At 43.6% G+C, this 144,179-nt stretch overlaps 1 protein-coding gene across 2 annotated transcripts; it reads right to left on the reverse strand.

Moving 5' to 3' along the window:
• Positions 1-4,090: 4,090 nt before the first annotated feature.
• On the reverse strand, positions 4,091-103,494 carry STX11 (syntaxin 11). Of its 2 annotated transcripts, XM_069235256.1 has the most exons (3): positions 102,910-103,494; positions 99,578-99,631; positions 4,091-7,803 (listed from the first exon to the last, which is right to left on the reverse strand). In XM_069235256.1, the coding sequence occupies exon 3, from the start codon at positions 7,796-7,798 to the stop codon at positions 6,941-6,943; it is 858 nt and encodes a 285-aa protein (XP_069091357.1). In that variant the 5' UTR covers positions 7,799-7,803; positions 99,578-99,631; positions 102,910-103,494; the 3' UTR covers positions 4,091-6,940. The 2 variants fall into 2 exon arrangements, with proteins under 2 accessions (XP_069091357.1, XP_069091356.1); XM_069235255.1 differs by lacking the exon at positions 99,578-99,631 and having other exon boundaries at positions 102,910-103,491.
• Between the last annotated feature and the right edge of the window lie 40,685 nt (positions 103,495-144,179).

The raw sequence follows: 144,179 nt of genomic DNA on the forward strand, positions 1-144,179 counted from the left end.
GACCTGCCCGGTGTGTGATCCTGACACCAAAGGACACCCCTGCACCCAGAGCCTCTGGGTCTTTGGGCGCTGGACCGTCAGTGTCCCTAATCCCCCTAGCATCAGAACTTACCTGGGCAGCTGTAGGTTTGGTTTATTCAGCCTCCTGGCCCGAGCCTGCAGCCTTTTACCAAAACTGATCTTTCCCATTGACTTCCGTTGGGCCCCTGATGCTGTGTTGGCACTCTGCAGCCGGCCGGCCCTGTGCTGCTGAGGGTGTGAGTTTGGAGCGGTCTTGTGGAACCCCCCCGTGCTTCCCTCAACCACAGATCATCGACCCCCGACACCACTTTACTCACCCATGAGCAGCACATCTTCATTTTCCCCCAAACTCCACTGATTAACATTGGGCACCCGACTCTGATTTCAACATCTGCACCCGGCCTCCCCTGTGCCTCTGTGGGTGAACTCTTGTTTCTGATATGAACCTTGCCTGGTTTTGCCCTAAAGTCATAAGTATTCCAAACCAAAACATAAGAGATAAAAGCCCTAAGCCCTAAACATCTTCGGTTACCCGAACCTCCATTGGTTAACACTGGGTGCCCGACGCTGCGTTGGCACTCTGCACCCAGCCGCCCTTTGCTGCTAAGGGTGTAAGTTTGGTGCTGCCTTGTGGACCCCCCTTGTGCTTACCTCAGCCCCAGGACATCGACCCCTGATCCCACTTTACTCATCCATGAGCAGCACATCTTCATTTTCCCCCAGACTCCACTGATTAACACTGGGCACCGACTCTGAAATCAACATCTGCACCCGGCCTCCCCTGTGCCTCTGTGGGTGAACTCTTGTTTCTGATATGAACCTTGCCTGGTTTTGCCCTAAAGCCCCGAAGACTGGATTTGTAAGTTGTGTACTTACCTGCTAAACTGCATTCTTCTTTTCCTCCCATAGGTTAACATTGCTGAACTGAAAAAATGCACGGTGTTGATTTTTAAAACAGCAAATTATTTATCTTATAAAAACTGCGTACCTTATAACGACGTTCTTTGGTTCAAAGCATATATAAAAGCAAATACTACTTTTCTAAATTGGTCTCTGATTTATTAATTGATTGTGTGTCTCATTTATTGCCTCTGTGAGTACAACAAATGCCAAACATGACTCCATGATAAGCCTAACTGCTTGCCCATGCTACCACCAATAGAGCATTAGTCTTACCTACTTTTGCCTCTGCAATACCAATTGGAGATCCACTGGACACTCTGCACAGTGTACTTCATTTCAGTGCACTATATAGAAAGCCAGCTTCCTACAGGGCTAGATTATACTTTTTGCTATGCCCCTCCATAATGTGTTCCAATCTTTTAGTTTAGCTCTTGTTCTTTGGGACAGACTACCCTGCCCTACAGACCCATGCTATCTTCCTCTTTCGCCCTGTCCCACTACCTTTTTTCCAACAGGACTCTGATACCTTCATTCCTAGTAGGAAAAGAGAACAACAGGTATTCCATAAGTATTCCAAACCAAAACATAAGAGAGAAAAGCCGTAAACCAGAGCATTTGAATATTGTTTCATAGATTAATACTTGTGTTCACACTGCATCATCACTCTCTGTAAAGTGGCTAGATCGTAACTTAGCTGTACTTTCCAAACGTTCTTTATCGCATTAGATAATCTCCCAAGATTGGTTGATGATGTTAAGTACAAGCTGTGTTTCAGTGGAATATAAAAATACCTTCTGACACCACTGTAGTTTCTTCTGGTTGACTGCTCAATTAATAAATTGTCTCCAGAACATGCTATAGCTTTAATCAATGGATTTAGATTTTTCTGCTGAGGTCCAATGAATGGAAATTGGCTGTACGGATCTCTCATGTCACACACGAAGATTTCTTCTGCAGAACCTTTGAAAAGAACCACAAGAAAAGGAAAAGAGTCCATGGTGAACCAGAGGTAGATGCGGACTCTAGTGATGAAGACCCAGAAGAGGAGGAACCAGAGACTGCTGTAGGGGATGCAAGGCGAAAAAAATATATGCATATATATATATAAATAAATCTACTTACCTCGAAGCCGCGCTACTCCCATTCCGTTGCCGTTGCACTCGAGGCACAGGCTTCCAGTCTGCCCTGCACCAATCATGACGCTGCTCAGATTATGTTATGATTGGCTGGAGCGCCCTGGCTGGGCGCTCCAGCATAGAATGGGAGCCTATGCAGGTCTCTCCAACTCTGCACCACAGTGCTGGGTTGGAGAGAGCCCTTGTGCGCATGTGTGTATGGCCGGCCCAAGACCGGCCAAACATACATGCGCACTGAGGGGAGTGCTCACTGCACTCCCCTCCATGCTCATCACCCCCATGGCTCCACCCTTTTAGAAACAAAACGACAATAAACAGTGATTATTGTCGTTTTGTTTCTAAAGGTTGCAGCTTCTGCTGCTGCTGGCGAGGGGGCGACGCTCCTCCGCCCTAACGGAGGAGCTGCCCCTGATTGCTCACCTTTAGAATCTACAGAGACAAAACGTTAGCAAGGTTGAAAGCAAAAATGGGACAGGCCCTGCTTTTAGTAAGTCATCACTCCAGAGAAAGAGAGAGAGATAAAGAGGGTGAGGATAGGATTGAATATGAAATGTTCCATAAAGAAATGAGAGTCCGATTCAGAGATGGTGCAATCAGAATTAAAGTGATACACAATAGCTATGCTACTTTTGTCCGTGGAGGAGTGGCCCAGCGGATGATGCATTATCTGGTATACAGGTATCACGGAGCCAAGACTCCATGGGAAATAACAAGCCAAGTTTAAAAGAGCTCATAGGATCTGAAATTTGCAGTTGTTGTCAAGGAAGTGATCTTACATAAAGTGAGATGCAATTAAAATGTTGTAAGCAGTAGTTAGGGAAGGTTCCAGAAAAAAGGTAACTGGGAATTTGAAGGCGAGGTCAAGGATCCTGAAGGTGGTATTACAAGGCTTATATAAGAGAAGACAAACCCACAGGGGAGGGGCTTAGCTTGTGAATATAGTTGAGTGCTTTCAAAGTGTCAGCCACATAAGAGAAGATGGAATGGTGAACGAGCCAGGGGTTCTGACACTAGGCAGGGTCCGTGTGCGGACAGCCACAGACTAGCTTGCTTTTCACACGCCCTATATGTACGAATGCACAGCTTTTGTGTAGAAATGTCCTATTATAGAGGAGGGCGGGTCAAATCTAGGAAGCGTGCAACTTGGAGCAGGTGGAGCAACGATGTGTGCACTTGGAAAATAAACAACGGACTTTAGACCCTCAGCTCATGGATGTGACCGGAAAGCTCCCTTCACAGCAATTCTACAGGGAAACGAAATTAAAATTATAAAAGCAAGTAAAACATAATCTCCAATCGAATCCCATGTGAAAGCAAAACGGAAAAGGTCCGGTAGAAGGGTGGACCCGGGAACCGCGGAATACAAGAAATTCTGGCAAATGGCTGAGATTGCACTCGATGTCTTTTGTCAGGGCCTGATGGTTATTGAGCTTTAGGAGAAGTGGGCTGGTGCTGATTTTTATATTTTGCTGAACTTGTAAGTGAGACGTCTTTCGGATAAAGGGGTTCTTCATGCTCGATGACCAATACAAAAAGAGGCTCTACAACTGGAAGCCAAACTTTAGTTATAACGCGGTCCATGGAAGTCTTGGTTTCCTGGGGCATACCTTTGGATGGTTTTTATTTCTTCTGGATTAAAAAAAAAAAAAAAGCAAAACAAAAGGCTCTTAATGTAGCAGATAGTGACTTAGCTGTTTTAAAAAAAAGTTTATGTATGTAGGTAAGGCATTTATAAAAATGTACTATAAATTATCATTGGGGAAGTTTTACGATAAAATAAGATAAATAGAAATCGCTGTGATGTGCCATTCCACTGTTCCAATTTTCAGTTCTACAAATGAACGTATCACCTGCATTTCAGATGAAATACTCCTAATACAAATTTCATTGAGTTTAGAAATCTGTAATTTGAATGACACTTAGGGAAGGTTCGCAGATGTACGCAACATCTCATTTGCTGTAAGACAGTGTGAATGCTCACGACACGCTGACTTCTAGAGAAGAACTACGACTCCATGACAAACCAGAAATACATTTTGATGCCCGGAGACATGTTTATTGGCGTATTCGTACAAACATCCAAAAGTAAACTCAAGTCAACAAAACATCCAATGCTCAAAATTACTGTAACATGTACGCATGCAATCAAATTATATTTGTGTATATTTAAAACAGAGTGTTCGTAGGCTTACATTCAGTGCAGCAGAACAGCGCCCTTTGCGAGAAATGCTTTACAATCAGAGAGCACAAGCACATGACTGCTGGAAGATGAGTCTGTGCAAAACACGGAGGAATAAGGTGCATTATGACAGCACCTATTCGGTACGTTGTGAAAGGACATTGGCACCTCGGATCTCAGTTGTCTATTCTGGTCGCGCATTGAAAGCTAGCACTGATAAATGCAAATAGTTCCTTCTAATGCACAAGCAGCAATGTTTTTTAAATCCTAAACGTTGATGAAAAACCATCAATAGGGTTGTACAAATAGGAAACACAGATGTGCTGTAAAGGAAACTAATTATGTTAATTGAAAGCCCCAAATTTATAGAAATATACCATTAAAAGCATATCATTATTGTCTTAATTCCGTTGTGTGTACCCCATTTTTAACAATAAGGGATTTTTAAGAAGAAGACATCTGTACACTAGACTTTCTGTATGTTTTGTCATCAGGTTTTTTTTTTTTGCAAGTTTCCACATTGTCACAGGACCATGTCATACACATTGAAATCAATGGATTCAGGTGTAGCTAAAGGCTACGAGTGGCCAATGTGAATTTGTACAGTCCTATCAAACAGGTGCCAACAGGCAAATACATTGTAGCCTGTAGCAGCAGGATATAAACACTGCTTTCTCTGCCTGTACTAAAGTTGATGAAAGTCAAACAATTTCAGGGCGATCACTCCCCTCCCCCATAATAGTAGGAACCTTTGTTGTATTGATAAGCACAGAAAGTATTGGTCCTTCTTCTCAGAATTATGTAACTAATTTCTTCAATCCAATGTCGATAGGGATGAGACAAGGGCCAGCATGTTTTCATAGAAGTGACAGGCACTCATGATCTTGCATTCCAGGACTTGTGCTCAAGCGATATAGGAGTTGCGTACACATCAGGCTTATCACCCTAAGGAAACCAGAGCAAAGACATTGCCCACAATAACAAATGGAAGACTAGCTGACTCAAAATAATAACATCAATGTTAAATTCGTTTTGGCACATAAATTCAGCAAAATACTTTATTCTGTTATTAATCGCTAAATGGTTACTATCTCCATTCCTCCATATGACAAGTTACACATGACAGAAGTATACATGGAAAAACAGAAATCAAAATGTCTGTAAATAAGGGGTCTGGTAGAAGAATGTGAAGCTACAAATGTTTACCAAAGGAGCAACCATAGGAAGTTGTGTAGCCCTTTTGTTGGTTTGATGACACAGATGTCTCCAACTATCAACAATATCACGGCTGGTTTAATCACAAAAATGAGAGGATGGCAGTGAGGCCTACAAGGGGTGTGCAGGATGTTGGCCGTTGAGAGGAAAAGGGAATAGATTGCCAAATGGAATAATGAAAGTGAAAGTTTGTGTGTCTGCCCAACCTTTTGACTGTACCTAAAAACTTTCCATGTCACTGCCAGGATCTGACCTCTAGATGAAAGCAAGGAAGATGAAGGACTACCTCCACTGGCATTAAGATGGCATATAATACAAAGTGATTTCAGAATCCCCTCGCAGAGGGCATCACAAAAAGGTTAGTGTTGACAGCTTTACAACTTATTATTTTTAAATATACTTGATGTTAATTAAAGAAAAGGTAGTTTTGGAGAGGACAGAGGATTCTCATATAAGATAAACATATATACAATTAATCGGAATGGAAATCCTTTACACGGTATGGCTTATCTTAAATGACTGGGATTAATCTGGCCCTTGAAATATATGGTGGAGACCTCTGATTCAGACTGGAATGCTTTTCAGTAAGTGAACTTTCCATTATCATTCACTTCGATAATTAAGTGTAGATCTGCATTATAAACCTACAGTCATTATAATCTGTTTTTATCCAAGTACAACTTACTCTAAACTCACTTCATGTGTACTTGACTATCATTCCAACGAAACCTCTTTTGCAAACATTTCCTTTAAACATATCTTAGCAGATTGTGCTACCATTAATGACAAAACGTATACTTTGCTATAGTCTTAGATGCCTCAAAAAAGTAAATAGGCATTGGCACACTACATAATAAATACACCTCCGAAATTGTGAAAGGGCAACAAAACATTCAGATACATATATTATTTTTTTATCAGGACATATGATACACACCTCCTTGTAGTTAATGTAATCTACTATAGCCACCTCCAGGCCAAAACCTGCACTACTACATGACTTAGACTGGAGGCCCACATTTTGGTAAAAATCCCAGCTTTAATTAAAACCCAAACTTTTTTGACTCTGCTGTGTCTGCTTTGGTTTATCAATTCAAGTTGATGAAATGTACGTCACGGGCACAGGCAAATCTCATAATGTAATCTTTTATTAAGTGGAGGGCAGGGTGGCAATTGTGCTAGGTGTCTCCTACTTAAACCTCCAAGGGAACGGATTTGGCACTCTCAAATATGGTAGGCATAAAAGCATCTGAAAAATCCTTATTAGACCACAACGAAAACAGTATGGAAGTCTGAATTCAACCACAACTGTATGGTGTATAACATGCTTCTTAAATAAAAAATGTTTTTAATCACTTCAAAAATAATCAAACATTCTTGAGGCTAGGAGAATAAGCTCAGCAGGGTGTTATATTAGAACATGTTCCGATTACTGCTATTCTTTGAGGTTCTCTCTGTGCAAATCTTTCCAATTCAATTATTTATGTTAGTTACAGCATGGAAAACAGCAGCAGCATAGCCGTCGGCATGGGTGTTTCTTCTTGTACTCAACTGCTTTCCTCACTTGTATGTTGGCCTGTGCAACATAGTCCTTGACATGCTCCACATTCAGTTCAATGATGTTCAGGGTTTCTGCTTGCTCTTCGACCAGCAGTGCCATTTGCAGGAAGAGCTCATGAATTTCCCGAATACGGGACTCTAACTTCAGTAGTTCTTTGTGCCGGGACTCTATTTCATTCATTGCTGATCGAGCTCCCCTGACATCAGCAAGAAGGTTCTCTGAGAAAACGTCCCACTTGCCATTCTCAATCATGTCCTCAATCTGGGTCACAGAGACATCCTTTCCCATAATCTCAAGCTGGCGCTGTATGCGAATCTTGCAGTTCTCCTGCTGAACCATCTCGGCCTCATTGTATTCCACCATTGCTTCCTGGAAGTCTAGCGTGAGAGCATTGTATTGGGAGTTAGCTACACGGGCAACTGCGGAGTTCTCACCATACTTGCTTTCAGCTTCCTCACAAGCAATTTTTAAATTCTGAAGCTTTTTGTGAATCCCGTCTGCTCGAGCTTTGATATCTTTGGCAATAGAGTTGGAATCCCGTTTGATGCTGCTGAGGCGGCGCATGGAGGTCAGGAAGCGGGTAGTTTGCTTTCCAAGGCGTCTCACATCGACCTTCATGAGATGGTTCTCTGTCCGGATAATGTTTGCATCTTTGTACATAACCTCCAGAGCATGGTCTGACTCAAACACAAGCACCTCCTGCGCCTGGTCCTCTGTGGTATCTGGAAAGCCTTCACTCTGAAGTCTGGCATACTCCAATAACTCATTCAGTCGATCTTTCATGGTTTCTGTGGATAAATAAGGCAACATAGTAATTTAGAACATGTTTGAGTTATTATCTATGAAACAAGGTTTTTATTTACTTTTGAGCTTTCCTAAAGCATAATAGCACCCTGGGAATCTGTACTCCCAAGGTGCGACAAGTCTCCATGTGTGATAAAGGATTCAAACCGATTCGTCACACTATGGGGTTAACGGCAACAACAAAAATGAGCTGAAAAACCCCGGTGGGTGCAACAGAACGAACTGTATACATATTATTATTATTTACTATAGTCACATAGGCAGATGATAACATTGTTACTGCAATGTCTTGGTGCTAGCAGACGTACATTGCCTCTGAACATTGTCCATCACAGTATTTATGTCACCGTTTATCCACTACTAATTTGTTTAAAAGAAGACCCAAATGTTTTTTCATAGGTGGATGAAAGAGTCCTGTTACTGCTTTCCATCCTCCTACATAAATGTGCAAATATAGCATTACAATGCCTTCAGCTGCCTTATTTACGCCAAATGGTGCCAGATAAAGTACTGGTCATATTTTGAATAAAGTGAGCACATGCTGAACTGTGGATGGCCCGATATCAGCAATGGGGATGTTTTCCACATAATTTGTACAGAATATACCATGGAAAATGTGGAACTGTAGAAGTACATCATCTGGTTGCATCCCATTCTATTGTGTGCATACATAAGCCCCACACAGATTTCTCTGTTCTAATAAGTGCTCAAAGAGAGCGTCACGGATGAATCCTATGGAGCACAAAGAACACCTATGTTTTCGGAGTCCTTCCCCTTCCTCATTAATGTTTTACTTTCCCCAGAAAAAATATTTGCCATCTTTAGAAAAACGCCCCTGCCAGCCTCTCTCATGGCCATCCCACAAATAATAGTTTTCCTTCTCTCTGTTCAGAGGATTGAGGAAGAGGCAGAACCTTGATTGACATTCTGTTGACCACTGTTCCCAGGTACAATAGCAAGAGGCGGGGTTGGCAGTGGATGCAGTAGTCAGGGAGTAGAATCATGTCCCTCCCAGCTGAACATCCACTCCAGGTTCAGAGTAACCAGAATACCTTGATATCTCCATTTTTACATTTGTCTTCCAAACAGCCCAGAGACAGAAGTACAAGGTAACCTTTGAGATGGTGAGTATGTTCTTAACTGTAACCCTTAATGGATAGGCGACTCACAAAATAGCCCACATGCGGAACTACCACAAACTGGGGTAGTCGGCAACTATAAATTTAGAATCTCTAAGCAGCAACCTGAGGCTTGACCATATGACTGCCTCTCCTTTCCCTAACAGCCTGCAGGGGAGTTTATAGACAATCCTTCTATGCCACTTGTGTATGACAGGCAACGGACCACTAATACAGCAACAGTGGTCAATGTCAGGAAAGTAAAGATGCACTAGCGAGTAAGAGTTAGGTTCTCTTGAGTGATGACATTCTGCCATTGAGCAAGACAATAGTTCCCCCACTGACTGGAGGCAGAAAGACTGTACGCTCCACAGTATACACGCACAATATGCCTATGTGGAAATGGGTCTAGCTTTTGACATTCTTTTAATTTTCCTCTCTTTACAGACTGAACAGTGAACAGATCAGAGGACATCTTACATGTCAGGCTTGATGGTAGGTTGATCTCAGCTACTGAGGCATAAATACTGCTGAATGAGAAGGAAGCATACTTAGCATACCTACCCAGGGTCCATTGAAAAGCCCCTAGGCATTAGCTGATAAAGAACAGATATCAATGGATTAATGCACTACAGAGAAAATACCTAATGCTTGATACCAGGGAATGGAATCATGGACTCCCTATCATCAGTAGCCCTTACTCTGCTTTGCTGAATTCCTGTGGCCCTTTATGGGACATCCAAGATGCAGAAACATGTTGACACATTTAGACATCAAGTGTGGATGTCAAAAAAAGTTCTTAAGGTGACATTCACTTAATATAGTCTAAAGTTGCTGGCTAAAGTAATAGGGCAACTTAAGGGGTAGGGTTAGTGGCAGGGTCACAGTACGGTTCATAGGAACCTACCAGAAAACACTTACAATGAAAGAACTTTGATAGCCCCACCCCACACTTCACACCCTCCACAGAATGTTGTTTCCCACTCCGGTGTGGACCTAAAGATGAACAATAGAGCACTGAGCAAGTGAGGGTTTGATACCTTTTAATAGCTGTTCATATCACACAGCCATACAATATACTATATTCAAGGTGGAACACCCTAAAGGAGTGTAAGTGTATTCAGAGAAAGTAGTATTCTTTGGTTGGTCCATACATTAGACTAAGAAACATGTTTTACTTTCTCTTTAAAGTACCCTCTCTCTCTTCATCCGAGTGTTGAATGAATGATGGCAAGTCTGCCTACAAATTGAAAATATCTAACTTAATTGTCTGGTTTAGAAGATGCTGAAATGTTGTGGCCAAACATACAATGACTTTACCCATTTTTATTTTTCCACGATTGAGCCCTTAACAGTTTCCTCCAGTGGTATTGGGTCATACTACATAGAGAAGGAGAATAATACAGTCAGAAGGCGGAAATCTAATTAGGGCAAATATGCTGGTGCACATAAGCAGGTCATGTTTGCAGGACTTACAAATGGACAGAAAAAGATGTTTATGGACAGGTTGGCCATCTACTCCTCTGAAGAAAAGCTCCACTTTATTGTATAGCAGAAGAAGATGGATCCCTGGGGGGGAGGGCAGAGGGGGTTGGCGACGGAGCTCTCAGATTAACCCCAATGGTCATCCTTACTTTGGTGACCTAAAGCATGTCCTTCACACCAGAAAAAGCCTATGGACACAGAAATAATGAATCCCTGATTTGTATGTCAGGGCGTTATAAATTTAGCAATACACTTTGTGAATTTTAGCTTTTCCTTTGGGTGCAGTGTAGATAAAAATATATATATGAGTATCTTCTAAATGTCATCTTCTGCCCCTACGGTACCGTCAAAGGACGAAGGAAGGAATACAAGCATAAGCTGCTTGTACTAAGAACGTTTTCAAGAAAATTCAGGCCCTCAGTTGTGCAAGCATTAAATGCAAGGACTCAACGGAAGCCAAGCTGTTACACTTCTGAAAGTCAGAGGATGGCGACCGAAACTCATCACTTAACTAGAAGCTTATAGATCTAAAAAAAAAAAAAAAGGCATCCATTGAGCGTAATAAAAGATACACATTTAAGAACTCAGAAGGAAGTGACAAGGTATCTCCAAAGTGACCAACTTCCAGGAGTATCAAGACTTTTGCATGGTTTCACAGTGTTTCATAGGCCTTCTGGTGAGACGGCCTGAAAATACGGAGGTCGGTGCTGAATCCCATAAAGAAAATGGTCATCCAAATCGGAGGCCACAGAAAACCATGCACCCAACAATTGCCAAAGTGGTTTGCAAATAGAGACATGTGACCGGTCAGGATAAATAACTCTTTAAAATCCCACTTTAAATCTTCCATTCTATTACAAAGATGAAATCGACCTATTAATCATGTCCTGTCCCAGGTGGAGGACAACTTTAGGACACTACAAAAGAGTTGCAAGCAAACTGATATCCTGCTCTCATTTATATATTCAGTTTGTTTCACAGCCCTCGTTGCTTTCCTCCAAGCCAGGACTGCAGAGCATACCAGGGGAGTATACAGAAGAGTTGTGAAGAAATTGTTGGGCGATACAAGAGGAGCTGGCAGAATGAGCAGGAATTAATGTTGCAACACTGAAGAATGAGACTGCGAGTAGTGTATTTGGTGGGCATTTAGCGATGATAATGCATGCAGGGAAATGTAAGTCAATGGAAAATCACTGCTGAGAAGTGATGAGATCCTGGAAATAGGAAGATGACCCGGTAGCAAGGGCAAATGTAATTGTGCCACTTGCCTGTTTGTATCTTTCAAACTGCTACGTGGGACTGTCCATCCAGCCCTTGCTGTGAGATAATTTAATTATTGTCTTAAGCGTGTGGATGGTGAGGGCAGTCCTGGTCTGGGAGTTCAAAGTTCTAGAGGAAAAAAGTATTCATGATGTATTGTGGATTCCAAGATGACTGTAGTGGAACTGTAAGAGTAAAAGGATCAGGAGCATCACAAATTAACCATGCATTGGGTCATGACATTAAGGAATTAGGCACCTCTTCTCTTGTTTTTGGTTGAGGATGATGGTGTAATGGGTTTGAGAGGAGTAGGTGTTAAAAATGGAAAGCAATGGAGGCAAAGTATCAGTAATGATCCTGTGATGGATAACTGAGTAAATGGGTGACAAGAGACATGATGTTAGTCAGAGGATGGTGTAATAGTATTTAGGTAAAGAGGATATTCTATTGATGGTTGTTTGGGTTGAAGATGGATCACAAACAATTTTGAAGGTGAACAGGGCTGGTGAAGGGTCCAGGATCACATTGCTCTTCAGCCAATTATACAAGACTCCAGAAAATGCTAATGTACCATTTTAAAAGGAGCACCCTGCTTAGCATAATACATCTAACAATGTTTTGAACTAGACTACACTTAAACGTTCAATACTCTATTTTAAAGATAAAGATAATTGACAAAGATGTAGCTAGAATAACAATATGAAAAACCTATTCTCATGAACTTGTTCGGTGAGAAAGTGTACACAGTGCTGGATATAAAAAATGCAGACAAAATATAGCCAAAACAAACGGAATGGCGATAAACAATTTTAACATTAGTTAAAGTGTCATAAAGTAATTTGTAGGATGAATCCATATAATTCCATAATGATACTAGGTGCCTTAATCAGTTTTGAAATGTATTCATAGCCATGGATGTTGACAGCGTTTTGACCCGATAGTGGATTGAAGCATCATCATCAGGAAGGAGATCAATAAAGTAGACATGAATGGGGAATGTATATGCAAATGGAAAACATGAAATAAGTAATCAGACATGGAATTAGTTAGATTATGGTCAAAGGACAAAATTAAAAAATACTACTATTTCTCCTTCAATGAAAACACAAGGTGCCTGGTTGGGGGAGAACATGAAACTTTAATTAATTAAAGTCAAGAAGGATAAAGAAAACATATGTGAGGATCCTGTGTGGTTGAACACATGTAAGAATTATCAATAAGATTTAGTTGAAAGTTAAGATAGGTACCTGTCTAGAATTAGGGCAAAGTCTATATGCAGAAGGGGCTGCACATAAATAAACGTTCCAACTGACTACAGATGAAAAAGGGAAACCCAAAAATGAATAAGACTTACTTAAAAGTGTAAGGTCCCCATACGAGATCTGTAGTAGCCCAGCCAGCTGCAGTGGATATTAACCCCAGAAGGCCTTCCTTTGAGTCAAAAGAACTGTAAAAGAGATTCATTTAGTGGAGAACAAGGGCGGCGAGTTATGGAAGGTGATCATGGCTTCAGGGACAGTGTCCTGGACTGCCATGAAGCAAAAGATGTAGCAAACCATGGAAACTGACTGCAGCCTCAGGCACAGAGCTACATACTGCTGAGGGCTCAAATTCCAAAATGCAATGAGGCACTGTTGAGAGAACCTAGAAGTGATTCTGCCTTCAACAGTACATAGTGGGACACCAAATAATTTAGTCAAAGAGCGAGCCAACACTAAGTCCGCCATGTAGCCAGCAAGAGTCACAAATAATGAGGAGATTCCAGCATGAAGGTATAATGTTTTCATGGCACTGCGAACGCCGGGACAGAATGTCGACAAGTTACAAAAACTTCACAAAGAAATAACATCTGATGTGAACAGCATCCAAATGGAACCCTCATCAAATGACCAAACGGGGAAACAAAATAATTGAAGAAATAATGGGCCACATAAGTGTACGAGTACCGAGGCATAAGGATGGAGAGCAAGGAAAAATAATTAATTTGAAAAAACAAAGGGGTGGGGGTGTCTCATGAAATTTGATAGTTAAACGTGAGACCCTACTGAAGTGGAGATAAAAGGGGCTGCCCATGGAACGGACACAAACTGGCCTAAGGAAGAGAAGCTCAACTAAATAAATTAATTAATGATTCCATTGTTTTACCACACACTAAATTGGCCACATCAAGCTGAATTCAGCAGGGAGGTTAGAATGAGTATCAGTCACTACCAGCACAGCGTGCTCATCTTGTCACAGAGGTCGCTTATGGGAATTGGTTTTTAACATTGTTTTTTTGTATCTATTACTTTTCAAAATGATATAGAGATTGTTCAAAATGATATATAATGTAGATGTTAATGCAGTTTCCTGGCCACTTTCCTTTTTTTAAAAAAAAATTGGTCCTCTTTTCCTCAATATCATTGAATAATTGTGTGGTGGATTTAGCATAACACTGCAATATTTAAAGTCCTGGCTTCCAGCTGATTATCTGTTCTATATGAACGCATAAGATTCTGGCTGCATTGGGGCTTTTTTCCTTATCCATGTACTCTCATGGTAATTCACAAACACCTTGAAAATAACGGCTGATTAAAATGATGGCACTGGTGCAATGTTAATTGGATTAAGCACAATGGAAAAACAAAAAAATGAACACTCGAAATTACTATAAAAATAATCCGCCAAAAATTATACTAAAGTAATTAATACTTTCAGTACTATCATATGGAACCATAAAACGACATTGACAGATGATGTTATGAATTAATGTATATCGAACTGTAATGACTGGTTACTTCTGGGACATGAATATATCCACTACACATGAACTGGTTCATGTTTCAGAGGTACTTCACTTTGCCTTTCCAATGAAGTAACTGTCACACACGTACAGGTTTAGTTCTATTTGTAACAACAGCTCCTGGGCAACTTTGTTTCCTTTAGGTTGCCAGATTGTACTGTTTTTTAACTGTACATGGAAACGTATCATCTACTATTTTGGTGTCCTTGAAATAACCAAATTGCCCTTAATGATAGATTAAATCACTTTACAAACTAACACAAATAAGTTATATATTAAACACAATGAATATGTCTAAGAAAGGTTGAAAAAAAAACACAACCAAGGAAAAGATGCAGAAAGGTAGCCAACAGATAGAAAAGACAATAGGAAAAACAGCAAAGCATGTGAGCAAAACAATTCAACACGAGAATCTAAGAAGAGCCAAAAGGTGAAATCAAGAATGATTTTCAGAGCTACTATAAAGAAGAATAGAAACATTTTGAGGGTTGGGAGATGAAGGGGCTAGCAAAGTTGGGTTGTAGCTGATGCAAACCATCTGTAGATTAGGCAAAAGGACGTAAGTAATAGAAAAGTAAATATTGTCCTCAGTCTCAATCAGAATCTTTTTGTAACAAGAGGAATTGAGCTCCTTTTTAAAATTTTCATTACAAGAGTGTTATGCAGAGATGGTGGAAGTGAATTCCAATTTTTCGAGGAATTGGCAGAGATGGATTGCTTCATACACGCTCTTGTTTGGATGCAGGAGTCTTAAGGAGGAGTAACTTTACCTTACTCAACTCCTGTTGAATATAACATTTCAATGTCTTAGCCAAATAGGAAGGACTTAACATGTGTAGGCCTTTCTGAGAGGTGTAGGACATATGAAATTGCACTTTTGGGGGGAAAGCCACATGGGTAGGAGTAATGTGGTTACATTTTTCTGATCCATAAATAAACTGAGAAGATGTGTATAGCACAGATCTAAGGCAGGGGAGGTGCTAAATGTACCTTTAGCAGGCCACAGAGAAGAACATTCCAACAATCCACTCTGGAAACAACAATCACTTGAACAAAGTCTGTAAGTCTTGATCAAAAATAAACTTGCAAATGGCCTGATTTAGAACTCGATGGACGGGTTACTCCATCACAATGGTGACGGATATCCCGTCTGCCGAAATCTAAATCCCATAAAATAGAATGGGATTTGTATTTTGGTGTACAGGATATATCAGGCCTTAAGTTGATAATGTGTGCTATTGGCAATAGCAGGGATTTGTCTTTGTAAGTTAAGTTTATTGTTGAGGATGAAACAAAGTGTTTGGGCATTGTCTACAATAGCCAGTTTACAATCCAGAACAGTACAAGAGCCAATCCACAACTCAAGGGATAGGTGGTAATTCAAAGGAGATTAAAATACATTGTTTCAGAGGGGGTGAGTTTTAGGTGATGGTTAGACATTCTTGAATCCTTTGTGTGGTTACTTTCTGCTTTATGTTGCTACTGATGCATGAATAATTTGCTCTTTGCATCACAGATATTTAGCAACTTTATCTTCATTGCCAGCATTTCTAAAACATGCAAGTGAATAAATGCAATCTGAAAATTCACTAGAAAGTCAGTAGTGGGTGGACAACAGAAACCTGGTAAAGATAAATCCTAACTGGACCATTATGCACATACCTTCCAGTAACTTATTAAGGAGTACCCATTTCCACAAGCAGTTGTCATACATTACCCACAGCTTTACTGCATAAGGACAGCATACCAAATCTAAGGTAACCCATAAAGGCCTTTCACTCATACTGTTTTGGAGTACAACATCATGTACAAGGTGGTTGCCACTAATTTTCCTTACAGATGTTGTGGAATATCCATCCACAAGGGTGTGGTAACTAGACAGAGACTGAAACTGCATATGAATTACAGCAGTTTAAAACTGATCATATAGAATAAGTGGTAAGTGTCAATAGACTACACATTAGACAACAATAAGCGAGGAATATTCTCAGATATATAACGATTATGGTCAATAATCATGATCATATGTTGAGTATAATTATATGGTTCTAAGAGTGCAAATGTAATTTTAATTTCTTAATTTGAAATTTGTATATATATTGTTTACTTCATATGTATGTATTCAGTTCTAGCCCTGAAAAACGCCATGGTGAATAGACATGCTGGCTAAAAGCTACAAGCAATCTTGAGATTCTGCAACTAATAAGCTGTCAAGAAGAAATAAATAAATATTAGAAATGGAGATACAAACTGTTTCACATTTTTGCTTAAGGGAATAGAACATCCTTTCTGTGAAACATATTCCCAGGGTGCTGAACTATAGTGTTGGTATATGGTATTTGACTTCTACACTTGGGGTTTGAGAGGGTTGACCCCCCCTTTCGTCTTAGACATCTCAATTGGATGATTTACTGTGAGAAACCATGTGACTGATGATATGTGTTGTTGCAGTTATTGCCTCAATCACCATCTGTGAAACAAGGAATTGTTATTTCTAACTATAGTTATATTGATTTGTAAATAGGACTTTACTATGCATGATTAGAGAATGGTAAAAGGTGTATAAGTGCTATAAGACCTGTCCCCATTTGCCAATGCCTAAGCATGAAACAGACTCGGAGTGGTGCCCAGCTCTGTCTTCGCTTTTGCAGTAAAACAGACTTCACTGAGTACATCCCAAGTCTATCCCACAACTGTTTACAATTCACTGTGGGTTTTATTTCTGTATATATCGTTTTTTTTTTTTTAAGAAGCCTCCTCCCAGCCGGGCCTTCAATTTTCAGGGCACAGCCCCAAGGAGTGCCTGACACTGTGTAGCCATAACTGCATTGCCAACAATCTATTCCCTGGTCCAAATGTTCCAATATTTGTTCAAATGTTGAAGCTTCTCCTCATGGTTAATTCCAAACACCATTTGGCTCACAAGTTTGTGGCTTGTTTCTAGTATGACCTGACCCCTGGAAAGATGAGTTTTTTTTTAATGAGTAGTGTACACTAATAAGGAACCAGGGTTAGTCAATAAATGAGGATGAGGGGCAACACTATTTAAATTTGGTTCACAGTTAGACTTTTGGGGCAACAGTGGGTCAGCCTTCTTTTAATAGAATGTCCAGACTTAACAACTTGGCACAGGGTATAGGTCTGAGTACATTTTAATAAATATTCACAAGGAAAACAAAACAGAACTAAAGCAATCAATTTGCAGAAGCAGGTCATAAGCAACTGTCAATAATTTATAGTAAATACAAATAAATATTTAAGTCAGGAAATGCTCAGTTCTCCACTGATGACACAAGAGTATTAAACTGTAGTATGAAACAATGGAAGTGTATATAGATTAGTACAAATGGCAGGGAAGTATGCAATGTACAAAGTCAATTCCTAAGCAACAAGAAAACACAGAACTATGAGCAATAATTTGAGCATCTAGACTACTGTTCAACATTTTGACCCAATGAATGGCATCTGGGTATTTTAGGGAAAATATGAAAGCAGTAAGTATGTGTTGGACTTTTTTGCTTATACAGGGACATCCCCAATCTTTTTGCCTCCTGCCCCCTATTTTCTTCTGACCTGTTGCTGTTGGTTTTTGAACTCTGAGCACTTTACCACTGCTAACCAGTGCTAAAGTGAATATGCTGTCTGTGTAAATTGTATTGTTGATTGGCTTATCCATGATTGGCATATCTGATTTACTATTAAGTCCCTAGTAAAGTGCACTGGAGGTGCCAGGGCCTGTAAATCAAATGCTACTTTTGGGCCTGCAGCACTGGTTGTGCCACCCACATAAGTAGCTCTGTAATCATGACTCAGACCTGCCATTGCAGTGTCTGAGTGTGCAGTTTTAACTGTAAATTCGACTTGGCCAGTGTACCCACTTGCCAGGCCTAAACCTTCCCTTTCTTCCATGTCAGACACCCCTAAGATAGGCCCTGGGTAGCCCCAAGGGCAGGGTGCAGTGTATGATTAAGATAGGACATATAGTAATGTGTTTTATATGTCCGGACAGTGAAATATTGCTAAATTCATTTTTCACTGTTGCAAGGCCTGTCCCTCTCATAGATTAACATGGGGGCTACCTTTAAATATGATTAAAGTGTAGATTCCCTTTGCGAGTGGATGGACATGTGGAGTTTGGGGTCTCTGAGCTCACAATTTAAAAATACATCTTTTAGTGAAGTTGATTTTAAGATTGTGTGTTTGAAAATGCCACTTTTAGGAAGTGAGCATTTTCTTGCTTATACCATTTCTGTGACTCTGCCTGTTTGTGGATTTCCTGTCTGGGTCAGTTTGACAGTTGGGCTGGTTGCACCTCACACTAGACAGTGACACAAAGGGAGCTGGGGTGTAGTCTGCATTTCGTGATGAGCCATCTGTGCTAGGAGGGAGGGGAGGAGTGACACTTACACCTGAAAGGGCTGTGCCTGTCCTCACACAATGCAGTCCTTCGACCCCCAGGTGAGCGTCTAGGGCCTGGCCTGGGCAAGGCAGGATTTCACATTCAAAAGAGACTTTACTTTGAAGTAGGCCTAATTCAAAGGAGAAATTAGGTATAAGAAGGGCACCCAAAACCACAGACTTTAGAACACTTCTGGAAACAAGAGGAACCTCTGCCTGGAGAAGAGCTGACGAGCTGAGGACGAAGAGCTGCCCTGCCTGTGAGTGTGCTTTGTGGAGCTATCCTGCAGTTGCTGCTTCTGCCAGAGTAAGAGGGCGAAGACTGGACTTTGTGTGCCTTCCATCTTGTGAAGAAATCTCCAAAGGCTTGATTTAGAGCTTGCCTCCTGTTGTTTGAAGTCTCAGGGACAGCAAAGACTTCTCTCTGCCAGCATCTGGAGTCTCTGGAGAGACTCCTGCTCTGACAAGTAGTGCCCTATCCAGTCCCCGGGCCCTTGAAAGGAAAGCTAGTGGAAATCCAAGGAAATCGACTTCGGATGACTTCAGACCGATGCCGCTGCTGAATCCGGTGACGCCGCCTGCAATGGACTCCGTGATCTTCGCTGGAACGCGATGACCTTCGCAGGCCTGACACAGCTGCAGTCCCACTGAAGTCCGCGACTCTGTGGAAGTTGCCGCAACACGTCGTGACCAACGCCACTCGAAGTGCGCAGATTCAACTTTTGCACAGATGCCGCGATCCACGACTTTACGCATCGACTTGTTTTCACTTTTCACCAAAGGTACTGTACTTGGGGTCTACGTGACTTCGTGTCCGGTACCACTGATGTCGGCTTGTTGCGAACGACTCTGTCACAACACCATGTTAACACCTCATCGAAGCATTTTGTGTTTCTAAGCGCTATTTTTTAGTTTCATCTTTAAAAATTCATAACTTAACTTGTGTATGCCGGATTTTTGTTGTTTTGATCTTGTTTTGTTTAGATAAATATTTCCTATTTTTCTTAACTGGTGTTGTGTCATTTTGTAGTGTTTTCATTAAGTTACTGTGTGTGTTGATACAAATACTTTACACCTAGCACTCTGAAGTTAAGGCTACTGCTCTACCAAGGGGGTAAGCAGTGATTAGCTGAGGGTGATTCTCTTTTACCCTGACTAGAGTGAGGGTCCTTGCTTGAGCAGGGTGTAACCTGACTGTCAACCAAAGCCCCCATTTTTAACAGAATGCACGTAGTTGGAACTAGTGAGGTGTCAAGAACTGTCTAAATGGAAGTAGTGCAAGAGTCGCTTCATGTAAAAACTGAGTAGAAAGAAATCCATCTGTCATGTAACAGAGGACATCAGAGGTGTAGGAATGCTCTTTCATGGTCAGTGCACTCATATGAAAAACTGGGTGAGACGTCTGTGGTCATTATGCATAGTATTCAACTGAGATTAAAGAATCTAAATTCTCTATTTGGGCTGCCGATTTTAAATGTAGACAGGCCACGTGAAGCACTCACTGTCCTGCTCAGTATAGGTCTGAAAAAGAGACGACTATTCATAAACAAGACAAATAACAGCAAAAGAGGCACACAGACAAATGTGTTTATAATAGTGGGCTTCATTTACCACTATGTTCCAGATGGTGAAATGTAAGACCTCGGAAATACCTCTCTGAGAGTTCCATGGTGCCAGAAGGTCTATCCTACTTAGGGAAGGGAATATAAAGAGCAAACTCTCAGCAAATATTGGGGATTTTTATAATGTTTTTCAAACACAAAAGTGTGGTTTGAGAGCTGGTCTTAAAAAAATCGTAAAAATGTCAGCCAGTCTTGCATAGAGTAGTGGGCTGCCAGACTTGAACAATTCGAAGCCCTTATGAGAAACGAGATAACTCTCAGCACATAATGGGACTTTTTATGTTTTTCAAACACAAAGGCATTGCTTGAGAGCTGTCTTTGAGAAATGGTGAACATGCCAGCCGGTCTGTCATACTGCATGAACTAGTGGGCCAGCCAAATTTAAACAATTTCACCACACATGTTCTTATTGCATCAGCAGAAGCATTTCCAGTGACAAATGTAAGTCTCGAAGACAAAGGCTTCTAAATATGGCAGTTGGTTTACTGCACGGCCAACAGAAGTGCTACTTTAGTTGCCCCAGGGACATGACTTTCCAAGCCTTAAATGATTGGCATCCTGTCATCTAGTTTTTTCCTTTTCATTCTCCCTACCTTCTCTAACATCTGTCTTACTCGCCCTATTGCCTTGTTACATGGTGTAGCCACTTTTTGGGTCATCGAAGAATGTAGGATCATGAACTTTCTCATGTTTACATTAGCTCTCACATCCATTAATTAACCTTATGTTTCCATGCCACAAATTAATGAATGTGAACATGGCTACATTTAGCTGCTGCTTGCAGCACCCCAACAATTGTTGTAGTGCTTTTAAATGATGACACATTTTCCATTTCCTCCGAGGTGTCGACCCTAGGTCTGAGCTGTGTCATCTGCAAACATACATATCTTGTCTCTTTGACCCTCAGAAATGTCACTTATGGCTGCCAGAGTGACATGAGTCAGAGTATGATGTCTCCAGAGAGGGCATGCCACATAGATGAATTGACTGTCAAGGGATGGCTGTTAGATTTGAGCAGTCCTATTAATTTGAACCATGCAGCTGATGATACATATAGAAATACATCCTACAAGGTACCTGCTGCTAGAGGCCTCCCAAATACTCTAGATTACACCTATCGCTATACTGGTTTACAATTTAAGATGGTAAATTTTGCTGTCCTCTAGTGATCACATTCCTCTATTAATCACTTTGTACTCAAATGCAACCTGCTATTCATAGCTTATTTACCTTGGGAGCAGCCCATTTCTGAGTATTTGAATGAGACTGAAATAGGGAACATTTTATTCTTTACTGGTTACTCATCAAATGGTTAATTGTGGCTTAGGGAGTATTACATTAGGCCCCAATTATCCCATGTAAGAATTGCAATTGCAAAGCTAGTTACAGATGGAGCTCTGTAATTAGCCTTGAAGGCCTGTTCCCGTAAATGTGCTGACATTTTAGGCTACCAGGCAACTTACCAAAAAGTTACTGAAGCAAGAAAAAGATAAATATTAGAGGGAATAGTTGCTAATGATGCAGTGCAAGGGCCCCCCTGGTCAGCACCATCACAATATTCACTGTCTGCTTTGCAGACAGTAAACATTGCAAGGTTGCTGGTGCACCATGCAGGCTAGCACCCTGCAGGCTACAGTATTGCCACTGGCTCAATTATGAGCCGGAGACAATGCTGTAGCCTGTTTCCCGCTAGGTCAGCTGGTGGAAACTCAGGTTTCCGCCGGCTGACCTAGCAGGAAACTCTTAAGCACTCCGGAGGGGAGGTCGCCGTGTAGGGGGCTGCCACTCTGTCGGGATTCTGGCGGACTGAGTTTTCTGTCTGCCAAATTCTAAATCAGGCACTGTGTCTCTGAGTTGTGTATATTACGGATATACAGTCTAGTCCGAAGCACCCCAAGAAACATGGTGAAATGAGAACCCCAAGTTAAAGTTTTTCAACAAGAATGCACTACAAACTGATATGCAACAAAACTATCGAAACTTTTGGTTATAGTATATTTGCATATGTATGCGAATGTGGGCTTTCAGTCATGTTTACAAGGTTAAGACTTCTCCATGATGGCTATGTTTCAATAAGATTAATACTTGGTCTCATCCATCGTAAGATATCATTTGCCAAATGCTGGGCATCATTAGAGGCATACCTTCTCTGTTCCTGAGACAAAATGCCATTGCAAACTACCATCCTTGTCCTCTTTTTTTAAGTTTTGTTCATCTCTGTAGAAGATATCTATTGTTCCTTTGTTAAGACGTGAATGTAGACCTGCTTTGTTGTGTTTTTATTGCTCACAATTCCACTGATCATCTACGGATACCTTTTTGCTCTCAACAGTGTAGTATAGGAAATCTCTTTGTGGTGTTGCAGGATCTAGTGTCTTTGATTAAGTGCCAAACACTAGGAAGGTTATACAGAAGAAGTGTATGTACCGTCTGATTTGCTGCACTCATCACCTTTTAGAAGTATCACCTGTATGCGCGTTATCAGTGTTTGACATACTTGGTTTGTTGTACTTGTATGGTAACGAAACGATGTATGTTGTTTCATGATATTTCAGTTATAGTTTTACGATGTTAAGGTTTACTAAATTAATATAAATAAACTTGAATTTAGCAGATTCTCCAGCAGCTAATCAAGATTCTGCAGTCGAAACACAAAATGTATTCTTTGTTATTTCCAAAAGAAATAACAAAGTTTCACGTTTGGGCACGTTTCAGAATTGCCCATAAAATATATACAATTAAGCTTTTCGTGCATAATGCCTTCGCTATATTGGCTAACATTGTTCCAGGATACAAGTGTAGCAGTTACATAACTTTGATTTTTATGGCGCAACTGAAGATGGGAAAACATGTTTTCAATCAAGAGAAAACAATGAGGTCATCTGCACCACAATTGTGTAACAATAATAGCCATGTCTATTTATTTTAATTAAGCGTAATTACAGTTTGTCATAGTTAAGGCTGGGATATCTTAGTTATAGTGACACAAAATTTAGGAATCTATCTTTACATTGTGTAGAATCTAATCAAATACCTCATCAGTGATGTTAAGGTCTCAGACATATAGTTTTCATCATATTCTCTACTTGTATCTTTCGTTACCAAGGATAAGTAAGGATCTGTTGGTAGACTATACCAGAGTGATAGCAGACTTGATATGCAGTGTAACCGAGTGGCGACACACCCCCAAAAAAAGATTCACAAGAGTAAACCAGTTTTCCTGTTGGTATCCGAAGGACATTATTGGTAGCTATCTTTAGTAGCAATTCAAACCCTCAATGAAATGAGCGATTTACTTTATAACCAAACAACAATAAACAATAAAATTAAAGAGAAAACATGCAAGCTTCGCAAAGAATTGAATTAAAACGGTACTAATTAAAAGGTAAACAAAACACATAAACAGAGACATTTAGACAGTTTGTGTTATTAAGATACAAACAAATGTTCTATAATAAACAACTTCAAAAGTCGTTTTGTTAAAATCAACGAGATAATTAATATCAAAACAAGACCAACAATCTTACGTTTTTGTTGGCAGAAACCAGGCACGCAATGAGGTAGTTCTACAGATTTATATGTCTGGATAGATGGAAATCCTAGGAGCAGGACAGGCACTTTATATCCTAGAAGGTTTCATCATTCCCAGGTAAGGACTTAAAGGTCTCCAGAAATTGGTAAAAGAGTTTATTATCCTTAAACGATTTTTTTCTTGTAAGGGTTTTTTCACTACAAACTGAGAACATCAGGTAAAAATAGCAATGCCAATTTATTGTATTTAGACCGACTTCGGCACTGGTGTGACCAACAACATTTCATCTCAGGATAGTTGTAGGGGCCATCTCCACAGGTGAAACAAAAGGCCCCAGGGTCCTCCCAGTACTTCCCTGTCAATTGAAAACATTTCTAAGGGACAGCAGGCTTCCTTTGTCATTTTATCTGTAAGCACTTTCTCGCTACAAAGGTAGGATGCACAAAATATTTTTGACTTCCACTAGAGACCAATAGTTTGATGTATAAAAGTCTTTGCATTTGCAAAGACAGTGTAACAACTTTGCAAATGCAAAGTCTCGTTTTCATAGTCTATATAGGAGTGCTAAGTCGGCAAGGAAACCATAGTTCAAAGTTAGCAAATGTTTGCACTAATTTCTTTTTTTTTGTGAAAGGTGCATAGCATAATTCATAGCAACTGCAAAACACTTTGCGAATCGTTACAGAAATGTACAAAAAGTGAAGATACTGAAAAATAGCTATCAATAGAAAACTAAGGACTAGGCCTAAATAGATTTTTTTTTAAATGCAAACTATAAATGGAAGCCCATTTTCAGCTGTACAGAGTTTTCTCCATTTCACTGCAAACAACATCCCCGTTAGCATCGTGACCATGTTCTTAGCCCTTGCAGCCCAAAGTGACCAAAGGCGGCACACATTGCCAACCTCATTAATAATTCTGGGGTGGAAAATGATTTGGGGGTCCTTGCAAAAAGTTACAAATGCTGGGCAGAGGCTTGCATGGGACAACACAGCTCCATGCCAGAATTTGTATTTGCTAGGTTCCCGTCCAGTTAATGTTACTGAGGTGGGCAGTTTGTTATTCATGCAAAATGACCCTTTGCACTGTGATTGGTTTCAGGATCTCTCAACCTGCAAAGGGGGATAATGGTCACAGAGCCATTAAAAGAAAAATACAATGCAAGCCCCTTTGTAGTATGAAGGATTTCAGCATCTTTCCAACTACACAGAAGATTCCGGTTACAGCGTAAAAACAGTGTTGCTTCAAGACTCCTTTGAACACCAGGTCCAATTTATATACACTTCATATTGTAGTTGTCTTTACTAAACATTACAAACATTATGCGCTCAGGTAGAAGCACTGCCGGTAGAAAATGTGAGAAATCTTGTTGTAAAGTTTGACATGTACCTCACAATAGAAGCACAAGTAATGCTTCTGGTGTAGACCTGTTTTTTCAATTGTGGACTCCAAAACTATAAATTATTTACCATAAACTAAATAATTCCGATTATAAACGTATTCATCTCTGCCTGGCTAGACTCCTGTATATTTTATCACATTTTGCAACAGAATACCTTAGAAATTAAGAGACGACCCGTTTATGCTCAATTTTAGAAAACTTCCTTTCCCCTGTCCCGTAGCTTTTTCCCATCTTTGGGACATAGCATGGGATGGCCATGATGTCTTTCAGGGTTTCGTTGCATGGATTGTGAGTGCAAAGGTACCTTTGGAGGAATGCTCTATTTAATAAATGGCAAATTACTTATGGCACAGACCCGTGGGTTATTACGCATGCTGGGGAATCTTTTATATTTTTCCACAAGTGAGCTGGACCTGTTTATAAACTATAGGAAATCGCACATTATGGCATGTGGGTCAGGCAAGAAAAATGTATCCCAACTAATAGTGAGGGGGCAATCACTTGGTACCGTGTGCTACTTTAACTACCTGGGGGTTGTTCGGGTCGAGCGCAAAGTGATCTGTCCCTGGTGTAATCTCTCTATGGGCTTGTAACCACGCCCATGTCACTCCCATCAGTTTGGTTTGTTAGTGGGCTTGCCTTTCAAAATTTGCTTGATTTCATTAGTGAGAGGCATGCATTCGTCATGTCTTTTCTGGTGTGTAGCCCTCCTCGAGCGCACCGGCTAACTATTGAAAACATACGAGGCTCGATGTTTTCCGTATGGTTTCTGGAACACTATTTCTCATTGCGATCTCGCTGGGTAGTAGAGTGCTTTGCATGACATCGACCTTGTTACATGGATATTTGCACTTTTGCCGATACGTTTCACTGCAAGTGAACTTCTGTTTCCTTTTGTGTGTCTGCTTTGCGCTGATGGTGGCCATTGGCTCCCTTATGTGAAACTTTTACTTTTCAGTTTATGTGGCAAGAAAAGTCCGGTTAGTTATGTGAAACAGTTTTACTTTTCATTTTCAATTTATGTGGCAAGAAAAGTCTGGTTAGTTATGTGAAACAGTTTTATTTTTCATTTTCAATTTATGTGGCAAGAAAAGTCTGGTTAGTTATGTGAAACAGTTTTACTTTTCATTTTCAATTTATGTGGCAAGAAAAGTCCGGTTAGGGGTTTACAATGCTAATAGCTTTAACTTGAGCAAATGGGAGACCCATTGCATTGCAAATGCTTGTTTTTAATAGCACAGGCTCTTGCAATCACAGATGAGTTGCTCAGGTCAGAAGTTTGGCAGATCAGCAGGAGCATTATTTAACTTGTCTTAGGCTGCAGGCAGGGGGCAGTTTCTCCTTTCGTGTATATTTATAATGCTTAGTGTGTATCTGCAGTTATTTGGTACTGGGATTTCACACTGTCAATATCTTGCAGATTGAGGAAAACAGTATTTGCAGACTGTTGCTGCATCTGCCTTCTACGAGCTCTCACTTCATTATCCAAAGTTCAACCTCCAGCATAGATCTGACAAAGTTACATTGGCCCTTATTTTACTTTGGGACAGTGTGTCGAGCAAAACCAAGGCTAGTTTGAATAGGGGCATTATTTAAGTCTGCCTTAAATTGGATAAGGGCCTTTCCATCCTCTGGTTGGCTTAAGTTAAAAAAACAAACATGTTTAATCTATTGTGCCTACCTGATAATAGTTGACGCACCTCTCACTTTCATAAACTTTGATAAGACGATGGTGAAGCTTAGCTTTTCAGAGTTTTGTCACTCGCAGGGACTATAAAATGTCAAGCAAAAGCTTAATTAAAAGATTATCTCCTGTTTTTTATACCTGTCCATCCTGTATTATATATAACAACACCTCTTTCACGCTGGGAGAGATCTTTACTTTTTTGCTTTAGGGCTGCCACAGTGTGGTGGCTCCTGTGTTTGTCAGCTACCTGTGGTCTTCGGGGGACACCATTATTGGCTTGTCCCTGTGATGGACTGTCAGAATAGATGTTGATGCACTTCTTGCTTTTCTGTATATTTTACAAACCTAATTTCATGCTATTTATTAAGACGATTTTTAAGTCTTTGAGGTTTAGGAAGTGCAGTTTAATGACGAAAAAATAGCACCCAGTATCAAGCATAGCTTGAGATGCTCCTGCCAGTTTGAAATAAAACATTGTTATAAATGCTTTGGATATGTGAAACACTGGAGCTTAAGTAAATGCTGTCATCCAATTGGAACTAGCTCTTGATAATATCTAGAATTATTAAGGAAAATTCAACCTTCCAGGTTGAAATGAACTACAAAGAAAAATCTGTGGTCTGAATACGATTTGGAGCTTCAGTTCTACAGCAACACACCCAAAGAGCATCCACAGGGAGTGCTGTACACCTGAAGAAAGTCTGCAGGAGACGTTTTCCAGTTACGGAAAAACTCTTCCAGCTCAGAAACATATTCACCTTCACAGCTCTCAAGCCAAAAGTCGCAATAAGGGCATGCTGACAGTTCAATATGATGTACACTTTCAGTCTGCATAAAACTGATTTTGGATATTTCATTGCTGTCACTAGGCACCAGCTACTCTTCTATTATGTGATTTTTAAAATCTGTTTATTTGCGTTTTGATGGCCCTTGGTGGGTCTGTCATTATTAAACAGATGAATAGTACGTAGCTAAAATAACGGATGCTCTGGATGCTTACAACTCATGTAATGTCATAAATTTCACATTATGCTTATTACATGAAATTCTCGAAACTAAGTCATGTTACATAATCATGAGCCATTCGTATCAAAATGTTTACAGCGAGCACTTGGGAATAAACTATGTATGCTAAGATACAGCGCTAAATGACGGATCGCATTGCGCCTAATGTGTAATTTTCCTGAAAGTTTGTATAATTATCGGTAAGCAATTCACATGTTTTTCGCAAACCGCTAGTTGTGTGCTGTGTTTTGCAGTGAAGGTGTATGGAAGGTTATGAATAACTTACATGCTCTGTTGTGTCTGTGGTCATGTTATTTTTTTTTCTTTAGAAAATTTAACTTTAAAGATCCATTTTGGCTGCTCAGCTTACAGAGCGCAGGAAGGTTTGAAGAGCTGGAGCTCAGAATTAAAGTTTCCCCAAGTCTCTCCTCCCATGCAGTTCACTTTATTGGAATCACTATATTTAGCAATGCCAATACAATGCATATCCAAGTGCTTCACCTATAAATTAAACTATTTAATGCTGGGTCGTACCTTTAAAGCCCACACATTTTCTTCTGCAAACAAAGTTCAAATCAATTACGTTTGGGTAATCGGCCCTCTGGAAGATTACTTAGTGGAATTTAACAATTTTCTTCTGAATTATTTTCATATGAGAAATTAAGAGGAGTGTTGCAATAGCTTTTAGAAGATTACATTTTTGGCTTTAAGAGCTGGTCTTCATCTGGTAAACCGGTTCTCAGTACAACATTGTGACTTGCAGTGGTTTCAGGACCTGTGCCAGCAAACGAGATAATTAATGGGTGTGAATCCAAAATCCACAATGACATTCTTACAGTATGCTGCATTGTCTACAGTAAAAAAGATGCAAAATAGATCATCTCACTTTATAATGTTCATAAATGCTGAAGGTCCAAGTTTTTAACTGGATTAGCACAACCTATGTGAATTATCCTTAAATATATTGGAACAACTAGGGCTGGGCTGGTATTTTGGGAAACGTGCCTCACCATACCGGTGGATTGGTAGCAAACACTTGCCTATAGGGCTGAATATTGTGAAGATCGCTTAGCCTATCCAGTCCTAAAAGCAACCTCAAGGAGAATCCTTTGATTTATTTAAAGGGAGATGCACGATTTGCTGCAGCAGAGGAAAAATGCTCCTTCGTGCTGCTCCAGATGTAAACTACTAGTTTTTCTGAGGACTGTCTCTCCTGAACTGCTTGTGAAAAATATGGCTAGTTACCCAAAATATTTGAAAAATTATATTGTAAAACAATGTTGCCAGTTTTTTTTTTTTTTTTCTTAAGATGTTCTGATGTGAAGGGAGTGGGAACTCTTCTAAACCACATAGGAAATGGTGTGGCGCGTTCTCTCCCTTCTCTCAGTTCAATAAGTGGACATGTATGCACGTTGCATAGCTGCCATTAGCTCTCGGTCCTGCCCTGGGTGTAGCCTCCCTCACATGAACTGAAAACCATCCAATTCCAGTAAGATCCTGTGACCAGGCATTGGGCCCTCGCCTATGCAAGGAAATGCCTTTGGCAGTTACTGACTCATTACTGATGGCAACAGTTACCAGTTACATTGTTCACGTCTGAACTTGACGTGGATTTCTTTTTAGACAAGTTTTCTTGGACTTTGTGAGGACAGAGAGAGGGGATCATTCCGTTGTTATCTGGTAGAACAAATCCCTATCAAAACATGCAAAACCCTTTCTTGAAAATCGACACTGAATCTACTAGACAGTTCTTTCAAATGTGTAGACTAGATCATTCCTCAATAACAAATGTAAGCAAGGCCAAGGTGGCCTAACTAATGCGGTTAACACATTATCAATACCATGTTAAATCAATCAGCAGTGAGGATTAAATAGCTAAGGGATAAAGAGCAAATCAAAGCATCACAAAGTTTCATAGTAGGGCCAATTTATAAAGTAAGGCCAAGAAAAATAATGTAAAAAGTTAATAAGAAATGAACTTATCATGAGCATGTTGTGAGTGGCTGGAAAATGACTGCATGTAAACATTGTATCCCTCCATCAAATCTCTGAACCCTTAGGCCAGAACATGCAGAGCCCACTTTTACACCAAAAAACGTACCTACATTGTAGTCTCATGATTGAGGCCATGGTAGACGTGCTATTGCCTAACCTATATTGACTGCCTCTTGGATTCCAAAACTCCGCCTCCTTGTAGAATTAATACATAAGCACAAAACAAGACCTTGCGTTGAGACAACACAGCTGTCATGCTTCCAATTAAGAAGCAACATTTATTTGCTTTCAAATGTCTCAGCCTTGGTATGACCTTAGAGCATGCAAACTCTACAATACGCTCAGACCAGGGGTCTCCAACCTTTTTTGTAATAAGAGCTACTTATGATCAGTGAAAATCATCCCAAGCTACTAATATTATTAGTGTTGTTATAGTGACCAGAACAAACAGGATAACATTAGTAGCCACCCCAATTCAAGATTACTAGCTATGATCATCTCAGTGTGTCAGGCAGTGTAGCCAGCAGTAATGTAAAAAGGGCTTTGTCAATTTCGAAAACCTTTGCATAAGTTATTCATAATAGCGAAAGATTAAAGGCCCCTGGCACCAAGGTAATACTACTGATAAGCTTTAAATATGTTGTGGGAATTCAATAGTTTTCTCCAATCATCAGCTTAGGAGTTCTGAAAAGGCACACATTTTCATGCTGAATAAACAATTTCCAAATTTTCTATTCATGTAATGATCAGCCAGGCACAGGTTTTTAATTTAGTAGGCTGGGCTGCACAGAGTAGAGCTACATACAAGTAGCTGAAGAGCTACGAGTAGTTCACAAGCTACTTGTTGAATAAGGCTGTCTTAAACAACTATCTCTCCTCCATGTAATTGCTGCTAGAGTGCGAGAATTTATTAATGCCACCTAGGCCAATAGAGAACATCGGAAACATTTAAACTGAACTTCAACTGCGATTTAATGGAAGAAATGGCCAACGTTTCAGTTCCCTACCATCTAAACTTGCCTTTCTGCTAAATTCACAGCCATTTAGTGATAAGTGGGACATTTATGGTGGTAAATGTATGTACTGCACTCTTGGAGGCTATAATTGGCAGCGGGAAGCTAGCTGCTTGTTAACACACATTCTAAACCACACTGCATGATGTCGCAGTCACTTCCATTAAACCATTGACATATGTTTGCATGCAATTACAAACTGGAGAACTTATTTTCACAGTGCAGATTTCACATATTTGCAAAACGAGGATCTCACAAGACGGAGGAAGAGAATGAGGACTTACAAGGCCTGTATGTAATAAATGTATTATAAAAAAATAAAATATGCCCTACTGTGTTTAAAAAGCGTATCACAAACAGTGCTTAATGTGTAAAATAATGTGGATTTATGTAACATTTGAAAGAAACTCATTCAGCCTTTTTCCCCAGCAAGAGTACAGCGCTCCTCGGTCACTTGCGGTACACTTATGATCAATAACAGGGGTGTTTTATACCAAATATACTAAATACATTGTGACATAGAACAGTTTCTAAATAATACTAGCCTGTGTGTTCAAAGACCTTAAATGGAACTGGGTTACACTGGACAAACCCCTAACCAGTTAAGGTGTTACACAATTTCTTGTTGAAAGCCAATCCTTGCTGGACGAAGCTCCAAAGTGCTAGATTTGTCATTACATTATATGTACACCCCTATTCAGAATGCTTACCCCCATCCAACACATCTTGGCTGATGTTATCTATTTTTTAATTGTCTGCATATGTAGAGGATACTTACAGCCACGGAAATGTTTTGTAGAGAACTCTGCCCCCACTTCCTTGACTTACAATTGTTGTTTGCCTTCCACTGTCCTGCTCACGCACCCATAATCAGTTGATTAGTCAGCATAATCACCATATTAAATATCTTAATTTGCACAATCAAAATCGACAATACTTCAAAATTAAAAACCTGAGTGTTGGCATTTTAAACTAGCAACTTGTAGCACTTTTGGATTATGACATGTTTTACAAATAACTTACTAAACTCCCGCAACTAGCTCGTCAGTCCTAAAGTTCCATTTAACAATGCCATATCGCACAGAAAGTCCAGATAACTTGGTGTTTTGTAGAAAGTCAGGGTTCTGTCTGATCCAACTACGAATTTCCCAGAGCTATCCATGTATACAATTCTTAGGCTCGATGAAACCATGGATACTCTGTCATCCAGCAATGGAAATCTAGCAGCACCCATCTAGTCACAAAGTTTTTGTCTGTCTTCCAGTCAAAAAATGCCCACGTCCCCACTCTTCAATTCTCTCTTGAAAGTAGCTGAAATGACATTTATAAATGATTTTTCAGTAGTTGGATTTCAGAACCTCAAATTCTGTGACTAAATGGTGGCAAATGAATGTGTGCTTTCCATTACTCTTCCATTTTTAGGGCATATTCCAGAGGAGGCAGGGTAGTGGTGAAAGACTCAGGTAAAAGGACAAAAGACTCAGCAGGGGCGGGACAGTGTGAGAATGAGAAGCTTTTTCTTTCCCTACAGCTCACTCATCATGAGACATGAAAGCTGGAATGAGGTAAGAGTCTGTTTCTAAATAGATTTTTGACTGATCACAAGATTAGCTATTATAATGGTCATGTGCTCTTGCTACTGACCTGCCTGCTTTACAAGAGGGAGAGTGCAGTGAGTAAGATTTATGCTAAAGAAATGATGAAATGCAAGTGAAGTGGACCCCTGAATCACAAAGTCCTAAAATAACAAGTAATCTGCTTTAAAATAGTTCCAAGGCCGTTCCGCCATGCCTCCCCTAGATGATTTGGTGGGTCATTCAGCAGTCTGAAAAATGGAGGTCCATAGGTATAATGGTGACTCGTTTATCGCACTTTGCTCCTGAATTGAATTTCTGTCTTATCTGCAGATGCTGGGAGAGTAGGAGATGAACGATTCTTTACTTAGATGAATAAAGAGAATGTGTTTCCTTCAACATCTTGGAAAGGTAGTGTGGTCCGAGGAGGTATCCAGTCTTCTGCACCACTCCTTGGACTTTATACTGGGTGAAACCTACAAAACGGCCAGTTCAACTATGTAAAATTAGGTATGCATAAGAGTTCGTTTATATGCAATTGTTCCCTCATGTATTCTGCCTTTGAGCACTCAGAATTTGTGATGTTTAATTGGCTGTAACGTCTGCAGGCATAAAACATGCTACACGCTGATAAAATAGTGTCCCACTGACTGTTCAAATGGAATGTCTTGATACTCTAACAGGCTGACGTGCAAAACCTTAGTTAAGTGCAAAGTATAAGCTGGCTGTAGAGTCTAGGTGCACTTGGCGTAACAGACCACACAGTAGGAATATCCTGCTCAGCCAACCATATCTCATGTGACGTTTATGAGCCAAAAAAGCCTTCTTCCTGTAGATTCCCCTCTCCTACAATATAATGAACATCAAATCATAATTTATGGACTGGTAGTGACTGCAGAGGCCTTTTTTTAGAATCGTTTCAGATTTGGGGTCCAAACACTCATATCTGAATTCAGATTTTAATGATTTTATTCTGATAAAAGCTTATGAGATGTTCGACGTGTTATATTTTATTTAACACATGGTGATTAAGAGTCTTATGACACTTCTGCACTGACAAAGACCAATTTAGGAAACATAATTGGGTCAGCCAGTGACCAACATTATTCCCCTGCTTCAAAATGTCCCTGTACAATAGAGGAATTAAATGGGAGGACATTTAATCAGCAGAAGCCAACCCTTCTCTTATTGCTCACATAGCAGCAGCTGGGTATTGTATTTCATGAACCTCGGTGGCATCTTGCCAGTTCTGCAGAGACGGGTGTAATGTATCTGAGGTGCAGAAAGGTGGGAATCATTGACCAACAGCGGCCTTGCCCTGAGGAGGCCACTGGCACCTTGTTTTGACTGCAAATGGCGATTAAAACGTTCACAGCCAGAAGACCTGGATGGACCGTCATTGTCCCCAACTTCCTGGGACTGTCTAGAGGGGACCTGGCTTGGCTGTTCGGGCAGGACTGTTGTTACTGGAACACGACCAAGCATGCTTTACAAAGGGCTGGTTTCTGAAGTGTCATAATGGGAAAAATACAATTGATTGCAATAAAGCCATGAGAAATTACCAGTAGCTGAGATCAATAAAAACAATTCTACTCTTCGCTTTTTTGTTTTTATAAGTAAGAATCTCGAAGAGTGACAGGTCTCCCTAGACATAGCTCTCTTGCTCACTTCAATTTAGGTCTCGAGCTGCAGCTCACTGAAGAGGCAAAAACTACTCTGCGGTTATTAGTGCTCTGGTGTACAGGAAAATTGCCTGGCAGCTCAGGTAGGATTGTTACAAATGGAGGCTTAATTCTGATTTTCATAGGCCTGGTTTCTGCCTGCAGCAGCATAGTAAGCAAAACAACAAGGGAATGGAACATGGCCTTGGGAAATTACCAATCGCTGAAATTAATTCAAGCATGCCACCGAACCCATTTTTGTTATTCCACCTTTCTTTCAGTATTTTTTTATTTTTTATTGTAACAGCAAGTCTTACGTGGTGCTCCAAAGCCATAAATCCAGGTGATTAACATGATTGTCATGTAACTGTATATAAAATTATTCAGGGGGGTATACTGCCTGAAAATGAACAATTGATACAACTAAATGATTGGATCTATCCAGTGTTTCCCCAAAATAATTTACTACATCATAATCCATAATCTACAAAGTCTAGAGCAACTTCACAAATATTTTGTAGAAAGTTTGAAATATGTGAAACATACATGTGGGCCTAGTACTTGTGTAGATTCCCAATATTCTGGGTGTCCAGACAACCCCACGGGACTATGATCAGAAATCTACACTAATCGTAGATTTTCATGCAGACTGTTCCTTCTCTGCCCTGCAACAGCAACTGCAAAAGATTTGTGCATTTACACAATAAACATGTTTTTTTCAATTGTGAAAAACGCCTACATGCAATGGAGGCTGTTTTTTTCCATTTCCTGTCTGGGAAATAAATTGCTCCCACTTTGTGTTTTCATGGTGAGAAATGGTATGCAATTTGTTTCTGAATAACCACAAACATGATTGTATTGGTGTTGCTTGCTTTTTCCATGCTCTTCCTCCCCACCACACACCACGTCCATGCTGTACTGCAAAAAATCTACGTGCAAATGGATTTTCTGCAAGATTCTGGCAAACACTTGAATGGGGCATAGATGTTTTGCGAATTCATACTACGTGAGGAGCAGGCCCAAGGACAGTGAGATTATACTGTATTTAAAACATTGATAACAGGAGACTGTGGTGATGAGACACAGGCCCAATAAGGCAGACAGACAAAGCATCGCTGAACGTTAAACAATCTAATCCCTATGATGAACCGGTGTTTTTTCCGGATATTGACAGAGCCTGATCATTTATAAAATGGCGTCAGATGCCATTAAATCTCACTGACATCGGCTTAAAGCACACATATAAAACCTATTTGCCCACACTTATCTAATAGGATTAAGACTGAATGCAAACAAATTAATCCTAACTAGAGTTTTGTTTACAGATGAAACACTGGTTCAGAATAATCCGTATTCTGCCAAACCACAATTAACCCTTTCGAACTATTCGAACCACGAGCTATTTGATGACTTCTAAATCCCTAATGTATTCGAGGTCAGATTACTGCATGCAGGGTTTTAACTGTTGTGCTATTGGGTTCATCAGTCCTTTGTACCGTTGAAGGGGAGTAGTCAAGATTTGTTTTTCTGTTTTTGCTGTATAAACCTACTGGAATGCACTAGGGGTGCGATGAGGTTACCTTTAAAGAATGTTTTTATTGTGCGCCACAAAAACCCTTCTGGAAATTTAAGAATATAGCTAGCTAGACAGACCCGCCCAAAAAGATGAATGGAAATAAATACAGGTAGTACCGGTTAGAAATGGCTTTAATATCTAGCACAGAATAAGATTTTCTATACAGTGCATTCATTAGTGGTAAAAATAGGAAAACTGAAAGAAAGTGGAGACTCCGCATCAAATGATTACTGAGATGGTGCAGCACACGAAGAGCTGCCAAAACGCAACGTCTCCGATTGCGACACAAATCGTGATCCTGTACCGCTCATTAAACAATCCATATACAGCAAAGTACAGTGGTGCCATTAAACGGGCAATTAATTTTGAGCCATTCTCCATTAATTTGTGTTATGTAAACATTTTAAAATAGGTCGGATAGCTGGTTATTCAACCGGAAATTAATTTTCTATTAGTATAAAGGCTGCCCAGCTATCCCACATTAAAAAACTTATGAAGTGGGGTCACTGAAGAAAGGAATTCATAATGGGAGCCAACGGGCTATTTACAAACTATTTTTCACACTCAATTTCAGTTTTGGTGTTAGAAAAGCTTTGTAGGCATATATGAAAAAAAAAATACTCATTATCGGAATCATGATTTGAAACATGTATACCTTATAGATGGAAAACCACGATTGAGGAATACCTGTATGTAAGACAGATTTTTGCAATTACAAAAAAAAAAAAACCATGGGTGTTTCCAGGGTGAGGGCAGGTCCGAGCCATTAAGAATATCGGCAAAACTCACAGTCATTGCGTTCTGGGTACTCCTCAACATTCCCATTAGTTTTCGCTACTTTTTTTTACTGAGCACAGGTTTAGTGCCAAAAACGACGCAATAAGTCTGCAAATTAGGTGTGAAAAAACCCTACAAATAACCATATTTACTGGGGGAGTCGGGAAAGGATTTCTGGGGCGGGAAAATATTAAGGAAATATTTGACCTTCACTGTAAACTGGCACATTTTGCATTGGATGAAAAGCCACAGTTTTAAGATTAAAGGTAAGAAAATAAATCTCAGATTTTATAGCTTTAACTGCACAAAAGCAAGGAATATTGTCAATTTCAAAAAGTAGCAATTTAACGAAAATCAGATGCATTAGGCCTATGTTCGCTACAATTTGTTTTACATAAAAACAGATACAATGTGAAAACCACTGAACATTAGTGGTTCGAGGAAGTTTCCTAACCCCTGGAAAGAACTTGGGCTATCCCCTCTAAAGTAACCCAGAGAAAGCTTCAATTACGACCACGAAGAGAGCCTAAAAATAGCCACTGATACTCCTGGTCGAATAAAGTTCATACACTGGCAGCTCTGCAGCTAAACATCCTCAAGATATTGAAAAGACACATGCAATGTCATTCTTTACAGTGACTATTGCAGAAGATAATCGATTCTTTAGAATATCGGAATGTGACAAATTCGGATGAACGGATATCTACATTTTCCAGTTGCTCACAAAGATTCAGGCAGAAGTTCCCTTTCCTCTTCTTCTGTTAGTTTGTACGTGGCTGATCTCGTTGCACGGGTGGCAATACCTAGAATCTGCTAGCCTTTTTACCCACACATATCGGACACAAAAAGCGGCACTTTATTACAAAAGGTTAAAGGAGAAACACAGCAGTCACACTAACCTGTTGTCACGGCGAAAGTATGACAAAAAGTACACATATGAATCTGCTCTCATTTGAGATCGACTTGTTTTGCTTGTTTAGGAGAGAAGGAGCCTTCTCCATTAGCTCTTTTCCCTGCTTTTGCATGCCAGCACTTACTTCGAGTTGTGTCTGCAAACTTGGAAAGACACCTCACTATCTTTGTAACCACCGACTTTAACAACAAAAGGTATTTTGCTATATATTCTACTATAAAATGGTCCTGAACACAAACTCAGACTGTTTTCGTCGGTGTCCTGTAATTTGGTGTGTTAGAGATACCACAGTAAATGAAATGGGAATACGTGATGAAATGAGAAGGCGATGGCAGAGACTGGAACAGATGAGCAGGATGATCTGAAAGGGTGGAAGTAAGTTTCAGGGGGATGAAGCGGATGAAGAGGAGGAAAGGGAAGGAAGAAGTTAGGAGTAGCAAGCTTGGTTTGAGGCTAGGGCAAAGGGATTGGGGACACCTAGGAAGACCAGCATACAGGAAGGTAAGTCGTGTGTAAAGAGGAGGCAAATGAGTATAAATGGTACAAGCTGGTGTGGAGGAGGCGGTGGACTACTCAATAGGGGAACACATACAAGGGGAAATGTAGTTTTGGAGGGAGCCCAGAAATAACTTTGGAGTAAGTAGATAATTAGATAATGGACGAAAATAAAGGGAAGGGGAAGTGTAGGAGAGAAAAAGGAAGTCCTACCACAGCAGAGACAACAGTTGAAACAGAACAGATGGAGAGAGGGGGCACAGCAGGACAACTAAAGGAGATGGGAGAGGAAGGGCAGTGGAAGGAGAGGGGGAAGTTGGGAGGAAAGCTTGCTTTATGGTAAAAAAAAAAAAAAAAAAAAAAAAAAAAAGATACACAAGTGGAAGTGGGGGTAGAGGCAGTGCAGGTGGCCTTAAAGATCTTACTTGATGTAGCAAATAGACAATGAAAGGCAAAGTACAGGGGAGACAAGACACTGAAAGGTTGTATGACAATAACAATATTTTCTGAATGGAAAGGGCAACTAGGAAAGGATGGACATAGGGATATTATCATACCTTATGAGGGGAGCTGGCGCCCAGCATCTTTGGGTCAGTATGAGGACATAGCAGAACACATCACATCACCTGAGGCTAAGGGGAGCATGGAAAAAGCATTTCGGCACGTTTGCTTAGTTGTATGAAGAGGTGGAAGAAAATAAATGCTGTGGTGTGGGCCATTTTGATTGATCTGGAAAAGACGGAACCAACAAAAGAGATCCATCAGCTTTTCCTCAATAGAATTTTGGGTCTTTCAATGTCATCCTTCAACAGGAGGAATCGTACCAGCAGATTTCTTCAACTCAAGGATTAGTAAGTACAGAAGGAAAGGATGGGTTTCAAAATGCCCAGATCCAAAATGGATCAGTAATGTTGAGGCATTGGTGCAGCAGTACCAGCTTATCAACTGATGGAAAGAGGCTGACAGTACCTGTGTTGTCACCTGGTAAGTATGTACATTTAAGATCAAAGGAAGAAAAGGTGGTTGACACCACATGGTGGCAGCGAAAAACAGATGGGTTATGATGATGTCAGATAGTCATCACTGCTATTAAATGTGTACGCCTCCACTCTTGGTGAGTGTTAGACCTGACACGCTTGGGTTGTAGACCCCCCAAACATTTCGCCTTCACCCCTCCTGTTTTGATGAACTCATTTTTGTGTCGTTGGCTTTAGGGCTCTTTGCACTTTACCACAGCTAACCAGGTCTAAAGTGCTTGTGTTCTCTCCTTTAAACAAGGTAGAAATGGCTTACACTCAATTGGCACCTTTAATTTACTTATATACCCCTAGTAAAGTGGTACAACATGTACCCAGGGCCCATAAATTAAATACTATGAGTTGGTCTGCAGCACTCATTGCTCCACCCTGTTAGGTATCCGTTTAAAACATGTCTCAGGCCTGCCATTGCAGCCTGTGTGAGCAGTTGTAAACTGTCATTTTGACCTGGCAAAATAAACCCTTAGCCAGGCCTAAATCTCTCTTTCTAATACATACTAGTTACGTTTTCTGTAGGTCGTAAATGCCCATAGGGCAGGGTGCAGTGCATTTAAAACGTTGGACATGTGCCTTTATGTTTTACATGTCCTGGTAGTAAAAAACTCTTAAATTAGTTGTTCACCACTGTGCGGTCCTCATCTCCATTAGGATAACACTTGGTTACATTACATCTAATAAGATATAACTTTTGTTTGGAAGCAAGTAGGAAAGTAATTTTTGGTGCCTGATGAATTGTAACTTATAACCCTCTTTAATGGTAAAGTCAGATTTAAGTCACAATTCTGAAAATGCCATTTTTAGAAAGTTAGCATTTTCTTGGCCTAACCATTTGGTGCCTACAACCTGTACCCCAAGTCATATGACTAGGTGTAGTTGGCACTTGGTCTTTGTGTATGCCTTCCAGACACTACCACAATAAAAGGTTTGGGTGTTGGCAAGATGGGCCATCCTGACTTGATTGGGTGAGAGGGCAGAGCTGTCACCTACCACACAAACTTCAAAGGCACTGGCCTAGCACACTCTCAAAGAACTTCACACTAGCCTATTGTGACCCCAGACAGACCGGGACTAGGGCAAAGAAGCAGGAAATTCCAGATACTTCTGTAATAATCCTGCCCCCCTTATATACCTCTGTAAAAAAATTGTTATCCAGAGATTTTCATTTTTGATTTGTGTTTTTGGATCATTAGAGAAGTAATTTAGCGTGGGTAGACTTGCTGATCAGGGCCACATTTGTCTGGACAACATTTTTAAAAATGGCACATGTGTTGCAGTGATGATGTAATATTTCAGGAGACCAACATACTTCATTTGGTTTAAAAAAATAGGTTTTGGGGGTCAAGTAGTCTTATAGAGGCAGAAAATAACTCCTCAGAGAAACCCCTCCACCATTTTCAAAAATGAAGGCTATAATAGAGGAAGAAGTGACATGTATAGAAATCAAACAAATAATGGTTTTTATTCCTTTTATGTATGCACCAAACAATGTTTATGATCTGAGAAAAAAATAATGTTTATCACTCCTGTTTTTGACACATTTCTAGAGTTCACTTTATTTATTTGTTTCATCCATCGCTCGTAGTACATTTGCAGAATGCTGAACATTTGAGAAGAGCATATCGACAGGGACATCTTTTTGTAGCACATGTTCTGTAAGTACATGTACCTATAAGTTCTGTGCGTAGAACTTTAGACATTTTGTAGGTTTTAGCACCCCATCAATATCTTTCCAACCAAATTCACACAGTTCTTTCTCTACATATGCATGATCCTAAACATTTACACCTTCTGATCAAGCACAAAGCTCTTTTAATGTGTCCATGCACAGAATATGACATCATTGGAAGGTCACTTAGCGGGGCTGATCTCTTGAACTCACTATACCGAAGATTGTCAAAACTAATTTTTCACACATGCACAAGGTATTTTTCTACGCTTTTCAATTCACATTTTTCTTCTGTGTCGGCAGTGCCTTTGAGAAACTTCGCTGGGTCGGCAGTTAAAGCTCTAGTTGTGTTCCAATTTTGCTCACAGTGTCATCACCGGTAAGAATATGTGCTTTGATAAGAACTCTTGGCATCTCTTGGTAAAGTTTCTTGTACAGAATATGAAACAGGATTAAGTGTCTTTTCTCGCCTGTTCCATAACGTATCCATAACTCTGATAATCCTTGACTTATGAACATTGCAACAAATCTAAGTAGCACAATAATAACATATGTTTCATTTGACAGGACAATGACTGAATTGGAACCATTTTGAACAGCCTACCCAACATGTGGCACAACATGATGGTCAGCTTCCTCCAATTTGCCGTTCAGTTCTTGAACAAAAAGACCCGTACCTTTTGAATATCTCTCTGCATGAACCAACTCCTCATTGACAATCAGCTCACTTGCAAAAATTGGAAAATGAGTGTTCACTGAAATATCAGGAATTTCTGGTGAGTTATCTTCAAGTTCATCTTGTTTGATGCTGATGACCAGAATTTATTACGTTGCAAAGGAATAGGTGTCAAATATTTGATGCAGGCAAGGTCAATTGCTTCACTTGTAGACATGTCAGATTTTCTCATATTTTTTGATTTTTTTTTGATAGATAGTTCAAGATAGCTGTCGAAGACAATGTGCAGTTCTTGCAAGGTGCACACTGACTTTAATATCTGTAGAACAGTCTGAACAACCTCTCTGAAGTTTTGCCTGGATGACATCTTGACCATTCACAATTGGGACACATAGTCCAGAACAACAGCTCTTTTCAATGAGAACACCTTTTTGAATTGAAATTCTTCAGATGAAAGTTTTTTTTTTTTCAAGCACTTGTACAAGTTTGTGCTTCTATGGTTTGGGTGCAGCATCTCCATTAAATAGTGCGTTTGTTGAAAGAAGATCATGCGACAGAATGTCCTTGGCACATTTATCCCTTTCTTTTGCTACATCCATCTCGCTTTCTGTGCTTGCAAAAGTTGTGTTTTGTGACCTGTTTTGTAGTGGCTGGTTAGACAAAATTCTTACTATGGCAACTAAAGGCTGAAAGTTTTGGTTTAGTGATTATGTCAAACAGCCTTTCCTCGTTCATACAAATCTCTCCTGCTTCAGTTCGCATATAGTTTCGATCCATGTTCCAGGACATCTAATAGATGTGTCTTTACATCGTTATCAACATATTGTTTGGTCACAAAGTTGTGTAGTCGCATAGGCTCAGTCATTTAAAGGGGTTTCCTTGCTGCTGCATGAAATGAAAAAGGCTGTCAAAATGTTTATTAAAAAACATACCTTCTCTTTCCCACAAGTTCCTGGTGAGGAACAGTTTCACAATGGTCCATTCATTTTGAGTTCTTCATCTCTCTGAAAACATATGTCCATTTAAAAAGGACTTTGTGGTTAACAGGCTGCCACTAAGCCACATATTCACATTTACCAATCTGACCGACAATTCCCTTGGAGCTTTTCTGAGATCTCTGGATAGTCTGTTCCAGTTTTATATCTGGAGGCACAGCATTGAAACTTCCCTGTCTGTCTTTCACCACAAAATGTCTTTGGATCAATTTTCTGTAGAGGTATTGTTTTTCCATCTTTAGCTTCTTCACTCTTTCCAAATACCAGGACCCATACCTCAGATAGATTATGCAATCAAATTTGCGAAACACAATCAGTGGCTCCACAGTCTTCACATTCAGCTTCCAATCACCTTCCTGATCCGCATGTACCCAGTTTTTCACTAGAGCTATCATATGTAAAACATTTCCCCATTACTTGCAAAGTTCAGTGTTTTCTTCACATTCTTTGACAAACTCTATGAACTTGGTTTTCTGATTTTGAACGGAGTGTATTGAACATTGCCTGGCTTTGCATTATGTCTTTTGAATGAGGTGCACCCTGTGCCTTATTCACATCTGAGATAAATCAATCAATCAGTATTTGTAAAGCGTGGCTACTCACCCATGAGGGTCTCAAGGCGCTGGGGGAAGAAGGGCAGGCCTCATATGAAGAGCCACATCTTGAGGTTCTTCCTGAAGATGGTGAGCGACGGGCTTTGTCTGAGGTGCAGGGGTAGGTTGTTCCAGCTCTTCACTGCAGTGTAGGTAAAAGATCCTCCTCTGGGGTGGTTATGCTGATGCGAGAGATGGTGGCCAGGGCCATCTGACGGAGCGGGGAGAACTGGCAGGGGTGTGGAAGGAGACGCAGTGGTTCAGGTAGGTTGGCCCTGCATTATGTATGGCCTTGTACATGTGGATGAGAAGTTTGAAGGCGATTCGCTTCTCGACCGGTACCCAGTAGAGGGTCCTCATGTGTTGGGAGATGTGTTCTTGGCAAGGAGGTCCAGAATGAGTCTGGTGGTGGCGTTCTGGATGAGTTAAGTTTTTTGATGTTCCTGGTTGAGGTGCCAGCATAGAAGGAATTGCCGTAGTCGAGCTTGCTTGTGACTAAGGTGTGGGTGACTGTCCTGCGACAGTCTGCTGGGATCCATCTGAAGATCTTCCGGAGTTTGTGGAGTGTGTGCCAGCAGGAGGAGGTGACAGAGTTTACCTGGCAGGTCATGGATAGGGAGGAGCTGAGGAGGATTCCTAAATTGCGGGCGTGTTCGGTCAGCGCAGGGGGGTGCTGAGGGATGTGGGCCACCATGAGTCATCCCAAGCTGAGGTGGTGTTTCCGAAGATGATAAGCTTCGTCTAGTTGGAGCTGAGCTTGAGGGAGCTTTCTCTCATCCAGGTGGCGCAGGCTTCCATTTCTGTGTGAAAGTTCCTTTTGGTCGTGTCCAGGTCCTCGGTGAGGGAAATGATGAGTTGTGTGTCATCGTTATATGACACAATGTTCATACCGTGGCTTCTGACGATGGCAGCAAGAGGGGTCAAGTATACATTGAATAGTGTGGGACTCAGTGAGGATCCTTGGGAGACTCCACAGTTGATACCTATGGGAGTCTGACCCTCTGTGTCCTCCCGGAGAGGAAGGAGTGGATCCATTCCAGGGCTCTTCCGTGGATTCCTATGTTGTGGAGTCTGGTGCGCAGAGTGCTGTGGGAGACAGTGTAAAAAGCTGCTGAGAGGTTGAGGAGTACGAGTGCTGTGGTGTGGCCGTGGCCTAGGAGTAATCGGATGCCAGCGGTGGCTGCCAGGAACACGGTCTCCCTGCTGTGATTGCTGCGGAAGCCGGACTAGGAGCTGTCCAGGGAGTTGTTGGCCTCAATGAAATTCTGTAGTTGTGCGATGATTGCTTTCTCTAGTATATGGCAGGTAGGGTAGTAGTGAGGTAGGCTGGAAATTCTTTAGTTCTGATGGGTCAACTGAAGGTTTCTTCAAAAGAGAGCATATTTAGGCGTGTTTCCAGTCCTCAGGAAAGGTGCCCGTGCTGATGGAGCAGTTGATTGTGTTACGACGCTCGGGCGATGGATGTGCTGGCTCTGATGTATAAGTGGTGCGGGTAGGGGCCCGAGGGGGCTCCGGAATGGGTGCTGTTCATGATGTTGACTGTTTCCTCTGTGGTGAGCGTGGACCAGTCATGGATAGTCTGGGCGAGTTCTGGGGGTGTAGGTTGGTCACAGGTTCCGGTGCCAGGTGACAGAAAGCTGTTGTAGATGTCCTGGATCTTGTGGTGGAAAAAGGAAGCAAGTTTATCACAGAAGTCCTGTGACTGGGGAGGATGCTGATGGCTTTGGAGGGGGGGGGGGGAATCTGTGAACTCACTGATGACTGAGAAGAGTTCCTTTGTGTTGTGTGCAGAGGAGTTGATGCACTCCCGGAGTGTGTCCTTACTTGCGCTCTTGATTTTTCGTCAGTGGGCGGCTGTTGCGGCTCTGAATGAGGCAAGGTCTTTGCTGGATTGGCTGTTCCTCCGTTTTGTCTGCGGATACACTTTGATTCTTGGAGTTTGGTGCTATGCAAAACCTAATTTGTCATTCTTGTTCCAGAAGCATTCCAAAGCAATGTTTCTAGAGCCTCAGATATGTTAAGCATACCTTGTAACAATTGAACATAATGAGTTCTGCTCAATACTGACTGGACAGTTTTGCTTCCAAAGATTTCAGACTCAACAAATTCATGGTCTATGCCACATCCTCTGAGATAACTTCCTGCACACAGCAACACAACTTTTGCCATGTGGAAAAGGCCCATCATTGGATAAAGATGATCAAATCCTACTGGATTTCTCATAGTAATGTCAACTACAATACGGAAAACACCTTCATTGTAGAACATTGGCAGGATAGGCTGGTCTTCAAGCTAAGCAAGCACCTTTTGGAATTTATTTTTACAGATGTGTATACTGTTGCGTAGTTTGGCACTGGAGATGGTATTACTGGTAAAAACCCAACCTTCTTCGGCAGAACAGTATTGTGGAAGATCAGAGCATGAATTCCAGATCACGGAGGAACTGGCTTTTCTTCATCCTTCAGTCCGCACAGAATATGATAAATTAAGTTAAATCAGCTTTGCAGACCACTCATGTCCTCAGCCACTTTGAAACTCTCTGGTAGACTGGGACATGTTGATGGCTTGTACACGTTGGCAAGGCAATTGGTTTATAAGTTTGCAGCTTCATTTGGTTATGCCTACAGCAGGCACAGCTTGTTTTCCAATGGCTACTTCATTGGTACAGTCTTGAAAAAGCACCATGGAGTACCATGTGTGCTGGCTCCAGACAAAGAAGAGCCGTCTTCAAAATCAAAATGATCAAAAGCAGCAATTCTAAGTCCTTTCCTGGTAAGGTGACATAGTGGTGTGCTGTCTGATTCACAAGATTTTACAGCATGAGCTACTAACAAGTTCCTGCTCCATACCATGTCATTATAACTTGTTGATACATCAGTCATATTCATGGAAGTTATTAGCGCTCTACTTTTGAACTTGTCATAGATTGCGTGGGCAGTCATCATGTGTAGCAGAGTTTTCTTTTTGATGTGATGTAATTCATAAAACATGATTTGGAAAAGACAGTACATTTGTATAGTATAAGCCTGCTGGTTCATGGGATTGTTTTCCACTTCTTTGCTTATATCTTCAAAGCGCTTATCAATGTTGTCTGCTTCTGTTCCGAACTCTATAACTTTAGTTTATAACAGGTTTGCTTTGCTGATATTAAACAATGATGTAAAAAAATGTTAAGACAGCATCTTGCATTCCTGTCGATTGCCACAATTTGCCGAACTCTGGGGCATCACAAAATTTTTCATCAAGTCCGAAATCTAAATCTTATAGGACATTTCTTAAAATAATTCCTGCTGATTTTACTGCATCCTGTGATCTTATTTTGGCAGCAAGAACTTCAGGACTCAAATCAGCTGAGGGCACTGTAAGTTGCTCATTCTTTTTGTTAGACTGACAAAAATAAATTCGGTCATTGTACATTCTCACCAGAAACATCTTAATTTCATTATTATGGATCAATACCGTTTCATCAATGTTGGCCTTTATTTCTCTGAGCGCAGTGTGTGTGCACCCGTAGCCAGCACCCAAGAGTGGCTTTAAAACGTAATTTGCTTTTTCAGAGAGTGCAAGCTTAACTGAATGCTGGTGGTTACGCTGCTGGGAGCTCACTGTACATTCATATTTTTGAATGTACGGATGCATGCAGTGTGGATGAGCATACAAATCTGCTGCATATACATTCACCTCGCTGTTTAAATCAGCTACTCGGCTGAAAACTTTATCTTGGAAGAAAGTAGCAGCAGATAAAAACAAGTTTGCCCGTTGAGACTCACATACTCTGTACTTAGTTCTCTCTTCAATCCCTTGGGCCCTTGTAATGGCTAAACCACAGATAACACTGATCCGTTGTTGGAGGTGGACGAGGGATAGCCATCAATCTTCTAAGTGGATGGGCAATGGGTTTGGTTGTTGTTTTCTCAGAAGACTCGGATTCTTGTTGTGATTCAAAGTTTTCTGCTGTTTTTTGATGAACCTTTACCAGGCTTTTTTCCATTTGTATCCAACTTGTAGCACTTATTGTTATAGTGATAAAATATTGGATCCTTTTCACCGATCAGTTTATATCTTTTGTGAACTTCTGCAGCATCTTGAACTTCTGTCGAGGCGCAGTTGATGTTAGCTTTTCTTTTGGACTAGTTTGGCATATGATACATTCTTCTTTGTTGAAGGAGTCCTCAGATTTTGTTGTTTGCAACACTCTGTCAGGAGGTAAAGATCCTCTGCTACCACCTGCTTTGCTCATGCTTATCAATATGATGGCTAAAACACATCATTATAGAATTGCCATTTTGGAAAACAGTGGAAGGGCTGCCCTGAGGAGTTATTTCCTGTCTGTATAAGACTACTTCACCCCCAAAACCTTATGTTTTGCCACCAAAATGAAATATATAGGTCTCATGGTTCCTGAGATATTACTTCTTCACTGCAACACATCTGCCATTTTTAAAAATGTTGTCCAGAAAAAAATGGCCAGGATTAGCAATGTCTACCCAAGCAAAATTACTTGTCTAATAGTAAAAAAAACACAAATCAAAAATAACAATCTCTGGACACAATTTTTTTTAACGGAGGTATGTCACAGGGCCAGGACTTTAATGGGGAAACTCCAGAACATTCCCTAATTTCAAAGGGGGTAGCAGTTATAAAACAGGGACCCCAAGACCCAGTTTTCATTACACTCCAGACCTGTGCATACTACAGAAGAAGGCTCTGTTGCCAGAGCACTACCCTGCTGATTGATGCCTGAGTGGACTTGCAACATTCATCCCAGGCTACCTGAGTGATCCCAAGATCTAGTTAGCTGGTCTCCTGTTCTGAGCTACAGGGACACAGCAGGCTGAACATTTCTCCCTGCAACTGCTTTGCTGACCTGTTGCACTGAACCTGCCTGAGCCCTTCTGGCATCTGCTAGAGTGAGTTTCTGAACCCCAAGGGGTGCCTCCCAGGTCCTAGACTCTTCGTGTGGCATCAGTTGAGCTCCTCTTAGAAAAAAAGAAGAAATCCTGAAGTGTTGGGCTTTTTGTGACTGCGAAAGGGCCTGTTTATGCCAAGATCTTGCCTCTGCACCAACCGCCAACATGAAGCTCCAGCGAACGTGACTCTGCACGCTACAGTTACCAACAGCGATGACCAGCAACATGAGATCTGCACTTCCCGCAACTGTTTCAACAGCCTGTGGTGACCACCAAAACAAAGCTACAGCAACAACCGTCCCCGATACCTGACACGATCTTTGCGCTACATCAACATCTGTACGCAATGCCTGGTCTACACATCACGCTAGAGTGACCACCATCCATGATGCTCTCCCTACTGTTTACAGCCTCCACCACCATGAACAGAACTCTTTGTGCTCAACTTTAGAAGGTAACTTTTTCAGCGGGACTAACCTAGTCCCTGTATTCGGCCCACCCTACATTGCGGTTGAACTGAACTTGCGATGTTCACCCCCAGTCTTGTATAACCAGATAACTGCAAGTGGCATTTTGTGCTTTTAGGCGCCAAACTTACATTAAATATTTAAAAATGCATATTTCCGGTTCTACTGATTGTATTTTTGTTGGTTGGGTGGCAAATAATTTATTAAATGTTTCTCTATTTTTTTTAATTGGTGTGGGATTTTTCTTTGGTTGTGTTTTCACTTTATTACAGTTGTGTACTGCATATATACTTTACACGTTGTCTCCAAATTAAGCCTGGCTGCTTTTGTGCCAAGCCGCCTGAGGGTTAAATGCAGGTTAGTTTAGTGACTTTTGTGGCTCACCCCGACAAGGGTTGTGGATGTTGCTTGAGAGTGGCCACACCCTGTTCAAACAACAACAACCCAATCCCTAATAACAGGGCTGTTTTTGGAAGGCTCAGTCCCTTATAATACGATGCATTGATAATCTGTAATCATGCTCCTCTAGATATTTATAATTAGATTAATCAATGGTTTCTTTTCTCGATTTTTAAAAAATATTATACTAGTTGCAATCATAACACCCATACAGGGAGTGCAGAATTATTAGGCAAGTTGTATTTTTGAGGATTAATTTTATTATTGAACAACAACCATGTTCTCAATGAACCCAAAAAACTCATTAATATCAAAGCTGAATATTTTTGGAAGTAGTTTTTAGTTTGTTTTTAGTTTTAGCTATGTTAGGGGGATATCTGTGTGTGCAGGTGACTATTACTGTGCATAATTATTAGGCAACTTAACAAAAAAATATATATACCCATTTCAATTATTTATTATTACCAGTGAAACCAATATAACAGCTCAACATTCACAAATATACATTTCTGACATTCAAAAACAAAACAAAAACAAATCAGTGACCAATATAGCCACCTTTCTTTGCAAGGACACTCAAAAGCCTGCCATCCATGGATTCTGTCAGTGTTTTGATCTGTTCACCATCAACATTGCGTGCAGCAGCAACCACAGCCTCCCAGACACTGTTCAGAGAGGTGTACTGTTTTCCCTCCTTGTAAATCTCACATTTGATGATGGACCACAGGTTCTCAATGGGGTTCAGATCAGGTGAACAAGGAGGCCATGTCATTAGATTTCCTTCTTTTATACCCTTTCTTGCCAGCCACGCTGTGGAGTACTTGGACGCGTGTGATGGAGCATTGTCCTGCATGAAAATCATGTTTTTCTTGAAGGATGCAGACTTCTTCCTGTACCACTGCTTGAAGAAGGTGTCTTCCAGGAACTGGCAGTAGGACTGGGAGTTGAGCTTGACTCCATCCTCAACCCGAAAAGGCCCCACAAGCTCATCTTTGATGATACCAGCCCAAACCAGTACTCCACCTCCACCTTGCTGGCGTCTGAGTCGGACTGGAGCTCTCTGCCCTTTACCAATCCAGCCACGGGCCCATCCATCTGGCCCATCAAGACTCACTCTCATTTCATCAGTCCATAACACCTTAGAAAAATCAGTCTTGAGATATTTCTTGGCCCAGTCTTGACGTTTCAGCTTGTGTGTCTTGTTCAGTGGTGGTCGTCTTTCAGCCTTTCTTACCTTGGCCATGTCTCTGAGTATTGCACACCTTGTGCTTTTGGGCACTCCAGTGATGTTGCAGCTCTGAAATATGGCCAAACTGGTGGCAAGTGGCATCGTGGCAGCTGCACGCTTGACTTTTCTCAGTTCATGGGCAGTTATTTTGCGCCTTGGTTTTTCCACACGCTTCTTGCGACCCTGTTGACTATTTTGAATGAAACGCTTGATTGTTCGATGATCACGCTTCAGAAGCTTTGCAATTTTAAGAGTGCTGCATCCCTCTGCAAGATATCTCACTATTTTTGACTTTTCTGAGACTGTCAAGTCCTTCTTTTGACCCATTTTGCCAAAGGAAAGGAAGTTGCCTAATAATTATGCACACCTGATATAGGGTGTTGATGTCATTAGACCACACCCCTTCTCATTACAGAGATGCACATCACCTAATATGCTTAATTGGTAGTAGGCTTTCGAGCCTATACAGCTTGGAGTCAGACAACATGCATAAAGAGGATGATGTGGTCAAAATACTAATTTGCCTAATAATTCTGCACTCCCTGTACAAGCCTGGTGTTTTTCTTACGTGTGTGTAAATAGGTACATTTATGATTTCATTTTGCAGAGAGGACAGCTAGGTGAGTGACCAGAGTGTTGCAGATTATCCTATTTCATCACAGTGCCCCTTACCCAGTCCCCAGTCACAGGCTACAATAATTGAGGGCTATTTTATGAGCAAGCGATGATGTTGACGAAAAACCCTGCATGTGCTGCCCTTTAAAGAGGGACCCTAGACATGGACGCAATGCATCCATATATGGCACTATTGGTGATCATGTCAGTGTCCTCCAAGACCCATTCCCCTGATCCAGTACATATATATGTAAGAGAGGGTTCTGGTTCCACTCTTTTCTAGGATGACACTGACGACTGGCACCAACCTACCACCAAAGGAACACCTAGAGGTATAGTTACTTATTGCACCGAGGTAGGAGGTAGCAGCTTGCAGCCTGGTCATCTAATGGGGAAGGAGGGCACCAGTACCTGTATCATCTGCTGGAAGTTACTAGAAGAAGAGATGATGTGCGTGCTAGCAGTGGAGGTAACAGCTATGATGTGGAACACAATAACCTCTGATCATTTATCCCATGAAACGTGAATGCCTTCACTAGAGCTTGAGCTGGTTATGGGATAGCTCGACCTCTAATTATAACAGGATTATGCTTGGCTAGTATATGGCAGCCCTCCTTCAGACCATTATGACAGCGGTGAAGAAGTAATGGAGTCTTTTCTCCATCTCATTACTACTCCGGGATGGTATTTAAAACTGCTGCAGTGTAAACCCCATATAGACTATGAATGAGTGTGTAAATATGTACATTGACAATGCAGTGGGGGCAGCCAGACAGAAGGAGCCGAAGCCTCGTGTCTGCTCCTCCAGTTGCTCCGCTTCCGTCCTTCCGTCCATCCTCCAGAACTCAGCAGCAGCACAAGGACAGAGGAGATACAAAATTGCCCAGTTTTTTATTTGCAGCCTTTATATCTCATAGCCTGTGTAGTTCATGTTCCAGTCCTCATTTTAATGCCTCAATCCCGTCCATTTGGGGAGCCCTGAAGCAGTCTGATAGGTTGTGGGTTTGTATGGCACAGACACGAGCCCCAGAACATGTTTTACTCAGACGCTCAGCTGTTGGGTGAACTGAGGGAAGCTCACCGTACCACGCCGCACCTGCAGCACTTTCATCTTGTCACACAGAGAGGCACAGGAATGCGCACCAAAGTTTAGCTCTGGAACAGAGGCCCACTTTAGAGGTTTTTGTTGATGGCAGAACTGCTCTGACTGAAGGGCCCTCAATGTGATCGGCAGTTTGTTTGTTTGTTTGTTTGTTTTTTGCAGGTCCCCGTTGTTTTAGAGGAATGTGAACGTTTGCTATTCACATCGAGGCAACTCTCTATTGTCCAGGAGGAAGATGTCTGTCAGTCAATCCCTGAACATAAAACACTATGCCCACTGCTCAGTTTCGAGCTGCAGTCTGTGTTCCACGTTTTTTAATAGCCAATCAGTGGATACTTAGTCATGACATTAAGTTAAAACTTTCTTTTGGTAAAGCTGCTAGCAAAAAGCGATTGTGGCTCAAGCACTTTTATTGCCTTAAACAGAGTTGCTATTTTATCTATAGCTTTGTAGATCATTTTGTGAATCAACTCAGATGACTGAATATCCAAGTCAGGGACGCCTGTCAGCCAGTGTCGGACTGGCACGTAAGATAGTCCTGGGCACCATGATAAAAGTGGGCCCCATTAGCAAACCAGATAGCTGAAAAAGTGGCCCACACTTACAAATCAGGCCAGTGTTGCTCGTGTAAAAGCACGCTGTATGGGTATTTTCAAAGGTACAGGAAATCGCATGCATTTGTGTGTACTGCAGATAATGCTTCTTGCAATATGGGTAAAATCAAAAGCAAGAACCGGCCCACTTGGCGATAAAACAGGCCCACAAACTGCTAACTAATCGGTCCACACACTGATGTGCCACATCAGCTATCAGGTATGTCAAGTTGCCGACCCTCCTGCCAGTCTCATCGAAAAGGTCCTGTAAGCTGAGCACAGACCAACAAGCAGAGAGATCATGGACCAAAGTGGGGACGAGTATGAGCTGAAGAGGAAGAGACCTGAGAGGGCAGCGAGTTTTCAGGGGCTGCTGGTCTGAGACAGCACAGTGTGACACCAGAGGAGGCAGGGAACAGAGAGGGCAATGCATGAGGATAAGAAGCAGTGTGTCTGGCAAGCAGGCGGAAGAGGCATTTTAAAAAAAAATTAAACCTCATTTATTTTTGTTTCCATAAATATTGACATGTATAATAAATGCTTTACATATGTGTGCCTTTTTCAGTATTTAGTTTTTTCTGTTTTTGTAGTCTACATTAATTGCTAATTCGAATGTGTGGTTAGACCTTTCAATTTATGATTTATTGCAATTATTCAGATAATTCTTTTCTAAATTATCCCCTTTGTTGCGCTTACTTTGTTACAGAAGAAGGGAACTGGCAATGGAATTCGTAGTATGGTACAAGTGAAAAACGAATCAAATTGCATACATATCACGAGTGTTTAAATCCGCTTCACTCCCTCTCACCTGAATTTCACCCTAATTTATATTTAAAATTGGCCTTGTGACCCTTGTCTTACCAATATTTTTATAAACCTGACTTCTGTGGGCACGAGATAACTTTGTATTCAGAAAGTCATCTGCAGACCGAGCTTCTCTTTAATTAGAAAAATAAAAATAAAAAAATGATATATATATATATATATATATATATATATCTATACATACATACACCATCCAAAGGTCCACCTTGTGGCGCGCAGATTTCACGGGTGCAAAAGTGAGGAAAGGACGATCCCTCCACAATCTCCAACACCAACAATTGCAAAACAATTGATTTGTTTGCACTCCAGGAGAGTTTTATTACTTCTGTCCAAAAAGAAGTGTAAAAAGACACCATCAGCGCGTTTCAACCTCTCGGTCTTGGTGATCAAGACCGAGAGGTTGAAACGCGTTGGTGGTGTCTTTTTACACTTCTTTTTGGATAGAAGTAATAAAACTCTCCTGGAGTGCAAACGAATCAATTGTTTTGCAATTGTTGGATGTTGGATATTTATATATATATATATATATATATATATATATATATATATATATATATATATATATATATATACACACATACACACACACACACACATATATAGATATATATATACATATATATAGAGATATATATAGTATGTTACGTCTGGCGAGGCATAGCTCTCAATGACTGCCAACTAAAAACAATTTGCGTACGTGTGGATAACTTCTGAGAAGACTAGTAAGTTGTTAAAGTGCTTTGATATTTTAAACTTCAAATAAACTATTAAAACCCTAAAATTACCGACATTTTGGTAGCAAAGTATATAAGATAATACCCTGTAATGAAGGCTCTGCTTCGGAAGATTGAAATAAGGTATAATCTAGTTATTCCCTCAGGGTCAAGTGTGAAGCTGGAGAACAAAAGCCACATTCCATACTTCGGAGTAATAGGTGGTCAGAAGGGCCTGACATAATTGTAGCTTTCAGTGACGACCCAGTAGTGTTGCGGCAATAAAGGACATTTCAGAACACTAGAATCTTAGCCTCTGCTCGCCTTTCTTACACCACGTTGACAGGGAGAATAATAGGTCATGCTATTTTAATGGGTAAGTCGCTTTGTGTTATGATACATACACTTATAGAAGATGCAAAAGGATAACTGTATTAAATGGTCCAGTAGTTTTCATTAAGGGGGCCTGTTGACATAAACCATGAGGCTGAAGGCAGAGTGATTTGTAAATGTCATCATGAAAAATAAACCTGCAAGGATATCGAGGAGGGAACCAGAGGGATCAGGGTATCGGGATAGGAACCTTCTTTTCATGAACGCACAAAAGAAAAACAAAAACCCGAGAATGACTGTACCAAAACAAGAAATTATGGGAAAAGGGTGCAGGTTGTAAGTCCTGTGTAAATGTCTAGGGGAGGTCGACATAACATAAAAATGTTATGTAAGACCTCACACATTTTTTTATAACCAGATTGTATTAATTTCCGCATTATAACCAATAACAGTACAATTGACAAGCCAACCATGAAGACAGTAAATAGCGCGGCATCAAAGCCCACAGATAATAACAAATATTTAATCAGTCTAAATCATAATACGGCGGCTATTTCCGCCAGGCCCTTGCGTGCTTTTAGCACACCAGTCCTTTGCCATTCTCCAGCTTGCCAGCGATTGGGTGTGTGGACAGTGTTTTTCAATATCTCTTTTGGCGAGTATTAATCTCAGTGCCCAGGATAGTGCAGTCTCCCTTTGATCCCCTCACATTTACATCGTCAACAATACCTAGTAAGGCCACCCTAGGAGAGAGCTGCACCGGCTACTCAATCACCTGTGTACACAACTCCTGCCAGTATCCTTCGATGTCGGATACTCCCATTACATGAAAATGAGCTTCCTCCCTCAGACAGCGGCCAGACGTCGGGTGGCCTTTATGTCAGCCCACCATAGTATTTGGGGTGTAAAACAGGCCATGTGACGGTGGTTAAGTTGGTTGAGTCAGTGTCTGGAAGGTATCACCAAGACTCTGAGGGACATGCATGTATCCCTCCAGCCAGTCTCATCTATAGGTCCCAGTCACCAATATATATGGGAGATTCCTCCTCTGCCCATGAGACCCATTAGGAGATTTCCTTCCAGAGGACTGTATTCTGGCATCTTGTTGCGGAGCATATGGTGGGATTAGAGAATGTGAAAGAATTCAATGTGTGAATTTGTCACACATCACCCACCCCAGTAATCCAAATAAGGTCTCACTTCCTAAAACCCTAAAGAGGTGCTGTGTAATACAACCAGTTAGTGCCCTGAGGGGGTAATGAGAATAATTTTCTGGGCCCAGGTGATCCACTTTAGTGTGGAGTGCCAAGACCAGAGGAATGCTTCCATTTTCTTACGATAATGGCATTACTCCTAGTCCTACTCCCTCGCCTTCCTTTTAACCAATGAGGCCTCCTGCCTCCCCCCGAGACCCTCCCTTCCCCTTTCAAAACCCCCCCCCACCCTTATCCCCTCCTGTACAAAAACCAAGCCCAAGCCGCAACTCGGACAGTCCGTACCGGGAGGGTGGGAGGGAACGGAAAAGGAAGGCGAGGGAGTAGGACTAGGAGTAATGCCATTATCGTAAGAAAATGGAAGCATTACCTCCCGTCCCTCCCTCGCCTTCCTTTTAACCAATGAGACATAGCAAGAAAAACACACAGGAGACGGACATCGAGTTGCAAGACCCTTAGTTAATATCCCGCACCAAGAACATCCCAAACATTATCTCATAGAGGATAAGACCCGGTGACCAAACACCGACTCCAAACCACCCAAGTCCGACAGCCTATAATGACGCACAAACGCCGAAGGAGAAGCCCAAGTGGCGGCCCTGCAAATCTCCACCACTGAAGTCCCCTGAAGCTCTGCCGTCGCCGCCATGCCTCTGGAAGACCTCCCCTGAATCCCTAGAGGAGGAACCACCTCTTTCAAGGAATAGGCCAACAGAATCAAAGATCGAACCCACCGACTCAAGGAAGCCGTGGAAGGTTTCTCACCATAGCGCGCCGGACCAAAAGTAACAAACAGTGAATCCCCTGTACGAAAAGGAGCCACCACCCGCAGATACTCCAACAAAACCCTACGTACATCCAACAAATGCAAACGGACCTCCTCCCCTGATGAGGGATCCGGACAAAATGAAGGAAGGATGACCGCCTGCCTGGAATGGAACGAAGAATTGACTTTTGGAATAAAGGAAGGCACCGGAACCAGAACCACCCTATCGGGAAAAATCTTACAAAAAAGGAAAGGAACATGCCAATGCCCCCAATTCCCCCAACCGACGAGCCGAAGTAATGGCGACCAAAAAGAACGTCTTCAAAGATAGACGTCGCAAATCATAGTCCCCCAATGGGTCAAAAGGGGCCCCCGTCAACACATCCAAAACCAAGGACAGATCCCATGAGGGAAAAGAACGTACCGGGCGAGGAAATAAATTAATAAGCCCCTGAAAAAATCCAGTCATCAATCGCCCTTCAACTTGAAGATTACGCCATGGTCCCTAAATGCCTGAATAGCCGCCCACTGTACCCGAAGAGAAGCCACTGACAACCCTAAACGAGCACCGTCCTGCAGGAACTGCATCACCTCAAAGAGAGAAGCGCAGGAAGGATCCAACTCACGACTTAAGCACCAAGACGAAAACACCTTCCACTGTCTACCATAAGAAAGCAAAGTTGAACGTCTCCATGAAGCCAGCAAGGTAGAACTCAAAGCTACTGGCACCTAACAGAAACGCCCTGAATAGTTGAAACGGAGGGAACGCATATAAAAGGCCCTGCGGCCAAGGACATGACATCCCGTCCACCTCCCATGCTTGGGGACACCGAAACCGGGAGCAGAAGCACTCCACTATCGCATTCTCTACTGACGCAAACACATCCAGCACTGGAAGACCCCAAAGCCGAACCAGATGCCGAAACAGAGACCTCCGGAGAGAGAAAAGTTGAGAAGAAGGAATCACTCTGCTCAGTAGATCCGCCCGAACATTTACCACTCTCGCCGAATGACATAAGCCTCGGCCACTAAGTCGTCTGTGCGAACCAGAACCGCCAACCCCCTCAGGGAATCCTGGAAATGGACCAGAGCCAGGAATATAGCCCGCAATTCTCGCCAATTAGATGACCGACTCGCCTCCCGAGGGGACCAAAACCCCCGAATCTGAGCTGACCCCATCCATGCCCCCCAACCGGAGAGGCTGGCATCCGTTGTCACCACCACGGGTCTCAGAGGTGACAAAGACACCCCTACCCTCAGGTGGTCTGCATCCAACCACCATTGCAACTCTCTGTGAATCAATCCGGACCCTGGAACCCCATCCTTCAGAGAACCGGACCCTGGATCCCACCTACTCAAGAACCACGTCATCAAGCACAGGGGATGGAAACGTGCCCAAGAACCCAAAATATCACTGACGCCAAATGTGCAGTCGCAACCATAGAAGAGCTCGGGGAGCAGACAGTAACCATACCTTCTTTACCAAAGCCTGGAGAGCATCCAACCTTTTTTCGGACACAGTCACCAACCCTAGAATAGGCTGAAACCGAGCCCCTAGAAAAACCAGATCCTGGGACGGCACAAAGTCTGATTACACCCAATTGATCAAAAACCCGTGTTATTGCAGGACCCCCAGAACTTGGGCCACCTGCCTCTGCAAAAGGTCTCGTGAATGGGCATGAATCAAAATGTCGACTAGATAAGGGTGCAGAAACACCCCTTCTGAATGAAGCAAAGCCACTAGAGGAGCCAGCATATTCGTGAAAATTCGGGGAGAAGATTTCAGACCGAAAGGCAGAACGCAAAACTGGAAATGATCCTGCCCCACAGCAAACCTCAGGAACTTTTGAGAGGACCATGCCCCTGGTATGTGTGGGTAAGCATCCGGCAGATCCAGTGACACCAGAAAATCCCCTTGCCTGACCAATGGAAAAATAGTCCGAATGGACAGCATGCGGAAATGCACTGTCCTGATCCAGGTATTCACCTCCTTCAGATTGAGCACCGGTTGAAAATCCCCCTGAAACTTTCCGCACAAGAAACAAGACCGCATAAGTGCCCTGACCTCGGTCGTCTAGCGGAACATGGGAAATGGCCCCCATGACCAGTAAGTCCCGCACTCCGTCCAATAATGCTCCACTCCAAGACCCCTCTGAAGGCAGAGGTGTGGGATGCACCCCGGAATCTGGAGGAACCGCCACAAAATCTATGACATAACCATTGGTCACCATGTCTAGTACCCAATGATCGGTTACACTGTCCTCCCAAGCTGAAAGAAAGTGACACAGTCATCCCCCAACCGGCCCTCTGCCAGGCCCACAGCGAATGCCAGGACCCCTTCTTGAAACCACCCCGGGTCTCAGGAGTAGACTTCTTAGGTGAAAAACGCGGATGAAAACGCCGTCTCCTAAACGAAAAGGATTTAGCAACCCTAGTAGGAGAAGATCTGGAATGCTTCTTCCACCCTTAACCCGAAGAAGAAACCCCTTTCTAAGGTAAGGCATGCTTCCGCTCTTTAAACGCCTTGGAAAGTATGGATGGTAATAGTTCTCCAAACAAGTTACAACCCTCAAACGGCAGTCTCAACAAGGCCGCCGTTTCCCCTGGATCAGCCTTCCATGAACACAACCAGAGGGACCTACGAGCCCCAATCAAAGACCCAGATGCCAGAGCCGAAGTACGGACTATATCTGAAGACACATCCGCCAATAATCTGGCCAGCTGTTCCATACCAGCCAGGAGCTCCGAACACTCCGCCCCTTCCTGTACAGCCACCGCCAGTTTATCAAGGCCTTGAACCAATGATTGTGACGCCTAAGCAGAATAAATCCCTGCCTTCAGCGCCAGATTCTCCGCCGCAAAAGCCCTCTTAAGACCTGAATCCACTTTACGGTCTGTGGCATACGTAGGCACACAATCCTCCGGATTGACTGCCGTTTTGCCAATTAGAGTAGCCAGAATAGAGTCCAGGCGTATTGAAGGAGGAAAAAAACCCCTCACCCTCAAGTAAGTAAAGTTTCTGAAGGAATCGTGGAACCTGAGCCTTCTCCACATCCTTCCACTCACGAAACACCATATCCTTCACAGGTCCCTGGAAAGGCATGGCAAACATAAAAGGCGTCTGATATTTGAGGAAATAAATGAGACTCTGAGTTTGTAGGTTGAAACACAGGGAAACCTAAACTGTCCCGAACATGTGTCATCACTTCCCACATTACCTCTTCTGGAAACCTATTTCCCCCCAGATGACGTTGATGGGGCCTCATCCTCACTCTCCGATGAGGATTTCCTTGCCGCTACCGATGAGTGCGCACGCTTAGACTGATCAGTCCTGGCCACGCCAGCTTGCAGTGCCCTGGTGACAGCCATTTCACCCATATCCTGCACTTCCTCACTAGACATGAGGGGAGTACCCCTGCCAGGTACCTGTGGGTTCTCAGGAAGAGCAATGCTACCCTCCCCTCCCACCTCCGAGGAGGAAGAAGAGACAACCACGTCTCTTTGCTGGAGCTTTAGGCATGGTAACCAAAATAACACTGCCTTTCATTCCAAAACACTACCCTACATATAGGACCCTGGTCCTCCCTAACAGGGCTCCACCAAACCCTAAAAAGGTCACAATCCTTGTAAAAATCCAAAAAACCACGGGCAGAACGCCCGTCCTACCTGACCAGCATCCAAAAAATTGAAGTTCCTCGGTCCTCGCGGCTCCGCGGCGCGGAAACCCGGAAACTAACGCCCCAGCCACAGAGGGCCGGCTGACCCCGTCAGCCGGCCCCCAGTACACGCCTCTCGAGCAGCCATGCCGTTCGCTCAAGACGTGACCCAGCCGTAGCACTCCTCGCGGAGCACCGCGTCCCGAGGAGTGCCTCCATCGACGACCTCCAGGCCCCGCCGTGCAGGTAAGAAAGGGAAAGAAAACCGTCTAGCGTGGGCTAGACAAAAGAACAGGAGGGGATAAGGGTGGGGGGGGTTTTTGAAAGGGGAAGGGAGGGTCTAGGGGGGAGGCAGGAGGCCTCATTGGTTAAAAGGAAGGCGAGGGAGGGACGGGAGGTAACGCCCTTGTGATGTCAGGAAGAGACAGAGAAATCAGGCTGTCATAAAGTACGCTGAGTATGTTTTCTTACCCAATCCATGCCACTTATAGTCAGAAAGTTGGGTCATGCCATCCTCCTCTCATCCAGTCGCTGATTATGAGGAGGTGTGAGGCCAAGGAGTACAGGCACATGTCTGCCAGGGCCATCCACCCATTGTAAGGTGACCATACACTTTTGCCGATTGCCATCCAAGGCAGTTGATGTAACCAGAGGAAGAAGCAAAGTTCAGCTGATACTTTTCGGAACTAGTCCCTGAGTAAAATATGAATGGGAGAATGCTCATTTTGAAATATGCCATTCTACCGAGCAAGTTTAACTGGAGGTTAGACCATGAGGCAAGGGCCAGTGTCAGATTTGTCATTAAGGGGGGTAAATTAAGGGCCAATGTGAGGTTGGGTTTCAAAACTATGTGTACTCCTAGATACTGAAAGCTCATTCTGTGGACTGACAATTGTGTTTGCCAGCCCGCAGTGCTCATGTCTCTGGTCAGTGGTACCAAAAGAGACTTCTGCCAATTACCTCATAGGCCAGACACCTCCCCTTAGGGCATTAGCATCAGAAGCAAGCAAAGGCCCGTGACGGATGGCTGTGCCAGGAATAGAAGGACTTCATCTGCAGAGAATGCTAGCTGGTCCTCCACTGCTATCCCCCAATCGAAGCCCCAGACCTGGCATCACACCTCACATATGTCGGCAGTGTCTTAATGCCAAGGGCAAATAATAGGGGGCGGACAAATGGATCCCTGGCGGGCACCCGTCTGATTAGGAAGTAGTCTGAGAGGCAGTCATTAACTCAGACCTGTGCCCGTGGACACAAGTGTGTGACCCAAATGTATGAGTCAAGTTTCAGACTTATGCCACTTTTCCTAAGTACTTCCCCAATAAAGGACCAGATATCCAAGTCGAACGCCTTTTCAAAGTCACTCAGCATCAAAACAGTGAACCCGTGTAATTCCAAAAGGTGTGTGTTGGACTTTTGGCCATACGCATGGTCATCCCTAGTCTTTTTGCCTCCTTCCTCCTGGTTTTTCTGACCTCTCGCTGTTGGCTCTAGGACTCTGAGCACTTTATCACTGCTGACCAGTGCTAAAGTGCAGGTGCTCTCCCATCTAAAGTTGGTATGATTGGCTTGTACCTAATTGGCATATTTAATTTACCTATAAGTCCCTTGTACAGTGGTATCTCTATACCCAGGGCCTGTAAATTAAATACTACTAGTGGGCCTGCAGCGCTGCTTGCGCCACCCACTGAAGTAGACTTTCAAACCTGTCTCAGGCCTGCTAGCGCAGGGCCTGTGTGCGCAGTTTTCTGCCACAGGGACCTGGCATCTAAATTTACTTGCCAGGCCCAGAACTCCCCTTTTACTACATGTAAGTCACCCCTAAAGTACGCCCTAGCTAGCCCTATGGGCAGGGTGCCATGTATGTAGAAAGGCAGGACATGTGCCATATTGCATGGCCTGTCCTGGTAGTGACAAACAGCCTAACTTGGTGTCTCACTGCTGTGAGTGCTGCCTTCTCATAGGATTGCATTAGAAATGCCCTGCCTTATGTGTAAGGGGTATTGTCTGATTTATGAGGGGTAGCGTAGGCGTGTTTGGTATGGTTGTGATGGTGATAATAAATACTGCTTACTGGTGTGGGTGTATTTTTTATTACTATCACAGAAATGCCACTTCTAGAAAGTGCGCATTTATCTGTGCTTATAATTCTGGTGTTTTGAAGCTTGACTCCAATCCACGTCTGGGCAGAGTGACAGTTGGGGCTTTGTGCATACGTTTCAGACAGCCTGTACACAGGGAGGGTGGAGGTGTCACTGAGGTGCATCTACATATTGAATAGTCTTCCTGGGCTGAGAGAAGGGAGAGGCGGGGCACACCTACATTTGTAAAGGCTGTGCCCTGGCCTCACACAATAGGGTCGTTAACCCCCCACTGATGTTTGGAGCCTGTGCTGAAAGGAGAGAGGGGGCACTCCCAGAACCAGTTGTAACTGGCTGGAACCTCCTCTCCCTGGCATTGTAAAACACTGTAAAAATGGACTATAAGTACAAGGGAATTTTCCCCACAATTTGAACATTCTTGGAACTTGAAACTGGACACAGAACGCTGATGAATGGACTCACCAGGAAACCGCCATGGACTGCTGCTGCTGTGCTGACCTGTGACCTGCCTGGTCACTAGGAGGAACTGCCACCATCTGCACCCCTTGTGCTGGCCTGTAGTTGGGCCCACCAGCCCTGTGCTCCTTCTTGTTTAGTGTTCCCAGGGGCAGGGTGCTGTGGCCCCTGACCCCTGCAACGATCTTTTTTTTTCCAACAAGAAATCACCGCCGCAGCCCAGGCTGCCTAATGGTCCTAGCGCTGTGAAAAGCGCTCGAGGGAAAATCATCGCCGCAGCCCGGGAGCCTCGTGGTGCCTTTGCGCTCCATACGGCGCATTTTCTTGAATAAAATCACCGCCGCAGCCCGGGCTGCACAGCTGATTCCAGGCGCGGGGTTTGCGCCGGCTCTAGTGCCCCCGGGGCACTAGGAGAGGTGAAGAAAGGAGCTAGTCCGCTCCTATCGTGCTCCCGGGGGACGCGCGCTTGTCAGAGCGCCCCCGGGGCACCAGCAGGCCCCACCTTGGGCCGCGACGTCAGAGGGACGGCGAGGGAGAGGAGGACGCCTCTCCCTCACGTGGAGGAGTCCCGGAGGACTCCCCTGTTGGTTCGGGCCGGGCGGCAGCCTCGCCGGAGACTCGCCCTGGCCCCCGGTTCACGGGTTGGCCCCCTCGCGGGCCCGGAAGCATTTTGATTCGGGGTCTCCCTTTGAGGAAGGGCCCCGGAGGCCCAGGGAGACCCCAGAGATTAACGGGACCCCCGGAGGGGCCCGTGTGGAAATTAGGAGGGGGTGCGAGGCGCCCCCCTCCCCCTTTAAGCCTTGGGTGACCTTGGCCCCCCACAGGAGGGTCGGTGGAGGCCCGGGGTGCCCCCAGTGGTCACGGGCCCCAGGAGGGGCCCGTCAACAGTACCGAGGGGGTGCGTGCCGCCCCCCTCTTCCCCAGGACTTTAAGGAGGCCCCCTCCTTGCGCAGAGGAGCGCTGGGGGCCCCTTTCTTCTTTGTCTTCAGGCACGGAAGGTGCCTGCTTCATCATTCCCAGGTACTTTAAAATGGACCAATATGATTATAATCTAAAGTTCTTTCTACAGACTTTGCCATTATGATATATTGCCTACCTGTTCTATGATGCTTTGACATATGTGTGCACATGTTCCTTTTATGGGCATGACTTGCTAATATGTTTCCCTAACTTGCCATAGGTTTTCTAATGTTCCTACTATGGGCGTTTTATGATATGCTTATGACAAGTGTTCTAATGTGATAACGTGTTCCTGACTACTGCTTATGTTGCAGAATACTGAGTAACCTGTGTGTTATGTGTGACTACTGCTAGTTTGCAGAGTAACTAATGTGTAACGTTCTGACAACTGCTAAGGTAGCAGGATAGTACTGTTATGTGATGTTGGTCTGATAATTACGTTGTGTACAATACAGTGTATTTTCATATAATCTGGTGTTGTGTTTCCATGTGGTGGGGATATTGCGTCACATGTATGTGTGTGTTGTGCAAACGCTTTACGCATTGCCTCCGGGTTAAGCCTGACTGCTCGTGCCAAGCTACCAAGGGGGTGAGCAGGGGTTATCTTGGACGTGTAACTCCCTTGCCCTGACTAGAGTGGGTAAGTTCTGCCTGGCTGAGGTGCATACCCTAGCCAACCAGAAACCCCATTTCTAACAGTGTGCCAGAGCTAGATGGATCCTACAAATGCAAGGTCTGGTGCTGCAGTGGGGGATGGATCCACATTGGTCTGGGTGGACCAAGTGCACCAGCAGGTGAGGAAGCCTTTTAGCCAGGACCTTGGCATAGATCTTAAGTTCTGTGTTAATAAGGGAGATGGGTTGCTAAGTCCCGCATCAGCAGGGGAGGTGGTCTGGTTTATACCACAATGGTGGCTAGATCCAGTTCTGGGGGAAATTGTCACTTAGCGGTTGTCTCTTGGTACATGTCAAGGAGCAGAGGTATCAGGGAGTGTTATAAACTGTCTGTAGTACTCCACTGAGTATTTGTTGTGGCCGAAGTTTTCCCAGCATTCATACCCTGGAAAGCTTGTCAGATTTCATCTTGTTGGAGGGCCATTTCAAGAGCTTGCCAGTCTTGGAGTGTAAGAAAAGCAGAACGCGATTCATAAGTGGCATGGTGATTTCCCATGGGGAAACTACCACACACCAGATTCAACGAGCTGTAGTATGTCTCAATGGTTGCAGCTATGCTCGAGGCCTTGAATATTTTGTTACCCCCTTGGGTATCCGTTAGGAATGGAACCATGTGTGAGGCTGTGTCTTTCGTCGCCAGCCAATACAGTAGTTTACTGGACTTATTGCCTCACTCATACACCCTTTGCGTCATCCCCATCCAGTAGTGATGGGCCTCATCAAGGGACATCTATCTAAGAGACGTTCAGGCAGCAGCTAGATGGCGCTGCATGTGCTCAGTGGGACAGCCTTGGCCAGAGCACTCGAGATTCAAGATGTTGGACTCTAATTCAGTTATTTGTTGATGCTGGTTTCTTTCCTTGTCTCACAGGTAGGATTTGGCTATTCCTTGAAGGGTGGCTTTCCCGACAGCCCATACAGTGCACAGGAGGCAACCGATCTCTATTAGTCTACAGATAGAATATGATCTCCTGGGCGAGGAACTCCACAAATGCAGCAACTGTGAGATGCCAAGCAGTAAGCCACCTCACTGAAAGGTCTCCCCCTCCCATAAAACTGACACAAAGAGTGATGGGTCCATGGTCCGAGATGCCATGGGGTAGTATGTAGCAACCTGTTGTGCGTGCCATGTCAGTCACAGGAAGTAGGAGGAGGTTGGTGCAGGACAGTGTCTTGTTTGCAGCTGAAAGATGTGCGTATGCTTGACTGAGGGGGTTCCACACCCTCCACGCATCACAAAGCCCAGATCTTCAGTACAACTCCTCAGGTTTCCCGCTATGATTGCTATGTTAGCCCCATGGACCGGCAGAGTCCACCTCAGGATTCACAACGTCATTGAAGTCACTCCCAATGATGGTATCATCCTGAGGTGACACTAGTAATATGTCCTGGATTTTATCCAGTGTGACTGTGCAGAGTATGGGATAAGGACGTATAGTCTGAGGAAGTGAATGGTGCAAATGTTAAGGGAGCCCTCTACTACTATGTATCTGCCTAGAGAGCTGTGCATCACCTGAGAGACCGCTAGAGGAAAGGTCTTGTGAAGTAGGATTGCCACTCCGCTGGAGTCTCTTGTGTGACCAGAATGATATGTTCAAGTTGTCCATATCGAGCTAGCAGTGTGTGGTTATTCCCCAGTAAACGTGTTTCTTGAAACATTAGGACTGCCGGATGGTGTTGTTTCGCAAAACGTAAGATGGTGGTGCGTTTAATTCAGCCATTTATACCGCTGACGTTCCATGTCATAATCCTAAATTCAAGATTGATTATGTGTGCTGGGTGTAAGTGGTAACTGGGAGCCCTGGAGACCCTTACTGACAAGCTGTGTGAAGCAGATGAAATGCTGAAGCACCCAAACAAGCGGTTGTCAACATGATTAAAACCACATAAACCATAACTAAAAATTGAAAGAAACTAGAGGCCAGGTGGGCTAACACAAGTAACTCCAATTCCCCACTGACCCCCACTTCATGCTTCTTCCCAGACGCATCTGTTGGCCTAGGTGTAGGTCTAATTGGAGTCTCTCAATGTGGTCTGTGCGGTAGCAGCATGGTGAAGGATACAAGGGTGCTGATAGGAAATTGTAAATGGGATCAGTTCACGGTCACGGGTCAATGTTGGCAATGAACCACATGGCGGAGGGACAATGATTTTGCTGTAGCTGCTTTGGTAGTTGGGCTTCATGCTTGATCAAGCGGAACTTCTTCCGAGTCCGAGGACACATATGTTGTCACCTGTGTAATGTCATGCAGCTCTCTCGGTTGTCTGTTCATCAAGGGACTGCTTGTTTGTCTGTAAAGTCCCATGGGAGGGTTAGTGTGCTCCGCAGTTGTTGCTATATTGCCCAGTGCCATGGGGTTTTGTGAGTATCAAAAAATGTAATTTGGATGCATAAAGTACTTTGAGTTTTACTGGGTATAGGGAAATATAGTGAAGTTTAAGCACACAGAACATCTGTTTGACTCTATCGAAAGATTTCTGTTGCTGCCGCACTTAGCGGGTACAATCAGGAAAATTCATTATGCACTGGGAGCCCTAAGACAAGTTCCCCCAGCTAGCATGCCTCTTGCAGGATAATGTCCCTTTTTAAGGATTTGGCAATAAAGGGTCGCAAAAGGAAATTGGGGGTGGGGGAGGGGTTCTGCACCAGGGACCTGTGGGCCTGCCCCATGACGTAACAGTAGGATAGGCAGAATTGGGAATCCAAGATCTAATTCACTCTCCTACCCTTCAAGGAACCCCTCGAAGCAGAGGTTACAGCGTCTTGCCCTTTTTTTCCATTGTCCTCCAACCTGTTGTCGAGAATCTTCGACTGGGCAGAGAAGTCAGTTACTGTACATGCAAGCTCTTATACTGTGTCCCCCAGCTTCCAGATAGGGCCCTCCACCTCAGTGATCTAATCTTTCACCCCCTGGGGATCCTGGCGAAACAAGGAGACTTCAATCCTCACTTCTCCAACATTGATTTCTAGGGCACAGCAAGAAGCTTGGATGGCCTTCAGGATGGCATTAGCATCAATAGCACTAGGGGGTGGAGTAGGTACAGCCCCCTGCTTGGCGTCCCCACAGGGTCCCCACATTTGGCAGTAAATTTATCTATTCTGCTTTGCATGGGTTGAGGCATTGTTTTTTTTGGCCCATTATGTTCTGCCCTTTGAGAGGCCCTCGGCCGATGAGGCCAAAGGTAGATGCGTTCAGCGGACCGAGAAGCACCGCCTTCTGATTCCCTTGGCCAGTCAGTCGAGGCTAGGCTGGTGGGAGCAGATATTCTCAGCTAGCCTGTGCACCAGATCCATTCAGTGCACACCCAAGCAGTTGGGGAGGAGCCCGTCTCAAGAGAGGACGGCGTAGGGTCAATGGCCATTATCACCTGCAGCCTTGGCCCCGCGCGCTTCAGTCCTGTGCTGGCTAGTTTGTGTATGGGAGCCCCCCTCCAGGTCTCTTTAGGGGACCGGCACCTGCTCCGCCTCCTGAGGGGCACCAGCACTCCAGAGAGTGAGGGCCCCAAAAGCAGGAACGGACCAGAATTTCATTGGCCCCTTAGCTCCAAGTCTGGGCACCAAAGGCACCACTGCTGAATCTGTCCAAATCAGGGCACTCAGGTCTCCAGGCCCCAGGGACTGATCCTCATCTTACGGGAACCATGCTGTGCTTGCCCCATCATTACTGCCATGATTCTGCAGTCTGGTGTATGCCCAATGGAAATGCAGAGCTAACAGCGGTTGCATCAGTGCCCTGGGCAGACAATGTCCACGATCTTGTCCTCAGCTACGGATCTGGTCTTGTGGCCCACAAACTAGCTTCCTTTCAGGGTGTTTGGAATCTTCTTGGTCTGGTATTCAGACTGCAGCCACTTGGCACCACAACAGGACCCCTGTCAGCACTAAGGTTCATGGGCAGGGCCACTCAGATGAGGGAGCACAAGATGGAGTGTTTACCATCTTTGCCCGCTTGGCCTGCCCCCAAGCCCTCACACATTTAACCAGGTGTCATGCTTCATTTGTGGGCTTTCTCACATACCAGAAATGTTTCTAGTGGTGAAAGGGCTTCACAATTATTAGGACGTACTTAAATGTTTTCAACTGAGTTTAAGAAGGAGTAAGGGCATCCAAAAAGTGTGATAAAAATGATCAAGGTATCTTGTCAAAATCTTTATTCCTAGAGTACAAAGGAGATGGTTAAAACTATAGAAATTTGAATGCTGTGGAGGACGAGTACTCCAGTATCCCTGTGGTCAACAAATTTCTATCAAATGGCCCTCTTCGGGGTCCCTATAATGTATGGAAACTGTTCATACATACTCACCACATTCAAACATTTTAATTTTGCCCTGTGTCTGTCCTTTTATTTCTATATAATCTACAAGTTCCACATCAACACATATAGCATTTTTTCCCATATTTCTGGTGGACAGGGGGTGGGACAAAGGATGGAAACTTGCTAACACTGTCCTGCTCCTAATGCCTCAGCACTCTTGTTTACGCTGGTGATGAGCTAGTGGAAGGAGAAGAAATTAATGTTGTCCGCATCTCTCATGTCAGCAGAATGTTGCTGGGGGAAACAAAGAGCACAGTAAAGAGAAGCCTCTCCCTAGCAAGGACGAGTCAAAGTGAACCTAGCTGTTCCTTGTCATTGCGCGCTTTGGAGCTCTGAAGATCTAGAATATTTGTGTGAGGACAAAACACAAAAATGTATTTGAAAAGCAAATGGGACATTTTATGTTTTTCAGTTGGCTTGCATGGTCCTGTTGTTACTGCATGGTCCAGTTGTTACTGCAATGTGATTAATCTTCTTAATAAGGTAACCAGCCTCTTCTATCCTTTTTTCTTTATTTCTCCACATCTTAGTACAACTTCACTGCTCTTTTTTCTCTAAAGCTCATCTTCCCTCTCACCTTTCACTCCTGACCATCCCACCTTGCACAGTGTCAGCTCAGTGTTTCCTATTTCTTGTGATGCTCTTTAAGTGGTCTGTTGTATAATCAACAGATGTATATATGTACATGTGTATATAACAGTAACATCTGCGTACAGTTATCCTGCTGGCTGCCAACAAGTCCCTGCTTACATTTGTAAAGGCAGCACGCACACAATCACTCAGAAAATAAATGCTTCACTACCAGTGGAGAGAAATAGTTGAATGCTTCCAAAGACTCTTCTCCAGTGGTGTTTCCTGCTGAAATACTTGGGTTTATATGACACATTAGTTTAGCTATAAAATATAAACTAAACTAAGTTGTAGTTTTCATAACTGGCAATATATGGTTGTGGTACCTTGTAATCCCAACAAGAACTTACTAAGCATGTCTTAACAAAATGGCAAAAACATGAAGTGATTAAAACATTCGTTATATCACAAAATGTAACCTTATATATATGTTGAAGATCATGTTGGAATTTGAGTTACTGATTGATGGGGGTCTGAAACCGTACTCAAGCAACAACCACAATCACTGTTAGGGTGAGACACAAGCAAACCTCAAATCAACCTGTGCTCAACCTTCTGGTAGCTTGCCACAAATGTCAGGCTTACCTTAGAAGGAATGTATACAATATGTATGCAGCACTTTAAACAGTATTAGACTATAAACACAACAAAAGAAAAATCCTACACTAATTTAGAAAAACAAAGTAAAGTTTAATAAACTTAGACCAAAAGGACAAAACCCCAAGCCGTGGCAGGCTTGAGGCATGTTTAAAAGGCTACTTAAGTGTGTAGCACAATGAGTGCTGCAGGCCCACTAGTAACATTTAACATACAGGCCCCAGCTACATGTAGAACAGCAATAATAGGGAGTTACAAGTAAATTAAAAGTGCCAATTCGGTATAGGACAATGTTAACATGTTTAAAGGAGAGAGCACAGGCACTTTTGCATTGGTTAGCAGTGGTAAAAAGTGAACAGAGTCCTAAAACCAGCAAAATCAAAGTGAGCAAAAAGAGGAGGCTTGAAGGTAAATAGATGGGGAAAACACCACAGCAAGGATGTCAGGTCAAACAGATCACTTTAAATGTTTAAATAAATGTGTGCATATGAACAAGCATCAAGACTAATTTCTATCTTCCAAGGACCAGATTCTTCCTCTTCACTCCAGTCACTGGCTTTGAGAAAAAGACTGAATATCAAGGAACTCTTAGGTTTTCGAGGTATAACCGAGTTGCTCATCAAGTCCATCTTTATGCTTTGTGTTCTGGAACTTTTAGTTTTCTTTACATCACAATAAAATCAGGACTATAAGTCCCAGAATTCAAAGTTAAATCCAGAACTTGAGAGCTGGTTATGTACGGACCTGGGAAAAGTAATAATTTTGATACTGAGGTAAGTGTGCTGATGTTTGGTCCGGATAGATCGCCGTCACTGGTGAAATTCTTTAAAGTATCCCCACATGTCTCACTAGCCCAGGCATGCCATGAGAGGAATACTGGATCTCCTAGTAGAAACTTGGCACAGTGTTGAATAGTTCCATCCAGGAAGAGGAATACAATCTCCTTTTTCTAGGTAGTAAAAATAGAGATTTTTGGGAAGTTGTGGTAGCTATTGTTTTCTCTAGCACAGTCAGAAAGCAGGTGACTTGGTTCATGGTAATTTCCATTGAAGCCTATGCTTCATGACACACCACTCCCCCCCCATGCAGGTAAACTCAACATACACATGACACATTAGGATAAATGTGCCTTGAAGCCAACTGCACCTCCCATTATGAGACTTGTAGTTTAATTACTGTTGCTATACGCTTAGAATTGCTATCAAACTAAGTGTGTTGGATAAAAAGCATGGCCGGACTGAATGCCTCACACTTAATATGACTCCTCTTGATGGGCATATCTCTGAATTGTGTATTCTTCACCTAGGTCTCAACAATATTGTAAATTTCCCTCAATAATAACACAAATCCAGGCCTTGAGAAATCTACTGCCCACTCGCTATGGCGAGTCAGATTTTATCAGGGCAAGATATTTTTGGGGCCTTTTGGTGAGCTGGGAAAGAACCGATGTTCTGTTCACTCAGAAAATGAATGAGCAAAAAAGATGTATTTCAATTTTATTTTAAACTTGTCTCATTTGCTCTGTGTTCAAAGAAAAGGCCAAAAACCATCATATGCCTTCTTACAATTGCTGCTTATGTGATCCTGGAGGTTGGTTTTTACTTTTCTTTCCCTGACCGCAAAGGTGGAGGATTTTGTAAAGTTAACTGTCTTACAATTGTACTGTACAACGAGTGCAAAATGGAAGGCTGTTTTTCTAACGAGTGTTAAATAAAAGGCTGTTTTTCGAACATGCAACACTTACGCAGCTTGGAATTGAACTGTACAATGTCTCAAAATATGTCAGTAGTTAGGAAATCACTTTTTTGTAATTCTGTGTGATAGAAACACTTATTTTAATAGGATCAAAACAAATCAGAACAGTTGGTGATGTGCAAATGATCAATATTATTGCTGAAACCTAATATCCACTCATTATTGTATACATGCTATGTAGTTTTATCAGTAAAACTGCATGTTAATGGGAAAGTCTGTGGCCACGTCAATAGAAAATGTGCTGTCTGTAAATGACAGTGCGCTACCATATCCTGCTTTAACAATATACTTATGAAAAGCAAGAGTTTTTAAACATGAACTGAGAAACATTTATGACCTCACCCTGGTGACAATGCTATTAATGAATTAATGGGCAAGAAAGGGTTTGTGTATACCCTATATGTGGGCTAGATTCATATTATACATGGAGCAAATGTGTATTCTATTAAATACAACAAAAATGTTTTTGTATCTCAGAAATGATGAGCTCACAAATCTGAAGGTGTTCCTATATGTGATAATGAAGAAAAACAGTGACACTGTAAAAGAAAATATTTGCCTAGGATCACACAGTTGGAGACCAGTTTATGGGTCAAGCACATTACAGTTAGGTCAAGTAGATTATTCAAGTCACTAGACCTGTGGGTCTGGTAACATTTTTATGATTTTTCAGGGCCTGAAATCACATTTATTAAGTGACTGTACAGATGGTAAAATGTCTGAAGCCTGAGCCTGCAAGATCGGTGTAGCCTGAGTGACAAAGCTGCTGTCTGTAGCTTTCTGCCGCGTATGCTGCAAGATCTGTCTAGCCAGTGGGATAACTCTGTTGGTTAAACTCTGTACAGTTTGTAAAGCATAAGGGATAGTGCTGTAGTTCAAAGCTTAAGCATCTGATATTGATGTAACCTCCGAGATTGTTCTGCTATCAGAGGCGTTTGCATGCAAGTTCTGTGTAGCTCAAAGAATAACTCGGTTTCTGAGATTTAAGACTGCAAGTCATATATATCATTTAGGGTAAATATCTGGTCTGAGGTCTGATACTGTAATATAAGTGTAAGATGAAAATTAAGTCTGATGTCAAAAGCATGAGTCTATAACACTGCAGTAATAGGATACCTCTACTATTAGAGTTTGAAGCATTGGAATGTACCAATGCTCCTAGAGATCTGGTGTCTTAAGCTACAGCCTGTCACTTGCAACCAGATGGTTCCCTCCACTGTATAAGGGAGGAGTCTCCGAGATCCTTGGCAATACATCTATTTTCCGAGGCCTAAGATTATAAGATTTATGTAATTTGAGGGCTAAGCATGCTGCCTGATCCTCGGTCTTTAACATCTGCTTAATCTAAAGGACTGCTCTCTTGTCTGAGGCCAGGGCTTGTACGATCTGCTTGAGCTTAGTTTTAGCTCTTCTGTATAAAATCTATGAGATCTGTGAGACTTGATTAATCATTCTGCTTTGTGAGAACTGTGAATTCTTAACAAAATGTCTGCACATATCTCTCTGCATATATATATATGTGCCTCTCCCTGGCCATAGAGTTATGGCTGCATAATAGTAGTGTCTGGGCTCAAGACTTTGTGTTTGGGCAGTTGGACTGTGCCTTAATATTCAAAGCTGTGCCTGGGTATAATGAGAGCAAGTCTGGGATTTAGAGACCATGCCCGGTATTTTAAGCTATGCAAGAGCTATGTAGGCATGCTGGTTGCAGCTAGATATTTAAGGCTTTCACTTAGCATTTATGGCTGCTAATGTACATATGAGGCTGAACTTAGGCATGAATATGACAACTTATCCTCACCATCGCTCTGGTGTATCATGGATTACATTACAAGACCGGAGACTACCATTATGCATCAATCTTTCAATTGCCGCTCCTGCAGCACCTTTAAAGAACTTTTTCCTAAAATAATAAAACAATCCAGGACTGGAATTTTAGTAATCCATAAATAGTACTCCAAGAGAATAGTCTTCCTCTTTTAAATGCTGCTCTAGCTCAAATAAGTACCTTTATTAATATCTTGCTGTTGGAAGGTGGTTAAGTGTGTAATGATATGAAATTAACAAGCTTCTAATTTATAGAAGCAATATGAGCGACTGGGATTATTTAGTGACGTTTTAAAAACTGTGTCTGATTAAGCCTACTATGTTTTCCTCATAACGTTAACTGATGGATAGTATCTGTATCCGGAAGTAATGTTGTCAACACAGCGTTAATGAGAAATAATAGGCTTTTTGGTGTAACTTTTCAATACAAGTGTATTATAAAAATCTAATTGGGCATCCCATCCCACACCCTCAATTATCGCCACTTATGAGAGCATGCAGTGTGGCGTATCTTGTAAGCATAAGGAGGTGTGAGTCCAATGGAGATATGCATTGTTAAGACGCTTCGCAGATCAGCGCATGTACAAATAGAAGCGCGTTAGTATCTATAACATTTTACTGTGCGGAGGTGAAGTAAGCCTGTGAGACCACATGCAAATAAGTAGAGTCCAATTCATTTTTAAAACAAAGTACAGCAAGCACAGGCAAAAAGTAGCATGTTAAGATTGAGAAAACTGTTCTCCATTACTCCAGATGATAAGACGCTAATGGAAGCTTCACTTGCACACTAATATTGCGTGAATAAGCGGCAATTTTGCCTTGGACATTTATAAAAGAGTTCAAGGTGAATCACGGTGGCAATGCTGCTGTACACATGGCTGAAAGACATTAACAAAGCCAAAAGCCCTTGCAAAGGTGAGACCTATTGGCTTTGCTAGTGCTTTTTCTAAATTGGTGTGGGATTTCTCTTGTGTTGTGTTTTCACTTTATTACCATTTGTGTGCTGCATAAATCCCTTACACATTGCCTCTAAGTTAAGCCTGGCTGTTTTTGTGCCATGGTATCATAAGAATAAGCGCAGGTTATTTTAGTGAAATTTTTGGGGTTCACCCTCATAGGGGATTGTGCATGTTACTCAAGAAGGGTTCACGCCCCCCTCAACCAAAAACCTAATTCCCCACAGAACCCTTACAAGAATCCTAAACATTTGTTTTGACAAAAGTAGGTATATCTCTTAAAGTAAAAAACTAGAATATAGACCTTTCTCTTAGTCAAGCAGTTTATGTTTGGTAGTGCTAGGAAACCCTATTTATTGGATTAGCAGTGCATTGCACAAAAATGAATTCAAGCTTTCACTGCCAAAAGTGTTTCCAACTAGCGATTTCCTAACCTAACTTTAAGAATCCACTACAAACCTGCAAATAACCTAAAAAAGAAAATACAGGTGCAAACACAGTTACTTCCTCAATAGCAGTGCAACTGCATCAATGCAATGCTCCCATCAATACACACACGCACCACCACCTCTCTTTCCTACACAACAATAGAATACCAAGAGGCCAGAATCAGGTAAAGATTGACACCAATCTCACAATAGGTCACCTGCCTTCCCAGGATGGAGCTTTATGGCCCCCAAAAAGGCAAAATCTTCCTAGAACACTGAACTGCCCCAGTAGAACAAGTCTAATCTTTTGGTTATTCCATGGAACTTTATTGCGTGATTAGTAATCTAACAAGCCAAGACAGCAACTGCCCACACAGCGTACTGTTCAGTTGGGATACAGAGCCTATCAATTTACTCTGTCCTGGAAGAGACTGCACAAATTATCTGGATTGTACTCCAGCTGTAAAATCCAACCCTGCTGTAGCACACTTAGTGGTTGGTAGCATTGGGAAGGGCTAGGAAGCATAAAGATTGAGCATGTGTTTTGTGATGGAGACAATTTACTTTTGACCCACATAAATCAAAAGTATTTGCAAGTTTTGTTCTTGCAATGGTCGACCCTTCTGAGTGCCCTGTTCTTCCAAACTGGGCAGCAGGAAGGTCAGGAAGGGTGCACATTTTTACAATTCCTTCAGACGCACTTTACTTTTGGCACTAACTCATATACAAAGTATTTTAAATCGATCCATACAAATTCTCTAGCCATACACACCAAACATCAACAATACAATACATCAGCACTATGAAACGATGATTCTTCCAGTCCACTGATGGCCTTCCCAGAACCACACAAAGTACTGTCAGATAGAAAATGTGCTATGTTATACTAACAGTGCTGGTTGGTACTATACAACTGCTAATAAAATAACGTATGGATCCGGAGTTACTTCCCTGAGACAATGATGAAAGTTGCAGCGAGAAAAGTTGTACAACGTCTTCCAACTTGGACAGGGACACCAGATTAATGGATTACTGAATTAAAGTGCAGCTGGTTTCCATTGAAATACGGCCACGGAAATGGCTCTGAAAGGCGCCTACCACTAGGAATATTTCATATCAAGGAGACAGGAGTGGGACACTGGCTTGAATCATTGTGAGCTGGTACAACTAATGCTCAGTTCTTCGTCTACGGATTTGGTATATGTTAATGTTAGTTTACAGGGCTGTTTAGGAGTGAATAAATGGTCACTGGCGATCAAGCATGCACAGAGGCTGTCCTTTCTAATTTGTAATGTCAAACTTCAATTTCCCACGGATGGGAGCCTCTGCACCAACACTGTGCCACTGTCAAGGCTCAGCACTCCTTCAGCGCTAGACATGCCAAGGGCAGAAGTGAAGCTTTTTAATGTGCTCTTTTAGTAGACGGCAGGATGTTGGTTACTTACAGCGCTTCCTGATTTGTAAAGCAGATATTTAGGGTTTTATTTTCACACTTCAAATAAAACCTATAGCCTGGCAAAAAAGCACGATTTTTAGCAAAGCACGTGGTTAAAGTTCACTAAAAATACAGTAACAGCATGTCTTATGTACAGTCTTATATAAACGGTCTTTGTTGCCGACTTTAAGAGACTAATATTTCAACTGATCTCATCTGTGAGTGCACAGATGGTAAAAACAACGTTTGATGATTAGGCTCAGTAAAACAGAAGTTAGTGGTACAACTAGAGTTACCAGGTGACTTTAAGGCGTTTTGTCAGCGAGAATACACCTCACAAGCCTGGTGAAAGGCACGGTTCTCCTCGCTTGTCTCAACGATCCGTGAATTTACAGAAAATTCAATTTCTTTTATTGCATCTGGCTAGTTTTTCAGTTGAATGATGAGCATTGTTGACCACAGCCCTCCTCGATACTTCGTCTTATAAACCTTAGGTGCAGGAGAGGGTACAGGAAGTATGAGGCGACAGTAACTGGCAAAGGGTCACAGATACGAAAAGACATAACACTGATCACACTTTATCCCCCTCCCACCTGCTCTGAATAACGGCTACACCAGAGCAGCGTTACACCTATAGTTATTGGACAAGGAACCTGATTGCCTGACGTGGTTTTAAATGTCCAGTCAGTGTGCCGATGTAATGTTAGAAGACGTTTTGAGAGAAACAGTGCTTATTATTAACCTGTATCAAATTCAGGACGGTTGTCTATAGAGACAATAACAAGCAATGCTTACTGCGTACACAATCAACACTCCTACATACGTGGGCTCTCATTATGCCCTGTATACTAGCACTCCTGAGCTCGGCGGCTCTATCCCGGACAACCTCATCCATCCATCACTTGAACACGGCCACCATTTGATAGCTATTCGTCTAAGGAACATATTCCAAGTCCTCCAGGTACTTTCATGACAAGTATCAGCATTGCGGCTACCATACACTGTGACCACACCCCCAAATCCAGCTGACATTTATACTGAAGCACCCATATCCACTATCACTTACTGTTTAACCTCACTCTGATGCCACATAAACATCCCTTTCCAAGCCTTTGCTCATGTGTTCTTCGCCTACTTCACCCCAAACTCGATAGGCATGCTTCTTTGCACCAGTCCCCTCTTCCCACGCAGCCCTTGCCAGCCTCACCTGCAGCCTACTATGCCTCCACCTGCTCGGTCCCACTCTATGATGTGACAGGAAAAGAAGAGATAAACAGATTGGAGAAACGACTACTCACAGCTCACCAAATGAGAACAGTACGAAGATATGTCAACTCTCTCTGAGGTGCTGCTGCCTCGCTAAATTTGCTGCAACCTCTCCAAATTTGTTTCTGCTACCTCTTTCTAGATGATTGGAACAATTATTCGATGGCCAGGATTAAGGGCCCTTAAATCAAAAGCAAACTGCACTCAACGCGTACACTTTGTCTACAAGATCTTAGACCCAGACTCACTGTCTTCTGTTAAACACAGGTAACTGAGTCCATGTAGTTCTCAGGGAGTCACATATGTAAGGCTGCATGCACTAGCAAATTAGGATTGATGCCAACACCTAAAGAGTAAGTAACGCTGTGGCCAGAATTATGTATTTCTTGTTAATGAAGATGTAAGAACAGCATGCCTGAAGTTAATTGGGATCACATTCTGTTTAGATGTGAAACCACGTGAATGCAACTTAGACAAATGACGTGCAGGTACCGGCTGTTATGAAAGTGAATGTAGGTCATTGGCTGGTTGAGTGCTGGCCAGGAGCTTTATGCATGAAGACGAAGATGTAGGTCATCGCTTGAAATGCTTAAACTACCTGGAACAATTAGTTGGGATTTGAATGCAGCTCAGCTGTAGACAAGAGTTGGATTCTGATTGGGGGGCGTGAAGGGGGTTTTGCAAATTCCATGATTTTACATAATTCTTGTAGGATTTGTGGATTATATGCTTGCAACAAGTGGTGGTGTGGGTGGCGGTGTGATAACGGTACAGCAATGGAGTTATGGTGCATTTGATTGGGTTTTTTTTCCCACCAAGAGCCATCATCAAGCACAAGACTGGAGACACTAGTAAATGAAATATTCTAAAATATGGTTTAACTTAAAAGTCTAGCTGTGATAAATGAGGACGGTGACCAGGCCAACTCTTCTGAAAAAAAAAATAGTGCTGCCCTATACACCTGTGCAAACACACATTAATAATTGGCAAAATCAACTGGTATGGCCTTTGCAATTCCACAGTTATGTATTATTATTTTTTGCGAACAAGCAACATTATAAAGAAAAGACCCTTGCAAACATACAGAAATAATGGAGTGGTCCAGAACCTCACTTGCCTGAGCCCTCGACACTGAAGTGCATATATTTTTAAGCAGACGGGCATTTGTGACATGTAATTAGTGCCACCACTCCCAATGGATGAAGTGGGCAGCACAGCGGCACCAGGCTGGATGCTGTGGTGTGTGGAATTAAAATGAGAATGACACTCGAACAGACTGATGAAGTGGGCCCACCAAACGCTCCTGTACGTTTACATGTAAATATTCACTTATTAACTTTTTCGAAAACACATTAGTGGTATAATAACAAAAGCTGTCTCTAGGCAAGACCTAAAAAGACAGACCTGGCCTAGAGAGATAGAAGCTACAGTGCACAGTATGTATGCGGCAAAAAAGGAAGGTTTAAACCTGCTGGCCATTTTCTTATAGGTCACACCCACCCTCGTAATGCCTTCTTATGAAACATCTTTCACAGCAATTTCTCTGGAAAACAAGGCCATGGCTGCTAGGTTCATAATACTTATAAATGACCGTGCCTGAAAAAGGACCTTGTGTCCACCTTAGAGATCACAGAAACAATTTCACTTTTTATTGGTGTAAAACTACATGCTGTGATATAGGTTTGCTATAAATCTGGGCCAGTCATTTCCTTTCCTAGTAGAACTCTACCCTTATTGGCATTTTACCAAAGTAACTCTATAACGATGGCAGCCATAAAGGTATTAGGACTGAGGAGGAGGGTCAAAGTCCACGATTGTCACGTAGTTTCAAACGCGAATGGATATCCGTCCTCACTAGAATGCAACTCAAGTCCAACTAGTTGAGTAAGATAAACCTAATACATACGGTATAAGTTAAGACTCTTCGTAGCCTTTTAAGTACAGAGAGACTGTGTTGGACTAGAGTTCAAATCTAAATTTCATATTGCTTGACAATATTCTCTGTAAAGAAGGGGAAGGACTGCATAGGCAGTGGAGGCAGTAAAGTGCTTCACACAAGGAATCTTAACATATAGATGCGTCTGTTTTCGCAAGGAAGACCAACCAGGCCACATACATTCTTCCACCTGGGCTACTCTAACGTTAAGGCCCGCATTACACAATATAAAGGTCGGTACCGTGGGCAGCCAGAGACGGCCAGTTCAAGTAGTGTTTAAGTACAAAGCGAAGTCAAATTTGGGAATCCCTGATTCACTCCCTATGACCACAGGACTGGATTAAGGCACCCCGCCGCACAGTAAACTACACATTTTTGCACTTTATGCACCTTTCTCTTGTAAGTTTAGAGACGTAATATTAGGAAATAGCAGTACAACTATTTATTGCACAGAAGAAAACGGGATGCCATGTCCTCCCTTCCTTTCATCTCATTATGGACAGTTGCAAGGAGTGCTTTCTTTGAACTTTTTTGAATAAATGTATTCACCTACAGAATACACTGCGGTTTTGTATAATACATACAATTTAATACTAGCAATTATTATGATATTGGTTGTAATACTCAATAAAATTGCAATAAAGTGGTTCATGTACCCCGGGCATCCAGAGCATGGCGTGCGCTGTATATGTGAGTGGACTGGTCCACGCCAATGCTGCTAGGTGCTGGTGGTGCTCGGCGCTAGTAAGGTGGGTGCAGAAAGTGTCGAGCAGGGCAGGGGGCATCAGTTTACTGGTGTGGCACTTGTGGTATGAATGGGTGCCATGCCTGCTTCAGATCAGTTCTGCTTAGCCGATCCAGCTTTTTTCTTTGCATTGTGATACCTGTAATCCTGAACTCATCATGTTAAAACAACTCTACTAGTGCCAAGAAAAAGGACAACTGGATAAACTACTCATACAGATATGGATAACATAACCCCACTGCTTCTCACAATGAAGTCACCTCAGCACTTCAGCTGGATGAGCGCACAAAAGTGAAATCTCCACCCCCAGAATCATACCTTTCTAAGCGAGTGCCTAGTTTGCCTAGTCGCTCCACTCTATTGCAGGTAGTAATTAGTACTTTTATGCAGTAGGACTGAAGGATTTACATTTGGGTGGTCTTTGCCATTTCTATCACATGCTTCAATGGTATGACTGCTATCATACATCCACATGATGTAAAAATCATTCCAATAATAGTACAACTGAATGGCATTTTAGAGCGTGCTGCTATACCACGAGCAGTGCTTGAAATGGAAAAAATAAAGTGCAGGTACTCTGCTTGTTTCTGAGAAGTGCCGGTACTCCCCAATTAAAAGTATTACGTTTTTCTTGAGATGTGCCGGTACTATCCCGCTCAAAATAGAAAAGTGCCGGTACTCAGTACCGGACAATTTAAAGCACTGACCACGAGACACCGTGCTGCCAGAGGTGTCAACATGAGAAGGCTGAAAAGAAGGTCAGCGAAATCCAACAATTACAATTGTGATGAACTCGCACCTAGAGTTAATAAGGTAATCACCAGAATATGCACCGAACAGGTTTCCTGCATTAGTATGCAGGTTTATTTGTAACCCTGGCGAAACAGCCAGAAATCGGAAGACACGTCAACGTGGTTCTCACTGCCATATTCACGTTCTGTTCTTTTCACTCCTTTCACGACCACCGAGGATAGGGGTAGAACGTGCTGCACTGGCGGTACCAAGCCATGGCTAGTAACTACTATACCTAGTTACACCTACCTGATGTCAGTACACCTTCGGTCCTCAATCAAGGATCACGACACCAAAAAAGCTAGCATTCAGTAACCACAAACCTAGAAACACGCTTTGCTGGTTTGCAATAATGGCGAAACAACTGAAACGTGGCCCAGTAATTCCCAAAGTCATCTTATATATATAAAACACATCCATTTATGCCATCCTGGCTTATTCTTCATGCCCTTGTCGATACACAATGTGTAAACAAGGCGCGGGATTTGTTTCTCCTTAACCGATATTCCACGGGGAGTGATAAATGCTATACTCTTAATACATTTTCCCCGAGCTTTCTCAGTTTGCAACTTGACAAAGTGGTGTTCAAATGTTGGGGCCGAATTCACGCCCCTCCCCCCCCAACAGGTCGAATAACCTCTCACAGGCCTGAAATGTGGTACGACGCTTTGCCAAAAGAAAAGCTTCTGACTGTGTAGATCCAATGTACATTCATCCGTGACACGATGCCGCTCCGATTACACTAGCATGCCACCTTTCTGTGATCGCGCCTCCTATGCTGGTTTTGGTGTCGCTGACAGTACTAATCAGTACTGGAACTGAGCGGACACATTGGGCTTTCCTTGAATGGGAATACAATCTCTGCCAGGCAACAGAATACATTGATTTTAACGGCGTGTAAAGAGTAATGTGGTTCCACTTCATCAATAATGCACGGAGAAAAATGTCAGGACGTTAGGGTATAGAGGTAGAGCACCTATGTGGTATAAGCGCTTCGACGCCTCGTAGTAAGCGCTATATAAATACGATTACAATACAATACAATACAATACATAAGCAATGAACGGCAGGCACTACACTCAACCCCCCCATGCAGTCCCCAATTACTCATCAGTAATATGAGAAAATGCCACTTCAGTGCGACTTCTAGCTGCTACAGTGGCTTTCCGTTCTAAACATGGGCAATTGTGAAACAAAATCAGCTACCTGTGCCATTGGACCAGCGTGCATTCGGTGACATTATGGCATAAGGGATTATGAATTGATTGGAGCAGGATATGCTGCAGCGCTACAGAGATGAAAGGATGGGCAAGGCAATAGATTCACAAAACGTATTTTATCCTTCCTTTTATACAGTACGCAACAACCTTTCATTCATACAGGGAGTGCAGAATTATTAGGCAAATTAGTATTTTGACCACATCATCCTCTTTATGCATGTTGTCTTACTCCAAGCTGTATAGGCTCGAAAGCCTACTACCAATTAAGCAAATTAGGTGATGTGCATCTCTGTAATGAGAAGGGGTGTGGTCTAATGACATCAACACCCTATATCAGGTGTGCATAATTATTAGGCAACTTCCTTTCCTTTGGCAAAATGGGTCAAAAGAAGGACTTGACAGGCTTCGAAAAGTCAAAAATAGTGAGATATCTTGCAGAGGGATGCAGCACTCTTAAAATTGCAAAGCTTCTGAAGCGTGATCATCGAACAATCAAGCGTTTCATTCAAAATAGTCAACAGGGTCTCAAGAAGCGTGTGGAAAAACCAAGGCGCAAAATAACTGCCCATGAACTGAGAAAAGTCAAGCGTGCAGCTGCCACGATGCCACTTGCCACCAGTTTGGCCATATTTCAGAGCTGCAACATCACTGGAGTGCCCAAAAGCACAAGGTGTGCAATACTCAGAGACATGGCCAAGGTAAGAAAGGCTGAAAGACGACCACCACTGAACAAGACACACAAGCTGAAACGTCAAGACTGGGCCAAGAAATATCTCAAGACTGATTTTTCTAAGGTTTTCATGGACTGATGAAATGAGAGTGAGTCTTGATGGGCCAGATGGATGGGCCCGTGGCTGGATTGGTAAAGGGCAGAGAGCTCCAGTCCGACTCAGACGCCAGCAAGGTGGAGGTGGAGTACTGGTTTGGGCTGGTATCATCAAAGATGAGCTTGTGGGGCCTTTTCGGGTTGAGGATGGAGTCAAGCTCAACTCCCAGTCCTACTGCCAGTTCCTGGAAGACACCTTCTTCAAGCAGTGGTACAGGAAGAAGTCTGCATCCTTCAAGAAAAACATGATTTTCATGCAGGACAATGCTCCATCACACGCGTCCAAGTACTCCACAGCGTGGCTGGCAAGAAAGGGTATAAAAGAAGGAAATCTAATGACATGGCCTCCTTGTTCACCTGATCTGAACCCCATTGAGAACCTGTGGTCCATCATCAAATGTGAGATTTACAAGGAGGGAAAACAGTACACCTCTCTGAACAGTGTCTGGGAGGCTGTGGTTGCTGCTGCACGCAATGTTGATGGTGAACAGATCAAAACACTGACAGAATCCATGGATGGCAGGCTTTTGAGTGTCCTTGCAAAGAAAGGTGGCTATATTGGTCACTGATTTTTTTTTGTTTTGTTTTTGAATGTCAGAAATGTATATTTGTGAATGTTGAGATGTTATATTGGTTTCACTGGTAATAATAAATAATTGAAATGGGTATATATATTTTTTTTGTTGAGTTGCCTAATAATTATGCACAGTAATAGTCACCTGCACACACAGATATCCCCCTAACATAGCTAAAACTAAAAACAAACTAAAAACTACTTCCAAAAATATTCAGCTTTGATATTAATGAGTTTTTTGGGTTCATTGAGAACATGGTTGTTGTTCAATAATAAAATTAATCCTCAAAAATACAACTTGCCTAATAATTCTGCACTCCCTGTAGGTGGTCTGTGGTCTTAGTGCAACCTGAAACCACTGAAGGAAACATTCACGTTTGAATCTTAAAGAGATGCGCCCATTTGCTCCTTGTATTAGAACATCTTCCTTTACCCTTACTCCTTGCTATCATAACTCATACAGATCTCTTAAACCTTGCTCCAATCCTCATTGGCCTAGAAAGCCCTGCATGTACACCTACCCGAATCCAAAAACTGAACCTCTCCTCCTTATAGCTGTCTGGGTCCTCCCATCCAGCTCAACTTTAGATCCCCTCAGAAGTGAGGACATTTGCGGCCTTTGGGGGCCAGAGGTGAATATTGCACAAGAGTCCACTGATAGCAGCTTATGTCAAAGGCCATGGTAAGAAAGTACTATGAGATCATCCCACAAGTGCAGAGCTCTGCCGTACCAGATTACGTGTTACAATCACATTAACCAAAAAAATACAACTATGGTACCGGGGTTTTAAAAACTTGTCTTTTTTCTTTGGTACTGGAGGTTGCCCTAGAAATTCTGAATGCTCCCCACTTTAGGAGGCCTATTTGTTTACCCTCACGCAGCGCTATCTTTATTGGAGATGGAGAGAGGAGTGTCACCCACCCTTAAGGAATGGGGTCGGACTCTGTCTCAAGTGGTACTGTGTGGGTCTGGTTTCACGTGGCAGGAACAGCACCTCCGGCACTGTTGCATAATCCACTGAATCTGTGGATTGGTTAAGGCCAGTGTTCCACTTGGCCCCCAGACACTACATGCAGAGGAATACACAGAAAGACATTAACACACATGGGGGCCAGAGGCCCGGAGATGGGGCCACTTGGGGGGCTAGCTAACGAGCATATACAGGCAAATCCTACACATTTAAAACTGTGCTAATCGGCCTTCCGGCCGAGAGGAAATGTCACAGGGTGCTTGCTGTGATGCGAAGAGCAGGGGGAGGGTATTTTGAAAAGAATTAATGATCCCCTGTTCAGTAGCCAGTGTGTTTTTGGGAAGAGAAATGTGTGGAGTGAGAGCACAAAAGGACTAAACATAACTCCTTGAAGTTTTATAGGGCTATGTAGGGAATGAGCTTAAAACTTGTTTGTTCACACTTCTCAGCTGTCCTTTCGCACAAGAAACTCCTCACTTTTAGACCTATGCAGAGAGAGAGAGAGAGAGAGAGAGGGTGTGTGTGTGGGGGGGGGGGGGGGGGGGGAGGATGGGGAGGGGGGCTGCCTCTCCTTAAACATCCATGTTGCCAGTTTTGGAAGGTATCTACTTCCTACTGCCACAAGTAGAGCAGTATATAAATTATCCACAGTCAGTTGAACCCTACCTGCCAACTGAAAAACCAGTTTGCACTATCATCTTCTTGAAGTGTATTCCTGACTTTCTCACCTGAACAACAATTGTATGATTGTTTCCAAATCTCTGTAACTTCCTGCACCTCAGCTTCTAAATATGTGCAGCGTTAAGAAGTATGTGTAATATAAAAAGTAACTGAACACTGTGCTGTCTAGGAGAGCACTGATAATGTAGTGCTGTGCCCCACCTCCTCATTATGCTGTTATGTTTTCAGTCTCAACTGTCCTCTCACACGCCCAACTGAGAAAACAACATGTTCAGCATAACAGGTTTGAGATGTCTTCTGTAATACACAAATACATTTCTGCAGCAGAAGCATTTAGCTACCAACCTGTCTTTGTAGAAACTGAACCTGTGACCTGTAATTTATGCACGATACACACAGAACACTGCAGCAGGCGCTCAACCTCCTGCGCTGTTATTTCTGGGCTTCCAATCTGAAAGCTGCAGGCGTCAGTTTCTGAGGCGCGTCATCTAGTCAGGGTCACGTTTTCTCCAGCGAGTTTTGTATAAATTAAACAGAAACTACCTCTGTCGACTTGATTATTTTCTCTCAGAATATCATACTACCACCGTTGGCACACCAGTACTGTACAACTCTTTACTCTCCCAGTACCCTTCACTCCTTAACTTCCTCCTACATGCAGCACCATTTTTCGTATTTGGGTACACTGCGGTCATTACTGTAGTATTCCATACGTAGATGCGCCCACACAATGGCCTAAGCAGTGGTGGCTCCTCGGACTACAAGATGCTTGCACACATGCGCTCTGGTGACTTCACATTTCCCTTCCAAAGGGGCTTTTCGAAGCTCTGTATTTCTGTAATTAATCTTGGGTATTAATGTAAGTGTTGCCAGCACACATACATTAAGGCATGAACAAAGTGGGTAATTGCTCAGGGCCCCCACCTTTCAAGTGATCCTCTGGGGACTGCAGACATTCCTGCCACAATACAGTTTATCATAAAAATAAAACCATCATATTTTTCAAATGTGATAGCATAGCTTCCTTACAGAATCTTAGGGCGAGATTTATTATAAGTGTTGGCTAGGGAAAAGCCATGCAAAGTGATGCAAAGGAACACTAACGCTTGCAATTGTATTTACTTTCCAGCATAGGAAGGTGCCCTTTTGTCAGTGCACATGGCTCTCTGTGCAGCTGTGCTCCACTATGGGTGGTGTAATGTGTGCGGATTAACTCAGGAACCCATAGAATTTGTACCAGGAGGACACGCTTCTAGTATAGATCCTATGCTGCGCAGCTTGCACATTCCTCTGCACCATGGTGCAAAGACTGTGCATGGTGCTAGACAGCCTCTTTGTGCATCAGCACAAGGGAAGAGAGCACCAGGCCATTTTATTTATAAGTATAACTCTGTGCTGCTTTCTTCCACGTGTGCAAGGCAATACATCAGTGAAAACACAATCTCCCCTTTACTGTGCATGCCTGGCCTGCGCAACCTTACGCCTTGCATTCTCAGGCAGTTGATGGCAATCAAACTGAAAAATAATCTTTCTGTGTCATTTTCTCTCCTAGCTTCACCTTGCCTCTTATACCTTAGCTCTCTCTCTTAAACCTCCTCTTTATCTCTAGTTCTCTGTGTACCTTCACCCTCTCTCTCAGCTAGCGCTACTTCAACCTGTCTACCTATCCTCTCTCTCGGTATGCCAAATATACCTGAATAAGTTACATCTATCCACCTCACTAATGACCTTGCTCCTGTCTGTATCATTTTTTTGTGCCTACATCTAAATCTATAACTCTCAATCCTCTCTAACTCAACTCTCGCCCTACCTCATCCCTCTGTACCACACTGCTTTTTCCATCTGACATCTGTGTACCTACTTCACTTCTCTTACAACCTCATCTCTATCTTTACCTCACCTCTTTATGTCTCTTCACATCTCTACTACCTTATTTTTATCTGTCTCTTTCTTGGTCCTTTCTATACCATCTCTATTCCCTCCTACTCATTGCATCTCTTACCTAGCTCGTATCTCCCTACATCACCACTCTCTGTCCCACCACACTCCCTCGCTATGCACTGTGTCACCTTTCCACCTCCCCAGTCTCTCATTATAGACCCGTTACCTTCCTCCATCTATCTAAATATCTTACTCCTTTCTAGCTTCCTCTGTTATTTATGTCAACTCCTGTTTTCTCTAGCATCAACTTCTCTAGCTCACTGTCTCATGCACACAAACACATCTCTCTCTCTGGACCTCTTTCTCTATTTCAACTGAACCCCTCCACCTCAACTCTTTCCCTCAGCTCTATCTCTTTCTGCATCTCTCAGCACGCTACCTCTGTATGAACTTCACATCTCTTTCATGTGTGTCCCTAAACTACCTCTTTTTGCTGTACACCATATTACTCTTTCTACTCTTCACCCCTCACATAACATTTCTCTCTTACCAATTACTCTTTGCCCAACCTATTTTCTGTACCTCTTCTGATATTGCTGTCTAACTTGCATCTCTTCCTCAAGGCTTTCAGTCTAATTCTACCGCTTGCCGCCCTGATGTCTAATTCTCCCCTTTTTCTTTCTGGGTATCTCATCCATGTGTGTACTGGGCACTTCTACCTCTCTATGCTCTGTTCTCCCTCTATCTTGCTCAATTTCCCTGCTGCACTCTAAAATATAACCCATTTCTCTACACACATCTTCCTCCTCCTTCCTGTTTTTATCTTTCTTTCAGGTTACCTCTTCTTTCTTTATTTACCCTTAATTCCCTATCTCACATATCTTTTTACATAATCCTTGTCTTTAGCCCCTTCTCTGTCTATGTCACATTTCTCGCTATACTGTTTTCTTTATGTTCTGTCCATCTCCTGTAGCCTATCCTATCTCTGTTACTCATCAGGGTCACAGAGTTGCACAAATATAAAGAGGAGAAAAGGGACAAGACAGGGGAAGGGAAATTAAGAGAACATTATTAGATTTTAACCAAAGTAATGGCAACAATCATCAGAACAGCGCTTTGATTTTCATTGTTGTAGCAAGAATGCCAGTAATGAAAGGGATACATTTGTTATTAGAACTACTCAAGAGCTAAAGCTACAATTTCAAGCACTGTTGGAATGTCTTATATTAATATAATGCACTAGTCCATTAAGCATCCAACAAGACCCCATTGGAAATTTTTCATAAAATGGCAGTAGCAATCTGGTTACACACATAATTCCACATAAAATATTTGTTGCAAGTAAATAATAATCTAAATCCAAACTAAAAAATAAATATATATACTTTTACAAGCTTTCTTTTGGTGCCATTTGGCTAGCAGACACCAGGCAGCTTGAACTTTCGGACGTTTCTGAATTACCTGTTACTGAGGTAATATAATTCAATACTGTTTGGCATCACAAAGGCTTGAAAGAGCCAAAGAGGGTAATACATTAAAAGTTGTTCCAAACACGGAGCCCCACTATATATATATATTGTTTTCTGGGGACCCAAAAAATGTTAAAATGTATGTAAAACAAACTCCATTTCAAAAGAGATTCTGAGAGCTGTATAATCAGCGAAGAGATTTACAAAGATTATATATATATATATATATATACACACACACACACACATTAGCAGCAGAGGCAACGACTAAACAACTAGGCCCGGGTCAATTTAAAATTATGGCAACACAATTCACTTAATTTTGGAAAATTCACATTACCCGTGTAACATAAAATTCTCAAAATTACACTAATACGCCAATTGCGTAATTACTCTATGGTTCATAGCCAAATTATATCAAAGAAGCGCTGGATCAAAGCAAATAATCACAAGTGACTAGCTGTTGTTCACAGTAATTGTGTTTTTTCAAGTTTTTTTTTTTTTTTTTTTTACAGCAAAACACGTCTTCTGTGAAAAAGTGGTGCAAGTATGCAATTTCTACAATTACACTTAATTCCCTGATAACTTTGTGCAATTGCATGAATTTCACACACCCTAATAATAATAGCCCTGCAGAATGCAGGGCTAGATGGGTCACAAGAAATAAGAGCAGCAAAAGCGTACATTGGTCAGAGTCACTCTACTATAGCAGGGTATCAAAGTACTGTACAATAAAAACTAAAACGAAATGCACAGGTATAGACTGAGGTAGCACCAACATAAAATCAAATGATTTAACAGATGAGCGTGTGACAGGGTTTCTAGGTGTTGAGCAGTTAGGGCATGTATTGAAATATAACTGCTCTCGTCCTGACAATTCAGCAACAAAAAAAGCATAGCTGTCATCCATACTACCCATCAAAGAATGACAAAGAGCATACCTTTGCATTGACGTTATGAAGACCAGTAGTTGAACTAAAACTGGTAAGTCCATCAGTTTTGACATTAGGGTGGATAAGGAAGCAGCTGTGTACAAGTCCGAGAAAGGCAAGAATGATAGGCAGCGGGAAGCAGAGACGCAAAGGGAGTGTGTGTGGCTTGATGCTCATTTTCCAGGAGGTAGCTGTTCAACCTTTACAGACCGGCTGACCAGTAGTAGGGAAATAGAGGGCAAGAAACTTCACAAACAAGAAATGCAGAAGTTGTGGGATTATACACCAAAAAGCAGACGTTTCTGAAACAGCCGAATCTTTAAAAGTGGTTTAAAGTTTTGAAACAAAGGATAATTCTTGTTGCAAAGAGGGGGAACTTTCCAGTTTTTGGGGCATTGCCATATTAAGAACTGGAAAGAGTGGGCTTCTTCTTGAAAAGTGAGTGGTGAGAGATCTTCTGCCTTTGCAACACATGGCATTATAGACTATGGATAAGGATAACATCTGTAATGGGCGCATGGGATTCAGGAGGTTTGAAGATTTGTACATGAGGCAGGCAGTTTTGAAGGAGCAGCGTGCCTCATAGAGAGCATTTATACGCAAACAAGAGCAGGGATAATATGATCCTGTTTTGTGAGAGGCTGTGAGGAACCTGGAGGCAGCACGAGAGCAGCTCTTTTTGGAGTGAGTCTTTTTTCCAGGAGGCTTGTGACAAAGTTAGAGAGACTGTTGATCCAGGAGATAATCGTGACCTCAACTGCTAGTTTTGGATCCTGAGGGGAGATGTGTTTTAACTTCATATGTTTTTGAGGTTGAAATCTCGCAGAGTACCACCGAATGGGAAGGTCCCTTGGGGTTTGAGTTTTTGTGAAGCAGAAAACCTAGGGTTTTTGTAGTGGTAGGTACTTTAAGAGTGATGTCAGCAGTATTTAGGGTTTCAATCCAGAAAGGTTTGGTTGCACCAACAGATTTCAACGTTACGAGAAGATTTACAGTCTTTATGCATCGTATTTTAGTTGTTTGTGTTCCAACATGTCAATTAAAAAGGGCATTCTATGGGACACTGCAAGCGAGATATGTGGGAATAGAGAGAGGGGCAAACCCGTTTACACTAACTAGAAGATAAAAATGACCGACACCAATTCAATACTGTCTCCTCTGAGTTTATTTTTGAGTGTAAAGTAGAATGTGATAGTCAACAATGTCAATCAAAATCCAGCCATTCCATCCTAAAAGGGCATAAGACAGGAGAGGCCCTCCTCAAAGGTGAAGAGAAAATCATCAAGTATCATTAGTGCCACAGATTCTCTATTATGGCCTTTCCTAACACCTGATTGGAAACATTTGGAGAAGGTACTTTTTCTGGATATGGTTAGATAGTTGAAAAAATACATATTTCTGAATGGCTTTAGCAATAAAAAAAAGAGCGTAGAGGTGTTTCTCGTAATTGAAAGGATCAAGATCAGGTTTTGAAGGAGGTGCTCGACGTGCAGTTTTAAAGCAGTTCAGTACAAATCTATTTTGATAGTGAATACCAACCAATGAGGGTCAAAGGTTAGGACAGTTCCTTTGGCACAGGAGGAAGGTTTGGGTCATAATAGTATGCAGAGGTTGTTGTGTTAGAAACAACATAGAGAGGATTTATTCAATGAGCAGAGAGAAAGAACTCCAAGTGAAAATCTGCCTGGCTAAGTGTGGAATGCTGAAACCCAAGAAGGGATTTCTGTGAGTTACACTCTTATTGAGAAAAAATTCCACTTTTAGAAAGGAGGCTTTTATCTGTGCTTATAGCTGTGCGTGCTTTCGCAGCCTATCTCCAATTCACATCTGACCTGGGTAACAACTACAGTTTGTGCATACTTTCCAGACAGCCACAACACAGGAAGGACTGGGTGTGACAGGGGACACATCTGCATTCATCTGCATACTGCTAATTTTCCTGGACTAGGAGAGAGGGAGGTTGTTCACACTTACATCTGAAAAGGTTGTGTCCTGCCCTCACACAAAGGGCTGATGTAGCCCCTCCTGATTGTTTGGAGCCAGGTTTGGGCTGAAATAAATTGTTGTGCACTTCTAAGGGTTCTTTTTAAGTCCCCCCTTCATTACAGACATTTTTTTAGTACAAGTACTGGGTCTCTGACCCCATGTTTTTAGATACAGCTTGAAGTTGTAACCAGACTCTGTGGCTCTACATGCTGCACATTGCCAGAGAACTGCTGTGCTGCCAGGTGGAACCACCACTTGGATTACTTGCTTTGTTGTGCTGACCTGCTAAAGGGACTTCCACTCTACTACAAGTAACTTTGTGTGCTGGCCTGCCTGCCCCAATGTTCTCCAGGGGCTTGTGGTTTGTCCCCATTCTCTGTTTTCACAATCTCAGGGCCCCAAGAGATTGCACCTACGCACCTTTTCCGGCGGAATCTAGCCTCAGTGAAGCCGGCAGCAGCGTGCTATAATGAGGAGCTGTAATCGATTGCCCTTTGCTTGGGAACCAGTGTGTGGTGAGCGCCTCATTTACCCAGACAGCGTGTGTTGAGCGCTTTGCTGCAAGAGTGCCGGCTGACCTCAGCCCTCCTGATGCGTGAATGCCAGGTCAAGCACCCGATCGCTTTCTCCAGCGACGTCAGTACTGAGGGAAGCCCTGTAGCAAAGGCGGTCCCTCCTCGACAAGTTGCTCAGCAACCAGGGGTGGGCCAGGCACAAGGTCCGTCACGGAGGCCCCGACCCTAGAGCAGCGCCTTGCATGGCCAGTGAGGAAAAGCTGGGACCCCAGAGACTCTGGCTCTGGTTCCAAGGTCCGCCTGCCAGCATCCTTCCCTCACAGCACTTTGCGGGGGCACCCTCCTCACTGGCAGAGACTCCCCTGAGGAAGAGCACTGTGGTGAGTAGGGCCCTGGGGGATTTGCAAAGCCGTCCCGTGCTACCTGAGCGGGCGGCCTTCCTTATAACCAAAAGGGATGCGACGTGGTGGCCACAGAGAGCTATGGGCTCACCAATGGTTTTTTTAGGGGGTGGGGGATGGACTTTGTTTCTTCCCTGTGGGAGGTATCAGCAGCCGTGTGGAACCACTGTGTGGACTGCAAATTCCCCACTTGACTCCAGTCTCTTCAGGAGTTCACACAAACTCACCATATAAATTCTAATAGGAGCGTAAGTGCTTCTGTGCCCTAGGGTTTCCTAGCACCACCAATACACTTTTCTTGCAATATAGGGGACTGTCTCTAAAAATACTGCACTGCTTGGGGGAAACTCCTATGAGTTACATGCATTTAACATGATATTCATGCACTATTTACTTGCCGCATCTAATGGGATACATTAAAATTGCATTCCTAGGAATGTACCGATGTGTTACCTGCATTTAAAGTAATATGTGCTTATCTCCAAAAAGTATAAGTGCATACATATATATATAGTTGATGTAGTTTTGACCTTGCTTCCTTCAGAAGAAGGAGCATTTTACTGTCTTTAAACATGCATAACTTGACAAGCATACCTTGTATAATTTTTAGCACTTTGGTCTCATAGTGTTAGGTCTAATATAGTAATGTATTTTCTTGTCGCATTGTGTTGAGTCTATTGTTGTGGTGTATTCACTGTGTTGCTATGTAAGTGTGTTGCACAAATGCTTTACACATTGCCTCTGAGGATAAGCCTGACTGCTCTTCATCAAGCTAACAGAGGGTGAGCACAGGTTATCTTTGGTGTGTATCTTACCTGCCACTAGAGTGGGGTGTTCTGCCTGGCTGAGGTGCATACCCGAGCCAACAAGAAACTCAGTTTCTAATAGCTGGTATTGAGCTTTATAAGAAATTTGAGATAATAATTGGATATAGAAATCACACTGCTGACATGGTACTCCATGGGGAAGCAGTCATCCAGGATTACTTCATATGTCATGAATTCATCTTTATTCAAGATCTCAGCTATTTTCAACTGAAATAGCCAATACCATGGGCCTTGTTTCTTTTGCCAGTGATCAGTGACTGTGAGAAGGCATTCATGCTCAATCACATGTTTTTATCAGTGTTGTATTTCTACAAACCCACTGGACCTCTCTTGCAGTCAAGGACTAGGTTGTTAGACAATCACTTTTTGACACAATTACTGGGTGTCATCAACATAGTTTTGATGTGTCACCACCATTTCAACCAGCTACTGATGGAGTGGGTTAGTTATTGCCATTAAATAATAGTGGTAAAAGGCATGAGCCCCAAGGGAGACCACGCTGGACATAACTTTCTCATCTGAACACCACAGTTTAGTTCCATTCTGAAACAAAGGAGCCAACTGTGCCTTAAACCTCTAACAACTCCAATAAAATATGTAATAAAGGATCTCCCCATCTATTGTATCTCGAATGGAAGATTGGAAGTCAGTTAATATTGTTACATTTGTTTAAATGGATCAAGTCCATCATCTAGGGGATCGGGACCTTCCATATGCACTTGTGCATGAAGTGTAGCTATCTTCTCCCCTATGTTAAGAAGCAGTGATATATTTGATACAGAACTTTAGTTTGGGGGTCAACATACACTCATTGAGCATAGTGAGGTGAGATCTCTCCTAAAATTACGATTTCCCCTGTAAGAGAAACAACAACCATGTATATCCCAGTTATTAACTTGGAATGGTATGAGTTTCCTGGACATGAACTGGGATTTTAGAGAGAGAATGATGGCACTGGTCTCTAATGGTGAATTTTTCTGAAACAGAATTCAGAGGATAGAGGGTTGTTCTGTGCCTTTTTGGACACATCTGATGCGGCACCAGCCTCAACCTTCAGACAAGTGATGTTGGCTCTAATCACTGTAATTTTATTCTGAAAGGATTTCTGTACCATTATGCACCAATTAACAGGAAAATGTGGTTTGTTCACCAAAGATTTTGGATGCACTAAATATTTTAAGAACGGCTATACTTCTTTAGAACCATAGTAATCTCTTTGGATAGGTTGTTGCTCTTATATTTTAAGATAGCTCTTTAAAGGTTTTTTCTGCCATGCCAAGTCTAATTTTCAAACCTTTCTCAGAGTTGTTTTCAGATCACCATTAAACTATGAACGGGTTAATGAAATTGCTCACAGCAAACCATGGTTGACTAATACCACTCTGCCGTTTTCAGAGAATTTTAATCCTGTGGCCACTTATCTCTACAGCAATCCACAAATTGGAACAATTTATCACATAAAAACTCTGCCAGTTTTCAAGGAGGTAGTTAGATACCATTGCACTGCTTCTCAATGTAAGAACTGGATTTAACCTCAAACAATAGCAGATAATGCTGGTATCACTCTAGCCATTGTACCTTATAATACATGTGAATAATATCTCAGCAGCCTAGCCATGGGTGACATGAGATATGTATGGAACTGCAAATACCGGTATGCAAAATGTTGTAGGTCAAAAGCAAAGAGGGCAAGATAAGTCAAATGACATGGGGCAGCTAAATAATACTTATAGCAACATTTGTGGTGTAGCCTAAATATTGAGTTAATACAAACAACAGGAAAGTAGTCCCAAAATTCGATCTACAGATGGTTATCATTAATCCGATGATTTGTGACAAAGGGTAGTTCTGAGAAGAGTTTGGCTATTTTATTTGCAAAGTCCAGTACCGTCTTTTTCTGTAAAAAAAACAAATGTGCTCTATGTTTTTTTATGTTAAAGAGTAGCATTTAATTCCCAGGGTTTTGTGCGCATTGATAACTAATATCCATTTACTTTTACTATAACAAAAAATCAATGTGTAATTCTCATGTAGTTTTCTTGGCACATATTTTACGTGTACCACTCTAAGTTATTTAACTTACCTACGATATCATAACTACCATTTCACAAGGGCAACTCTCAGCCTCTCCTATCAATGAACAGAGCCAGGAACACTAGGACTTGTAGGCTCATGTTTATAATGGAAAAAGTGGAAATGCAAATCATTGCGCTGTTAAATTTTTTTAGCAGAAATTAAAGTTGCTCGCTTGACATGATAACTAATTACAGCTTGAGCTGTGGAACAGTGCAGTCATAGTTAGCAATACACACACGCCAGTAGGTAGTTAAAGTTAGGACCTAGTTTCCATAGGACAAACATTTTTTGTTTTGCCAATAACTTTGGCGGCGTCTGATTAATCTTCACAAAATTTGGGGGTGATTAATCAAGCGGGGGGTCGAAAAAAAAAAGAGGAGAGGGATCCCGAAACGCGTTTCCCACATGCAATTTCCCATAGGGATTTTAGACATGACTACAGCCCGAACTGCTGGATGACATTACACCAAATTAGGCAGAAAGCTAGCTCTCGGTCCAGAAAGAGCCCTTTTTGTGATTTAGTGTAAATCCCTTAAGTATTTTTCGATTAATTAAAGAAAAAAATTAAATTGTATATTTAGGGACGTGGACCCTCCATGGAGCTGACAGATCTCATGCTGAAATCTGATTGGCTGCCAACGCATTATTATGTATTTTGAGGAGGGGGTGCACGCTGCCCCCCTCAATGTCTGATCTCAGCCCTGGAGACCACCATCTCTCTGGCCCAGGCCAAAAAAAAATAGGAAGGGAGACCACAATTAATAATGAAAGGAGGGGGTGCACGGCCCCCACTCTGGGGCAATATTCGGCCCTGGGGTCAACCACCTCCCCGGGGGTTGGTCAAGTTGTTAATAGTGAGGGGTGCTGCCGGGCCTCCCTTCTGGGCCATAGTAAGATTTAGGCTCCCCAGCCATTCCCAAAAATGCACACTGGATGCCCTGGGTGGGGCCTGGGCACGGAGAGATGGGATCTCTGCAGCTGAAATCATCCCGGGAGGGTCCACGTTGACCCTCTTTCCCTTTCAATAACTAGCCGGGGCCTGGGGGATGGAGTCCCGGGCCAAAATCATCCCGGGAGGGGGGACCACACAGCCACACTCCCATTTTGCTAATTAGCAGGGCAATTGGGTCCACGGGGCCAAAATTAGGCTGAGGAATGGGGGTCACTTGCCCCCTTCCCCTTTTAGTAACTGGGTGGTCCCAGTATGAGGTACCCAGGGCTGTAATAGGAGCAGGGAGGTGGGGCTGCGTGCCATTTCCTGGGTTTCCCAAAAAAAGGGGGTGGGCCACAGGGTCCTGCGGCCTGACTCCTTGCTGAGCACAGCCTTTTGTGCGAGGCGCAGGGGTGAGTACCTGCGGGAAGTTAGCTGCGGCCAACTTCTACCGTACACGACCAAAGGTTGTGCGTGGTCGGGTGCCTATGGGCGGTGTGGTTGTCGGGCCTGACCGCAGGCCCAGACATGCGGCTTTCCCCCGCAGCACACAGCCAAAGAGCTGCACGGTGGGGGTTGGATTAACGTAAGGTAATTAAATATTACTTAATGTTTAAAAAAAACAAAGAAATTCACTGAAAAAAACAAAAAACAAATTTTACAGGGATTTTATAGTTAGGAAATATAATTTAGAAAAAACCTTACAAATTCCCTTAAAAAAACAAAGTTACAGAAACATTATAGTTAGGTTCAGATTTCACACGCACAAAACCATGGAAATTCAACAGTTAGTTATGCTTATCTCAAGAAACTATAACTTGTGCCCTAAGGTAACGATAACTTGCGCCCTTGCAATACACTGCTAGTTATCCCACATATTACAACAGTCATGACATCTTCTATGACATCATTGATAATATGACCACAACATTTGCAATAAAATAATTGCATGGAGGGGGCCCGAGTTATAGTTACTTTAGGGCACAAGTTATAGGTTCTTGAGAGAAGTAGAACTATAACTCTTGAATTTCTATGGTTTTGTGTGTGTAATATCTGAACTTAACTAGAACATTCCTGTAACCTTGTTTTTTTTTAATTGAGAAAATATATAAAGAAAAGTTCACTCACTCCAGGAATCCAAAATTATTGTCTTTATTAGTTCTACAGCAACCACAGATGAGTTTCAACTCTTCTGGGTCTTGCCCACTATTGGAAAGCATACTTTTTTTGGTATAGCCCAGGTCACCAAACATGAATGTGGGGGTGACAGAACCCTTAAATTGCAACGACTGAGGGGCAGATACATCATCCGGCTATATACCAAGTCACCTCATGGATTGAACAACTATGAAGAACTGTATTTTCACTTATAATTAGTTTAAAACTGCATCAACATCTATTGCTGCTTTTCTGATTTTCTTTCTAATTTTTTTGCTATTGGCCATTGTAGTGTTTTCATATTCGATTGGTCTGTTGCTTCATTAATAGTTGATAAATGTGAGTATTGTTTTCATATTCGATTGGTCTGTTGCTTCATTAACAGTTGATAACTGTGAGTGTTGTCCAGGAGGAACAAGCAACTTAAGGAACTAGTTTGAAGAGCACATGAGGACCAGGGAAAAGCTCTTGTGAGTTTAGGAGAACATTAACAGATGACATGAATATAGTTCACATAGTGTCACACAGCTTAAGTTGATAGGCTTAGTTTTTGGCACTTAGTCTTATCCATAATAGAGGAACGAGTTTAAATTTGGAGACCCTTGTGTTAAGCTATGCATATTTACCAGATATACATCGTCAGTGTCTTGCTATGTAGCCCTGTAGCGAGGTAGACATGTAGCGCCCTTGTTATTATAGGCACTTAGCCTCGATTCCATTACTAATGTGATCATGGCAATCAGATGCAATCAATATATCAGTATACTGAATCAGGGGACAGACTCTGGTACTTAGCCTACATCAGCTAGATGCACTAGTATCACTGTTGAATAGGGTAAAGGCAATTGCCATGTACAATCACAATATTGCCATGGCAAATGCATTAACTATCCATTTCCCGGATCATTGTTAGACCAGGATACAAGTTACAGCAATTATGCAACTGCCGTGCATTTTGCATTTTATCCACAGTGACAGACAGTTTTAACGTTTTCTAAAAAATTAACATATGTTGCAATTCATTTCAGATACAGGCCAAGGTATCTTTTTGTAATATGCCAATTGTGACTGTGTTTAGTGTGATATAATAATCATACTAGTTATCTCCGGAAAGTATCATCACCTCTCTGCACATGCAAAGTTTATAGCATGGAAGGATCGCCATGTTATGTCTGTGTATTCACAGTTTTATGTGTCTTTGGGTTTATTTTTCATTGCTCTAATGTTGAACTAAAAGAACCAGAATGCCACTTGGTCGGCAGAATGGATCAGCTGTATATAATGAGAAATAGCAGAAGGATTCACTAACCGTGAGCAAGACTCGGAAAACCGCGAGCAAGATTTGGAAGAGCTGAAACGCATTGGTGGTTGCTCTAGAACAAATAAAGATGATGATTTTGGACTCCTGGAGTGCAGTGAACTTTTCTTCTTAATACTGATATCATCAAGGTTGGTCTCCCTTGTCATCAGCACAGGCAGTGGAGTGCGTCACTGAAACTCTTTGACTGTATATGTGTATGTATGTATATATATCAGCATTAGTGTTCGGGCTGTGAAGGAGTTAATGTTTTAGAAAAATTATGTCAGTGGCTATATTAGACTTTCCATCATGCCATTATAGCTTCCGTTTTCCATGTTCAAGTAAGGGAGGGTTATCAACTGTAAAAAGATTATCTTATCAGTTACTCTCCTCCCAGTGTCATGTCTTCAACGAGAAACAGCAACTTGTCTCTTTCTTAAGATATACCAGTCAAAATCAATATCCCTTTCACACATCCCTCCATTGCTCACCACCCAGGGCACTCCAACCCACTACTGATTTGTTGCCTGCATATAGTTTCAACAATCATTAGCCCCAGGCTCTGCATCCCACAATGCACCTTCTTTGAAATAAGAACTACAAAATAGAAAACAGGTTTTCTGTACATAAACAGAGCCAAGAAGAAGAGCCTTCTGCAAGAAGATACAGGCCCGGGACAATCCCCTTCAAATTACCCCACTGAAAGCAAAAAATCTGGAATCTCTCTTTGACGTCAACATTGTTCATATCCCCAAGTCAATGCTTCAGTTAAAGGGCCAATATGCAACTATAAAGTCATCCTTTCACTACTGACCTCCAAGTGGATCTGATGCGAGCCCAGGAGAAGACATTTTGGTACACTGTGCTTCTGAAAAACTCACTGACAATGCAGAACAATGCAGCCATTCTGTTGATGAATCGATCTAAATGTGACCTCGTGAATCCAGCTTTGATATCACTTCACTGCCTTCAAGATGAATTTAGAATTACTTTTAATAAAATCCAGAAAGCATACCGGAGTAATGGTACATGCAGAGCCATGCACCTCATACCTTGAGAGCTGGGAACCTCCCGTTGACAGTTGTGCTCCAAATCTCACAACACACCTGAAGAGCCAAAATCATAGAATTAATAGATTTACTTTTTTATGTATGACTTCGTGCTGCTTTCCCCGTGATTAAGTGATTAAATCGCAGACGTCACCTCGGAGGGAGGAGCTGGCCTTCCCTTAAATCAAACTTTAGACCTACGTGTTACAAAGGATATCAGCAGCAGGATTTAATTCGCTGTACCTTTTTGCCTCTAAAATGAAGGGTTCATGGTCCTTAGTGCTGAAGGACCAACATGCTAAGCAGTGCCCTAAATCCAACTCAAGGTGAAACCTACAAATGAAACATAAAACTGAAACCTCTAAATTGACCTGCACAGAATTGCTTGTGACTCTAATAGGATACTGACCGAAGTATACAAGATAGGAGTAGTGCTAACACCTAGTTCCACTCCTCCTACCACACAGGCTATCCTGCAGAATATTCCTACCGGAGAATTTATTGCGCTTTATTTTCTTTGTCTCTCCTGGACAGCCTGTATGTTCAACAGATGTCATTGTGGTTCCACTCTCTACCTAATTCTGAAATACACCATCATTCACTGGTGATGCAGTTAAGCGTGCTCATTTCCCGAATTACGCCTTCCATGATGAAGAACTTTTTTTCCCCAACTGCTACACATTTTTTTTATAAATGATGTGCATTAATTCATGTTCTAATGAAGGGCCCAAAATATGTCTGGGAAAGAGCATGTTATTGTTTCAAAGGGTGAAATATGTGGGCTTAGTATGAAAATCAAAGATTTTAAATGTCTTTTTAAATGACCGTCTGTGGATCATCCGACTGCAGGAGGATTGTTTTAACTAATTGCGGTAATTAAATTGTGAAATTATCTTTAAAAAAAAATGCTTTTTTATGTTATTTTTTTACCTAGTAAGCTAACTATGAATAACTCATTTTAACGGCAGCTGCCCTCAGAACACTATTGTTTCTGTCTGTCTTCTCTTGTTTTTTCATCTCATATAATCTGATTAAACTTCAAGGGTGTCCTTCTAAAGTCAGGCTACTTCATGACACCAAGGACACCATGCTCCAGTCCTGGCCTACCTTTTCACAAACAAATGCGATCTGATAGTTCAGTACAACCGGGTTCGTTGGTGGGTGCCCAGACTACAAGTACACGAACGCACTTGGGGCCATATGTACCAACGCGTTTTCCCATAGACCCAGAATGGGTAAATCCCTTTGTTACATCTGGCCCTTGGTTTTCAAATACATGCTCAGGGCTGTACCATTGCACTCTTCTTGATAGGGCGTGCTCAATTTACCTCAAAGGTTTCACGTGATTCAAAACATTGCATGACACGAACAGACAGTAACAACCCTGACCCTCCCCGCCTTCTTGTGAAATATTATGGACTTCTTTCCAGTTTTTAACGGTGGAAGACATGAGGAAACCTGTCTGGTCTAGTTCGTCTCATAAAACTCTTTCAGCGCACAGCTCTCGATATTTTCATGCCTGTCGTGATGTTCCAGCCCTTCCTCGCTTTGACGCTGCAGTTTAGCGATTGTAGTTTCATCTTTCTATTCTAAATTCAGGTCTACGGAAAAAGGGAGAACACAGGCCTAGAAGCTGCAAGTTGCTGCTGGTAGCAGATCATTTCCCTTGGTGGCTGCTGGTGACTGTGTATAAAGTGTCAATAGCAGCTCTTCCTCTACGTCTGACGGTCCTACCAGGGGGCACTGAGGAAGTCAGTAGATGAAACAGAGGGCCGTCACGGCATCTAGTAAAGAACTGAACTTAATGAGTTCCATCTAACAATGCTCTCAAGTTTACCAGGTCCATGCGCTTATCCAGGCGAAGTTTTATCTTTGCATTTTGAGACTTGTAGTCCTGGTCGTATAATGGGATATGTAGGTCTACGTGTCCCAGAATGCACAGCAAATACCAGGCCTGGACTCATGCATGGATCTGGAAACTTGGGCGCTCTGATGCAGTGATTCTCTACAGCCAAGTTTCACATTTCCATGCATGGGTAGCTCAGCCAGTTCAAGTTTCTTTTATTTGCTTTCTAGGATGTTCAATCTTTTTGAAGGAATTACTACATAAGGGCCACCAGCCCGAGAATACAAAGAATGTATGTCCCACGTGGACTTATAAAATTAGAAAGCTCGGAGTGAACGTTTGTCACAACAAGAATCAAAGAGCAAAGGGGCATCATGGCAACCTGACAGCAGATGGTGATATTGGTGGAGCTAATGAGATATTTTCGTTTTTTCCATAGCATGGTCTGTTTTAAATACATGTAACCGATCACACTGCTTCTTCCATCTAGAATTTTAAACAGATCAATGACTGCCAACCGCCTCCATGCCTTAAAATAGACACACACATAATTCTGGGTTTCCAGTACAGGAGTTTGCAGGTGCTGGGCATCGGTATTTATTTTGGGGGCGGTGCTTTATTTTTCATCATTAGACTGGCCAAAAGAGAAAAGACAGAACGAAGGAACAATAGAAAAGTCAAGAAAACAGTGGCAAGGTAGGACGGGAAAGAAAAGAATCTACAAGCTATTTATAATGCAATAGAAAGTGCAGGGTGGTTGAAGACATAGGCACGAGTTTGGATTCAGAAATCCTAGCATTCAGGAACACGGGCTCCTAAGAAAATAGTTGGGCACCTACACTTAGGTTTTTTTGGTAATTAATCCCTTTAATCATAAAGAAAAATGCGAAATTACAAGTACGGGCATGCCGAGAGTTGTTGAGTAAAAAGAATCAGAAGTATCGAACTACCCTAGTGTTTTGATGCAAGCTGACAACTTTGCTAAAAGCCACATTCAGGTGAATTGAGTAATGCCGCCTTAGCTGAAAGAACCACCAATGGTGGATTTTTTTCATGTGAGTTTAACTAAGTTTATAATAATTAAACAACTTTGTTTTTATGCAACACTTGATTATAGAGATTGTCGAACACATAAATTGTACCTTAGTCGTGAGCTATTGAAATGCGAATTTCAATAAATCAGTACAACAAAGTATATCAATACACAGCATGCCAATAAAGCATTTGGGCGAATACAACACAGTAAATATTATTCATTCACACACCCCTTCCCACCCAGCAGGCTAGCAGACGTAAAAGGGCTTTTAAAGAAGGCGCAGCCCTGTGACAGGCTCGGGCGAGTGAAAACACTGCACAGAGAAGTTAAGGCCGACCTGCAGCTGGGCGTTCACGTGTGCTCATACAGACCGTGCACGCAGATGCAGGCGAGCCACGAACGTATATAATCCTGCACTAAAAACTCAGAAAAGACGAGTGCAGCTACACCTACCGAATTTCTAAAGCGAAAACACCTGGTGTCCCAACTTCAGCTGCTCCGCTGCTCCTGCACCGTTCAGGTCGTCGTGAAGGAGTCCAGGCAGACTGCCTCAACCCAGCCTGCTTCGTTCTTAAAAATGCACGGTTTCGTTTTCCAAAACCATTCGACCCTACTCAACAGGAAAAATGCATGTTTTTTTTAAGTGTTCCGCCACACGCGGCCCACGCCTCTTCTGAGTTGATGCCCAGGATATTGCAGGGTGTAAAACGAACCGTCGCTGTGAAACTGCACTTTTCCTTCCCCTTTCCGAGAGAGCGCTCGCTGCACACAGAGAGACACAGGAACTGAAGTTTGTCGACCTGCGAAGGCAGCTAAGGACCAACTCTCCAGCAGAGGGCCAAGCTGCAGGCGGAGAGGAGCGCGTGGTGGGTGGAGTTAACCGTTTCTGCAGCCTTTTCCACATGCTGCTGTGAAATGATGTGCGAATTGTGTATTTTCGGTCTGTACCTCCCCTCTTGTGGGCGACAGATACTGTTAAACGGAACACCAGATCAGCTGTACCGTTTTTTGACGTGACAGGAAAAGCAGTCGCACTGACTTTGACTGTGGGCTCGGAGCTACAGTGAGCACCAGGCTCTTGTCACAGGGAGGGAAAGTCCCGCAGCCACGCCGTCCACGCACTTTTTTGTACTGAATGACTGTTCTGGGGAAACTTGGGGATTTCGCTTGGCTTCCCCCACGTGGCCATATCATAGTGATTGATATCAGTGAGAACGTTGTGCTTGGGAAGTGCATTTTATAGTTTGGCGATGCAATGAGCCCCGCCATTAGTTGTACGGACCTTTGTTGGTCGACAAGGCAAAGTGAAAAGGAACCCTCTAGGGTGACCACCCGTCCGTAAATTTCACGGACTGTCCGTAATTTCGCCCTGCCGTCCGTTGTCCGTGATGAAAGCTTTAACGGACGGCATTTGTCCGTAATTTTGTCTTTCACCTAAAGGTCAACCGAGGCAGGGCGAAATTACGGGCAGATCAGTTTCCCCAGCTGGACTGAAAGGCTGGGACTCTCCTGTGCTCTGAGGGAGGGGCAGACAGATAAGAAGCAGACCTTCTTGCCAGGGGGTCTCCTTCCCTAAATATATGCAAATGTGGGCAACCAGTAAATCTGCAAATACAAAGGGGCTTGAAAACCTGCTTTGACTTTACTAAAAGGAGTCACTTGAAGTTTTCTGGTGGCAAATATATTTCTTTTAGAGAGGTATTGTAATGGTGTTCCAAGGTGAGCTGTGGAGTGTGTGGTTTTAATGGAGTGTTATACCTTTTTTTAGTACTAGGTATAAACTGTATATTATTCAAATCTGTATTTGAGAAGCACTTTTTTTTTATTTAACCAAAATGTATTTGCGCATTTTGTAGCATCCTTTATTATGATGTAATGGTATTTTTCACAGTTCTTTCAGGTACCTCGGTACCTCATAGTACTAACAAACATTGGCAAAGCCAATAGGTCTCCTCTACGAAAGATTTATTGGCTTTGCTAATGTGTTTTAGCCATTAGCCATGTTGTACACCAGAGTAGCTGCTGTTCAGCATGGCTTAAAGTTAGTGGCATAGTGGTGTGGAGTGGAGTTGACTGGCATAGGAGCAGTGGCGTAGAGCCCAGTGGTGCAAAGTACAGTGCAGTGGGGTACAGTGCAGTTGTTTAGAGTGCGTTAGCGTAGAGTGCAGTGGTTTAGAGTGCAGTGGCATGGAGTGGCGTGGGACAGAGTAGAGTGGCATAGAGTGCAGTGGAGTAGAGTGGCATTCAATGGAATAGCAGAGAGAGCAGTAGTGTAGAGTTGTGCAGTGGCATAGATTGCAGAGTAGACTCATGTTTCAGGGAGTGTAGTGGCGTAGTGTAGAGTGGTGCAGAATAGAGCAAAGTGCTGTAGAGTGGAGTAATGCAGAGTAAAGTGGCATAGAGTGTAGTGGCATAGAATGTAGTAGTACATAGTACATTGGTGTATAGTACAGTGGTGTAGAGTACAACGCTGCAGAGTAGAGTGTCAGTGCAGTGATGTAGAGTGGCACAGAGAGCAGTGGCGTAGAGTACAGTGGTACAGAGTAGAGGACAGTGGCGTACAGTGCAGTTGTAGTGGGGTAGAGTTAAATAGAGTGCAGTGAAGTAGTGTGGCATACAATAGAGTAGCAGAGAGTGCAGTAATGCAGAGTGGTGCAGTGTCATAGAGTGCAGAGTAGACTCATGTGGCATAGAGTGCAGTGGTGTAGAGTGGTGCAGAGTGGAGTATTGTAGAGTGGTGTAGAGTAGAGTATTGTGCCTAGAGTGCAGTGGCATAGAATAGAGTGGTGTAGAGTGCAGAGTAGAGTGTCAGTGCAGTGGTGTGGAGTGGTACAGAGAACAGTGGCATAGAGTACAGTGGTGCAGAGTAAAGGGCAGTGGCATACAGTGCAGTTGTTTAGAGTGCACTGGTGTAGAGTGCAGTTGCATAGAGTGGCATTGGGCAGAGTAGAGTGGCATAGAATGCAGTGGAATCGACTATAGTGGTGCAGAGTGCAATAGTACAGAGCAGAGTGGTGTAGAGCATAGTGGGGACCAGTGCAGTGTTGCAGAGTGTCAGCTTGCAGTGGTGTAGAGTGCATTGAACTAGAGTGCAGTGGTCAGAGTGGTATAGAGTACAATGGTGTAGAATAGATTGTTTCAGAGTAGAGTGCAGTGGCATAGAGTAGAGAGGTGCAGGGTAGAGTGCAGTGGCATATAATGCAGTGGCACAGAGTGCAGTGGCATAACGTAGATTATTTCACAGTAGAGTGAGGTGGCTTAGAGTGGAGAGGTACAGGGTAGAGTGGAGTTGCATAAAGTGGCATAGAGTGTGATGGCATAGAGTAAAGTAGTGTAGAGTCCTGTGGCATAGAGTGCAGAGGTGCAGAGTAGATTAGAGTGATGTACAGTGCATTGATATAGAGTGCAGGGGCATAGAGTTGAGTGTTACAAAGTAAAGTGCATTAGCATAGAGTGTATTAGCTTAGAGTGCAGTGGCGTACAGTGCAGTGTTGCAGAGTGGCAGAGAGTGGAGTTGTGTGGATTAGATTGGTGTTGCATAGACTGGAGTGGTATGGCGTGCAGACGAGCAGAGCGCAGTGGTGTAGAGAGGCGTAAAGTGCAGTGTCATAGAGTAGAGTGGTACAGAGTAGAGAGGCATAGTGTGAAGTAGCATTGAGTGCAGTGGCATAATGTGGAATGGTTCAGAATGGAGAAGAGTGCAGTGGCGTGGAGTGGAGTAAAGTAGAGTGATACAGAGTAGGGTGCAGTGGCGTGTAGTGGTGCAGAGCAGAGCAGAGTGGAGTGCAGTATGGATGGTATGCTAACACACTGTCATTACAGGCAACACATTTTTTATTGAAATGACCATTACATGTGCACAGATATACAGTTTTTAAAATCAAACTCTACTATGCACAGACGATGATGTGTGGAAATTGCATCACCTAATGCAATGATTTGTTTTAATCATGTAAAGGTATTTGTTTCCAGCACAGCTCAGAATTAACAAAAATGTGCTTGATTTGTACTTTTAATTCTGATATATTCTGAAGTTTATTTAAAAGTTGTCATGTAATAGAAAAAACTCTTTCCTAACCCCAGTACCCAGCAAGATTGTCACATAAATCCTGTCACTTTGAAGTCAGAGAAAGGAAAGTAAACACAAGTTCCCACCGAAGACAGAGCCTAACATTTGACTTTGTTCTCTGAATGCAAAGCACATATGATAAGATAAGAACAAGATTTACAGGCCTGTTTACAGAAAGAGAGCACTCGGCAGGATACTGTAAATAAGGTTTTGGCAAGGTAAAGGACGAATTCAAGCTGCATAGCCTAAAACAAATAAAGCCAGCAAATTGAAAGCAACAACTTGTGAGTTACAAACCAGAAGGCCAATGGCAAGCAACGGGCAGAATGCATTCACAAGGAAGCACTATGAATTTACTTAAAGTGACAGCTGTGGGATACTTTGTGGGGAAAGTCCAGTATTTTAGTCCATATCTTGCAGAGGTTTGGCCACATGCAATCACCTAGGTAGTATGACGAGAAGACCTGGAGTGGTTTCCATGTTGCAGGATAGGTCTGTACACCCATTCTATCAGTTTGTCACCATTTCCTATGGTACAGAGCTTCTGGCACACCTCTTGTAGGGTTAGTGCTAGGTGGCAGACATGAAATAGGGCTTTAAATGATTATTTAAGGTGGTTGTAAGTAAGGAGTTGACCGGGGTGAAGATGGTAGTCTGCCACAAGGGTTTGGAAATTTAGTAGCTCACTGTTCAGAAACAAAGTCCCCAATTTTAAGACACCTGCAACATGCCACTGATGAAGTTGCTCTGAGCACAGCCATCCTATGCGAGTGGGAAGGCTTAGCAAAGGTAGTGCAGGAGCATAGGGTTTCTTTGTGTCAGTGAGTTTACAGGTTCTGGCAAGGCAAGAGAAAGCTGTGCATGATTACCCCGGATGGTGATCCGTAGAGTGGTCATTAGGAAACAATGAGCAGTGCATTAAGCCTTTCTTAAAAGTCTTTACTGGTAAACCCTATCTCATGCAGGGAGGTGGGCAGAAAGCCAGCGAGCCACCCATTGGACCTGTGCATCTGAATAATAGCATTCTAAGTCCAGAAGACCTAATCCACCCGCAGTCACAGTTAGCTTTAGAGTGGAAAGAGCTCCCGATGGCACCGCAGTGACCAAATCAGATGTGTGGCCTGTCTAAAGAAGGAATGAAGGACGAGCAGGGGAAGGCTTGCAAAATAATACTATCATTGGGGTAGCACCCCATCTTCACTAGTGCCATGTGGCCTCTACAGAAAGCAGAAGAGAAGACCAAAAAGCAAACTGGGCTTGGAGGGACTGTTCGGTCTGCTGAGATTTTCAGCCTGGAAATCAGTGTAAGAATGGTAGATATTAATCACTAGGTATCAAAAGGCAACTGGTTCCCAGTTCAATCTAAGATCTAATTGTATATAAAGGCGAAAACAGTGCCATATGTTAAAGAAACACTAATTACATTTTAAAATTTGCAAATTGTGTTTGTGCAATTTACATCCCAAATATTTTGAAGATTCCATGTGTACTTGACACTTAGGGATAACCCAGATCTGTAGTTTGGCTTTTGCTCAATTTGAAAACCATATAAAGACATGGACAATGCAGGCAATTGCCTTGTACAACCTTGCAAGGGGTCTGGACCCTGCTCACCCTTCAAAAGCACTAACAGCAGACCATTGCACCAGAAGAGTTTGCCAAGGTGGACGGTGTCCCTCATCAATCCCCCTTAGGTAATAATATATTTTAAGTGTTTTAGTACAATCAATAACGAGAATTTGTGAGTTAAAGGGGTTCATTGCTCAGTTCTTTAAGTTCATTATTTATTCAATCAGCATTAGTCTTTTAAGTAATAGCATCACAATTGAATATAATCCAACAATAAATATTTTAATATAAGAAAGAATGCAATGTTGGTAACTATAACATAGTATACTGTTATAATGCAACAAGCTTGTTCCAAAATGAAATTTCCCTAATCTCATATTAAATTAGATTGAAATAGAGTAAGGTGTCAGTTCAGATACCCAGTAAAGAGTGCTGATGAGAAAATAAGTGCATAAGTGTTAGAAATGGGGTTTTTGGTTGGCAGTCCGGTTACCCTCTGTCCAAGCAAGAACCCTCACTCTAATCAGGGTAAGTCACACACAATCCAAATGATCCTGTGCCCACCCTCTGGTAGCTTGGCACGAGCAGTCAGGCTTAATTTAGAAGGCAATGTGTAAAGCATTTGTGCAATAAATCATACAATAACATAATATAGCACCACAAAAATATACCACACAGTGTTTAAAAAAATATATAATATTTATCTAGGTATTTGCAGATCAACACAATAAAAGATGCAATAAGAATTTGTAGAAATATCACTGAAAAGTGCTATAAAGTGTCTTAAGACTTTAAAAAGCAAACAAAGTCTCTTTCAAGCACAAAGTACCTGGTTTGGAGTGGAAAATCTCCGCAGAGGGCCTCAGAAGAGGAGATGTGGTGGAAAAATGGTGTGTGCGTCGGTTACGCCCCTTCACACACGGACTTGCGTTGTTATATTTCACGCGGGGAGACGTGAGTTGTTCTACGGGAGGAAAAATGGTGTGTGCGTCGGTTGTGCCCCTTCACACACGGACTTGCGTTGTTATTTTTCAGTCGGGGAAGACGTGCGTTGTTATCCGGCACGCGGACTGTCTCCTTCTATGGGTCGCGGGATTACCAGATGTCCCAGGGTCTTTGTGTGGATTCTTCGGCTTGTTTTCCGGCTGCGCGTCGTTCCGGGAGGCTGTGCGTGGAATTTTCTTTCTCACGGCAGGCGTTGCGTCGATTTCCCCTCTGGAAGTCGGGCGGCGTTGTCCATGCAAGGCCGTGCGTCAAAGTTCCGGTCACCCCGTAGGCGTCGCGTCGAGCAGCGTCGGCGTGCAGCGATTTTCTCACCGCGGAGCAAGCTGTGCGTTGAAATTTTCGGCGCACGAAGAGTCCAAATGAAAAAGAGGAGTCTTTTTGGTCCTGAGACTTCAGGGAACAGGAGGCAAGCTCTAACCAAGCCCTTGGAGAGCACTTTTACAGCCAGACAAGAGTTCAGCAAGGCAGCAGGCCAACAGCAAGGCAGCAGTCCTTTGTAGAAAGCAGACAGGTGAGTCCTTTGAGCAGCCAGGCAGGTCTTCTTGGCAGGATGTAGTTTCTGGTTCAGGTTTCTTCTCCAGCAAGTGTCTGATGAGGTAGGGCAGAGGCCCTGTTTTATACTAAATTGTGCCTTTGAAGTGGGGGTGACTTCAAAGAGTTGCTAAGAAAGGCACCAGGTCCCCTTTCAATTCAATCCTGTCTGCCAGGGTCCCCGTAGGGGGTGTGGCAGTCCTTTGTGTGAGGGCAGGCCCTCCACCCTCCCAGCCCAGGAAGACCCATTCAAAATGCAGATGTATGCAAGTGAGGCTGAGTACCCTGTGTTTGGGGTGTGTCTGAGTGAATGCACAAGGAGCTGTCAACTAAACCTAGCCAGATGTGGATTGTAAGGCACAGAAAGATTTAAGTGCAAAGAAATGCTCACTTTCTAAAAGTGGCATTTCTAGAATAGTAATATTAAATCCGACTTCACCAGTCAGCAGGATTTTGTATTACCATTCTGGCCATACTAAATATGACCTTCCTGCTCCTTTCAGATCAGCAGCTGCCACTTCAACAATGTATGCGGGCCGCCCCAATGTTAACTATGAAGGGAGCAGGCCTCACAGTAGTGTAAAAACGAATTTAGGAGTTTTACACTACCAGGACATATAAACTACACAGGTACATGTCCTGCCTTTTACCCACACAGCACCCTGCTCTAGGGGTTACCTAGGGCACACATTAGGGGTGACTTATATGTAGAAAAAGGGGAGTTTTAGGCTTGTCAAGTACTTTTAAATGCCAAGTCGAAGTGGCAGTGAAACTACACACACAGGCCTTGCAATGGCAGGCCTGAGACAAGGTTAAGGGGCTACTGAAGTGGGTGGCACAACCAGTGCTGCAGGCCCACTAGTAGCATTTAATCTACAGGCCATAGGCACATATAGTGCACTCTACTAGGGTCTTACAAGTAAATTAAATAGCCAATCATGGATAAACCAATCAACTGTACAATTTACACAGAAAGCATATGCACTTTAGCACTGGTTAGCAGTGGTAAAGTGCCCAGAGTTCCAAAGCCAACAACAACAGGTCAGATAAAATAGGAGGAAGGAGGCAAAAAGTTTGGGGATGACCCTGTCAAAAAGCCAGGTCCAACATGACCCCCCACCAGCCTAAAGCCAGGGGAGACCAATCACTATCCTGATGTACTTCCTTGTTTGAGGCGAAAGTAAAAGGACCCAGGCCCACAACAGCAGGGGCATGCTCCAGTTCTTCGCCTTCCTGACTCCAATTGGATCCCTCTGTCTATACTTTCAGGGCCCACTAAGCCAACCCATGGGGAACCTTTCTCCTTACCTGCGGATACCATCTGTGCAGCACCTAACCTTACTTTGCTCACAGACGTATCCCAAGAGCAGGATAGTACCACCAGGACCAACACAGTGGTGTTGCCCACTCTACCCCCGGGGTGTGACACTTGTCCCCTCCCCAGGGATAACTCTGTCCACCCGGACAGCAAGCCACAGTGGTTACTGACAGCTGTCAGGGATGAGAGCCAGGCCCCAGGCCTCTCAAAGCTCTCCCACCACTGTGGCTGTGGAGAGTGGGGGATGGTAACCCCAGGTGCTGGGCACCCTTTAACCACTCTCCCTTCCAACAGGTCAGGGATGACAGCCTGAACCTGGTACTCCCCTCTGAGGCTTTGTACCCTCCCTCCTGGAGCGGTACCCCCAGAGTCCAACATGGTCAGGGTGCTTATAGAAGCCGCCCTGTACCATTCCTCCACCAGTGCAGGGCTGTTAACCTGCAGCTGGCCCTCCAACCTGGGGTCTGTACCTTCAGGTTGGACTAGGGCCCGGGGTGAGGCTTCCCTCCCCCTGCCCTCCCTTCTGGGGTCCAGCACCCTTCAACTAGGAGTGGCCTCCTCAGAAGACAACATGGTAGGGGCACTTTTATCAGTAGCCCCTCCCTCCAGGTCCAGGGGGACACCCTGAACCTGGTCTTCCAGCCCAGGGTCTGTACCCTCAGACTGGATCACTGCCTGGCAAACCAGGACTTTCTTGGGGGCACACCTACCCCCACCAGGTCAGAGCTTAACCTCTGAATCTGGCCATCCAACCCAGAGTCACCACCCTGAGGTTGAACAATTGCCTGGCACCCCAGGACTTCTTGGGGGGCACACTGACCCCCCACCAGGCCAGAGTTTAACCCCTGAACCTGGTCATCCAACCCAGAGTCACCACCCTGAGGTTTAACCATTGCCTGGCATGCCAGGACTTCCTGGGGGGCACACTCACACCCCACAAGGGACACACCCTCCCCAAGGGCCACACAAGAGTCTGGTTGGCGCAGGTCTCCTGACCTCTGCCCATCTGGCAGAGTCTGGATCTCCCCCAAACCAGAAACGGTTTCACCTGGGTCATTCCTGGGGGGCTCTGCTCTCAGAGCTGACCCCTGACTCTCCAGGACCTCCACTGGGGTCCGCAACCCCCTCTCAACCCTCTGTCTGGACTTCTGCACCCCCTCACTAGGAGTGGTACTGCCAGACACCAGAACTGGTGGGATGCTGGCTACAGTCACCCCCCCAAGTTCTTCTGACACTGCGGAGCCTCCCTCAAAAGGTGACCCTACGGTACAGGCTAAGCTTCCCTCCTGGCGTTCCCTCATGGAACCCTCTAGGACCTGGGACACTACAATCCTCTCCCACCTCACTTGGTTGGGAAACACCTAGACCACTCCCTTCAGGAGCCCCCCCAAATGCCTCTTCAGACTCTCTGGTATTCACCCAGAAGTCTGCCTCTATTGTAAGCTCACACTCCACCTGGTGTTGGCGTAGCTCTGGAAAATAAGGACCAGACATATGCTCTCCAGCAATTACATCACTCTGCCCTTCACATGTATTAACCACAGTACTCTTCACCCAACCATCCAGTGACTCAGCTTTGAAAAAGCACTCTACATCACCCTCCTGAGACTGGTGAGACAGTATTGGACTGTCCCTGACACTCAACCCATACTCTTCTGGGATGTCTCCACATTCTATATCCAGGACGTCCACCAGGGGGGAACCCTTTTCCCTGTCACTCTCTTCTAGAGCCAGTAAAGTGTCCCTCCCCCTAGTAGGAATATGACTCCCTGTGCCAGTTCCCCAATCCTTCTCAGCGACCCTGTGCATAACGGGAACTACCTCATACTCTTGAACCGCCTGGGGTGTGTCAACTACCTTCTTCAAGTTGGGCACCACATCTCTGGGCTTGTGCCCTTCTTCAGCAGTACTGGATGCAAGATTTTTGCTGCCACCATCTGAACTGGACTCAGCCCTTCCGGCCTCCAGTTTCAGCTCTTCACAGCTCAGCTCCTGAGCTGCAATCCTTTCTTTTTCCAGGGCCAAGGCTCCTGCTGCCTCAGCCCTTTCAATAAAGTCATTTAGCTCCTCCAGCGACCACTCTGCCTCTAGGAGCCATTCATTTTTCACTGGTTCTCTTTCCTCATCTGAGTAGTCTTCCTCCTCATCTGAGCAGTCCTCCTCCTCATCTGAGGAGTACTTGGTCATTTGGTTTTTTGCTGCCTCTTCCTCTGCCCATCTTTCTTCCCCCCAGGTTATGTAGGTATCTAGCAGTTCCATCTTAGTAGATCTCCTTGACATAGGAAGTCCCCATTTTCTGCAAAGCCTCCTTAGGTCAGCCTTAGTGAGGGATTCAGTAGGCACAAAGAATGATACACGGTAGATACCCATTCTCAATCTGATAAGGTATCACAGGCAAAACCGAAATCCAAAGTCCAAAATATCAATAATATATCCAGGAGGACATCAGAGAACCAAAAGCAAAAAGATGAAAAATCAAGTTGACCTTCAACTGTGGGTAGGTAGTGAAATACTTAGCTACTGTAAGTCACTGCACAAATACAAGTCCTATCCTCACCGCTGATCACCAATGTTAGAAATGGTGTTTTGGTTGGCAGTCAGGTTACCCTCTGTCCAAGCAAGAACCCTCACTCTAGTCAGGGTAAGTCACACACAATCCAAATTATCCTGTGCCCACCCTCTGGTAGCTTGGCACGAGCAGTCAGGCTTAACTTTGAAGGCAATGTGTAAAGCATTTGTGCAATAAATCATAGAATAACATAATATAGCACCACAAAAATATACCACACAGTGTATAGAAAAATATATAATATTTATCTGGGTATTTGCAGATCAACACAATAAAAGATGCAATAAGAATTTGTAGAAATATCTCTGAAAAGTGATATAAAGGGGGTCATTCTGACCCCGGCGGTCCGAGACCGCCGGGGCCAGGGTCGGCAGGAGCACCGCCGACAGACCGGCGGTGCCCCGCAGGGCATTCTGACCGCGGCGGTTCGGCCGCGGTCAGATGCGGGAAACCGGCGGTCTCCCGCCGGTTTCCCGCTGCCCTGCAGAATCCTCCATGGCGGCGGAGCGCGCTCCGCCGCCATGGGGATTCTGACACCCCCTACCGCCATCCTGTTCCTGGTGGGTCTCCCGCCAGGAACAGGATGGCGGTAGGGGGTGCCGCGGGGCCCCTGGGGGCCCCTGCAGTGCCCATGCCCATGGCATAGGCACTGCAGGGGCCCCCGTAAGAGGGCCCCACAAAGTATTTCAGTGTCTGCTATGCAGACACTGAAATACGCGACGGGTGCCACTGCACCCGTCGCACCTTCCCACTACGCCGGCTCAATTCTGAGCCGGCGTCCTCGTGGGAAGGTTGATTTGCCCTGGGCTGGCGGGCGGCCTTTTGGCAGCCGCCCGCCAGCCCAGGGCAAATCCCAAAATACCCTCAGCGGTCTTTCGACCGCGGAGCGGTATTTTGGTGGGGGAACTTCGGCGGGCGGAGTCAGAATCACCCCCAAAGTGTCTTAAGTCTTTAAAAAGCAAACAAAGTCTCTTTCAAGCACAAAGTACCTGGTTTGGAGTGGAAAATCTCTGCAGAGGGCCGCAGAAGAGGAGATGCGTGGAAAAATGGTGTGTGCGTCGGTTACACCCCTTCACACACGGACTTGCGTCGTTATTTTTCACTCGGGGAAGACGTGCGTCGTTGTCTGGCACGCGGACCGTCTCCTTCTATGGGTTGCGGGATCACCAGATGTCCCAGGGTCTGTGTGTGGATTCTTCGGCTTGTTTTCCGGCTGCGTGTCGTTCCGGGAGGCTGTGCGCAGAATTTTCTTTCTCACAGCAGGCGTTGCGTCGATTTCCCCTCTGGAAGTCGGGCGGCGTTGTCCATGCGAGGCCGTGCATCGAAGTTCCGGTCGCCCTGTAGGCGTCACATCGAGCAGCGTCGGCTTATGGCGATTTTCTCACCACGGAGACAAGAGTTCAGCAAGGCAGCAGGCCAACAGCAAGGCAGCTGTCCTTTTTAGAAAGCAGACAGGTGAGTCCTTTGAGCAGCCAGGCAGTTCTTCTTAGCAGGATGTAGTTTCTGGTTCAGGTTTCTTCTCCAGCAAGTGTCTGATGAGGTAGGGCAGAGGCCCTGTTTTATACTAAATTGTGCCTTTGAAGTGGGGGTGACTTCAAAGAGTTGCTAAGAAAGGCACCAGGTCCCCTTTCAATTCAATCCTGTCTGCCAGGGTCCCCGTAGGGGGTGTGGCAGTCCTTTGTGTGAGGGCAGGCCCTCCACCCTCCCAGCCCATGAAGACCCATTCAAAATGCAGATGTATGCAAGTGAGGCTGAGTACCCTGTGTTTGGGGTGTGTCTGAGTGAATGCACAAGGAGCTGTCAACTAAACCTAGCCAGATGTGGATTGTAAGGCACAGAAAGATTTAAGTGCAAAGAAATGCTCACTTTCTAAAAGTGGCATTTCTAGAATAGTAATATTAAATCCGACTTCACCAGTCAGCAGGATTTTGTATTACCATTCTGGCCATACTAAATATGACCTTCCTGCTCCTTTCAGATCAGCAGCTGCCACTTCAACAATGTATGCGGGCAGCCCCAATGTTAGCCTCTGAAGGGAGCAGGCCTCACAGTAGTGTAAAAACGAATTTAGGAGTTTTACACTACCAGGACATATAAACTACACAGGTACATGTCCTGCCTTTTACCCACACAGCACCCTGCTCTAGGGGTTACCTAGGGCACACATTAGGGGTGACTTATATGTAGAAAAAGGGGAGTTTTAGGCTTGTCAAGTACTTTTAAATGCCAAGTCGAAATGGCAGTGAAACTGCACATACAGGCCTTGCAATGGCAGGCCTGAGACAAGGTTAAGGGGCTACTGAAGTGGGTGGCACAACCAGTGCTGCAGGCCCACTAGTAGCATTTAATCTACAGGCCCTAGGCACATATAGTGCACTCTACTAGGGCCTTACAAGTAAATTAAATAGCCAATCATGGATAAACCAATCAACAGTACAATTTACACAGAGAGCATATGCACTTTAGCACTGGTTAGCAGTGGTAAAGTGCCCAGAGTTCAACAGCCAACAACTACAGGTCAGAAAAAATAGGAGGAAGGAGGCAAAAAGTTTGGGGATGACCCTGTCAAAAAGCCAGGTCCAACAATAAGCATTAAGCCTTTGCACCACAATGGAAAAAAAAAGTTGAAGCTGGAAAGTATTCTAAGCTTCAAATCAGCCAGCATTTAATAAAGCCAAAAATAGGCTAAGCAATCTATGAAGAGAGAAACTCAGAGATGAGTCTCTAGCAAATGTGAGTAAGGGAAGGCCCTCTACTCTAGAGGCACACACTAATATAAACATGTAATATTGTAGATGGTAGCATGTTTCTTTTTCTTCTTTCAGAGTATCCAGTATGATTTCTGTAAACCCTTGTAAATAGGTAAACTCCCCAACTTCTCACATCTGCACAATGGGCCGTAGACACAAGTCCTAGAAAAGATACTTTGTCTGCATTTTGTGGCTCAGACTGTTCTTCCCATGAATCATCCTTCCTACTGTCGCTTCTCTTCCTGGCGAGAAACTCACTATCAGTTGTCTAATATAAACAAATGTTTATTCACTAACTGACAGAAGGCTTCTGTAAAGTTACAGCATCTTCAGAAAAAAAGAAAACATTTTGTGCAAAACAACAGCTCAACGTGGAAAACAGGCCTTTCAATGTTAGCACATTATTATTTTATATATATATATATATATATATATATATATATATATATATATATATATATATATATATATTGTCTCATGACTTGCATTGAAAAATACGTCTTTACATAGTTTTTTTTTCACGTTTCGGTTAAATACTCTTATATAATATGAAGACATCCGCTGGGTCACCTACAAGATGAAGCAGACACTTGTTTTCTTTTTAGTTACTGATTCAAGTTGGATTGATAACTAAAAAGCACAAAACATACAAAGGCACTCTTTTTTTGGAAGAGGAAAGCAACACAAGGGAAGCAACAAGAGTCATGGGCGGAAGCAAAATGGAAAACTAGGGGCGGAAGAAGCACAGGAGAGTGGGTGGGGAGAGGGTGTTTATAGCAGGAGGGGGAAGCAACATGCCAAGGTGGAAGCAACACAGGGAAGAAGGGGCAGAAGCGACATGGGGACAGAGTTTGGTGAAGCAATATAGAGGCGCAGGTGAAGGTCTCAGATGGACAAAAGAAAGCAGCATGGGGCTGGCAAAGAGAAGTCACATGGGCAAAGAAGTAATGCAGAGGAGTGGGGGAGAAGCACACAGAGGAGACAGCAGGAAAACGTCCACCCTCGTAGACAAAACAAAAACAGAAGCACCTGAAAAAGTGAGCATATTAAGTGGTCCATGCTTCAGGGGCAGGACAAACACAAGAAGAGGAAGGAAAGCTAGTGAAAAAGAATCTAGCAAACAGGGGCACAGCTTGGTCAGCAAGACATAGGGGGAGCTTCAGATTTCCCAACAAACTCGCTGGCATATCATGTTAATCGTTGTATGAAAAGCAGCACATGAGGTTTTTCTGGGAAGGGAAAGGAGTGCAGATTGTGAGGGAGTACTTAAAACACTATTTTGTAAAATAACAATGTTTTAAGACCATCACAGCAGAGACCAGAGTGTGTGTGAGTATGTTTTCGTCTGAGTGAGTATTTAAAAATTCCAGCAGAAATCCAACAGACACCTTTCCATATGTGACTGAAAGCTCCTGTACCCAACTATTTGTTAAATAATACATTTATTAGGGGGATGTAAACCCCTTCCCCCGAAGCTACGCCACTGCTAGCAAACCAGAGTGTCAATAAAGCCAACCAGTGGTAAGCAATGTGCAGGGTGTAGGCACACTGTGAGATAACAATATGTTTCATAACAGATAGCGCATGCTCTGTCTTAGGTGTGACCTAAAAATTGCTTTCACAACTCACCGCTTCAACTTTGAGGCTTCCGTGCACTAAAATATCTAACTGCTTATTGTCCACTCCTGGTAGCCTATGTTTCTTGCTCTCACCAGCCTAATAATTCTCTTACTGAGCTATTATTGAGTAAATTAAGAGTGTCTGGTGTCCTTGGCCCAAACAGTTTGCCAACAGCACCTCTTAAATTTGACCGCATTCTGTGGGCCAGTATGAGGTCAGATTAACCACTGGCTTTGTAGATTGCTTGCACCCAGCATGGTCCCTGATAGTTGGGGGGGTCTATCCTGGTTCTAATACATAAGAACAAAGCTTTTATCCTCTGGGAGCTATCAAATGATAGTGCTGTTAGAAGCTGAAGGCAAGTGCTTTGCCCAACTTCTAAATTAATAGCTGGAAACTTGGGATACAGAGAAAACATCTGATCCAATGGTGCCAAGCCAGTTTCCAAAGAAACTGCAACATAAAGGATGATCTGCTAACCCTGTCTGCTTAACTGATGAAGCTTTATGACCCAAGTCCCTGCCACTTTATGCTGCCTTTATAGACCTTACAAATGCTTTTGTTAATGTCCTGAGAGGCAGGCTATAGAGCAAGGGAGTAGCCAGAAAATTAAAATACCCCCCTCTTATGGCGCATATGGCACCAATCATGTAATTGCAACCCTCCCCAGAAGAGCTTGCTTGCCTCTTCCATCCAAGCATGTTCCCATTCCTCTTTTCCTAATCCCATCCACCTTTACATTGTGTTATCCATTCAGTCTTTCATCCAACATTCAGTATGTCACAATTTCGTCCATCCGTACACCCATACATATTCAAATCTATCCATCTATCTTCAAAGCAATCCATGAAACATATCCTTCCTTTCACTTGGTCATTAATCCTTTCACTTATCCATCCCCCTTTCATCCATTCTTCCATTTATCCTAACTTTTACTCATTCATCCATCCAAACTTTCACGTAGCCATCCATCCTTTCACTCATCCATCCACCTTTCAACCCATCCATCCATTTATCTTTTCACTCATTCATACATTCTTTCACTCACCCATTCAGACTTTCACTCATCCATCTGTCCACACTTTCATCCAGCCATCCATCTAGCCTCCCTTTCACTCAGCCATACATTCTTTCACTCATCCATCCTTTTTTTAATAAGAATTTTCAATGTGTACATTACCCAAGACAACAGATAAATAATTGCCTGTATTCTGAACAACACTGCAGGTGCCACACATATTCACACATAGATTCATAATCAGACAAGAAAATCAAGTACAACAGTGACAGCCGGAGAGCATATCATCCCTTCATGAAACACACCCCACCTAAACCTCATCTGGCAATGTTAAAAAGTACGCTGTCATGGGTGTCGAGAAGTCTTTGGAACGTGAAGCCCTCTGGAGTTCCTCCGTGTAGGTCTCCAACTGGTCTCTACAATATGTAATGTGTCAGAACCATTGTTTCAGAGTTGGTTATGTTTTTTCCCCCAGGGAATAGCTACCCTCCGATTTGCCAGTAAATGGGCGATAGAGGTCAGCTTACGATTGGCAGGTTGTAATGGTTTAACACACCCTAAATGCCATGTGTGTAGGTCGCAGGTTACTGATGTCGCGTAGGCTCTCATTATTCTAATGAGACTACTGGATTTCGAGTGGCAGACTCGCCTGCGGTGTGGAAGACTGAGTCTGACTCACTACTGGTGACAGCTGTTACCCCAATCCGGGTTTTGCTCCGGCTAACTAATAGTGCCTCATCTCTACCCAAGGGCAGGGATGATTGGGCAGCCAAGCGCATGTCATAACTGGTTTCTCAGGGAAGCCGTGGTCACTCGGGTCTTATCGGTTTCTCTCAGTTCCATTAGTCTCATATACACAATGACAAACAGAGGCAGTATAGGTTTCAGTAATGTTTTTAATGAAGTGACTGCATCTTAAATAGCAAAGCATGAGCTGCAATAATCAAGACGATACATCATGACAAGATTAGAAATTGAGACAAGGAGAGTGAAGCATAGAAATAACGCTACCATATTGTCACTACAGTCAATAGACTAATTCCTTCCTAGGCTATAATAGAGCACAGCGTGCTAAGCTCTAATTCTGCCCTTCAGGTTTCCGTGGGAAGACATCATCCCCCATAGCTGAGCAAAGGCCTGAACTCTGCAAAAGCAGCTGTAGCAAAGCATTCAGCAATCAGCATACAGTCATGGTTCTCTGGCTGGAATCTCCCTCTAACATGTAAGGGGCAGGGAAGTGTTTTTATAATAAAACAGTTGATGTTCTGAGAAATATCCCTACGTAAGAATGTGTATTTTATATGAATGTCAGAGACTAAACTTATACCACATTCACCGGCAACCTATCTTGCAGCAGCCTTGGAAGAAGCACAGAGTGTGAAAGAATGTCTTGTTTGAGAACAGAGTGTTGGCCTAGGCAAAAACAGTTAGATAAAGAGAAATAAAACAAGACCGTAAAAGTTGCTATTATAAAGCGAAGCCGAATAAAATATATCTAGGTTAAAGTGCAAAGCTGCAGGCCTAGTATGTTAAAAAACCATGCATGGAGCTATAACTAAAATGGCTACACAACACTGATTCAAGTGTCATCTTAGCAAGTGTCAATGTGTCCCTCCCCCGATACCTATGAATCTTGGCACACCCCCATGAGAGATGCAGAAAGTCTGCCCCCAGCATGCCACATCTCTCACAGTTATCCTCATGCCTAAGCCGAGACTGAACCAGTTGTGTAGGGGTATAGTACATCTGCTGCAAGAATTTGACATGAATAATTCTTAAATGTCCATTGGCATTGAGCCTCCCAGTGAAGGGGGCAGCAGTATGTCCACTCTGTCTTAGTGATGATAAATCTAGGATGGCATTCCACTTGCTAAGTAATGCGCTAGAGTTCCTTACTGCATCAGATTGCACCGCATCATACAGATTAGTAATAAGACCCAGGTGGGTGGACCTACTAAGCAATGTGTGCAGCACCTGCAAGCTATGGGGAGCCTGTGCAAAGAGTAGGTAGTGCTCATGCCGGGCTGCCTCAGCAGTCTCATATGGGTGAAGTGTAGGAGCGGTGAGCATTGAACCCTCCCTGGCTGAAAGGGAGTGTGAACTGGCGCCAGGCAATCATCTGTTGTTTACCCGCCCATGCCAGTGATATCAAAATGGATTGTAGTGTTTTGAAAAAGGCCTGAGTGAGGGGCACTGGTATATTAATAAACAAATACAGTAACTGAGGTAAGATCACCATTTTCATCACTGCTACCAGATCAGCCTGAGACAAAGACAGACATGATCACTGCTGTACTCGATCCTCAAGCTTGGAGATTGCCCTGCCATAGTTATATTGTATTACCAGTTCTGGGTCGCTGTGTACCCAGGCACTCAAGCACTTGACAGGTTCTGAACACCACTGCAAAGGGAACTCTGTAGGGTATTGTTCATTGCTAGTGGTAAAGGGCAGAACATATGATTTCCCCCGTCAATGCTCAACCCGGACTGCAGCTCAAAGTGTAGATACTCACAGATAAGGGAAGCCTGGTGGGCCTCAGGATCACAGACATATAGCATATAGCATCAGCGTATAATGAAACAGCTAACGGGCGAAGTCGGAATCTTAAGGCTTCATCAGCATGTCATTGTCTGATCACGCAGGCCAATGACTCTGGAGCTAGGGTAAAGTGGAGGGGTGACAGGGTACATCGCTGCCTTTTTTTCCTGTACGCCCTAATGAGATCTGAGGTAAGGCTATTCACGTGCACCCTGGTGAAGGGATCTGTATACAGCAGTCATATCCACCTGATAATAATGGGAGGTATCCCCATCCTCTGCAGAATAGTAAACAAATATGTCCAGGTGATGGAATCAAATGCCTTGGTGGCATCAAGTATGATCGCCGCAGCCTTCATGGAAGGGTATAGATAGTGTAATAAGGCAAAGATACTGTGGCGATTCTGAGTAGAGAGACGGGTGGAGACAAACCCCGCCTCATCTGGCAGGATTATGTTAGGAAGTAGCAGCTGAAGCCTGGTTGCTAGTAGATTAGCTAAAACGTTTGTATCAATATTAATAAGGGATAACAGGCGAGATGATTCGCAGTGCTCAGGTGGTTTATCAGGTTTAAGTAATGTGAGGATGAGCGCTTCTCTGAGAGTGGGGGCAACCACTGTGCCATGTAGGCTTCCCTGAATATTCTCAGTATGTGAGGAGCTAGTAGGTTTGCATGTTCTTTATAGACCTCTACCCGTATACCATTCACCACAGGAGCTTTGCCATTAGGTAGGTCGCATATGGCCTCCTTGTTTTCATCTCTGGTAGAGGGCTAGTTGAGATAGTCCCTTTGACCCTCAGAGAGTCAGGCCAGGGCAATATCATCTAGGTATCTGCGTATCTCAGTGCCAATGTTGGCTCTTGGTAGCCATTTAGTGCAGCATAGATGTCCAAGAATGCACCCAGAATGGACAGGGAGTCGAAGAGGGGAACGCCATCTGGTTTCCTAATACACACAATATGAGTATGGGTCCAGGGGATTCTGAGCTTGCTAGCCGAGGCACACCCAGTCCTAACCCCCTCATCGTATGCACAGGCAACATGCCGGCGTGACATATGATGCACCTCTTATTCCGCTGTATCGTTATAGGCAGTCACCTGCCCTTGAATAGCTGCTAATGTGTTATGTCTAGGGTGTAGTGTATATTCCCACTCTAGATCTTGAAGATTAGCTTCTTTCTTCCCCAATAGGGCCCGGATGTCTTTCAGGATACCTACCTGCGCCCCTATGCATATCCCTTTAATGGTGACCTTGAGACTTCCCATAAAATACCCGTGCTCTCAACTGTGTCTTTATTGATGAGGAAGAATTCTGCAATAGTCTTGCAAGCACCCCCCCGGAACACTGGATACAGCAAAGCTGTAGGGTGTAGGCACAGGTGGAACTGTGTAGGGATATGAGTAGGGACATTCATTGTCATACATACAGGTATGTGGTCAAACAGCATTCCTGGGAGATGGCAGATATCCCCTACCCAGGTTTGCACCTCTCTCATAACCAACCAATAGTTAGTATGGGACCATGAACCATGGACAGATGAGATGAATGTGAGGGAACATGCTCTCCCTCCCTCCCAGATATCAAAAGCGCTATACATCTATGGCTGCATACTCCACCATGCCATCATGATACGGGGATGTATTACCTGCCCACATGCAGTGGGAGATTTATCCAGACCTGGATCAAGGTACAGATTGAAATCCCCTACCCAGAGCAGAGGCATAGAGGGCTGAGTTTGTAGCCTTCGCCAATTGAGTGTGAAGTAATCAGGGTTATTTACATTGGGGTCAGTGTTGATTAGAGTGACTATGGTACCACACAATTTACCTTGACCAATAACATAGCAACCTTGGGCATCAGCCTTAGATGGTATAGGTTCAAATGGCACCCCCTTTCTGATTAAAATAATTACCCCCTGGCATATGTGGAACAAGAGGAGGCCAGGCCATACCCCACCCTCTTGCACCCACTGCACTTACTGCATGCTTCAACATATGCGTTTCCTAAAGAAAGGCAACATGCAGATGGTGGCGATCAAGGTAAGCCAATATCTGTTGAGTCTTTTTTGGGATCTTTAGACCCCAAACTTTACACAACAAGAAAGTAGGTGGGGCTGCAGTGGGGTCAGAGCTAGTGCTCATGCTTTCAGCCTGTCAACTCGTATGTGCAAGGATTATGTGGAAAAGTTCTCTGTAATGCACCAGCTAAACACGTATCAGGGTAAATACTGTCAAATCAAACAACCCACTCCCTCACACTTCAGCTTCCCCAACTTGCTAAGGGCACATCCCCACAAATACATTCACTGCTATGTTGATAACCACCAAACATTACTCCACTGAACAGAAAAAAAACAGTGCCAACCTGGGCAGAAGGGGTGTTCCTGCTAAGGGGCAGTTACAAATCTGAAAAGCCTCCAGGTGGATGGAGGTGGCCAGGATTCAATAACCATCTAACATGCACTGATATTGTAAAAGGGAACTGTGCAGAACAGTGGCAGTATTCAAGGGGAAGCAACCCCATAGTACCTACCCACACCCATAGTCATGCAACATTATGCCTCAATACCAGTCAAGCAAGTGTATCTAACAAGGATTTGGGGGCAAAGCCTCACTTCTTCAAAAAGTCCAATGCTGCCTGTGGGGTGGAGAATATGTTCTGGGCGTCTTGCAGATCAACACATAACATGGCCGGGTACAGCATGGTATACCCCACTCCGGCTTGCTATAATTTGTTCTTGACAGGTAGAAATTTGTGTCCTGCAGCTTGAACCGCTGTGATGAAATCTGGAAAGAATGCAATCTAATTTTCTTGATGTTTGATTGTACTTTTCTCACTGGATAGACGGAGCACTACATAACAGTAATTCATTAAGCGTGCTATTATAAAGCTCGGGGGGTGCTGTGTCACCAGGGATCTGTGGGCACACTCCACTTTAAGCATATTGGAAAATTGATCAGCACCAAATACATCTTGAAGCAGCTGTTCAATATAGAGCTCCATCTTCTTTGAGTTGTTAGTCTATGGGATGCTGAGAATTCAGATGTTATTTCACCTCACCTCAAGGTCTTCATTTGTGGTCTGACTAATTGCCATCACCTTCTCCAAATTGAGGCATACTTCTCTTGTGTTCTGTAGAGTATCTTCAGTTGTGGATATACGCTGCTCTGCCTCAGTAATGCCGCTTGTTTGCCTAGTTTGGTTGCCATGTGGTCCATTTGCAGGTTTAGAGTGTCAATTTTGCTATTGATTGACTACAAGCATTGCTGCATGGCCAACAGCATGTTTTCCAGTACCCAGCCTCCCTGAGGCTGTCCCTTCTATTCAGAGTTTGATAGCTCCTCCTGTGGAGGTCTGCTAACACATTTAGATTCAAAGGGGAGGTATGATTGTTGTTTGTCTGGCAAGAAGGTGGTTGCACAACCTAGGCAAGTGAGATTTCACAATGTAATCAGCAGCCCCACAGGAAAGGATTGTACCTCAATATGCAGTACTGGCACCCAGTCCATAGACAAGCAGCAAGTGTCACAGTTTTTGGTCTCCGCTGTGCACATGCAGCAATTTGACAGTCCTTTCCCTTTAACCTGAATCCGGGAGACCACGTTGTTCAGAAGTGGCAAAGCAGGGGTCCCCAAAGTTTGTGTTCAAGGTCACAAAAGGCTGTGCAGCAGTGTAGCAAATTAGACTTTCCAACAGCAATTCCTTTCACAAATCAGGCAATACAGTGTGTTAGCCGCTCTGATATCATCCATTCTCTCGAGGCACAGCAAAAGGACACAGGCTGCCACATGTCGCTATTCTTGCTGGCACTTCAGAGAACGTGCAGTCGCGGCGACCATCTTTCACTATATATCCCTGTTGTTATCCGCTTGCTGACTAATGGCATCCACAGGGTCCTTAGTGTATGTAGGGCACTCCTTATAGGAAAGGATCAGCAGCACAACAGAAGGGGACCAGGCAAGCACCCCTCCCGGTCCATACCACAGACCAGATCAAAGATGTTCCAACGCTCTGCACTCGCTTTGCGTGATTAACATGCAGCCGAGCGGGCCCGCTTTTTATGCTCATGCTATCTTCCCCTTACAGGTCTCCCAGCCTGCCTTGGCCTATCCATAGGGTTGGCAAACAGTCTGGAGGCCAAGAGCGGCACAGCACCACGGCATGCTCCCCTCTTCACCCCCTGCTCGCAGTCTAGGGAGGAGGTATCTCCCACCCCACCGAGCCCCCTCTGCGGTACTCAGATCCCTTGCACGGGCCTCCACCCATATGTCAGCCGCATCCATGGGCAGGATTCCTTTGCCCGCTTGCCTCACCTGGTGCCTCTGGAGGGGTCACTCTGGAGGGGCCCACGGAGAGAGAGACCCGCTCTAGTTTCTCCACGGGTACGTTCGGAATAGAGGGAAGTGACGCTGCCGGGACAAGATTGGAGGTAGGTAGGTGGGGGTAGGACTAGGGGAGGGACCAGCCTCTTTACGCGCTGCTCATCGTGCGGTACGGAATTTGGTCGGTCCTGTGGGGTAGCAGTTTTGTTGTCGGCAAGTGTTTTTCTAGTATAATGCCCGTAAGCTGCAAGGGCTCTTCAACGGATAGTTTGCTTCAGCGCCATGGCAACAAGCCACGACGCTGAAGCTGTGAAGGCTGTGCTTCACGTGTTAGGTGGAGCTGGCCGAGCCAACTTACTCAGGCCGCGTATACTTGACCAGGTTTGGGTCGGCATTATGCGTCCGATGCGCAGCGTGTCGGGCCGTGTAGCGGCTGTGGTAGCTGCATGTGTGTCGCCCAAAAGGGCAAAAAAGCATAAGAAAACGGCGGGGCTGGCTCATGATGGGGGGGAATCAGGGCAGGGAGATGTGGGGGTAGGGGCACTTGCAGAAGGGGGCCCTGGGGAGGGTCAGGAACAACTGGTGTGCACTGGGCCTGGGCTGGTTGTGGATCATGGGGTTCTAGGAGTGACTGGGCCCAGTGTGGATATACCCCCTTTGGACCTTTCTTTGCCCAACGATGGCACAGCTCTGGTGAAGAGCGGGTGGCTCCCACTTGAAGAAAAGGGCAAGTGTGCTGGCAAGACAGGGAGTGGGCCAGTCAAGGCTAAGGCAGGGAGTGGGCAGGCAGGGCAGGCTGGGGGGTGCCTGGAGTGGGGCAAGATGGTACAGAGTTGGGGGGGATCAGGCAGGGCAGGTTGGATTTGGGTGAGGCATGGGACCTGGAGGCCAGAATACAAGAGCAGTGGTGTATAGTGGCAGAGACAGATGAGAGGTGGGCACAGTTGTGTAGGGACAGGGAGGGGGCAGGAACAAAAGGTAGGCAGTCAAGAGGGCAGCTGAAGTGGTGGAGAGTATGGGACCCCCGCCTAGGGCACCAGGTCGGGGTAGCTGGGTTTGGGTACCACACGTAGAAGTGGGGAGGGACCAGGAGGCTTGTGCGGCCAGAGGGTCGGGTGGCGTGTTGAGCACAAGTGGCGCACACAGCCATGAAGGGCGTGGAAGGACAATGCCAGTGTGTGAGACTGGCAGAAAGAAGATGATGCCAGCGGGGCCCTACACGGCCTCAGCACATTGGTCGGAAGCACTAGAGGGGTCTTCGGCGGCCTTCTCTACACCGCAGGATCGGGGTCACCGCAGAGATGGTGTGCGCCGTGAGGGTCTTGAGAAAGATTTGTTGAATAACATGATGATGAGTGGTGGTGTTGACAGCAGGTTGGAGATGGATGAGGAGGATGTGGTGTAACTCGATTATGATGAGGAGATTGATGAGTGGGAGTATGGGTTGATTCGGGAGGCAGAGGTGAGCAGCGGCAAAGGGAGGGGGAGAGGGCGCAGGAGCGGCGCAACCCCTTCTTCTGTTTCTGTCTTGCAGGATCACATGTCTAGTGGCAAACCAGAAGAGGTGCGGCAAGGTGTGTCACGTGGTCGCAGGTCATGGAAGGTTTCACGGCCTTTGGGGGCCCAAGGCAGAGGTAAGGGTCAATGGTGGTCGGTTTGGGGGGACGGTACTGGTTTCAGTGGCACCAGTACACGTAAATCTATTGGGGTAGGCGATTTTTCAGTTCATGACACACCTGCGGAAGGGGTCATGCAGAGTATTGACAGTGCAAAGGCTAAGGAGGCAGGTACAGCAGCTGAGAGCGAGTCAAGGGGCAATGCGGCTGTGGAGGCTACGGGGTCTGAAGACAAGGATGGGGGGGGCACAAGAAACGGCTTCCATACATGGGTCTGGCCATGCCTTTGGGTTCTCATGTAGTGGATAAAACTAAGGCTAGGAGATGGAAGCATGAGTGATCAAGACCTGTTTAGATTGAAACGCGTTGGATGGCGGAAGCACTGACTTATGGAATAATTAAAGGCTGAGATAAGAACTTCCTAGAGTGCGATGAATTATTTTGTTGAAGGAAAGCATGAGTATGTAGACATTTAAAAATTCCTACATAGGGACATACAAGCCAAGAAGGGCTGTAAGAAAGAAGAGTGGGAGTTAGCCCGTAGACCGAGAGTCCCCATTACGATGGATAACTGGACCTCAGCATTTTAGATTTTTGCAAGTACATACTGTGAAAAGTTCCCAGATAGGGCCATAGTGCTTTTTAAATATATGGATATTATAAGGAAACCCCAGATGCAATTTGGGGGTTTTGCTTGGTTGAGTTACAATGAGGAGTTCAGGGCAAGGGTGAGTGTCAATCCTGATAGCCCTGGGAGATGTAGATCCGGAATTGTCGATGCAGTGGATGGCGTCTTCGCAGTCCACAACGTCTACACACACCGTGAGCGGCTTGCCAGTAGTGTACAAGCCTTTTCAGGCCCATCCCACCCAAGGGGGGGCGGGGTGGGTCAGCGGACCCCGGTACCCACGACAGGAGCCTGTTGGAACTTTAACAAAGGTTTTGTTTCCAGACAGCCCTGCAAGTTTAAACATGATTGCTCCAAGTGCGGGGGCCGACACCCGGTTATGCAATGTTTTTGCCTCTCTAGCCCAGCTGAGCAATGGAGAGCATCCAAGGGAAGATGCATGCAGGGTGCCCCTGCGCCAAAGAGCTCCTACGCCAATTAGGCTGGAGGCTCTTCTGCCATGGCTACATAGCTATCCGGATAAGGCCACGGCTTGTACATTAGCGTGGGGTTTTCAGGAGGGTTTTCGGGTCAGTTACCAGGGTCCGTGAGTAAGGCGGTGGGCGGTAATTTCTGGTCTGCCATAGAGATCCCACAAGGTGTAATGGACAAAGTGGCTAAAGACGTGTCCTTGGGCAGAATTTCAGGCCCTTTCTATGAATGGCCCAGTAGGGACCATATAATCTCCCCTTTGGGAGTGGTACCAAAAAAGGCACCAGGTGAATTTCACCTGATTCATCATTTATCATGGCCGGAGGGTGCATCGGTTAATGATTTCATTGCACCAGAGGATACTAAGGTGGTATACGCATCGGTGGACGATGCCATCAAATTGGTCAGGGGGTGTGGCAAGGGAGCGGAGTTGGCAAAATGCGACATCCAATCAGCCTTCAGGCTACTGCCCAAACACCCAGAGGATTTTGCAATTTGATGGGGCAATCTATGTTGACAGGGTTCTCCCAATGGGTTGCACCATTTCTTGTGCGCTTTTTGAAGCATTCAGTACCTTTCTACAGTGAGTCTTTGTCAAATGGAGTGGGCATCGTACGGTGACTCACTATTTGGACGATTTCCTTTTTGTAGGACAAGCCAATTCAGGGGCTTGTGAGAGGGCCCTGGTCGCTTTTCAGGATTTGTCTCAACAGGTAGAGGTGCTTTTGGCTCTCGAGAAAACAGAAGGACCACAGTCTGTGCTGACTTTTTTGGGTATTGAATTGGATGCGAAAGCTTTGGTTGCCAGATTACTGGCGGCTAAGGTGGACAAAATGTTGGAATTCTTGGGATACGTGCGGGTATTGCACAAGATTGATCTGCGCACAGCACAGAAGCTGCTGGGTTACCTTAACTTCACGTGCAGGGTGGTCCGGGGGGGTAGGACTTTTTGTAGGTGGTTGGGTTTAGCTATGAGTGGAGCAGTACTGCCACACCACAGGATATGCGTGTCGGTAAGTTTGAGAGAGGATGTCAGGGTCTGGGAAACCTTTTTGACAAAGTTAAATGGTGTCTCTGTGTTTTTCAGTGAGGAATAGACAGTTTGGCTGGTACAAATTTTTCGAATGCAGCGGGAGCCACAGGGTTTGGGCATTTTTGGGATGGAAGGTGTGTGCAGAATCATGGCACAGACAATGGTTGCAGCAGGGTAAGAGCATTGCTTTTCTTGAATTTTTTCCACTTCTGGTGGCCTTGGCTGTCTGGGGGCATAAGCTCGCTAACAGGACCGTGGTTTTTTGGATTGACAACATGACAGTTGTTGAGTTAGTCAACAGGTAGACAGCGAGGGACCTCAGGGAGTTGCGTTTGTTGCGCCAGTTCATGCTTCAATGCTTGTCATTAAATGTTATTTTCAAAGCTGCACACGTACCTGGGCTGTACAATGAGATTGCAGATTCCCTGTCTCATTCACAGTGGCAACGGTATCGCAGCCTGGCACCAGGAGCAGAGCATATCAAGACTACTGTCCCGGCAGACTTTTGGGAATGGGGAGCATGATGATCACTGGGCTGGTGGAGATGTCTTTACCGGAATCCACTCGGTGGAGTTACCGACTGGCATGGTTGGATTTTCAATCCTTCGTGATATTTTTGGGCAGTTTTTGGTTGCAGAATGCTAAAGAGCTTGAGTTGCGCGCTTTGTGTTTTTATGATGCAGAAAGATCTGTCACCCGCTACCATTGGTGGCAAATTGGCAGGGGTTTCAATTTACGGAAAGTTGTTTGTTGGCTATGATCCAGCTAGGGATGATTTGTTGGGGAAGATGTTGAAGGGCTGGGGTAGGATCAGTACAGGGTCAGGTAGGGCGGCAAGGGAGCCCATTACTTTCGAATTGTTGCTTGAATTATTACACGTTTTGCCAGTGTGTTACATAAATGATTATGAGTTGGCGCTTTTCCGGTTGTGCATGGTGTGGATGTTTTTTGGCGCCTTTCGAGTGTCTGAGCTGTTGGGGGTAGGGAGGGCAGAAGGTGTGCAGGTCGGGGAGGTTTGTCTGTATGGGGAACGTTTGGGGATTTGGCTCAGGCGATCCAAGACTGATCCGTTAGGGAAAGGCAAATGGGTGTGGTTGGAAAAAGGTGGTAATGTAGTGGCTTGTCCGGTTTTGGAATGGCTGAGCTTCTGGAGTGTGCGGGGAGATTCAAGAGAGAATGGAGTTTTTATACATAAGTCTGGTGCTAAGCTTACAAGTTTTCAGTTTTTGCAAGTTTTAAGGATGGCTTTAAAGCGGACGGGTCGACAAGCTCTCGATTGTGGCACGCATTGATTTCAAATTGGGGCGGCTACTGTTGCGGCACACTTGGGTTGGGACTGGGCGAAGATCAGGACTATAGGAAGATGGAAGTCTAGATGCTGCGAGCGTTATGTGAGGCCTTAGAGTGGCGCGTCTAATTTTTCAACTGTTTGGAGTTAGTGCAGGAATGGTATCAGGGTTTTTGGGGTGTGGGAACAGTTTTTTAAATCCATTATTACAGTTTTTTTTTTTTTTTTACAGGATGCATGTCTGGCCCATGGAAGGACAAGATGGTCACATGTCTGGTCAGCATTCCTTTATCCATTGGGCAGCAAAGTTTGCAGAGAGGCAGATTTACGGACAGGCATTGGGACTACCTAGTAGCCAGTATGAAGTTTTTTGGTGGGGCAAAAGCGGCATGAGGTGGGGAAATCTGCTTCCTTTCATAACTTCCAACTTGCCGAACTGGGGTTGTCCTGATTTGTTCCTGATTCGTCTGGGTGAAAATGATCTTGTGAAACTGTCGGCTTACACTACTGCAACACATGCAGTGAGACTTGGAGCTACTTAAGCAGGGGTTACACAGTACATGCTTGGTTTGGACTGAGTTTGTGCCTCGACAAATGTGGAGAGGGACCATCAAACATGGAGCCATGGAGCGGGCTCGCAAGAAACTTAACAAAGCTATGAGGGTTTTCTGTTGGGCCCATGGTATTAACATTTTAAAGCATGAGGACATCTCAGAGCAGGATGAGGCACTTTTCAGGCTGGATGGTGTGCACCTGTCTGAATTGGGGAATGCGTATTACCTGACAGATCTTAGGCTACTGGTTGGAGACTTGTGGGACGAGAAGATGTGGCTCAGAGAGCAGGATTAAGGAAGTCAGGTTGCAGTAGTGTTTTTCCTTTGGTGGGGAAGCAAAACGGCAATTGGGTTTATGCTGGTTGGCAGTAGTGCCAGAGGGTGGAGAGTCAGATGCGGGCTTTGCCACCCTTCCAGGGGAAAAAGCAAGCAGGTTCAGGATCAGAGTGTGGGGGATGCACGAAGCAAGTAGGGCATGAAAGGGAAAGGGGAGTATGTAGGGGAATGGAAGCGAAAAATGCGGGGTTTGAGTAAAAGGATGAGTGAGGAAATGTTAAAGGGTGGGTTAAAAGTTGGTTTGTTCGTTGAAAGTTAAGGATATGCATTATTGTTACAATCCTGTCCTAAATAAATGACCTTTTACACTAAATGGTTTGTGTCACTGAAATATGTCCCGATGGAGGGACCCGCTGAGAGAGAGACCCGCTCTAGTCTCTCCGCAGGTACTTTCGGGATAGGGGGAAGTGACGCAGCCGGGATGGGATTGGAGGTAGGTAGTTGGAGGTGGGACTAGGGGAGGGGGGATAAAAAGGGTTGAGGGGAGGGACCGGCCTCTTTCCGCACTGCTTATCGCGCGGTACGGAATTTGGCCACCCACCCACCTGGCATTAGGCAAAGGACTTGTGGGGGAGAGTAGGGCGGTATGTGCACAATGAGGGAGTGCAGGGGGGCTTGTGAATGTCAGTTAGGACAGGTTTGTGACAGAGAGTGAGGCAGTATATGGGGGAGGGTGAAGAGTCAGATGCAGGCTTGGCCACCCTTCCAGGGGAAAAAACAAGCAGGTGAAGGATCAGAGTGTGGGGGATGCACGAAGCAAGTAGGGCATGAAAGGGAAAGGGGAGTGTGTAAGGGAATAGAAGTGAAAAAGCGGGGTTTGAGTAAAAGGATGAGCGAGGAAATGTTAAAGGGTGGGTTTATTAAAGTTGGGTTGTTCGTTGAAAGTTAAGGTTATGCATTATTGTTACAATCCTGTCCTAAATAAATGACCTTTTACACTAAATGGTTTGTGTTACCGAAGTATGTCCCAAAATCAGCTTTCCATTTCTGCAGGGCCTCGCCATACAGAGTCTTAACACTGCTATCACATAATGATGCAGACATTCTCTCAGCAAGGCGCTGCCACCATGTTAATGCACTGTGAGGGAGCCAGGTCTAAGTTACTGGAGCTGCAGCGCCTCAGTAGAACAAATTTACAGTTGTCTCATACACCGCTAAACATAAACAGGACACCACATTTGCCATTTGGATGGGCTCTCAGATGAAGAATAAATAATGGATAGTGTGCCCTGGTCTGTAGAGCGGCACAACAATGCGGCTATCTTGCTTGGGGCTCTTTAGCGCCCCCCACTCATCCTTCCTTACATCCACCCTTTCACTTGTCCATCCATCCATCTGTTCACTCATCCATCCATCCATCCTTTCACTCAGTCCATCCATCCATTTATCCTTTCACTCATTGATCCATCCTTTCACTCACTCGTCCATAAATCCTTTCACTCATCATCCATCCATCCATCTACACTTTCACTCATCCATCCATCATTCCTCCCTTCCATTTGTCCATAATTTTACTCATTCATCCATGCATCTATCCATGCACCTTGTCACTCACCCACCCATACAACATTTCACTCATTCATCCAACCATTTACCCTTTCTCTCATCTGTCCGCCAACCCATTTATCCAGCTATGCATCTATCCTCTCTTTCACTCACTCAGCCATTCTTTCACTCATCCGTCCTTTTAACCATCCTTCACTTATCTATCCAATCATCCATTTGTCCACCCTTTCAACCTACCTATCCATCCATCCATTTACCTTTTGGCTCATCATTCATCCTTTCACTCACTCATCTGTCCTTTCCCTCATCTATCCATCCATTCATCTGTTGCATAGGATCTCAATATTCTAATGAGACTACTGGATTTCAAGTGGCAGAATCGCCCGCGGTGTGGGAGACCGAGTCTGACCCATTGCAGGTGACACCTGTCGCTCCAATCCGGGGTCTGCTCCGGCTAACTAGCAGTGCCTCATCTCTACCCAAGGGCAGGGATGATTGGGCAGTTGAGCACATGACATAACTGGTTTCTCAAGGAAGCCGTGGTCACTCAGGTTTCATCCGTTTCTCTTGGTTACATTAGTCTCACATACACAATGACAAACAGAGGCAGTATATATATTTTAATAATGCTTTAATAAAGCGACTGCATCTTAGATAGCAAAGCATGGACTGCAATTACCAGGACGATACAGCATGTAAAGATTAAAATTGTGACAAGTAGAGTAAAACATAAAAATAATGCTACCATATTGTCACTAGAGTCAAAAGTCTAATTGCTACCTATGCTATGATTTAGCACAGTGTGTTAAGCTCTAATTCTTCCCTTCAGGTTCCACTGGGAAGACATCATCCCCCATACCTGAGCAAAGGCCTGAAGTCTGTAATACAGCTATAGCGAAGCATTCGGCAATCAGCATACAGTCGTGGTTCTCTGACTGGAATATCCCTCTAACGTGTAAGGGACAGGGAAGTGTTTTTATAATAAAACAGCTGGTGTTCTAAGAAAATTTCCCTACGTAAGGATGTGTATTTTCGATGAATGTCAGAGACTAAGCTTATACCACGTTCACCAGCAACCTATCTTGCTGTAGCCTTGAAAGAAGCACGGAGTGATCACGAATGTCTTGTTTGAGAACAGAGTGCTGGCCTAGGCAAAAGCAGTCAGATAGAGAGAAAATAAAACAAGACCATAAAAGAGGATACTGTAACAATAATAAAGCAAAGCCGAATAAAATAAGTCTAGATTAAAGTGCATGATGGCAGGCCTAGTATGTTAAAATAACGTGAATGGAGCTTTAACTAAAATGGCTACACAACACATCCACCCCTCTTCCCTTTCACCCATCCATCCTTTTCCTCATTTATCCATGCATCTAGCCATCCACCTTTTCAACCACCTACCATTTCATTTGCACATCCATTCTTTCACTCACTACCCTTTTGTGTTAATTATGAGCCTTTGTCTGCTGAATTGCAGACAGTAGAGGCCCATCAAAATCCTCATCCCTGCAATAGCTGCAGAAGCAGGGGGTAGAGGACTCCCCGTCTGTAGACAAAGCTAAGCAGTTTGAGGACTCGCCCTTTGTTATTTGAAGCAATTGTGCCTCTTTAAAGTGAGATATGGGTGAAGATTTAGATAGCGTCAAACTGGACTACTTTGGGGAGCCAAGCACTAATGAGGCTGGAATTCAGTCTGCCCAAACAAGATCTGGTGCTGCACACTAAATAGGTATCATATTGCTTAAAATTAAGATCAGCTAATACAAGAACAATTAAGAAACTCCTGTGGAGAAAATTCAGGAGCCTATCCCAGTGTAGGGGTTCTTCCTAACCAATTCCATTATAATACTGAAGGTGTAAGACCTTATTAGTGTAAACTGACCCAGGAAGGTAATAGCTAAACTGCTCATAAAAAATGCGAAATCATTATCAGCTGACCAAGACTTGAGGAACTTAAAGATCAAGGCCCACATTAGCTGGACAGCATACCTTTACTCCCCTGACTACCTGAGCTTGCTGCTCCCTATGTCAAGAAATAAGGGGATTCGGAGGATTATGAGGTCCAGTGTATGTCCTCCAATGACAGTTACTAATAATGTGATACACTGTTCCTAAAGAGCAAGAAGAAGACAGGGTGAGTAATAGGGGATCCTATTAAGTAGGAGCAAGAGTCCTCACACACCCAGTTGGGTGTCATGCTTCATCATTGGACCAGCTCCTCGCCAGACTGGCGCTGCAATGTCAGGCGGGCACCACCCTATCGGGGGGCTCTTTGCCGGAGATCTTTTTTGATGATGCCACCCTTTCCCACAGTTAAGTGAGGGGGAGAGGGAGAAAGGAGAGAACAAAATGGAATAGAAGGATAAAATTGGCTCAATGACCCTTACTATCTTTATTAATATGGGGTCTTGGCCAAGATTAAAACTGTAATCAGGAGGGTAAAGTCGAAGTAATGTTCGACCACTCTCAAACTGTATTGCACATAACAAGGAGGTCATGGAACTACCAGACCCACCTCAACAATGGGTCGACATGTTTCGCGTCTATGAGGTCCCAATGGATCCAGCGATGCTTCTTCAGGACCTAATAACAAAAAAACGTGCTTCTCCAAAAATAAACTATGCTGGCTCTTGCCTCTATCAACTGACAGTCAAAAGGGAAGGAATATTATTATCATCAGTCACTTACATGAGTCCTTTGTGACCCAGTATGTCATTCCTACTCGTCGCCCTGAAAATGTGTAATAAATTACAACATTGATTAATGCCCCGGTCATGGTATCAAGAATTACACTTGACTGAATATAAATTCATTGTGTGTGGCACACGGTGATCGTGATAAACATTCATACACCCGTGTCAGTGTAACGAACAAAATGTGCTTACCCTCCTACACTAAGACAGGGCTTCATGGGATCACACGGACCATTGACCTGGTCCACAAGGCTCTAATCAGCATATAGAAAAACAAGAGATCACAAAACAAAATTAGGAGTCATTAAAACATCCAGCACCGCCCTGGAGTAGGTGCACATAAGTATCGTTCCCAACAGATATACGTAAACAAACAAGCAGGGAGAGTAGCCCCACACTTATGAATACTTAATCTTCAATCTGTAATGAGTGTATTATTTGAAACAAAATGGAAACAAACTGGGAGGTAGTTGTCAAAAAATATCTATAATATGGAACTATTGATAGTGGTTAAAATTCATGGTAATCAAATATAATAGCCACCTCGTTTGTAGATAACCACACATTGAAGAAACAAACGTGGCTGAATGATGAGCTAATGATCTCATGCAATCACAAGGAGTGACCTGAATTGCCTCGTTATTCGTATTATGTCACAGTCAGAAGACACTGGTAAAAAGGTGAGAGACGGCCTCGTAGATTCAATACTACTCACGAATCAAAAGCCCTATTAAATACTTGACTGCACGGGCATTCAAAAACAATTACTTGAGTGGAACCGGCAGACGGCACTTCCACCTACCCCTGGGTCGCGCTCCCGGAATGACAAGGGAGACGCGGTAGCAAGGGGATAAATGGAATAGGACCCGGAAATCGGATCCTTTGCGCGTTGCTAAGCAACATGTGTACGTCTCGGCACAAACGCTCGTCGTCAGAGGCACGCGAGTGTAGAGCTCTGTTGGTGACGCCAGGAGGGAAAAGTGGCGGCCATGATGAAAGTTCTATATTGTTGCTCGGATCAATACAGGGAATAATGTGCCCTGTGGAAAATGAACAGAAATCTGACTACTTGATATAATTAAGTAAAACTGGCAGGTCAATCCTATATGTTGGAAATTTCTATGTATTTGTTGATGGTGTTGTGTCGCCAGCATAAGTTGGATTCAGTATACTCTTTTCATTTGTAGAGTAAAAATAGGATCATATCACACGGGCGTACTGGATATTAGACGACAGTGAATAAATGTCCAAGGCATTTCTGTGGAGGGTGAGAAACATATTACTATGGATGGTAAGGGACCACGTATTTACATCTATAGTCATGTGGTAGACCAACTACCGTATTAGTTTCTCAGTATTGTTTGATCAAGGGGAAAAGTTAATCCATGGGATATCGTCATTTAACCCACTCCGGTGGGTCCCAAGTTTGAAAACCCACCGTTGTTCTAGTTCAAAGAGAGACACCGCGTCTTTCTGTGGGCATGTCTGTAGTACAATCCACCACATGTCATCCGGGCTATGCTGAGCTTCGATATAGTGGATACTTAGTTTGGTCGAAGTACGTCCACACCGAATATTACTGCGGTGTTCATTGATTCTTAATTTAACTGCTCTTGTGGTCATCCCTACATATTGTAGACCACATGGGCATGTTATCAGATACACGCAGTTTCGGGTATTACAATTAGTATGTCTAAGTAATCGCCAGTGCCCAATTGGGACAAGTTCCAATGAGTCTGTTCGTTTAGTTAAAGAGCACATATTGCAATTCCCACAAGGGAAATGTCCCGTCACTGGTGGTAGCTCCCAAAGGGTGCCTTGTCTGTTTGGTGCCTCGCGAGGTCTGGGTCTAGTGTGAATCAGTATGTCTCTCAAGTTGGTAGTCCTTCTGAAGGCAAACAGTGGTTTTGGGATACTCTCACCCCCACTCAGGAGGATCTCCCACCTATTGTTGATAATTTTCTTGACTGTATTAGACAGTGGTGTAAAAGTCGTGACACAGGTTAGTTTATTCTCTCCACGTCTGGGTACCGTTTGTAGTAATAGCTCCCTATCACTATATTTGGCACATTTGTAAGCAGTGTTAACCACCCTTACAGGATAGTGACGGTCATATAGTTTATGTTTCAATTCTGTGGCTTGTGTGTCAAACGAGCGGATATTACTACAATTACGGCGTAACCGTAAGAATTGGCCAAATGGTAGGTTATCTCTCAGTGCTTTCGGGTGGTAACTGTCGTAAAGTAGTAAACTGTTTCGGTCTGTAATTTTGTCCTGCTGCTCCCTAATCAGTCAAATTACAAACTCATTAGATTGTTTTTGGTCTGATTCCCTAAATGGAGAGACCAGTAAACAATGCAAGTTATGTGCTCAATCAGATGAACCACTAATGCATGTAATATGCACCTGTGAAAGGCTAAAATTCCCGAGGCATCTTTAATTACACTAGATGTTTCAAGCATTGAACGTTCAATCTTGCAAGGATGCAATTCTTTGCTGCCTAAAAGGGGAATTGTGCCAACTTTCAGTGCTTTTCCTAAGATTCATGAAAGCGGTTGTAGAAGAACAGCTAAATGTAGCAAATACAGCTATGTAACCGGGAGCGGCATGCGGTACTAAAAAGGGGTGGGGCATTGCGTGCTTAGTTGGGGAGGATCGGGGGATTCATTTTTTTTTTTAAACACTTACCTGTGCCGCTGCCATCACCACTGCGCTGCTCCTCTCCTCTCCTCTGCAGACAGGCTGCAGGCACAGGCTCCCAGCCTGCCCGGCAGTCAATCCTCACGCTGCTCAGAGCAGAGTCAGGATGGTCTGGAAGCACCCAGCAAGGGCACTCCCAGGCAGACTGGGAGCCTGTGCATGCTCTCTCCATCAACTGTGTTGCTGGGCTGGAGAGCGCCTACTGTGCATGTATGTTTGGCCAGCCAAACATACATGGGCACTGAGGGGGAGTGCTGTGCACTTCCCCTCAGTGCTCGTCACAGCCTGTGGTTCCACCCCTTTTACCCCAAAACGATAATAAGTATATGTTATTAACATTTGTTTGTAAAAGGTTTGCAGCAGCTGCTGCTGGCAGAGGGATGGGGCATGGGGGGGCAATGCTCCTGCACCCTAGCGGAGGAGCCAAGCCTGTATGTAACAATAAGTGTTTCCCATGTCAAAGCAGATGAAGAGAAATGTTGAAACGGGATCTTTTCTAGGAGCATTAAATCTCATCTGACTTCATAACAACCCTTCACTAAGCACTTTGGGGAATGTCTGCATAATCCATGGATACAGTTTGTGCTTCAAGGCAATTTCGACATCATGGATACCTGCGACCACCATGTCCAATAAGGGAAAGGTGCAATACTATTTTTATGCTCTCAGGGCACTATTTTTCTATGGACCCAGAGGAGAAGTAAGTCCAAGGTATAATAATTTGCTTACCACATAAGAATTGAGCACTAAGCACTTTGAAGATTCTGCATAACAGATGGGGCGCAACCGAGGCCACCAAGGAGGACACTGGGAAAGGCATGGGAGGAAAAGAATGTATTTATTTTATCTTATTTAATGATTTAAATTAATCGAACATGAATACATTTGATATTTGAGGCTCCTCCCTCCCTTCCCTATTCTTACAGATGCTTACTATACAGTATCTAAAATACTCATCTTATTGAATAATGTGCTGTCTTGTTATATGTCTTGCTCTTCATCGTCAGTACCTTCAGCCTCACAGTTTTATGTAACCTCCTAGCCAAACATGTTTATTTATCGTTGGTTTACTATTTACAGCATTTCTTATGGGATTACTATTGCTTCTTGTGTTTTTTGTGGTTTGATATAGCACAGGGTAGACTCAATGAGGTAACACAGCACTTTATAGAGGGAAATGTCATATCGAACATAAGAGCATAAGATACAATTACAGTATATCTTAGTTACAGGATTCCTGAACGACAAGAAATAACGTACAAATGCAATTGAAAAGAAAACAAAAGAAAGTACATTTGTAGGTAACAAACCAGAGTTTAAGGACCATAGATGCATTAAAGCAGGTCGCTAAATAAGCAAAGTTTTAAACTTACACATTCAAAAATATAGTAGTCTTGTTGGTCTGTTAAACAGAAAAGGAGCCAAGTTAATAATGTGCATATATGCATGGCAGTCCACCTCATCAGCGATGGGGTAGGGCAATCAGGAGACCCTGATTTGATGGCAGACATGTTCCCTAGCGTTTGGTGGATTAAAGCGAATCCAGTCAAATGACTTTATTTCATAAATATATTTTTCAGTAGCATCTTGTTGGAATATCACTCACCGCCACGGGCCTAGATTACTATTTTTAATTTTCCACTACTATATGTGTGTGCTGTAAATAGAGTATGCAGTATGTATTGTCATGATCGTCAATTCACAAAAATGCCAGGGGTAGGGGAGGCGGCATCACACGCCACTTAACCTTTACTTTTCACTCACACATACATGCTTACACATACAGACACGCTTACCTGTACACACCCTGCTCTCACATAAGCACACTCTCACAAGCAAGCACGCACACAACGTACATCTTAAATAATTTGTACTTACCTCAGCTGCCAGGAAGGGTCCTACTCCAGCAAATTGTAATACATTCTTTATTACACAAACAGTGCATAATACATTAGTCACTATTAGTGTAATACAAAAGTGACAGAAAATAAGGAAAGTGGAGCTGCATTTCTGTTCCTGGCACTGTTTTCGCTACCTCTGAGTCGCCACTGGTCGCAGCTGCGACCCCCTATTTAACGTCCATGTGTATTGTACGTTGTGCATTCCCTGTGCTGTAATGTTTTCTACACTGCTGTGTCCAGTCTGCACTGTGTGTGCTGTACACAAGGCCACTGAAATGATGCGGCAATGAATGACCGAGTTACGTGCCATTAGGTACAATATGAGGCGAAGAAAAGGCACTGTATGCGGCATGGAATGACACATTATGCATCCCATTGTGCAATTCAAATCTATTTGTGCAGATCACTAGACACCATTATTATCTACCTACTCCAGCGTTTTAACAATTTTGTTATGAAAAACAGATTTCTTAAAAAATAAAACTGTAAGATTCTATTCAAAATGTAATTCACTTACAATTTTTGTCTTGCATGGCAAAACAGGAATGCCATTTTTTTTTTCACTTTCCGCTTGACGTCCCAGAATAAACTAGTTTGTGAAAAATGTATATAATGTTGCACTCAGCAGAAAACACGATTTACACTACTGGTAATGAGAGCTACCCTTCTTTCATTCATTGCCTCACACGTATATTTTAAAACTTGTTTTCAGATTTGGATTTGCTGTCCATTCATTTCAGAACCGCAGAATTATCTCTTTCCAATGTGAAACAGATAAGCATAACAGTACCGTACACACAACGTGTTATGTAGGTGTCTTAGTGGGATAGCAAGAAATTCAAGAAATTGGACCTACCAAGAAACGCATGAGAGATATTCTTTTAAAATCTGAAAGTGTTCTTGCAATCAGTACTGCTCTTTTGAGCTTTGTAATGTAAACAGCAATTGATGTTAATAGCCCATATTTGATCTATCATAAGATATGGGTTTTTGTTTCCTGCTGCAGACTGAGGGCCTCATTAGGAGTCTAGGGATCCGAAACCCAGACCATCAGACCCATTGGGAGGAGACTGCCACAAGGCTGGCGGGCTCCCCAAGGCCCTATTAAGATGATTTCATTGGCCTGCTGTGAAACCTCCTAAGTTGGAGGTTTCTGCCAGTCAGCCCAGTGAGGACCATCCTCATGGAGCCGAGGCCAATGCCGTTACACAGAGGGTGCTCCCAGCACCCTTGAAATACACACTGCCTGCCATAGCAGACAATGAACATTCCAAAGGATGGTGGGCATGGGGGTCCCTGCACTGCCCACAAAATGGTCGTAGATAGTGTAGGGGCCCTCTTGTTTCCCAGTACTACCTTTCTGCTAACCTTTTCATGTCGGGGAGCCGCTGCCCATGACTCAGACCGCCGCCAACTCATCTGGAACCATGTTCCTGGTGGTCCAAGTGCCAGGGTCGTAATGTGGCAGTCAGGCTGCCTGGAATGCGGGGTTCCAACAGTCACCACGAGTCAGGTGGTCTTAAGACTGCCAGACTCTTAATGAGGCCCTAACTCTGGTCATCATACGCACCAATTGAGGATATTAACATGGTGTGTGGTCACCATTTTAGGGCCTATGTAGAGCAACAGACAGTGTAGGACTGGCGAGCCAAAAGCATCCCTGGCAAAAAATGCTCAAACCAGCCCACTCCCTTTGTCTCCTCTTGTAATCTTTCTTTTCCATCTATCCACTGTCTCTTACTCCTTCTCTCCTCTCTCTTCTCCCTCTTTGATTGCTTTTTTCCTCTACCTTCGTCCTCCCTCCCTGTCTTTCTCTTTTTCTTGAAGCCTCTCTGGGCTTGCTGAAATTAACCTTGGGTAACTGAGGAAAGTGACGGAGGCACCAGGAAGAGCCTTAGCCTTTCAAAACCGTCCTCTAAGGGCTCTAGTCAACAGAGAAAATGCCTGGCATATTAAAAGGCCTTTTTTTTTTGGAAATATGCAAATGATGCTGCAGATGGAGAATAGTGTGGAAAAATAATTCTCATTTAGAAAATGCTGCACCATCACATATTCGTTTCCATGAATAGACATGTTGTGTGCTAAATCTGAGTTGCTCTATATCACCTGGCCATACTTTGCCTACTCTACTTTGTTCTCTGTGTGTATTGTGCACTCTATGCCATGGAAAGTTTGTGGTTTGTTTGAGATTGTGCTTTTGCACGCAACATTGCTCTGCTTCTACTGTAATTACTTTCCAAGATGAAACTACAAAGTTTGTCTCATCACTTAGAAGAAAGGGTTCAATGCTTATGTGGAGAAAAATATGTGACAAGGCCAAGCTTTTTATTAGGAGCCCACTGCTGCCACTGCTTTCTACTGAGGCTGCTTAATACCAAAGCTGCTAAGTCAAGGATTATGCTTTGCTTTCTTCTCCTTATTGGAACAGCAGCTAATTTATAACACTTTAGAGAAAAACACTACAACTCCCATGCACCCTTGGTAATAGTGCATAACGGTCCATCAAGTCAGGACATGGATATCCTGGCAAAGTCCTCTGCTGACTATCCTTCTTCCTCTTTCTTCGCCACTAAAGCAGTTGACAGATAAGTGCAAAGGTCTAGGGGCCATTTTTTTAATAGCATTTTGCTTATTGTAAGTAAAGTGCCTAAATTTAGCCTTTTAGGCACAGTACAACTGTGGGAATGCTTGCTGCTCCTACTCAATCTCTGGGCCCTCTTCAGGGGCAGGTGTATCATTAGAGGCACGTTGAGGCTGTTGAGTGCAGTCTTCCAACTGCTAGGGCCACCCACACACCTCCAATGGAGGGTCCTTTTAGGCGTGAATGCACCGATTGCGCTTGTTCTGATCGGCCTGAGATACCGATCAGAGACAACATGACCGGCTGCCTGCCTACGTTGCCCCCCATTTCCCTGGTGTACTAAACCCCAAAAGGGGGTCTGTAAAAAACCTGTGCAACCACATAACGCACAAAGGAAACTCCCTGCGCAAGGGGCGGTATTGAAGACGATCATGCCTCAGAGTTTGCTATATAGTCAGGAGAGCATGTTAAGCACAGCTACACACTGGTGCAATTTGATTCACTTTGAAGGACACCAACCCAGGTGCTTTTAACTTAAATAACAGAAACAATTAATTAACACTGTTAAATCTGACCAGTGTACCTAAGGGGGCGTTTGTTGTCTAAAGGACCTATAGTTCAGTGCCTTTCCATCATCTATATTACCTGGTTTACCCCAGCCCAATTACTCCTGTTATGCAGGGATTGCAGAATTCCTATATGGAGGAGAATGTATCACCTATTTTCCAATTAATGATAATGTCTGCAATGTAATGGATGCCTCTATACAAAAAGCAGTCCCTGAGGATATGGCACCCTTGGAGCAGAAGCTCCTGAACATCGCAGCAAGGGCCCTTCAACCCCTTACCCTGAGAAAAAGAACCCCAAGGGTCATCCACCCTTGTGCCTATGGACCTGGCAGAGGCACCCCATAAGTAAAAGAAAAAGTGCAACCACAACCAGTTTGTCGATCTGGATGCCTTCAACAGGCTGAAATGCACTTTCTTGGGTCATTACATCACTCAGACCCAGTCAGAACCCCTCCTCAACCAATTCTCCCCGGAAACAATTTTCCAGGGCAGGCAGCATCACCTGCCCCCCCGCCACCTGATGGCGATGGCTCCCCC

This window comes from Pleurodeles waltl, chromosome 5 (genome assembly GCF_031143425.1).
Source record: "Pleurodeles waltl isolate 20211129_DDA chromosome 5, aPleWal1.hap1.20221129, whole genome shotgun sequence".
Lineage (NCBI taxonomy): Eukaryota > Metazoa > Chordata > Amphibia > Caudata > Salamandridae > Pleurodeles > Pleurodeles waltl.

What these genes read in the sequence shown, in the direction of transcription:
- STX11 (XM_069235256.1), bottom strand. Translation starts at nt 7,798, where the DNA reads ATGAAAGATCGACTGAATGAGTTATTGGAGTATGCCAGACTTCAGAGT.